The 144,179-nt window shown below is 41.1% G+C and overlaps 1 long non-coding RNA gene across 2 annotated transcripts; it reads left to right on the top strand.

Annotated features, from left to right (window-relative positions):
* Window positions 1-50,316: 50,316 nt before the first annotated feature.
* On the top strand, window positions 50,317-143,920 carry LOC132333902 (uncharacterized). Of its 2 annotated transcripts, XR_009488293.1 has the most exons (8): window positions 50,317-50,560; window positions 65,038-65,086; window positions 118,572-118,762; window positions 124,346-124,401; window positions 124,521-124,602; window positions 125,793-125,943; window positions 135,943-136,035; window positions 137,615-143,920. It is a non-coding gene; the product is annotated as an uncharacterized LOC132333902 (long non-coding RNA). The 2 variants fall into 2 exon arrangements; XR_009488294.1 differs by lacking the exons at window positions 50,317-50,560; window positions 65,038-65,086 and adding an exon at window positions 114,327-114,441 and having other exon boundaries at window positions 135,943-143,920.
* The last annotated feature ends 259 nt before the right edge of the window (window positions 143,921-144,179 follow it).

The following is a 144,179-nucleotide window of genomic DNA, read 5'->3' as shown; positions in this document are numbered from 1 at the left end:
AATGGAAAATGAAAATATGTTTGAAGTTCTTCTTGATGACCAGGCTCCATTCCCAAAGGACTTTTTCTCCTTGTCAAGGCAGAAAAAATCTGAGCCAGCATCTGAGCTTTTTCCTAACCTGCTGAGCTCTACAGGTGGCCCCAAGTGTCTCCACAGCATTTACATCTTAGGGAGGCAAAAATACCAACCTGCCTTTCCCTCTGGCATCAGTACCACGAGTTCCTCCTTTTTCTATTTATTGGTGTGTTACTGATTTTGACAGCATATTTATTTTCTTGGCTGTGGACAGAATTCCAGCTTATTTGAAGGTTTGGGGTAACTTTCTTGTCCCCCCTGTGGAATTGCTGAGCCCCCCCAGCAGGTTCAGACATTTGGAGCATCAGGAAAGTGTGACAGAGCAAGGGCAGCTGGAAGACACCACTGGAAGTGTGGTCTGTGAGGGGCAGGGATGTGTGAACTCAGATTTACAGGCTCTGTTGAGACATTTCCAGAATATTGCTCATAACACCACCATACTCCATCAATCATCTCTCTATGGCCTTGTTCTAACTCACCTCTTTTAAAAGACAAGAAAAAGAGATATTTACAGCTTTCCATTTGTATTCTTAGCATGAATTGAAGCTTCATAGGCACTACTTATGGGGTTTATCTTTTTTATTTTTTACTTGATTTATCATTTTGCTGCTTTTCTTACTATTCTAAGCATTGATTACTGTTGAGACATACAGGTGGAATTACAAACAAAACACAACATAAACAACTCTAATTCAACAAAGAGTGGAAGATTTTTTTAATTACTGCTGTCTGTTAATTCTTAAGCCTGTCATTAATATGAATTTGATTATCTTTAAAGCAATCATCATGGACTCTGCATCCTTTAAAACAGGATGCCCACATGATGCACATTTTGTTCCTCTTCTTGTCCTAAGTTATGATACAAAAGTAAAATCACACTATTAGATGGAATTCGTTTCTATCTGGCTTTTGTATGGAATTTGAAAAGTCTACTGTCAAAGCAATAAGAGGAAAAAATCTCCCTGTAACTAGGGAATTATAACCAGGGAATCAGGGCACAAAAGGAAGATACAAATGTTCTCTCAATGCAGGGTGCCCAAACCAAGGAAGGAAATGCTGGTGGTGACAGCAGCCCATAATTATGTGGAACTTTGTATTCTTATACCATAGCTTCATTGGCTTGTGAGCTGTGATACATATCTATCAGCAGGATCAATTTTCAAAGCTGTGTGCTTGGGAATTAAAGAAGACACCACCCTCCCCAGGAGGAAATGACCAGCCCTAGGAAATCCTAAACTAAAGGGATTGTGCAGCATTACATCTGGTTTGTACAACAAAGGCAATTCTAATTTGTGTTTTAGAACAGCATTCAGCTGTCCTGACTATCAGACAATCCTTTTTTCTTTTTTAACAATGATGCATTTGCATTCCAGCTTCTACAGGAGCTGAAACAACAAACAAGTGCACAATGGGTTTGTGTATCATCCACTAATCAGGCACTCGATATGAGACAGACAAATCTTTTCAGGCAAGGTTATTCCCCTGTTTCAGAATTTGGGGGGCTTTTTGGAGTCCTGGCACTTTCAGATATCTGGCTTTTTGATTTCTGAATTTTTTCCATGGGTTCTTTATCATATTCTTCCATTTCCAGCAGTTTTGGGATTTCCAGTGCAGCGTTCAGACTTTGCTGCCCAGCCCAGCAGAGCACCTTACTAAAGAACTCACTGCTGGCACGTCAGCCAGGGTAGGAGGGAACATTTTACTGGTAGATTTCACTTATCTCCAGTAAAAAATGTCCAACTGGGTGTCCCATTCTAATTGAATGCTTCCTAGAAGCCATTTCTCCCTTTGTCTATTTTCTTGACCATTTTTTTCAATAAGCCAGAAGGTTTTTTTGCTAGACTCATTTTTAGTTCAGTCCCTCTATATCCATAAGCAGTTCTCCCATCCTGGTGTCCTGCCTCAGTCCTGGCTGTCTGTGTGATAAGCATAAAAGTGATATTTCATGTCTTCCCAGCCTGCCAGAGTATTTTTTTTCCCCATTGACTGGCAGCAGCATCCTGAATTCTAGAAGAAAAGGAGTTTTGCTGCTGAATTTGGTGATTTGGTTGTGTTGAGCCCTCTTCAAGTGCAGCTCTGTTATAGTGTGAGTACAATCAACACTGAATATATAAAATTTCCTTATGGCAGCCTAAATGTCCTTTAAAATGGTCTAGAAATGGCTGCAGCTACAGTGAATAAAGGCAAATAAATAGGTGATGTCAAAAGCTGAAAAGCACTCCTTGGTACAGAGTTTATCAAGGTAATTAAGAACATTTTCAGCATGAGGAGCAGCTGGTGGGGCAGTAGGTTCTGGTGACTCTGGGATGATGAATTCAATACTCCTTTCCCAATTTCATTCCCACATTGCAGTGACTCCTGGAAATTTCCCTGCCATCCATTTCTGGACTCAGACCTGGGGTTTCTTTTGCAGAGACTGTTTTTAGGACTGCAGAGGGTGGGGGTTTGGCAGCCTGGGCTCACCCCCTCTTCTCTGAGGGTCCAGGGAGCCCAAAGGCATCAGATTCCTCAGGGAGGGATGTGTGTGGGACTGAGTGACCTGTGAGGACCGAGAGCACACCTTCAGAAGGTTCTCATCTCTGCCCACTGCTTGTGAAATATAATACAATAAATTTAAAGGGTGTTGAGCCATGGGCTCTATTAAATGCAAAGGAAACAAGGGAAAACACAATTTCAGTGAAAAATACGTCCATAAGTAATTCCCTGGAGACTTGCTATGGTCTGGGGATTAGGTTTGGGATTACTTTCAGAATTTGGCTGTGACTTATTGTGCAATTTTTGGTAAACCATCTAAGCTTGGAATTTTAAGTTTTCTATTGAGAGCTGAGGTTGATAGCTTTCCATCACCTCCATTAGCATTTGTAAAGCATGCTGTGCCTTCTCCTCTCTACATTAAACCAGCTTCTCCAGGTGCCTGGATTTCTTTTTCTTTATCTGTTTTTAGAACGATATAATTTCTTTTCTGCTCAAAATGTTCATGAGAAATACCCTCCTATCTTCTAACCATGGAACAGAATTAACATTTATTTATATATATATGTATGTATGTATGTGTGGGTGTGTATAGAATTCAAACCAAAATCATAGCTATGCATATTTTGATTGAGTATATGGGAAGTGAACCTGAAAAAACCCAATACAAATAAATGAATCCTCCACAAAAAAGAGGAGAGAAAGAGGGAATAAAGAGAGGAATTCAGCCAATTGGTCCTGATTTAATGGTTGCTGGTACCTTTTCTGTTTAGTAACACGTGGTGTATGATCCATCGTAGGGGTTTAGTGCATTTGTTTCTGTGGCTGCTCCCTGTTTCTGTTCCTTGGTCAGGCATTAGGTCAGTGCATGGCTGCCAGTAACCCTGACCTGTTCCAACTCAGGAGCAGGACATCTGTACAAATCCTGAGCTGTCCTGCCTGCACAGCTGTTCTGGGGACATCTCTGCTGTCACCACTCCCTGCCTAGGACTGTGTGTCACTGGACACCCAGCCAGAACCTGGGCCTGTTGAGGGGATACCAGCTGGAGTAGCTGTACAACCTTGTGTAAATCCTCACAGGGTGTGCAGCCTCCTACACACTGAAGAATGGGATCAGAGGCTGCTGTCCTTACAGATTTGCCAGCACCAGCTCACCCCTTGCAGGGTGCAGGGAAGGAAACTGTTCCTTGTGTACCCAAGGTGAGTGAAGAATTCTTTGCTCTTTTACACATCTCATCGTTGCAATCCCACAAACAGCATGGTGGGGGAATTCCAACGTGTCTGTGCTGTTTCTTTGTGCTTATCCTGCCAAGTTAGCTTCTGTGCAACAGGTTGGTGGTGTTTGCCTGGTGCTTGGGTCCCACCTGCCCTGCAGGAACAGCTCTCAGGTATTTCTGGAGGTGGGTGAATAATTTATCAGTGTTTTTGCATATCCTACTGCTATCAGTCCACAAACTGGAAGGACTTTGTCTTATGCTATTTACTCCTACATCCCCCTCCATGTATCAGATGTCACTGCTCCCCTCTCTGTTGAGTATCAGCTGTCTGCCAGGAAAAACTTTCCATTTACCCTCGCAGCATTGCTGAGCAGCTGGAAAATAATTTTTCTAGCATGTGGCAGAACAAATTATTGCACAGGAGGGGGTTAATGGGATTGTCTGCCAGAGGAATAAATAATTGAAAGGACATGGATCTACTTATTAGCTTGAGTAGAGGCTTGATATCCTAAATTATACCTTGTTAGAGGTGGGGAGCCTGTGCTTTGTTTCAGCACAAGCTGACTTCAGGAAACAGTGTCAGTGTACCTGATATTTTTGTGTGTCACACATATCCTAAGAAACTGATAAACTAGCATTTGTAGTAATCCTCACTTAAAATAAAGATACCAATTATTTTCTCTGTAATTTTTTTCTCTGTTACAGTGACACAACAGGGTCAGAAGGGTGGAAGGTAAAGTGCCATCCTTAGAAACAAAGCTTACAGATATTTTATTTTGTTCTGCCTAATGCTGCTATTTATGACAGGACTCTGTGAAATGTAAACTCCATGCTGGGTTCTTTTCAGAATTTTCTTCCTGCAATATTTTTCAAATAATGTGGTTTAAGTGATGTAACAAACCTCTCTGCTGTTTTCATATTAAAAGCTTAAAATAAACTACACAATGCAGTAGTATGAAGTTGCAACAGTTTTTCTGGAGCTGTTTGTCAAAATGACATGGTTACTTAAAATTTTATTCCTACTTCTTTTTTTACATAGAAACAACTCAAAGCTGACTGCTTAGACTAATACTTCTTACTCTCTGAAATATTTTTTTATTGCACGCATTTCACAGCAGTACTTGCAAAAATACTGTTATATGTTTTTTTGACTAGGAAGAACAAAGTTCTTAAAATTCAGGAGATTTTTTTGTTCTGTGGTTTTTTTTAAGAAAAAGAAAATGGAATATATTATTTTGATGTGTAACAGAGCATATAGAAGGCAGGGTATAGAAATTGCTAAACACATTCAGAGATTGATTTGGTTTTAAGGTTATTATATGCTAACATTTGGGCAAAAGGGCTGGATATTTAAAAGTAAAACCAATAGCCCCTAGAAAATATGATTATATACTTCTATGCATCTTCAAGCAGTAAAGAATTCTGACAATCTTCCTGTAAATAAATTAAAATACAGGTTACAGGCTTCCAAAATCAGCTCATATAAAAACTGATTGCAGCCAGCGAGGATTTCACGGAGGCCTTGTGCTCTTCATTCAATCACCTTGGAGTGCCAGCCTGAAGTTAATCCTGGGATTCTGATGCAGGACTGCTCTACAGCAGAATTACCCATAATTGCCTCGATTCCTGCTGACTGGTTATCTTTGCACCAGTGACTCAAATTAGGCACAGCTGGCCCTCGCAAGTCGGAGTTTAATAACAGCCAATTGTCAGAAAGTAGCTGACGGTCAATGTTTTTGTCTCAAAAGGGTGAAAGGAGCAGTGACAGCTCTCCCCCTCTCCCTGCCCTGAGCAAGGAGGGATCTTCTTTCTGAAGCTGCAGAAACAATGAGTTGAGTAAGCTCCTTCCTGTGGGGAAATGTTCTGAACGCTTGCCATGATGTTGAGGTGTCTGGAAAAGCCCCATGAATATTTGATGGTTTTAAGAACAAAGTGCAGCAAACATCCTGCTGGTTTTTGTTCACAGGTGTTGTAGAGTGGCCCAGGAAAACTGGAAAATGGAAATTAGGATTAAATTGAGAGGGGTGGGCCACCCGGACAGCAGTGAAATCTTTACATCTGAAATGAGACTAAGGGTGGCTGTCCAGGCACCAACACTAGCCCTTTCCTACAGCTAATGGCTGATTTTACAATAAAAAAAGGCATTGAAATCCAGAATAATGAAATGTAGAAGTCCACAAGTCAGCCAGAGCAGTGTCACTGCTGAACAGGCAGCTCTCTGGATCTTGCTGTCATTTGTTTGCTGCTTCTGGCATTTTACATCGAGTGCTATCTGATGCTCTTTTTCTCAGTAGAGATGGGAATGTCTTTTGTGGCAAACTTGGCAGGACCTTTTAAAGGACTTACTGTGAAGATACAGTTCTGTCAAACACAGACTGAACATACTTCTAGAAATCATCTGCTGAGTAAATCCACGGATTTGTGATGTCAAGTTTCAAGGCAGTGCTTCAGCTGCATTTGGTTCTGGCAAAGTGCACAAGCTTTTGCAAAATTCCCTGTTTAAATTCCTGCTGGCTTTACTGCAGCAGGGTGTGCACACCTGATCCTGCATCTGAGAAATTCAGATCCATTACTGCGTTTGCCTCAGTGCTCACCTGTCCAATTAATACGAAAGAACCCCTTGAAGTTAATTAATGCTGCATCAGAAGAGATTGCTGGTGACAAAAGCCACAAATCAAATGCTGGTTTTCACTCACTACCTTGAAGCTCTCCTGGAACACCAGCAGCATGCATTCAAAAGCAATGTGCAATGCAAACAGGCGTACTGAAAATAATGTGAAATATTTCACACCAGAATCCACGGTGAATCCAAAGATTTTTGCTGCTTGTGTCTTTCTACATTATTTTTTGAGACCTTTAAGAGCCACAAATGCCAATGTAGAGACAGAATGTCAAGACATCCCAAGGGTAAGTTGAATAGAAATTCCCTAGAGCCTGTAAATCTATTTGAAGGTGATAACCTAATCACAAGAATGTCTGTCAAATCTCAAGGAAAGTGATAAGTAAAACAGTAATTCTATGGAATATGGACTTTTACTTCTCTGGCTTGACCTTTCCTCCTGCTCTTTAACCCTTCTGCCCTTCAAGTCTCAAGAAGCGGTTGAGAAGAATTCTTTGGTATCACAAAGAACAATAAAATACAGATTGGTACTGGGTGAGCTGGAGATGTTGAGCACTTCAATGCCCACTGAATCCTCCACCCCCTGAGGATCCCTTTGGGAGCCAGCACAATGAAACCAGCACACTGTGATCTTGTTCTGTCCCATTGTGGTTGGCCATCTGTCCTCTTGTGGAGAGGAGAGTTCCATGGGACAGCAGGCCCTGGGTGATGCTTTGGAGCTCAGTTTTTGGAAGTGATGTGGCCCAAAAGATGCTAGCTAAGGGTGTGCTGAGCTCTGTGCTGCCATGGTTAGTGACTGGAATCTTCCAAACGAGGTCATCCTGTGTAGTACTGAGGTATTTCTGCACTGCCATCCACAGGGAAATGCAGAGAAACCCGAAAAGGTGAGCAATAAACAATTGGATCAAGGTCAGGCTGGTTTGTGGCACCTTCCCTTGACAGGGCCAGAGCCTCTGGTGACCTGGGGGGTGCCAGCTGTCAGTGGGAAGGCTTGACCAGCTCCCCTTAATGAGAACCCTTGTTTCTCACAGACATGCTTAATAAACATTCTGATTAAATTCATGGACCAATCAAGGGTCCTAAATGATGGGAAGGATGATTAAATCTCAAAATTAACAAAGTGGTGGAGAAATTAAAAAATACCTGCAGTCCTTAATGATATGACTCTTTATATAAAACTGGCAGTGCAAATCAAGGAATTGCACACCAAATTCAACACAAATGTATTAATTTGAAGGAAAAAACCCAAACTAGATATTTTTTTTCTTGCATTAATTAACTTCTATTTAGTCAATAAAATAGCTAACATGAATGTTTGCATGAGCAGTATTTCACATACAGGAAAAGATGATATTCACTTGATTTAAGCTCCCTAATCAAAGTTTGAGTAATGAAGTTCTACAGATTCTGTTCACTATATTCATGCTACCCCCATTAATTCAGCAGATTCAGTCATATAGAATACATGCATGTAGGGGATTCTATATGAAAACTGAAAAATGGATTAAAGATTTTGCTTTTAGCTGCCAGTCAGTCTTGATTATAATAAATCCAATATACCATAAATTGCACTCATGTACATATAAAGTCTTTCTTGAGTCATAAGTAATTAAAAGTCGGGGGAAAAAATTCAGTTACAGACCCATAATAAATACCTTGGTTTATCTGTGGTTTTCTTTGTTTGGCAAGGGGAGAGTGCAGAGGGTGTAAATATGTAAATGTCTTAAGGGATGATTAATGGCTGCACTTATTAGAACAGCAGCTGAATTATTTAAAATGTATTTGTGGTGAGCTTCCTGGTTTCTGCCAGGCACTTTAGTGAGGTGTATCTGACAATGATTTGTGCTTGTTGGGGTCCAGCTGCATTAGGAGGATGTTGGAGAAGAGATGAAGAAGTTGCAGTGAATTTCTCTCTCTGGTGCTTACCTGAACTTGAACTTCCAGTCAGGTGTTTTATGTGTCACTATTTACTTGCTGGGAATGACATTTTTGGGCTAAGAAAGATGCACTCATTAAAATGGGTGATTGGGATCACTGGGTGAAGTCTTTTGAATTGCCAGCCTGGATTGCAATCAGTTGAATTTAAGGGAAGGAGGATCTTCAGGTCATCAGCTGCTGTTTCCCTGAGCTGGTTTCCTGAGGGTCAGCCTTGCTGAGCTTGTCCTGACCAGCTGAGGCCTTACCTTGGAGTCTGCTCAAATCAGGTAAGAAAAGTCTCATTTATCTCCCCAGAGTGCTGTGGTTATGGCAGCTCCACCTCCCTCCTTGTTCTGTCCCCCTAGTTCTGTGTGCTGCCATCTGCCCCAGCTGTGGCCCTGAATTACAGTCAGGGGGAAATTCCATGTATTGTCCATCACAGGTCTCTGTTGTAGGATCAGCTTCTGTCTGACTATGGTACTGACTCTATTTTATATTTTATTTTTATTACTTCAGAGATGTTTAATCAAAAGACCAGGGTTAAGCTTTTGTTAGAATGTGTTCCTGGCCATGGGAATTCTTGTGTGTCCCATTTCTTCTGTCCCTCATTGCCAGCTGGCTACTCTACCCCTCACACCCCATGGACTTACAATTACAGGAACTAGGGGCTTATATGCTACATTTATTTTAACTGTTAGCAAAAACATCCTGGGAGGTTAAACTTGGTTGAGAGGTGACCAACCCCAAAGTACCTTTCGTAAGGATCCAGTCTTGACTCCAAATATGAGATGGGTTTCCCTTTCACAGAAAAAGAATTTATTTTATTTTTTTTCCAACAAAGGAGAAATTATATAGTTGATATTTTCCCTGAAAAGTACAGCAGTGAACAGTTCAGCAGTTATGCTGAAAGACCTCACAAGGAAGGTAATTAAATGTGCCTGGAGCAGGGAGCTCTTTATGCCACAAGTTGGATTTTAGTTGACTCCTTGTGTCTGTGAGCCTTTTGACATGCCTGGAACTTTTGGTTGCCACCAAAAGAATTGCAGTGCCATTATGAAAGCATACCTATTCCAGATGTGTGCTGGTTTGGTTTTAAAATGTTACTTTATTTTGGTTTTTTGGTTTTCTGCTGCAATCTAATTCAGTGCCATCTGCTCTTCAGCTTGCTTTTCTCTATTTTGTTTCTGTTTTTAGGCTGTACTAGAGAGAACATAATTTTTAAATATTTCTGAGATACCAGGTCCACTTCTGATGATGCACACTAAAAATTGACATTTGCTTGCTCTCCTATTACTACTGCAAAAAGAAACATCCAGAGAGACTCATAAAGAAATGAAATACTTTTCCAGACACCCTCTTTGGACAGTTCAGACATTTTAGCTTTTCAACTGGAGACCTTTTTAAACTAAATTTATATAAAAGTACTATAGCTGAACCACCATATTTCTAAGGAAGTCTCCTGGATTTTATTAAGTAACAGAAAATCCAAATGACACATGATTATTGTGCTCTTTGCAGTTATAGATTGAAAAATGCATTTATCAAGTCCTTAAGGCCATCTCAGCCATCCACCTACCCAGATGGAGGATAGTCCTTGTTGTCAGAGGTATAATAAAATAACAGGATTATTGCCACAGCACATTTTCCTTTCTTAAGTGCAAACCTTTCCTCTTAGCTTGATTCCTGACTGCCAAAGCTTATTCCATCAGGAGAGACATCTCCTGAACTCTGCACTTTCTCTATTTAATTGTGTTTCAGTTGGTGAGGGTAAACGGGACTGTAATTAACTTCCAGGAATAAAAGACATTTTATGATTTCCAGTAGCTGGAGAAGGACAGGCTCACTCCCAGCACGTGTTGGGAACAGGCAGCTCAAAGTCCTTGAGAGCAGAGCTGGAGTCAGCACTGTCCTAAGGGCTCTCTTTGCCTCCCCCAGTTCTAACTGGAAAATATGAAAAATTCTATTATTTGTAAAAGTGCTGCCTTAAAAGGAATATTCTGTGCTCCAGAGTTGTTTGTCCAAACCTGAAGTCTGTCTTATATGACATTTTCAACGAAGTGAAATTAAAATAAGGACACAGTGGAGAAAAATGCATCCATTTATTTGACATTGTGGATTATTTCCACTTACCGAGTATTTGTATCCTACAACTGTGGTAACAATTTTTAAAAGACTTTAAGACCATAAAATCCCAACCTTTGATCATTTTGGTTTATTTAGTTAGGATATAACTTCTAGGATAATTTTGTAGCTATTTTTACCAGTAAGGGATTCAAGGTTTTGCTCAGTATTTTACATTTAACATTGACTCATTAACATTAATATTCTGGATTTTGAAAGCATATTGAGGTAACCTATTGCCCTGACATGTTTTAGGATTTATCTGTCAGCCAGGATGGTGTGGGAGTTGTGTTGAAAGACTTTTTGAATGAGTTTGGGTTTTATCACATCTGAAAGCAAAAATTTGAGTTGTTTCTGAAATTGATTGCAAACTATTTTACTGCTGTAATTTTTAGGACAAGGGAAGACTTTTAAACTGTAATGTCTTTAATAGCAGGCAATTAATAAGTAGATAAATTGGGAAGAAAAAATTTAATTCAGTTTTTAACTGATTTACTTTTAGTCATTCTCTCTCAGTATTCCAGAAAAAGCATTAAAAAACTAAAACCATTTCCTGTAATGCAGGAAAAGACAGGAATATTCTGAATAAAAAATACAAGCAGTTACCAGTGTTTACTTTTTCAGCAAATTTACGAGTATACTGTAAATTTTCAAGTCCTGTTCCTGGTATGTTTATGGTAATATACTTTATTGCCTTCTTTGGGGCTAGGATGAGTTGCAGCATCAAGTTTATTTTTGAGTTTTGAGCCCATCACGACCAGAGGGACATTGAGGGGCTGGAGCAGGTCCAGGGAGTGGGGCTGGGAAGGGTCTGGAGCCCCAGGAGGGGCTGAGGGAGCTGGGGAAGGGCTCATCCTGGAGAAGAGGAGTCTCAGGGGGGGCCCTTTGGCTCTGCACAGCTCCCTGCATGAAGTCTGGTGTGTTCAGGTGATGGTCAGTCTCCTTTCCCAGGTAATAACTGAGTGGACAAGAGGAAAGGGCCTCATGTTGTGTCAGGGGAGGTTTAGATTGGATATCAGGAAAAAAAAAATCACAGAAAGGGTTGTAAAGCTTTGGAAGAAGCTGCCCAGGGAAGGGGTGGAGCCACCATCCCTGAAAGCCTTCTGGAGGGAGGTGGCACCTGAGGATGTGGTTTAGCTCTGGCCCTGGGGTGATGGTCCTGATGACCCTTGGTTCCATGAATGGTCCATGGGAACACTGGGATGCTGCTGGGCACGTGTCTGAGCAGTTCATTGAAAGCCTCCTCCTTCAGGTGTGTTTATCTTTAGCCCCTGTGCCTTCAGATGTTGCACAGCCTGGCTTGCTGCTTGAGGGAAAGTGTTCTTGTCACTTCCTGAAGGCCTGGCACCATGAACAGGTTCCTCACCCAGTGCAGGAGAAATGCACACTCCCACCCCAGCAAACTTCTATTCCATGTGTTAACTGCTCCCTGACCCCACATTTTCCCTCCACCTTTGTGAGGGACAATCACCCTCCACAAAAGGAGCCTTGCTGGGAGCTGAGACCTCCCTGCTCCTGGTGTGGCTCAGAGTGTGACCTGCTGTGCTCACTCAGCCTTTACCAGGCTGTGAAGCGTGGCAGGTGATCCTTTACAGGTGAAGTGCACTTGTGCCTGAAATACAAAGGTTTTTTGATGCTCCCTAACCTGCTCTCTCCCTGCCTGCTTTTACAAAAGAGGAAGCTGCCGTGGTTTCATGTGCCCATTTGTGGGATCAGATGGTGGCACCTTCCTTGGGCAGCCTTGGAGCAGTCTGGGTCAGCTGTGAGTTCTGCTACGTTCTCTGGGCAAAGGGCAAGTTGCATATTTTGCTTCTTGCAGCTTCCTCTTTCATCTCGGTTTATAAATTTCATGAGGTCAAAAAAGAAATTACATAGAGAGAACAAAATATGCTTGTTTATCAGCCAGAAAGACAGTTTATAAAACCAAGAAGTCAATATTTTAGTTCAGGTAGAAGCAGAAACACTCTGTGTAACCTCTCTGCATTTAGAGATTCATTATACTTTGGAAGATCAGTGAAATTTCCAGAAAAAAAAAAAATTAAATTTTAAAAATATAGAATATTGAAAATATCCAGTGCTAATGCTTTGATTGAGACATTTCAGGTTAAATGTGGGTTCAGTGATTACATTTAGACTTTTATTTAAATGTATTTTTAGTACCACTCCTCCTTTCAAAAAGGCATCTTGAGTTTGTCAGCAGAACTGGAAGTGCATTTGTTGAATTAATCTCTTATCTGGTACCTCAGTAGATGGAGAGGCTGTTAAATCTGAGATGTTCATACATGTCTGTGAATCATCGTAGCCATTGCTGGGTATGATCATCCTGTAAATTCTGAATCCAGCTTTTGCTTCAGCTTTCATCTCCTGTTTGCCTTGCCAAGCAATTGAGTGCCAACTGAATGCATTCATCAAAATAACTTAGTTCCCCATTGAAAGCTTTTATAAAATGTCCAATATTGTGTGAGCCCAGCTTTGGTGAAGTTGCACCAATACAGAAATTTTCACTTGAAAAAGCTCTGAAGGCTGTTTTTGCATCTTTGGTAATTCAAATTATATTGTTCCTGCATCATCATCCTTATACAGCCATGGAACACTTAAGACAAAACATGCTTTTTACTTGATTATTGCAAGCAAACGTTTTTGTTGAAACTTTATATCTTTGTAAATATCAGCAAGGTGTGAAAATATGTACTCACTCCTCCTAAGCTCTCCTTTGTGAAGCTTTTCTCTCCACCAGCTGCATCACCTCTCAGTGTTTTTCACACATTAATATGCATCACATTTTCTCTTTACACACTCTTTTATCAAGGGCTCCTCTTGTCCAGAATCTAAAGGAAGTCTGAAATGAGAGAACCTTTTTCTCTTACTCAAGATTAGATCCTCCATGAAGACCTGATTTTTTTCAGTAGGAGCTGAGCACTCTATCTGTATTTTTCTCACCATTTGATTATTTTTTGCTAGAATTTTTGTGTTTTCTGATGGACACAAAGGGGACCTACAGTGCATCAGAGGGAAATCTCTCAGGAATGTCTCATTTTGCCATCAAAGAAAATATTTGTGGTAAAAAATCTCTGAATTGCTCGTGGTTCATCAAAGATGTAAACTTGCTACTTGTACCTTCCCCCCTCAACTTTTTTAACTGCTTAAGGGATTCATCATCCAAACTTCTGGGAGCACAGCCTTGCCACTGCTGGCCTTATGATCTCAAATTCCCAAACAGTTCATCTTATTCAATAATTTTTCTACATGCCAAGAAACCTTGTTTGTGTTTGCCAAGCCTTGAAGAAGAAAACCATTCCTCATGTAAAATTTTGTGACAATAGAGACTTGTTAGGGAAATCTGCTTGGTTCCCTCTTCTAGGGGTGCCAGCAGCTTTGTCAGAGGGAGGAGAAATGCACATAAATAATGTAGGTGGTTAATGTTAATTTTATACATCTGTCATTGCTTTTCCAAGCATATTCTAAACATCTACTTTAAACATAGATGGAGTTATCCATACATGATCTATTTCTGTAACCATTTTTAAAAAGGAAGAGGTTGTGTTCTCACATCCAACAATGGAAAATGTGTCTAAAACCTTACGGGTTTGCCCCAGCTTCAGTTCTTTATTCAGAAATTTCATCTTTCTGTGGAGAAAGCAAACTCCAATATCAGGCCCCAGAAGTTTTTCTTGAGTCACACAAATACTTTTTTCCAAGTGAAGCTAAAGGTTGTACATCCTTGGATAAGCATCTGGTTTTTACAGTGCAAACAACGATAAAGAAAGCAAAAGCTTGAATAAATCCAACTGCACAACGTGCAAAATGTCATGGCAGCAAAAAAAGGTTCCAAACCTGCAGAAACTCTGGTGCTAATTTGATGCCTTTGTGAAGAATATTTTAATAAGAAGCTTCAGACTGTGGCAAATCAAGTGCCTGTGCAGTAAACTGGTTTCAGGGGGTTTTGTTTTGGTGGTTTTTTCTTTCTTTCTTTTTTTTTTTTTTTTTTTTTTTAAGTGTAACTCTGCACAGGTGTGGATCTTTTGAACTGTCATTTCCAAGAAGAAATGAAAACCCTTTGTTATTGTGGAGTTCTGCTCAGAGTGCTGGTGCACGAGATCACAGGCTGTTTGCTTGGAGCAGGGAAGTCAGGTCTGATTTTTTTTTTGGACATAATGAACTTGTGTCAGACCACAGCTGGCTTCAGCAGCAAACTGAGGTACTGCCCCTCCTGCCATTTGGTGTGGTGTAGAACAAACAGAGGCCCAATAATGCACAACCAGCTCATTTTAGGCTGTTGGGGGTTTTTTCCAATATGTTCAGAGTATTTTTTTTTTCAGTCTACATTGAAAGTAAAAAAAAGACAGAACCAGAGAAAACTAAAGTGGATGGTTTCTATTTATAATCATAATTTACTGTTTGAAGAGAAAGCTGCTCAAATGAAAATAACTCTTGACCAATTTTTGATAAATGAATTTGGAACAAAATTTTTTTGGTAGAACAGTAATGAAAAGAAGACAACCCAAGCTGGGCGTGATTGTTTCCAGATTCACTGACAGAAATTAGCAGCTCCTTGTCTCCTGTCTTTAGCTCCATGCCCTGGCACTGGTGACATGCTGACCCAAGGTGAGGATTTTAGTTTATCATGGTTTAGGGGGCTGTGTGAAAATGCTTCGTGGAAAACTTCTTTCTTGATGGAAATTTCAGTCAATATCAGCCAGAACAGTCACTGGGAACTAATGAGAAGTAGATACCAAAGTATTTCTTAATGCCTGGTCTTTAGAAGTTACACTTTTGAAGTTGTCCTTTTAACTCGAAACCAAAAAAAGTTAGGAACAGGTAATTGAGGATGGGATTGCTGATTTCAGATCAGCAAGACTCAATAAGCAGATCAGCTGGGCTGGAGATCCAAGTGCAGAAGCAGTCTCCTGTAGCAGTTGAAAGGTAACAGCAGATCCCTGCCAAGGTAATTGCTCAGAGATGGAGAATCAGGTGGGTACTCAGAAATTTCACAGCCCCAGATACAGATGGTCTTGGTTCCTGGGAATTCCTCATGTGCTCTAGTTTGGAACACTGCATTGAGCCACACCTCCTCTGATTTAATGTCTTTGGCTTAAGGCTTGTGACTTTGACAGTCCAGAGTACAACAGAGAATGACCAGGGCAAATCTGAATTGTGGTGAAACAAAAAAACAGTGAGAGACTCAAGAGCTGAGAAATGAAAATAGAACACATTCCCTGAGATTTCCTGTGGGGAGAAGTGGAGAAAAGGGGAGATATTAAAATTATTACCAAAAAAGCCCTCCAGAAAGACAAGATTAGTATTTCCCATGAGCAGCACTGGATGAGTTTCACGTGAATTTCAGGAGTGCTGGAAGTGGCTGCTCACTTCCCACTCACACACATGGTCATGGCTGTTATACCCTGTTAGCTCCCTTTCCAGAAGCTCCAGAAAAGCCCCAGCATTTGTCTCTGTGGTGGTGGCAATGTCTATTAATGTTATCTTTTGTGATTTCATCTTCTCATCGTGTCTGAGAGCCCTGCTTTAAACCAGCAGTCTGTGATTGTGACGGGTGAGATAAAATTTTCAGTGAGATAGAGCAAACTCACGCTCCTGTGTGTGACAAATTGCAATGACAGGGCTGTGTTGATAGCAGCTCATGATGTGAAATGAAATCACAACCACAATGCCATAAAGATGTGTGCCCAGGGCATCTTTACAGAGCTCCAAGTGAAGGAAGACGTGGTCACAATGTCTGCTAGGCACTCTGGTCCTTCCCTGCACTTCATTTTACTGCTGGAGCTGCCCAGGGCTGCTCAATAAAAATACTTCATGCATTTCAGGCTTTTTTTCTTTCTTTTTTTGGGGCTTTGCTGGGTGTCTCTATTCCAGCTCCTCTGTAATGGGTACAACAAGCCTCGGAGAAGTGGCTCAATTCATGATGCAAATGCAATAATTGCTGCAGTGTTGAAGATATTTGATTGGATTCATTTGATTGGCTGAGAAATCCAGCTGGAAAATGGACAACAGGGAAGGAGAAATAACAGCAGTTCCAGAATGCATTCCATGAAACTTCAGGGGGCTGCATCCCTTTATTTATTCATATTAGCAATTCACAGGACTGACAGTAGAAGTAACTGAGTAAATCTCTTCTTCCTATCAAGGGTAACATTCAGGTGCCTAAATATCGAAATGTAAATCTATTTTTTAATATTAAAGGCAGCTTTTTGGGGCTGGCAGGTGTAAGGATGGATGGGACACCAGCACTCCTCTGAAGCAGCAGCCAGAGGCCACAGGTGAAATTGCAAAATGGCACCAGAAACCTGTACTTTCATTACTGAGTAGTGACCTTTATGGCAGCCAAAATTTGGGATCCCGGGAGGTAAAAAGTGGTCTCTGGGAATGGCAGGAAACAGCTATTGCAAAACTGCAGAGTAATAGATTCAAATGGATTCAAAATTTCTATAATTTTTAATAATCTCAAATGTTGCTAAGCCCCTAAAGGGAAAAAAGTCTCCAAATCAGGGCTTAGACTTGGAGGTGAGATCCTTCCAGTTCAGAGAAATGTGCACTCAGAGGACAGCTGTAGATAACCTTGAAATTATTTTAGCTTCCCAATATGATCTACTCAATAAATTGCTATTGAAGAGCTGAGTTTTCAGCTTTCTGAACAATTAGATAATAATCAAACAGGGGGTGAAAAAGAAAACTAGAAAATAATTCCTACACAGGACCCATGTAGGAACAGTGTTCATAAATATTATTTTATTTATTAATTATTAATTTGGTTTCAGTTTTTTTTTCCTTAGCATTATTATTCTAGTTAAGTACATCCAAAGGATAATTATCATTTACCTCCTTTACAGTTGCTGTAAATGGTGGCTTGCTTGCTAAGACTCAGGCATGCTCTGGTTCTATCCAAAGTCTGGTTTTGTCATTGATTTCTGTCCATCACAGAATTAAAACAATAAAAAAATCATACTCTTAATGAAGAGGGAAGAGTGCAAACTAATAATTGCCATTAACAGGTTTTCTGCAGCTGATCACAAACTAATAATTGCCTTTAACAGGTTTTCTGCAGTTGATCACGAACTAATAATTGCCTTTAACAGGTTTTCTGCAGTTGATCACAAACTAATAATTGCCATAAACAGGTTTTCTGCAGTTGATCACAAACTAATAATTGCCATAAACAGGTTTTCTGCAGTTGATCACAAACTAATAATTGCCATTTACAGGTTTTCTGCAGCTGATTAAAGAATGAGCAATAACTGATAATGGTGATGCAAACTGTATTTCCTACCAATAGGTGCCAGTATAAGCTAATTAAGCTAAAGTATATAATGACAGGTTCAAAGGAGACATTAATAATATATATTTTAAAAATTCCAACAAATTCTCTTCCTAATTTCTCCTTTTGGGTGGGGCATAACCTTTCTTGGGAGTGCTGAGGCAAAGGTTGTTCTGTCCCTTCCCTGCCTCTTTCCTCTCCAGTACAGCTGAATATGAGCAGCCCTTGCTTCTGTTCCCAGCTCACAGATTTTGTTATCAATCTCCTTTTTAAAACCAGAAATTCATGGGAGATCTTAATCAGGTCAAATTCAGAGGGAAGAAAACCAGCAGAGAGTGATACCTCAGCTGAATCGTGCCCGTGCAGGTTCCAGCAGCTGGACCTAATTGATAGGAAATAACTATTTACTGTGGCAGAGCAGGGCTAACCCTCACTGCAGTGTTTCTTCAGTCAGATTTTCCATTTTAAGCAGTACAGATGTACCTCAAACTTGGCCTCACAGACCTTGGTGAGCCAGGCCCATGTGAGTGTTTTGTGAGCAAAGCCATGGAGCATCCCTCTGCATCCTCCGTGTGCAGCTTCCCTGCTTGGTGCCCTGTTGCAGATATCTGTAGCCAACCATGTAATTTAATCTCATTCCTATTCAGTCTTAATGGAGAGATGACCTTTCAGCAGATTAGAATTGATTTGTTTATAAATCTGCTACTCTTGTCAAAGCTTTGTTGTTACAGACAGTAATTTTGCTATCATCTGCCTGACACTTATCACTATATCATAGCAGCTGTAATGACTTTTTTTTTTTTAATTTTCGTGGGTTTTTATCTCTTTTTCAGCTTTTATTGGAGCCACCTCCTCCAAGGCTTGGACAGTGTCACTGAGAAGCCTCTCTCTCTACCACGTGAAATGTCACTGTTCCTTCTCTTCAATTTCTCAACTTCACTCTTACTTTAAGTGTGCTGAGCAAGGCCAGATCAAAGAGGAGAATATGAAAAGAATGAACTTGTCAGCACCAGCAGAGTTTCTCAGCCCAAGTTTTGCTTTCTTTTTCAGTTGGCGTGGTTGTATCACAGCTATGTTTTCTGTAGAGACTCTGTTGCTCCTGCAGAAATTCAGATTGTGCCATTGCTGCTCTCGTGGCACTCTCCAGATTGATCCCTTCATCCCCTTTGCAGCCTGTCTTCACTTCCTCAGGGCTGTTTGGGTGGGGATTTTGTCTGGGTTTGTTTTCACAGTAATTGAATAGAGCCTGTGACAATACTCCTGTTCTCTGCAGGCTGCTTTTGCACGGAGGGAGTGGAATGCACCTCCCAGATTTCATAGCAAACATGAAATTGATTGCTTTGCAGCTTTTTCAGTGAGCTTCAAATCACACCAGCCTTACAAGCATACAGGTGTTGGTACAGAAAGGCAAATTTGGGGAACTGCTGAGCTAAAATGTGCTGGGTAACCTCCTGTTGGTGGCAGCAATAACTTAGATTTAACTGGTTGGGAGCTGTGAAGGTGACAGAGCTCCTCGGCAGCCCGTGGTGCCTGTGTGCAATAATGGGCTTGCTGTGCATTTGAACACTCCACATTGATCCTTATCTCTTAATAGCTATTTAATCCAGACTTCAAATCACACCTCGGGTGTAATGTACAGTAACACTTTGCATAAGCTTGTGACTCTAATAAAGAGCAGTGATATGCCAGGGATGTTTGTAATTCCAGAAAAATTACCCTGGTTCTGGTGTTCAAAGGTTTGGGGGGGTTTTGGTGTTTTTTTTTTGTAGGTGGTGGTTTGGTTCTTCTTTGTGTTATTTTTGTTTGTTTGATTTATTTCGCTTGTAGGCTTTATTTTGTTTTAGGATTTTGTGGTTGTTGTTGGGATTTTTTTTAGGAAAAAGCATGATCCAGTGCCTGTGTGTTCTTCAGGGTGTCATAACAAAACATTCATAGTTTCCCCACTTACAACACACTTTGGGTACTGATGATACAGCTCTTCTCCCAGGGAAAATGACTGGTGGATGGTTGATCATGGTGTGTGTTGCACAAAACCATCCAGCAAAATGCAAAGGGACACACATTTTAACTCTAACTTGGCTTGGCAGCAGTAATTGGTGACAGAGGCCAGTTTGGGCTGAATGTGCACTGAAAAATTACTTGAAGTAGAAGCAAGATGGTTCTTTTAAGGTTAAAACTTCCTTAGACCCCATTTCAGTACCTAAAGGGGCTACAGGGAGCTGGAGAGGGGCTGTGGACAAGGATGTGGAGTGTCAGGACAAGGGGGAACGGCTCTGAGCTGAAGGAGAGTAGGTTTGGATTGGATATTAAGGAAAAAATTATTCCCTGTGAGGGTGGGGAGGCCCTGGAATGGATTTCCTGGAGAAGCTGTGGCTGCCCCTGGATCCCTGACATTGTCCAAGGCCAGGCTGGATGGAGCTTGGAGCCACCTGGGGCAGTCCCTGCCCATGTCCCAGGGTTTGAAAGGTGAGGATCTCTAAGGTCCCTTCCAACCCAGACTGCCCCATGGCTCTGTGATCTCCTTCTGTATCACACCACAAGGCATTACTGCCCTGCAGGGCAGCACCAGCTGCTGAAGCTGTGTTGCACAAGGACTTTGACCCAAAACTTTGGAAGGTCACAGATATTTGTGTGGTTTTCAGGGGCTGTTTCTGTGCTGCAGCTCCCAGTCTGAGGCAGGGGGATGTAACTGAGCCACAGCACATCCTGGCAGTGACCACCTGGGAGGTGTTTGTTGGGCTTGGTGAGGAGCAGATCCCTGCCTGGCAAAGGACAGAGTCCAGGCAGAAAGGACAGACTTCAGGCAGAAAGGACAGACTGAAATCAGCCACCCCCAAAGTGTTAATGAGCTGCCACAACTATTTTAATTTCAACCATCTGTACTCAAAAGCAAGACACTCTCCAGAAGAACTGTCTGCTGGGCAAAATCCAGAGAAGCCTGGAGCACCTGGGCCCTCGGGGAGTTCTGGTGCCAGTGGCTTTGTCACGATTGTCCCCCCTGGGTTCCAATCCCAAATGTCAGCTCGGCTCTCCGAGCCAGGCACGGCGCTCCTGCTGAGCACAATTGCATGTGTAGGTGGAACTTCAGCTCAGCACTCACTGTCCTTGCACTTCTGGGAGAAATGATTCCATTCCTGCTCCCTCCCTTCTGGGAGCAGAGCAGACACTCCTGCATCTTTATCTTTTCCAGCTCTGCCCCAGATTGTGCCAGGTCACTGCAGGCAGGAGATGAAGTTAGGGTTTTGTTGTTCTGTTTGTCACCTGCCTGGGAGTTTCGTCCACTTATTTATTCCCCCTCTACTCCCCTCCAGATTAAGTTGGGCCAAACCCTTCTGTTTGCAATGGTGGGGGTTGTTTTCCTCTCTAGATGCAAAGAGAAAAACCCATTTACTGACATTACCACTTGGAACATCCCAAGGCTTTTAAAAATGAACCTATTTTCAACAGAGTCATTTTGAAGTCAGTAAATTAAACCTGAACTTGTCCCCCAGATGTCGTTTCTGAAGCTGCAGGACACATGCAGTGTGTATCTCATGGCAGGTGAGTTTGGTGCAGAATCCTCTGTATTGCCACATTTCTACACAACAGCAGAGGTTGCAAGGCTGTGTTGGACAGTTGCAGAAGAGATGTCCATGGCCATTAACTTACATCCAGAACCTTCAACACACTGTATAATATTATTTCATAAATTTAATTGGCATCCAGGGGTCCAATACCATCTGATAAATAACATAAATCTGTTGTTTTTTATCTGAAGTCTTCCAAACTTGTAAATATTTTCTTATCTCAAGGTGTCAATGCCTGTTATTTCCTTGTCCTTATTTTGCTTTGTCAACGATGAGTTTGTGTCTCAGAAATTATTTTCTTGTGTTTATGTTCCATATGTCATACTTCACTGAAAATAGGACACTCACAGAATTGCTGCTCATTTGTGTTTGTGTCATTGCACTTTGCAAAGGTTTCTTTGCACAGGAAGTCTTACAGAGCTTTTTCATTGTGGAATTCTTTTTGGTGCTGAATGAATGGTTAAAACATCTCCCCACCCAATATTTAGTTACTTTTTTCCCCCTCAGTGCCTATTTTTGTGCATGAACATTTGAGCATATTTGGCTGCAAAGAGAAAGGCAAATACAAAGCACATGAGGGCTGATTTTCTGCATTGTCTGTATTCCCAGCCAGCTCTGTCAGCCAAGATCCATGCCTAAAATAAATACAGTTATTTTTATTGTTCTGGATCTCTTTTCCAGTGTGTACACTGAATTGTGACAAAATTGTTTGCTTTGTTGTGAACATCAATCCATGGATTCCCAAACCCTCCCAGCAGCAGTGGCAGAGGAGGGGAGGCAGGGATGTTCTCATCTGCTGGGTTAAAAGCTTTGGCATTTGGGGAACCAACTGAAGCACAGCACTGGGGGTGGGCCCCACAGGCTCTGCCATTTCATCTTCCTGAACAGCTAAGAAAATATTCCAGAAGGAAAAAGGCTCCTTGATATGTGGCCAGTAGGTTTTTCTGGGGAGAGCTCGTGTTGCTCGCTGTGCCAGGCTGAAGGGCTGCAGTCAATTCACCCCCAGACCATGCTGACATCTGCATTGTTGAGCTTGATGATTTTTCTGTCAGGCTTTTAAAACTGTGAGCAGGTTAAGGGACAAGTATTGTTATCTAGCTGGAGCAGTGAGTTTTATGAGCTTCAAAGAAGCTGCAGGTGCTTCATTCTCCAGGTGTTTGAGGGTTTTTATTTAATTTGTACTATGTCTTGTGCTGTGTCTCCATCACCTTTTTTATTTTATTTTTTTCCAGGCTGTGCTGAGCACTGTGTTCCATTCCCCAGCTCTGTTCCCAAACTGACTGATCAGAGCTTGCAGATATGAGTGACAGTCCAAGCTGTCTTTGGGATTTGATGGAAATAAACTCTCAGAAATACCAGAAGCACATCTGACTCACAGACAGTAGAAACTTTGTGGTAAGCTGGATGGTGCAAGGTGGGAAGAGAGGTGTGAGCAGCAATTTCTCTGCTTTTAAGCCAGAGTTTGGCCTAATTAAATTCGTAGAGTATTAAATGTGCTGCAGAATGCTGTGAAATAACTCTAAGAATGCACTGACAATGTCAGAGAATCCAAGTTGGTAACTTGTCAGTGTCAGACCTTTGAACTGATTTGGTTTTGTTCTTCAGCTTACAAAGCACTTCCTTAATTAGATTAGCCTGCCACAGGCTCTTGGCAAATTCTAACTTTAGTGGCAATGAGAACAAACACAATTAATTAATCCATACATAAAAAAGGAAGGAATAAATGGTCCAGTTCCCCTGGCAGGAGCAGCTCTGCTGGAACCTCAGAGTTTCACTGGCACATGTTACAGTTCTCTAGTGAAGCCATGGGTTAGGCAAATGTGTCTCGTGGAAAGCATGAAAAACTTTGACATATACTTCAAAATTCACTCTTATTTCTAAAATTGCAAGCTGCTTATTTTTCACATACAGGAGTTACAAATTTTCCATTTCAGAAAGACAAAACTGGCCTTGGGAGCACCTTGTGTCCTTATTACAAACATTTCAAGTTGGCATTAATATTTATTTCAGTAATGTTGCTTCAGAGTATGGTGTGATGTTTTAATTTTGCATGACATTTGAGAAGCAGCATAGTCTAAGTGATTTTCTGTAAATACGTTGACTTTATAATATTAAAGACTTTATTCTTTGGTGCAAGTTAATAGCACTGTTACCATGGAACACTTATTCCTTTAATTTCATGTAAATTTAAATTTTATGATGTTTGCTTCTCCAAGATGATATAATCCCTTTTTATTGAAAAGAATCACAATTATGCAAATGATGATATCCAAGGAGACAAGCAGCAATTAACTGCAAAAGACAGGCTGTTACCAAAAGAGTTTACTCTCAATGAACAGAACAGGACCTCCTTTAAAATAAACCTTTATTTAAAGAAATCAATTTGGCATAGTTTCTAAAAGAAAGCAACTCATTCAGACAGAAGTTTCTAGTCTTAGCAGCATGTTCAGTAATTTATTTGAGGTTTTTTCTTTGACTCCAAATGCATTATTTCTGTACACAGAGCATGGAGAGCAGAAAGCTTCAGCATCACTGTGGACTCTGCTGGCTCTGTTTCCAAGAAAGACAAATCTTCTTTTGGCTTTCTCCAGGAGGCTGTTAATGAAGCAAACTAATTATCTGTGGACATGGAGTTGCTCCATCTGATGGTCCTTGAGCAGCCTGGCCCAGTGGAAGGTGTCCCTGTCCATGGCAGGGGGTGGGACTGGATGACCCTCAAGGTCCCTTCCAACACCAGCTATTCCCTGACAGTCACTGCTGACAGCTCTGGAGATGTGAAATGATGCCCAAAGGAGTTGTGGGGGTCAACAGCAGCCTCCTGGAGAAGGCCAGGCTTTGGATCCAGCCACGTGCTTCTCTCTTACAGCTTTGGGATGCTCTCTACAATGTTCACAGATGGCTTGAGAATGTGCTTGAGAGCCACCTCTCCCTGGTATCCTCCCTGGGCTTGGTGGGAGAGCAGTGCTGCTCCAGACACAGGCAGAGATTGCAGCTGTGGGCAGTGCATGGCCTGCCCTGAATTAGAATTAATTTTGTTTTCCCACTTCCCTGTGTGGAGAGCTGAGCAATGGTGGAGGAGGAGGAAACAGCAGCTGGTTTCTGGAGAAAAGGTTGTTTGTTCCTCAGTAATTTTGGTACTCTGAGCTGTTGAGGAGCCTCAAGGGAGATTGTGAAAGGGAAAATTGGAGGTGAGGGTGGGATTTGGGTGGGTCAGAGGGCAAACAAAGGGTGTCAGGGATTAAAGTGCAGCACAGCCACAGGACAGGGTCACCCAGGAGCTCCTAAATCCTCTCTGTCCCTGCAAACCTGGTAACACTCGTAACACCAGATGTATTTTTCCTTGCTCTTTTGCAGGTAATAGCTGTGAACAAACTCTGGGAGCAGGGCTGTATTGTCCAAGAAAAAACACAGATGTGCTTTTCCTCCTCCACTTTCTCTGCCAGAGGAGCAGCCAAGGGAGCAGCCTGGGCAGGGCTCCACCAGACTTTAGGGAGGGCTGTTGCTCCAAACAGAGTTGTTGGAGTTGTGCATGAGCTCAGGAAAGCCTGGTGGTGCCAAGAGCCTGAGGAGTGTCAAAGGATCCTGTGTGCTTTCAACCACAGAGCTGCCAGAAAGTTTCAGAGCTGCAGATAACTGCAATTAGTGCACCTGGGAAAATATTGTTATTTTCCATTAGTGGCTTTCCCTCAATGGAAGTCAAAGATGAAATAAAGAAAAGGAAAATAAGCTTCAGAATTTGTCTGGTGGCTGCAAAGCAGAGAGAGCTCATCTTCTGCATTCTATTTGCACTTCTCAAGACATTTTATAATGTGTTAAATAATAGGTGTGGTGAACACGGTGTCACGTTTTATAGGTGGGTCAACACTGAAACCAGAGATATCCTGTAAACTCTGCACTGAATGCCTTCTTACAGAGGGGTTTATCTCTAATTGTAGTCACAGAGATGGGAGGTTGTGTGCTGGACAATTACCTGGCCTGAACATAGAACAGAGACAGCATCAACTTGGAATTGCACTGCTCTTTGTTCCTTTGGTTTAGCTTTTTTTTCCTTTTTTTTTTTAATCACTTTATCATTTAAGAGGGTTTTCTTTCCCCATTCCTTAGATAAACTCTAAATTGTGAAAGGATTGCTGTTCCTTTAGAGCTGAGTGTCAGACAAGTGCCAATGATGTGGGTGATGTGCTTTCCTGGGCTGGGGTCAAGGTGCAACTGTGAAGACCATAGAGAGGAATTTCAGAAAGTTTTTGACACTGCAAAAAGGTTGTAATAGACTGTGCAGGAGCAAGGAAAAATTGGCATTTTCAGTGCAGAGTGAATGTCAAGTCATAGAGAGGTGTTGACCTCCAGCCATCAATTTTAGCTCCGTTCCTTCTCTGTGCTCCCAGGGGCTGTGCCCAAAGCTGCCAAGAGCTCAGAGCTGGCACTCAAACCAACCCAGCCAGGAAACCTCTGTGAGGTGCCCTGGTGAGAGTTTCTCCAGTGAATATTGTGTATAGGAGGTGGGCTTGAGCAGATCTTTTAAAAGTATTTAGGATATCATGTGGGATAACATCTAGGAAGGTCAGGGTGGAACAGCTCACCAGAAAAATCCACCTGAGTGTAATTCAGGTTTGGCTTTCTCAAAAATAGTTTTGGTTTTTTTTTTTGGTATGAACCAAGTAAACCTCTAGCAAACTGACTGGAAAGCTGAGTTTCACAGGTTGGAACTCACTCTGTTTATGGTTTATTAATGAAAAATCAACCCCCAGGCAGAAAGGGAGTGTTGATGATGATCACTTTGTGATGCCTGTACAGCAAAATGAGAAAATCAGCAATCAGCACAGGCTGAAGGAACAAAAGCCTCTCCTTCTGCTCTTGCATTGCCTCAAAGAATATTGTTTCTTATTTATTTATTTAAGACTGAGTGTGGAGAGCTGAAACCACTCACAATTAAATAATGAAAATTGGAGAAATTAATCTAAATCACAAAAAGACACCAAGCAATTTAAACATAATTTGAGTTTTTAACGTAATATATTCAGTGGTGAGGAGTCTCTATGTAAGCTTTGTATTGAGATGCATTTAAGGTGCTACAACTTTAATAAAAATATAAAACATAAGTATAATAACCTCCCAAAACAAACCAAACTTAAAAAAACCCTCCAACTGTTAGATAAGTAGAAAGGCATCTTCACCAATCAAGGGAAGCAGGCTTGATGGTGAGAAGGTTTTTCAGAATGGACACAATTTATGAGAAAAGCTGAGAAAGAAGCCAGATATGAAGATGTAATATTGAATACAGGTAACTTTTTTCACATTCAGTGCCTTGATTTCCCCAAATGGGTGTGTTTCTGAAATCCAAGGGATTTTTATAAGGGCTTCTTGGAAACTTGAGGCTGAAAACTTTGTATTTTCTTTTGGATGTAAAACATCTGCTCACGAGACCAGCTCTTGCTTTAAGAACAGTTTTTACATTTGTTTACAAAGCCTTCAGGAGGTTTTGATACCAGATTCTCTCTGGAGATCCCAGTTTAGAGACAGTGAAGTGGCCCTGGTTAATGAGGGGACATGGGCAATGTTCCCATGGCTCAGGCTGGAGTGGGAGGAGATGTCAGACATGCAGGGGTCCCTCAGGAGCATTAAAGCAGAGTCACCCTGCTGAACCAACTCTGGGGCATTTTTGGTTCTGTTGGTGCAAATCTGGGGAGCTTAGAGGGGCAGCAGAGAAGATTTGATGGAGAGTTGCTGGTGAACTCTCTCCAAAACACCTCCGGGTGATGGGAAGTCCAGGCTTTGCACAGATGAGCTGGGATGAAATCTTTTCTCTGATCTCTCAGCTATCCTTTCTTGAAGTGTAAAGATTTTTTTCCCTTTAGAACACTGACACCAAGTGTTATCCCCTAAACCCAGGAAACAGGCACCAAAACCTGCCAGAGTTCAGGAGATCCCTGTATGGGGACATCCTTGATATTTGTTATAACGAATGTTTGAAGGAATGAGTCTGTATAAATAAATAATGAAAAAATAAAATCCCCCCTTCTCCCTCCTGCTAAGTGCTGTTAGAGTTGGGAGCAGTGAACTACTTTTATTGTGTGCAGCATTTCAGAAATTTATTTACTATTGAGGAAACCTTTCCCTTGATAAAGCAGTGCAAAGCATATATTTGTGTTTCATTAGCTTATCTAGACTGAACGGTTTATTTTTATTTTTTACGTTGAAGCAATTTTTTTTTTTTCAACTACTACAACTATTTGCTTTTAAAAATTATTCTAAAATAGGAATATGAGCTACCACATATTCACCATTTTCCCTTTTTCTCTTATCTGACTCTTTGTGCAGCTGGGAAGGGAGGCCAGGCTATTTAGGTGTGGTCAAACCCAAAAAATGTCAGTATTTGAGAAATACCCCCTTGAATTTTTCCTCAAATCCAGAATTCCTAGGTGCTTATGCTTCCTTGTTTATAAAACACACCTAATAAATGCAGCCAGGCAAAACCAAGCCCATGCTGAAGGCAATGGTGCAGAAAAGAATTCTGTAAAGCTGGAGAAAAAAGACTGAACTTCAGAATATGGGATGGCTACAAAGTTGTGTGAAGCTGGGAGGTAGGAAAGGAGAGGTAAAGTCAAGGAAAGGTGATGAGACACAGAATAAATAAAGCCAGAGTATAACCTGAAAATGATTCCAAAAAAAAGAAGATGTAAAAGTAAAAAATTATAGATGTAATTTAAAATATTAACAAAAAAAAATTAGATATAAAGTAAGAGACTGTTAGCTTAAATTGGTACACTTTACATTGGTTTTTTACAAGCAAATTTCTGATTTTGTATCAGTGTCTAAGAGAAGAAGTAGGAACTGCTAAACTCAGAGCATTCCCAGTCATTTCTTTTGGGCTTTTGATCATGGTGTGGAAATGCAGCTTGTACTGTCTTTGTAGGATCACTTGTAGATGGCTGGCTGAGCTTCAAGTCCTTTTTCTCTTGGGAAGTCAAGTCTTTTCCAGCTTCCTAGTAATTAAAAAGAAAAAAAGCAGGCTCCCACTGTGAAGGTATGACATTTCAGCACAGTTTTTATAATGCTGGAGTGGAATGATTTCATAAGCTTTGGAAGGACAAAGAAAATATTCGAGTTACTGCTTCTGGTTCTGCATTAAATCACATTCTGTAGCTGCTCGTTGCACTCTGGTGTGGCTGTCACTTTATAACTCCGAGTTTGAGCCTTGCCATGGAATGTGTATATTTGTTTGTTACAATCCACCTCTTGGAGAACAGCTTGCTTTCCGTGTCTCAGCTGTGTTTTCCTTGGAAAGGTAAATATGTTTTGATATTTTTAAGCATCTCCCTTTTGTTGTCTGCTTCGGTTTTCCATGCTGTTCCCTGTTGCTTAAAAATATCAAAATTAATAATCCTGAATTCAAAACCAGAGTGTGTGGCTTGAGGCGTGGCTATTTTATCCTTAGTTTGCATATTGGGATAAAAAAGGGGGCAAAAGGGGCTTGCTGGACAGTAGGAAAATGCTGGTAATTGTGGTAATGCAGAAAACACATGCTGTGGGTTCATCCTGGTGTCACAAACAACTGCAAAGAGTTGTGAGTCTGGAGAGGAAATCCAGACAATCTCACGTGTGACAGAATGTTGGGATGGAGACAGGACAAAGGAACAGCACTCCATTTCCAGAAGGCTTCAAAGTGGTTTTATCCTAGCATGCATGCTCTTTATACATTCTTACAAACTCATAAATTTACACTTTACTCATTGGTAAGAGAAAAACAATTTTCTCACTGGAACAGGCAGCTCCAGGTTTCTCTGAATTCTCCTTCTTTCTCTCTTGGTTTCTGTGTCAGTGACCTTGGTAGGAAATTCATTCGGGGTAGACATGGATCCTCTTATCAAACATGGATTGTCTTATCAAACATGGATTGTCTTATCAAACATGGACCATCTTATCAAACATGGACCATCTTATCAAACATGGATCATCTTATCAAACATGGATCATCTTATCAAACATGGATCCTGTTCTCAAACATGGACCCTCTTATCAGACATGGACCAGGTATCCTTCTACTGTCTCACACCTTGTCAGGTAAATTCAGTGATTTAATGCTGGTTTTGTTCAGTACCCTGGTGATCATGCAAGGATCCTGGCAGAGATGAAGGGGCTTTGCTGCACTGTCTGATTTTACCAAAGCATTTTAGCTTGTCTGTCACCATCTGAGCACTTCAGGGCAATGTCAAGGTAAATAAACATAAAACTGTTTCCTTTGCTCTTCTCTGCAGGTTTCAGGTGCAAGAGGAGAAACAGGAGGGGTATATGGTGATGTTGATTGACATATACAGGATAAAATTAATTAATTTAATGTAGAGGAGGAAAAAACTTAGAATAATGACTGAGGGAAAGTGTATTCTTCATAAGAAGAATATCGTAAAAAGTGAGGTATCTAAAACCAGGGTGGGTGGTTTTTTTTGTTTTGTTTTGTTCTTTTTTGTTTCATTTTGGAGGTTTTTTTGAGAAATGATCTTAGCCTCCTGAACGACAGATATAAAATGTCAAAATCTGATACTTCGCAGGAGGAGGATGGTGAAGGATAGCAAAGCCAAAGCAATAACAGAAAAGAGGAGAAAGATGTGGATTTTCTTTCCTATCTATTATCTGACAACTTCTGTTTCACTGTCATTCTACATATATCTTCTAATAAAACCAAGTAGTTTTCTTTACAAAAGCTGCCATCTCACAGTGTTAGGAAAAGAGGAATTTACAGTTTTACATCACTCAATGAGAGAGAGAGAGCACAGAGGGGGATTTGTGCAGTCACCTACTTTCTCTAAAGAGACAATTTATTTGTCACCTTATAAAGACAAACTCACATTCATCTCCTTCTGACCCTTTTTTCTCTCTCCCTTTCTGCCCTTCCCTCTCTCTCTCCCACTCCCTTCCTGTATCTTCTCCCTTTTGCAAACCTTTCCACATCTAATCCAACTACTCTGCAGTCGTTTCCATGCCTCAGTTTTCCTCAGGGAATGTTGGAAAGTGTTGGGTTGCACATTCCCCTTTGGTGGATTGCCCAGAATAAATCTGTGCTCTGCCTGCTGGGGACAGCTCTGTGCCAGACACCCCCTGTGAGCAGCACGAGTCTGCCTTTGACAGCAATACACATCCTGACCTTCAATTAAGCTGCAGGTTAAGACAATACTGGAAAATCAATAGCTCATTTTCTGTCTTTTGTGCTCAGATTTTGATGTTTACTAAGATAAAGGATGACAAGGCTGAAGGCAGGAATCTGTGCAGAACATCTATTGATGCTGCCAGAGGCTCAGGGGCCAGGTATGGCCTAATCTTTGCAAAGCTCCCAAACACCAATAAGTCAATAAATATCAACTGTAGCTTTGCACAGCATCCCCTGCCCCAGGACCCTCACCAGGAGCTTTTTCTCTTCTCCTCCAATCTCCTGACCCAGGGCTTCCCTGGGAGGGTCAGGAGAAATCCAACTTCATTGGTGGCTGCAGTTACTGGGAGGGAAATCTGTACCTTGAAGCCTTAAAGCCTTTGTGTATCATTTCTAGCTTAAAGCTATTTTTGTTATTAATTTTGGGGGGATAGCTGTGTGTGAGGAGGATGAGTTTTGTTACCTATGCAATTTCAATCTGCCCTGACTGCTGCTTCCTTTTCTCAGCCCTTCCAGCTTCTAAATGGAGTCCCAGAATGGAGAGAGGACATTGAACTCCACTTTTTGGAGCAGACTTGGCTGAAAGGTAACTTTAACCTCCAATTTATATTTGTGCAGTAGCACACAGAACAGCAATTCCTTAATAAACCTGTCAGGTCAAAGGGAATGGGTCAAGGCAGCTCTTCGTTATGGCAAAGATAAAGAATCAGCCAAAAGCCAGATAATTGTGCATTTGATAAGAGAAAATGTATCTTAATCAACTTCTACTCTTCTACATTTTGATGAATTTTGAAATATCAAAGCCTTATTTTCAATTCAAACAATTTTTTTCCCCAAAGGAAAAATATGGTCAATTTATATTTACAGGAAATACTGTTTAAACATTGTAACTATTAAAAATGATTATAATGGTGACAAGGGATGGACATGACCCCAGTGTGAACATTGTTAGCCCTGGAACTTCTCCCGGTGTGTCAGGGTGAGATTGTTTGCCAGGAAGAGATGAAGGGGGGAGAGTCAAGAAGGAAAAAGAGGCAAATTGGAAGGACAAAATAATAGGGAAGAAAAGCTAATTATCTGTGCTCCTCCACCTCCCATTCCCCACCCACTGCTGCGATGGCAAAGGGTTGGACCCGAGCTGTAGCTGGGAGCTGCCATGAGCAGCACCCTGGGTTTGTCACAGCTGCATTCCTGTGGGCAAACACAGCCTGAGCAAGGCAGATTTCCATCACGGGAAAAGCAATAGATGCAAAACATCAAAATGAAAATTGCTCCTTCTCCAAAATGCATTTGGGTTTTGATCTGAAATAGAGCGTGGCTGGTTCTTAAAATGTCACAACTGGATAACTCTTAAGTTGTGTTCAAGTGCAAAAATCAGATTTAAAAATTGAATTTGGGGGAAGAATGTGATGAGCCTCTTTGGCCTTGCAGTGCTGTCAGGGCCAGGCCTGCCATGAGCTCTTTGCTGGGATCCCAGCTGGGCTGGCTGGGTGCTGGGGTGCTCACTCCTCTGAACAGAGCCTCAGTGCTTGACTGAAGATCTGAAAACTGAGATGTGAGACCCCGAAGCAGGAAGGTGTGAAGGTCACAAACCCTTTGGTGTCCCTCACCAGCTCCTCAGGGACCTTTCCCAGGAGGGGAGGGTCTGCTGAGGTCTGCCTGCCTGCTGGGTGGAGCACAGGCAGAGCTGGAACAGTTTTGTGCTAAGCAGGAGAAGGGAAAGGAGTGGGACAGTGTTGTGTGAGAGAAGTGAAATGAAGCCATGTCTGTGGATCTGAATAAGAAATCTTCCTCCAGTTCTCTGCTTTGTGCTGGCTCCCAGAGCACCTTTTATTTTCTTTCACACTTTCTGCAGGTTAGCATCTCTCCTTTCTTCAGGTCTGGCTTTTTGGTTTTTTTCTTTCGGTGAGCCCTGCACATAACAGTCTAAAAAGGAATAAAAAAGGGTACAATTCTCCCCAGGCAAGGCTCCTGCCTACCCAATAATCCCTCTGACACGCTGCTTTCTGAGGCACTTGCTGCTCCTGAGTGCAGGTTTTGCCGAGCAGAGCAGCACAGGAGTGCTGGAGGCATTCTCCTAACGAGCTGTCCAGGTTGCTTTCACATTTCTGTTTTACATGCCTCCCTGGCTCGGGAAAAGCCAGGTGCCAGCACCTCCCTGCCATTTCTCTCCATGCAGATTTTAAAGGGAGAAGAGCCTGGCTCTTCCCTGAACTTCCCCAGCCTTTGATTTGTGTGCTAAACCAGACACGTGCCCTCGTGCATGAGCAATGAGTGTTCATCTCTTTAATATTTGGTGTGATGATTCCACTCCAAACAGCAAATCCAGGCTCATTCCTTCCATGCCTATTTTATTACCTTGTTATAAAGTAAAAAATAAACTCATCTTTTCCACTGATCATGGAAAAGCAAGGAAGCAGAACTTAATGTGTTGTTTTCTCCCTCTCCTACAAATCATGCAGTGATAGGTAAAATAAAAGCATCTTCATGTGGGAACATGGAGCCTGAATAAACCTTGTTCTGAGCTCTTCAGCTCAATTTTTTTTATTTTTACTTTGCACACTTTCTGACAATTTCCACAGCTGCTAAAATCCAAATATGTTTCTGAAGTGAAGATATAAGCAAGAACCTGCTCCCAATGTCATTTAGTAACTTAGAAAATAATAGTAAACTCCTAGAAGGACAAGGCTTCATTTCTTCCTCAGCTCAGTGTGATTTTTATGAGAGGGTCATCAAAAGGTGATTGCAGCATTGTGAGGTGGATTTTGTATAAAACTATCAGTGCTTCCCTTAGAAAATGATTGCACAGATTAATACTTTAATTCATCCTTGATGTTGAAAGCAGATGAGCAGCACAACTGGAATGTCTACTTGAAAATGGAGAAAAATGTGTATGAATGTGAATTTTCTTACTGAGAAACTTAATGACCCCGAGAAGAAGTGATTCACTCAATAAATCAAATAAGGCTGTGTTTTCCATAGTTATCACCTGTTATTTCACTCTTCTGGAGGGGAAAGATTAATCTGGTCCTAGGGGGGCAGACATGGAAGGAAAGGAAGGATGGAGAGTGTGCAGAACAGCACTGGAGCTATCACTGGATTTATATTGTTCCCATGAAAAAGTAAACAGGAAAAAACCCTGGTCAATAGGCTTCTAAAAAAAATTATTCTCTGTATCTACTAAAATTATAGCTGAATTTTGATGGAGCTAAGTAGTTAATACATTCACTATAAAACCTTAAGTCTCTTTTTTTGGTTGTTTTTATGAGCAGATTTTAAATTTTTGTAACAGATATTACTGGTTTAAATAATCCAGGTTTTTGAAATCATTTTGATTTGCAGAGTTCACGAGGAGCTGGGTAGGTATTGACTGCTGGAGGTTGGGATTTTGTGGTAAATCAGATAAGTCCCCCAGCAGTAAAGCCCTTCCAGCACAAACACTTTTGTGTGTGGATTTTACTTTCCTTCTGCAAATACTGGTGCCTAGTGCTTTGAAATTAACTTTGCACAAATGTGCATGGCAATAAGTTAGTCACTCAAATGCTCATGGAAATCAAACACCCCAAAGGATCTGAGCATGGCCTCAAAGAAGAGCTGTAATAAAATCAGCTGAATATTCAGACAGTGTTTTCCCCAAGAAAATGGCACTGCCTTGGACAGAACCTTAACACTGACAATTTCAATGAGTACCTCTGGAACTCTGCAGGGATCTCTCTGCCTGGGGGCAGTCATGAATTCAATCACAGCCAGCTTTTGGAGAGATTTTATTTATAAAGAAAAAGGTGATGGAGAATGGCACGGTTTACACAAAGTACAAACCTCTCAGATTGTCAGAGCCTGAGAGAACACAACTGCAAAGCCCTTGGAGCCCCTCAGAGCAGGAGCAGAGGCACAGCTGCACATCTCCAGCTCGTGGGTGAGGCCAGTTCTCCTTTGGTGCTGATCATATCCACTTGGACAAGCTTCCTTTGGCACAGAACCCCTGTGAAGCACTGCTGCTTTGCATTTACAGGGGAGGTGTGGATTAGTTACATTGGTGCTGCTGCTCCCGCCCCAGCTCCAGCTGTGCTCTGCAGCCCCTGCAGCTCACCACCACACACACCTCCCAGACAGTCCTCTGGAACCTTTTCCCTGAGATGGAAAGAGCTCATCTCTGCAGAATCCATCTTTTATTCCTGATTCCTCTGCTATTTCTTTGTAGTGAAGGCTATTAAAAAAAAAACAGTTTTTGAAAGTTTTCCTGTAGAATTATGAGTTTTGTGATGGTGAAATCTCAGAGTGAGTTCTGCAAAAGACATTGGTCCTGACCAGTCCAGGATCCCAAACCTAATTTAGTTTCCAGCAATCAGAGTTCCCACTAAACAACATTCTGTAATGTGACCAAATTGCAGCTAGAAGTGACAAAAACACGAGGTTTGTCAGGATTCCTCTGGGTGTAAAAAATAATCCTTAAGCTGTGAAATGACAGACCATGGAGAGCTATTATTGATCTCACAACTATGCAGTAGATTTTGTTTTTCTTCATAGATGTCCAGCATTTACAAAATTGTTTATTTGAAACCCAAAAGTAAAGAAAGACTCCAGGTGACTTCTAGATTAATATTTGGTCTTTAAATACAAGTTAGCTTTGCACTGTGGTTTAATGGGACTTCCACTTACAGCTGAAGGTGCCTTTCAAATCCCTGTATAATTAGTAAGTTTCAATTTAGATAAACATGCATTAAAACTTGGAAGTACCATCAGCAACTTTCTATTTAAAGTCCAGATATTAAATTAGGATCTTTCCAGTGAAAGTTACCATAAGAGATTTAAATTCTGCTGGTATAATATTTTATTAGAATCTACTTTGTCATGCAGCATCCAGAAACCTGTTCCAAACAATTGCCATGTTTTCTGGATAGAGCTGAAAGGAGTGATAAAAATCTGGAAGTGTTTATTTCTATATTTCCTCTGTCACCTTCCATTTGTCCCAGGCAGTTGTGTGGGAATGTGGGGACAGAGCTGTGACCCCTCTCTGCTGAACTTGGCAATTATTTTCACTGCTTCTGTGAGTTTTTAAATAGAAAGCTTGTGGAGAGCTCCTGTTGTTCAGCCCATGTGCTCCTGCTTTTTAGCATTGCTCTGAAACAGCACTTGCACAGATCAGTGAGAACAGGGTTAAAATTTAATCAAAGACATTGTGGGTACAATTTGTCCAAAAAAGCTTTCCAGGTGACACTCAGGGTCCTGTCCTTCCACAGGAAACTCCTCTCCAATGTTGTGCAAGCTCATGCTTTACATTTCCAGGAGTGACCAACCAATTGGTTCTGGTACAGAAGGTTTTCTCCATTATTTTAATTCATCTGTTGCCATCTCAACTAAGACCAAATTCATCCCCTTTTTAAACAGCAGTTGTGGAGTTGTTGGTGTTTGTGGATTGCAATTCAGAATCGTGTGTTCATCTGGACTGGGTGATCATTTTAGGTCCCTTTCAAATGAAAGAGCCTCCTCTGTTCTACATGAGTAGAGCACTGCAGATTTCTGTCCTGAGTCATGAAAACACATTCTTGATGTAATTAAACTGCTTTAAAATATGATAAAAAGTCAGTGACTGCAAATGTTGTACTTGCAATTCAGAGCATTACGTGGGAAATGGGCTTTGAAATACTGCATCTCAGAAAGAATGGCAAATGTGTAAATAATCTTTGAACCAGCTCTGGTGACTCTTTAATTTCATTCCTTAGCACCTCACCCATTTAGATTTGATGGTTTTATTTTTTTTTTTTTTTCTTCTGAGGTGTGTTAGTCAATATGGTAACTCCTGCTCTATTCTTTTTAAACTGTGCTTCTGAGGATCCTGCCAAGACACATTATGAATTCAATTTAGATTGGCTGGGCTTTGTGATTGTTTTTTCTTTTGATGTCAGCCACTGAAGTGCCAATAAGGGCTGACAAATGATGGGGCTCATGCACATTTATGGCTAGAAATGGTTTTACTGCTGAGTTATTAGTACAGATACCAGAGATGAAACAAGAGTAGGTACAATCTGTTTATCAGGCAGACTGGCATGGAGGCAGAAACAGCTCTGGCTTTGGAAAGACCTTTGCTTGGAGGAGAGGCTACAAAGAACAGGAAACAGAAAATATAAGAGTAAGCTTTGCAAAGAAACAGCAGAGATGAGCTGATCTTACCTGGATTTTACACTAATAATGTATGTTTATGAATTAGTAGACTTTTATTCTTTAATTCCTACTTATGTGGCTGAAACTGTCCTAAATTCTCTTAAAAGAGCTAAGCTTTAGAGATCAGCCATGTGCTCCAATCTGCAAAGAAATAGAACTGCCACTGGAAATAAAGTGTTCATCTACTGTCCTGTAAATTGGTTTGTGCATTTTCTGTCATGTTTGGATTGTAAATTTAGGCTGTTTCTCTGAGGTGAAACAGTAATTTTCCTCACCTGTGCTGCAGAAACAACGAGTGCCATAATTCTGTAGAGCAGATAAAAAAGTATTGAATAAATTGTGGTCACTAATCTGTTTCAGCACTTGAACCCTGGTGGAATGGGGATTAAATGCAGTGCAGAGAGCCCTTCATGCCTGCAGGAAAATGAAAGTATCGTGGTGCCATTCTCCTTGCATGCTGCATTTACCAGCTGCTCTCCCCTGGTGGAGCTGCAGGGAGGTGACCTTGACCCGTGAGGTTCTGCTGGCTCTTGTGGCTGAATTCTGATCTCACAGCAAAGGGTGTTTGCCCACAGAGCCCTGCAAGTGCAGCTGAGCCAGAACCCAGAAAGGTCCAAATTCACAAAGATGCAATCTGAATAACCTTCTCCTGAAAGACTTCAGGGTGCTCTGTGCTGAGTTAGTGGCAAATGAGAATTTTAGAACGAGGTTCTCTGTAAATAGCCTTAAAGAGACTGCCTGTCCCTACCAAATGTAACACTTCAATGCACTTATATTTCACAGCTACTTACTACATTCCCTCATGAAAAATACAAATTAATAAATGGGCCTAAATACCACACTGCACACGTCAGCAGAATTGTTCATCTGCCCTTTAAACTAATTTGTTTGGAGGTAAAAAACTGACTGTGAAAAACTCAGTCATCACAATTTATAGGTTTAGAATAACACTGGGAGAGCTTTCTTGTCTTTTTGGTCATTATTACTGAACAAAACTGCTACATGTTGGAAATTATTTTCTAAAATTTAAAGGACAGAAAGGAGGGGAAATGTTAATACTGATAATAAGAAACTTCTTGTCACTATCAAAAACATCATTATGATTTTAGTTATATTGAGACAAGATGATGATTAAATTTAGCACCTTGTTATATATCAAATATATATGTAAAAATATATACAGTATATATTGTGTATGTATATATATCTATAGATAGGTAGATAGATAGATATGTTATAATTTTGTTATATATCCAGAGAAAAATGCAGAAAAATATCTTGTTGCTGCTTTTTGCCACTTTACAGTATTTTCCTTAACTATCCAATAATGATTTTCTTATGGGTGTTTTTGGAAATCAGTGCCTCCAGATAACAAGGGTGTCTTTTGAGACAACTAATCTGCTAATCATACAAAGGATCTATCACACATTTATGCCAGAATTGCATGCAGTTGAAAATATAGTATAGTTGAGATATTTGAAAGATTAGAGAGCTTTCCACGATTAAAAAAAAATATATTTTTTTTCTTCTGTATTCTCAGCAGAGATAAATGACTGTTATTTATAAACTCTATTTGTTTCATCTGACATAAGCCACTTTCAATGTGAGAACCATTACCATTTTCAGAGAAGGAACTTTACAAATGTTCATATTTTAAGCCATTATTTCCTTAGAACTGCTCAGGCCCAGTGCATTATTCTTGTTGCCAGCACAACCTTTATTCCCCTAATTCCCAAATTCACTGGATTATAGCCCATTATCTATCATCAGCAGTTCTCAGACTATCATGGATCCTTATCATAAAACTTTTAATTGGAAATATTCCAGCAGGGATAAGATTTGGAGGCCACCTGTGGGATGCCCAGTGAGGTGTTGAAAACACAATTTGGTGACTCCAGTGCTAAACTAAGAATGTCACAAATAAGGAGCTGTTTGGCTAACAATGGGTTTGCTTGTAGCTTTGGGGTATTTCTGAAGTGATATGCTAAACTGACTCTCTAAAGCAATTAAATTCACTCCTGAAAAATATTAAGACTCACTCTCCAGCTGTCACAGAATAACCAGAAGGAAACGAGTACCCTGGGAAAACTGAACTGCTGCCTCTCCTGGGCTTCTCCTCAATTATACATGGGTAAGTCACAAGCAAGACACTTATTGACATTTATGAAGTTTTATGCAAATTTATCTGGCTGGAAGTTGATTTTTATTTTTTTTTTAATAACACTTTGAAAAAGTTCTAATTTATTGGTGCCCTTGGATTCGCAGCTCCACCAGGTAAATCGTGTACCTCAAATATTTCCTGGTTTGTGGGGGAGCCTGTCAGGCTGCCCTGTGACAGACAACGTTTGGGTGAGTTCTTGGCTCTCAATTCCCATCTTATTTCTTGTTTGAAGGAGTGATGGGGCAAGGTGGCAGTGCCTGGAGGGAGGGGATGTGGGGAAACAGGAGGGGGATCTGGGGAGCTGTGCCAGGCAGGAGAGGGGACAGGGTCACTGCCAGGGCATCTGTGCCTCAACTGTGCAGCAAACAGATTTCCAGGCCTTGACAGCCTCTGAATAACCCTCTTGATCAGCAGGGATTGTTAAGATTTTGATTAATCAGGGATTATTAAGGTTTTTCCCACTCTTCAGGCAGGTGCATAATAGGCTGAAGCTCACCTGGAGGCAGGGATTTATCTTGGCACTTGTTTTTGAGGTGGTTTTGTATCTGTGCCTGGTGTTACTTGGCTGCTTTGAATGTTCTCTACAAAAAAAGACCCCAAATATTTTAAATTATTTTGTGATGAAGCCTAATTTTTGAGTATAATGTCTTTTAATCTTTTTTAAGAATAATAGCAAGGCAAAGCTACTTTGAAGAATGAGTAATTTAGAGTTAAGTTTCTGTGAGTTTTTTCTTTTGAACAAATATCTGTTGACATGATAAGAAAGAAAAACTAATTCAAAACTGATTTAAGAATTTGTGTGATAATATTTTATGAAGTCATTAACATATAAAAACATGTAAGGCTGGAAATTTTCAGTAATGTCTATTTTTTACACACATTTGGGAGCTTGGTTGGTTTGTCAGGTTTCTTTGTTTAACAACTGCAGTTTCACAGTAGTTCACTGGAAGTGTAGTGGGGCTCCTGTTTTGATTCTCCTTGCCTGGATCAATAGAAATAATCAGGTTTCAAAATTTCCAATCAGTGACACCCACAGAGAGGTTAAGTTGATCTAGAATATCAGTTTTACTTCTTGTAAAATTGGGCTCAAAAGCTTAAATTCAGTAATTATTCACTTTATCTGCCTGTAATTTATTTGATGCTTCTTATTCTCATTATGTAAATATTTCCCTTGTTGCAGTTTCCCCTAGCCAGCAGGTACTGTCATACAAGAGGAGCATATTTACAGCAGAATAATAGTTTTTGGTAAAGATTTTAGATACAGGTTATATGTAGACCCATCTCCCAATGAGCTGCTTTTATATGAGATGATATAAACAAATTTTAATGTCATTTTTTTGTCCTCTCAGAGGTTGCTAGCTTGGCCATGCTCTGCTCTTTACACAACTCCTTTTTGCCACTGGCCAAGAGAGAGATGCTCCATCCGAGTTCTTTGTTGCACCTGCTTTGCTCCTTCTAATTTGTTTTGCTGGGTTGTGTTTGCAGCTAAACCTGGTGTGAAGAATGAGGTGCTCCTGAAGCTCATTATGCTTCATTTGATTTGAAAATTAAATTTTGCAATTTGAGACTTGTAAACACTTTTGAGAAGCATTGCTTCCTGTAATGGAAAACAACACATTCCTACAGTGTTGTAAGGAAATAAATTTGTATCATGAATCTTTAATAAGTCATTCAATTCGTTGTGCCCTTGGGCTATTGATATACCAGGAATTGTACCTGTATTCTGGAAAAAAAAAGTGCCATTTGGAAATCTTTTTTTCTTCCCAAGACATGTAACAATCTGAATCTTATTAAGTTGGTAATAAGCCCCAGCTATTTCAGCCTTTTCTTCTTGCACTAAAGCTCCTCCAAGACAGAATGCTTTTTGTCATGTCTGCTTCCCAGCACTAAATCTTGGCACGTTCTTTCCAGCAGAGCTGAGGGGAGAGCACAATTCTATTCAGTGTCACACTTGCCAGTGCACAGTGCATATATTTCCAGTGTCCTTTAGGGTTTTTGGTCGAGTCAGTTATTGAATCAGGCTTCCAGGAGAGCAGACAGTGGACAGGCTCCTGCCCACACACCTTCCAGCCACACATAAAGTATTTATTAAAGAAGGTTGAGGAGAGAAGAGCAGGTTCTTTTTCCAGAGGTCTAATGTAGAACTCAATGTTATCTGTGGGTAACAAGACAATTTGTGCATAACAATCCTTGTGCAGAGCCTCTTGAAAAGTTGCCTCTTTCTTGGGAAAAAACCCTTTATTTTATGTGGGTGGACATGCAATCCCATTCAAGAATTTTTTTTAACAATTGGAATCAATGGATATAAGAAATTCCAAATGAAGTATAACAGTTTCAATACTATATATAATATATACATAAAAATATATAACATGAGAGCTGTTATTTATCCAGAAGGTTTTAGAACTTTTAGACTTGGAGATTAGATGATTAAATTTCAGCAACTGCTTACCTGGAGTTAGAAAAATAAACATCTCATGTTTAAATAGCCTCTGGCTAATTTTTCAGAAACCCAGATTCTTTTCCTTACATTTCATTTCACCAAACTATTTCTGACTTTAGGGTTTTTTTGGTTTTTTTTTTTTTTTTCAATTGAAAATAGAGATAGCTGCAATCTCTTCTCCTTTGGTCTTTTCTGAGATTAAAATTCCTGAGGTAGAAATTACTCTTAGAATAACCTCAGTACTTTTCTTTATACCATGGACATTTCTCTTCTCAGAGAGAACCATGAAAACAGATGATATCCTTCCTCTTTACAAGGGCCTCTTAAACCCACAAAAACTCAGAATTTCCTCCCAGCCAAGCAGCATTTAACTCTGTCTTTGCTAGCACAGACTCCTCTTGACCCCTCATCCCTCCCATCGCTTTCCTGCACGTATGTCTGGGAGCACAAGGTCTAAAACTCTGATTTTAGCAGAAATTCTCTGCATGCTGTGCAAACAGGGATCACTTCATATACCTTGCAACTCTGACCCCCTGTTTGTAGATCCCAGTGTGATATTTGCTCCACCAATGTCATGACATTGACTCGTGCTTTGCCCACACTCAAACACCACCTGCACTTTTTTCTGAAGAGCTTCCATCTGATCTTTGATCCTTTCTTGTGTATTTGCAAAACTGATTATCCCTGCTCCAGTGGCTCCTTCCTACACTGAAATTTGCTTTCAGAAATGTGTGTGTAGGTGCATGTAAGATTACAAAAGGATGGATGTGGAATTAATGCATATTAGCAGTAGCTCTTGATTAAGGCGAGTCCCAATGCTAATAAATATTGTTGGGGAGTTTGTGAGTTTTTGTGTCTTGCCCTTAGCTCAGTTAAAAGTCTGAAATGCTCCCAGAAGTCAGACTCTGAAGCTGCAATGTCAGGCTGAATTAAGTAATTAAGGACAGGAGCAGACCCAAGGCTCCTCCACAAGAAACTTAATTTTGGTTTTCAGCTCCGTGCAAGAAATTGTTGGGTTTTTGCTCGTCATGGGAGGAGGACTGAGTTGGTTCAGCCTGGAGAAGAGAGGCTCCAGAGAGACTTTAGACCCAATTCCAGGTCCACGAGAGAGCTGGAGAGGGTCTTTGGGCAAGGATGAACTGAGAGAAGGCAGCTTTAATTAGAGATTGGGAAGGAATTCCTGGCTGGGAGGGTGGCCAGGCCCTGGATCCCAAGGCCAGGCTGGACATTGGGGCTGGGACAGTGAAGATGTCCCTGCCCATGGCAGGGGATGGGAACAAGGTGATCTTCAAAGTCCTTCAACCCAACAGTTCAGCAATTCAAAGTTTGGCTTTACCTTTGCAGCAGATTAAGCTCACATTACAAAAAGGAAACACTATTCCATGGGTGCAGTGTGGGTTTGGAGTGACCAAGTGAGCAGGGAGCCCACCCAAGGCACAGACTGCAGAGAGAGGACCCTGGGGTGGGGGAGTTGGGCTGGGCAACCCCAGAGGCTCCACACAGGAGTTCTGTCTTTGCTAATGAGCTGAAACCTTCCCTGGCAGTGAACGCTGGTGTGGAGTCACATCAGCTCTGTATTCACTAAGTAAATGGGGGGTTACCATGGCAACCTGCTGCCTAAACCAGCCATCCCTGCCAGCCCAACAGGCCTGGCTGGAGCTTGGCCCCGTGGTGTCAGGACCTGCCCTGCTCCCACGGAGCTAGTGACACACACACGGAGGGGACAGCACTGCCCAGACTGCTCTGGGTGCAGCCAGTGAGCATCTCTCCCTTGGGAGGTGGAGCCCCAACCTGCTCCTCCTCTGCATGCAAAACTCCACCCACACGTTTACTTTTTGGAGGATTATTTTCTTTTACATTGCAATTAAGGCAAATGATAATTTGGGACAATTAACTGTGACCTTTGGTGGTTTGTAATGAGATAACTCTTAATAGTTGTTATTATTTTTGTAGTGGGGAATAAATTACTGTGTGATTACATTAATTTCTCCATTCTATTCCTTGCATATGCTTTGTATTAGTTAGCCTATCAGTCTTTTCTTTTTTTTTTTTTTTTTTTTACTTTTCCTTGGTCTTTGACAGCAAGAACAGAAATCAGTTTTCCGTAGTTTCACTAGAAATTTAATTTTTGGCATATTTGAGGCAGGCTGAGCAGACTGCATTTGTAGTCAAATATTCCACAAAAGGCTCTGGGATGGTTAAAAGCAGAGCAAGGTTGTTAAAGCACAAATGCTACATCATTCACACCTTGCTGCTTAAGAGGAGCAGTGTTTGTAGAAAGGCTGAGTGCTTCGAGCTAGAGCAGCACCAAACAGAAAACACAGCACCTGATGAATTGGTACAGGGCTTACCTTCATGATTCTCATTTTTCCTTCCAGCCTGGGCACTTCCAGCCTTTCTGTGGAGACAGAATGTTCCTGTGTTTTCATTGAATTTGCTGTACAACCTGGGGCTTGTTTCATTTCCCACCCAGCTGAGAAGTTTTGCTGTTAACTCCACACAGGTAAGCCTGGCCTGATCTGCAGAGTCAGTCCTGTGCCTTTGTGCCCAGCTCTTCAAACTCACTGTGCCCACCTCAGCAGGTCTGAGGCTTCAACAATCCCTTCAAGCATTTTGGTGAAACAGGCCTGGAAAGGCCTTCCTCTGCTGGTTCTTTGGATTTGTCAAATTCTTTGAATTTGAAGTTTATTTTAGAGTGGATGCATTCTTGCTTCCTTCTCTGCTCCTCTCCCACCAGAAGGCTGTTTCAGCATCTCACCCCTCTGGGAGTTATAAACCAGTTTCTTATTTCTAGCCTAAATTTCTTCTTTGCTTTAATGCTGATGTGACAACACTCTCAGAAGCTTTAACAGGTTGTTTTTCTCTCTCCCCAGTGGTTGCTATCACTAAAGCATTTGTAAATTACAGTTCTTCAGTCAATAAATTAACTTTATTGTGTATTTAAGCTTATGCTTAAAGTAATTCTAGAACCCAGAATGCCAACAAATTTTGCCTTGATTTCTCAGCAAAAAAGGAGGTTGAGTCCTGGAGCTCTGGTGAAAGAGGAGTGAGTTTGGAGCCTCATGTTTAGGCACATTCCCCTGGGACAGGAGAGATGAGCTGCTGGTTAGAGATCCTGAACAAAGCACCACCATCCTTCCCATCCCTCCTGCCCCACCCCAGGACTAATTCCAGCCTTTAGAAGAAATCCAAGACTCCAAACAGAGTCAAGGCAGAGGAGTAAAGAATCTGAGAGAAACCTCAAGAAGCTGCCTGTGGAAAACTGTGACTCTTATGGTTAGACACAATAAATGTGACCTTCAGGGTTCTCAGTATTGATACATAATTATTTCTTACATTCTATACATTTCTTACATTCTCTACATTGTTATTTCTTATTAGCAGCATTTAATTATCCTTCAAAAAAAAAAAAGCTCTCTCACTGAACAAAAGTTGAGAACATAATTTGAGAGAAAACTAACCACAACAAACAAAATTTACTATTTTTCTGTTGAATGATGCAAAAGAGTTTAATAAAAAAAATTAAATATTTTAATTTTAATATTTAATATAGTTAAATATTGTTAAATAAATAAAAATATTAATATTTTAATTTTAATATTTAAAATATTAAAATATCTTTTAAAAATAATTTTATTCTTAATAACGTGCTAAACCCTAAAATTCATAGATCTAAGAAAAATAAAGTTTAGTTTGTAAATGACTTCAGCTGCTTGAAGGCAATGACCTATTATACATAATTCTAGTCTTAAAAGACTCTCTGAAAAAGGAATTTAGACCCTAAAGTTCAGTGCAACCTTCAGTAGCCTTGGCTGCCCTTGCATGCAGTGCTTTTTGAATTTGGGGAGAGGATTGCAATATTCTGATGTGCAGAGTGAGGCTGAACATGGCTAAAGGCTGAGTGAGTGACAAAGGCCTCTGGAAATGTTTAGAGAGAGCCATCTCTTCCTCGAGGACACTGGAAAGAAAACAGCTTTGAAAAGAAAAAAGGTAAACTTTAGAACATTCACTTCTCGTTGAAAGAAAATGGAATATGTTTTACACAGAAGAATTCTCGTTTAGTAAAAGGATAAAATGTCCAAAGAGATGTATTTCTTTATTAGCAAGGCAAGTTCTTATAGATTCATCTAAAACAAGGGAAATTTTGTCAAAAAAAGCCAATTTTTTCAATCCCTTAAATTCAAACCTAGCCAGATTTCCCTTTATTTTCAATGAGACTTAGGAGATGTTTGGCACTGTTAACATTAAAAGCAGGAGGATAACTTTTTCACTTTTCCAGTTCAGGAATCCAGTCTTCCTCTGCAGATAAGAAAGTGTTTAGAAGGATATTTCACTAGAGCCTTGAAAACATTAAATTCTGAATTTTTCAGCTCTATGTACAACAGTTTTCTGAACTGGTGCACTCTGTAAACAATATTTTTAAATTAACCTCAGGGGTGTTAGACACAGATCTGCCAGCTTCAGGTAGGGATCATTCCAGTGATGGTGGTCACCAGTGAATTGCTCTTTTGGCACAGCAGGGAAGGAGAGGGGGCTGCCCCTTTGTGGGGTTCCCTTCAGGAAGGGCAGCAGAGAGATGAAAGCACACTGATGCATTTGCATTAAAAACACATTTAGCAAACCATGGGAAAGGAGCAGGTAAGTGATATCTGAGTGCTTTCCCAGCCTGATATTCATATTTCCAACTGAAATCTCCAGCATCTGATTAAACAGCACCACTGATTCCATTAAATATGTGTGTGGAATGGACACACATTTTTAACATCAGGTTCAAGAAGTAATTTTAATTAGAAAGAAGGCTCATTTTTGTATAGCACAGAAAATTTTATTTTTCTTTCTTTTGTTCTCTCTTTTAATTGGACATGGTTTCTGTGAAAGCTATTAGCTGTTATGATGTGTGCAGTTTTGGCAAAGGAAAATTCATCTTCCCATGAGTAAAGATAACCTGTCTAAAAGCACGAGGCTCATTGCAACTTTTGAATGCTCTTCATGAGAAAGAACCCCTTTATAAAGAGTATTATTTATTACATTATTGATAAATCATACTTATTATTGCTTCTCCACAATAGTAAAAACAGCACTGTAATATCACTTATTTACATCAAATGTCACATCACTCAAAGCTGGCATTTTCATGTGCTCCTTGTAAATCTCAATTTCCTTTCTAATAACAAAAGAGGCATCTGAGAGGGTTTTTTTGGTCTTACTGAAAAATGTATATAAAATATATTTAAAGCTGTGTGCAACAAACTTTTCCCCAGAACTTTACCAGTGCAGTTTAAGTGACTGGACTGTATAAAAAGGGGAGCAGGTTTTTGTCAGTTGGTCCCTGGGATTTGTCAGTTTTGCCACTGGAATTTGCAGTTAAGCATTGAAGAGAGCATAAAGAGTGAAGCAGGGAGGCATAAAGGTGTTCAGTGAGAAAAACTAAAAGGGAAAAAACAAAACAGACACAGGAGGCAAATGTTAAAATATGTATTCTTCCTTTCTGCCCACCTTTAATTGTATTAACAGCAAGGTTTTGACAGTAATCTTTTCATTTTCCCCCATTAAAAAATAATGAAGTTTATTCTGTACTCTGCTTTATTAGTTTGACATGGGGGTGACTTTAACATGGCCCTGAAACCAGAAGCCTCAGTTCAATATGGATCTCACAGAGCACAGTCTGCATCCACCTTGAGTGAAACCCTGACCCAGTGAAATCAATGGCAAAATTCCCATTGACTTCAAAGGGGCTTGGATTTCACACCCAATCTCCTCCTCCTTTTCTCTGCAGCCTCTCTGCTTTTGCTAAATGGGATTGCTTTTCCCAGATGGACCTCTTAATGCTATGCACAATGATCATTTCCACTTGCTTTAATGAAATGCTGCAAGTCTTCTAAGGGAAATTCTGTCTTTTCTTCTTTCTTTCCTTTTAGTGCAGTCCTGATGTCCTCCACAGGAAGGCCTGAGTGCCATCCCCTGATCTCTCAGCAGCGTTTTGTCTCTTTGTATTTTACTCACAGTTTAAGAAGGCATGGTTTTCAGAAGTTCACATCTTAAAAATCATTTGGCTCTATATCACAGGAGCACAAGTTTTTTTATGAGGACTCTGTTCCATACAATATTTATAACTGAATATTTATATTTACCCACAATTAAATATATATTTAATATATTTACCCACAATTAAACTGCAATGTGTTTATAGTTTCCACCTTACCCATAACCTCAGTTCTGCTAGGTTTTAATCACATCATCTCCTTAACCCTTCTTTAAGAAATAAACTAGAATATTTTACGTTTATATATTTGAAGCAGCTGACCACTTGTGTTATTTTTGGCATTCTACTTGTGTTTGGCATTCCATTTAAAAGCTGAACTCCCCATTCCTGGTAGTTTTTCCTGTGAAGATCACCCCCATATCTACAAGTGTTGATTGTTAATTAACAATCAGGCTCTATTTCTGCATGTCTAATGTTTTATCTGACTGTTACTCCTTGTCCCTAAACATTGTAAATGTCTTTAAGATATTTATCTTATCTTTAAGAATTAGGCCTTTCCTTAAAACTAACTACTAAATAAAGCTAAGCCATTCATTAGAAATGTGGACCAAAGCACAGACATTCTCTTTGCAGTGGTTGCTGAATGTTTACAGCTTTTATCTTTTGTAAACATAATAAAACCTTTTTATAACTCGTTTACATGATGAGCTATACTTGTGATTATATTTTAATTATAGAGAAAAGAAGCACAGACTAAGCCCTCAAATGTCTGGAAGTTTTTTATGTCATCCAACACAAGAGACTTCCCTGGGTTTGAATTGCTCACTCCTCTTCTTCATCCAAGGCTGGTAAGTCTCAAACTTTCTCTTTTTAGCTAGGCTTTTTTGGCATCTGAAATGCTTTTTTTGCTTTTGAAATGCACATATTAACCAGCTCCAGGGGAGATGTGGGTAACTCAGCAATTTGAATGCACTCGTGGAAGACTGACTCTGCCTGTAATAGGAGGAGGTGTTGAACCCTGTCATGGAAAACTTGCTGACTGCTCCATGGCCACGAAGCTCTGAATCAGCTGCTGACAAGAGTCCCAAATTCATCTCCCTGAAATGCTGCTCTTTGTTAAACTTCCTTGAGAAAAAAAAAAAAAAAAAAAAAAAAAACACCAGTTTTTTAGGCCTCTGATAGCAGCAACTTGTTTTCTTTTGGATCTGCTTGGCCCCAAGTCATAGACACACCCAGAACAATACCTGGGCCTTGGGTGAGGCCTTCTGACAGCATCAGCCTTGTTTTTTCATTTAAACAATCCTCTTAATTAAACAAGAAATGCAGATCCCCTGCTAAGCAAAGTCCTGTGTACTCCTTCATCACAGCTTTCACCTTTTTTCTTGTTTTTAGTTTTAAAATCCACCCAGTTTAAGGGATAGTAGCTATGTACCTGCCATAACTGGTCAGTAATTATAATACCACTTTATAATAATAATTTGCCAAGCAATTAAAGGAATACCTTAAAAGTTGAAGGTAGTTGAAAGAATTGATCCATTTCTGCACTTCTGGAAATACCTGCTCCTGTGCAATGGGAATTGTTTTGGTGGTAGGAAGAAGTTTTGTGGCACTGCTCAGAATTGCTGCAGAACTGCAGCCAGTAATTACAGCAGAAAAGGAGTCTGAAATATTCTATTTTAAATATATTATGATTGTCATTTAGGGCAAACTAAAGTGAAATTATGCTGTTGAGTATTTACCAGATTTATCTTTGTATGTTCAGTTTGTTGAGGGTTATTTTTAAGATAGTTTTATTACCCCAAGACGACAAGTAATTGTGTTAGAAAGATAAAATTTTAAATAACTTCCTAATAAATTCCATCAAAGGTTGCTTTCTAATATAATTATGTGTACAGTTTTATGGTTCTGTATTCACTGGTGTCTCTCCTTAAAGTTAAATTACAGGTTCTTAGCTGTAAGAAGTCACACCAGGAAAAAATCTTAGGAAAGAACAAAAATGTCCAGATTTATAATCTCACAAGGAACTCCCCTAAAGTGTGCCTGGCACAATGATTAAAGGTAATGCTTTTGTAGTTCATAAAATTTCACTATTACACAATAAAAGATCCTAAAATTAGATACAAGAGTTTCTAGGAACTCAGACTAGCTGGATTTAACTAGAATGCAATTTATTTCCATTATGTGTGGAGGGAAATGTTAAAGAACTTGACCTTCCACTCTGTAGCATGAAAGCATTTACAACTCCATTAAACTGAGGATATGTGTTTCAAATAGTCTGTGTCTTCCTCTGAGACATTTAATTTTGCCAGCATTTACTTTAGTTGGAAAGAAAAGGAATTCTATCAGTAAACTGGGAGCAGAAGTTAATGTGTCAGGATTATGGAACATCATGTTTTCTGATTTTTGAGAAGGATTGCAGTTAGAAAGTGCCATGATAAAAATTGTCCTTATTCACAGATATGTGCTTCCATTTTGAAAATCCGTGCTTTTCTTTTTGAAGATTTATTACTAATAAATAGAGGTTGGTCACTATTTCATCAGCTTAAATGTTCTGAGGTTTGAGTTGTTTGGTTTTTTTTGCTTTTGAAATAGATGAAATCTCCCATTATGAACCATTTACCCTTTGAGTTTGTTATTAGTTTTAAGTAGTAAATAAATTAAAAAAAAAAGAAATAGCAGTTTACATTTGTGGTGCTGTAAGAATATTGGAGTAAATGAATGAAAAATACAGGTTCCATGGTAATTTTTTTTACTTCTTTTCCTAAAGTATAGGGACAAATAAAGAATTGAACTGTAAAATCAAATTCAGATTAGTTTCAAATACTGGTACACTGCTGTTAGGTGAGAAAATAATTTTCTAAAGGACAGGATGGCACAATTTGAAATCAAAGTGCTGTCAGTCACATTTGCTTATGATCTGGTAGGAAAATGGCAGCTGCCACAAGATCAGCCAGAAACTCTTTGATGTTTTGTAGGAAACTATTTTGCCATTAAAAGTTGTGTTGATTCCTCAAACTCACATGAAGGTTGCAATTTAGAGTCTGTCATGGTGAGGGAATTATGCACAAACCAGCAGTGGCTGGGAGGATTAGCAGGGCCACGAGGAGAGGAGGAGCCCTTTAATGTGCTCCAGAGCATTTCCCTCCTGGCCACTTCTAATCCTCCGCCAGGGCAGACTCCGGTGGAGCCCAGGGAGCTCCCAGGGAAGGCACTTTCCATTCCACTGCCTCCACCAGAAAAGAAAGAGGAAGTGAGGAACCAGGAGAACAAGGAGGCCAAATGATTTCAAAGGTCAGACAAAAGGAGAATGTCAAGGACCCTCCTGTGAAGCGTTTTGAAGTTCATCAGAGGTTGGTTTGACACCTGCCAGCAGCTCCACGGACATTTAGAGGGGCCTTTGGCTTATGCCAGGTGAGTAAGCTCTGGTTTGTTTTATAGCTCTCCATATGTTTGTGTTCTTTACACATTTTGAAGTGTCATTAATGACTCTCTTTGTCTTTCAGCAGTCAATCATGTGATTTTTTTAAGGGTTAAAAAGTGACTTTTCACATAGTTAATTGCAGCATCTACATAACAGGGCAGGTTAGATAGCTTAAAAATCTTTGGGGAGATAGCAATGTTTATCCATACCTGGAGTTCAGATTTCTAATGAGCAGTCACACAAGTTACAAAGTAAATTTTAATTTAAAAATATCTGCTGATTACTCTCTTCAGTTTGAAAATAAGGTTACTGTGTGGACAGACTGAGATGCAGTGTGTCAGAATGGTGCCACTGAATGACTGAGATCCATGAGGTGAGGGCAGCATTTCCTGTGTTTAATGAGTTCTTTAGGTTTGAATCTGGAACCTTCTAGGAAAGCTTTGAATTTAGGTGATGGATAAATCCATGTTCAAATCCATGTTCCAGGAGGCAAAAAGGAAGTCAGAGCTCTCGAGCAGAAAACACTGGGGTAAAGTGTGTCCTCCAAGGGAGTAAAGCAGCCTGTTTTCCTGATTACCCTGCATTTTCTTATTTTAAAATCTCACATCCTCTCTCAGTTCCAGAAATCTTGGGTTTCTGAAAAGAGCACTTTTTCTTCTGTTCAATGAGTCTGGTGGTTTTTCATCTCCACCTTCAAGAGGTGATTTTTAATATCCCAGAAGAACTGTTTCACAAAAAAAAAAAAAAAAGAAGAAAAGTTATTCAGAGTTGACCTGGTGGAGATAACACCTTATTCTTGCTTCAGCTGACCTTTAGGTATTTCTTAGTGTGCTTAGATTTTTGCAATGCTATTTTAGTAAAACCCTTGATGTTTATTCTTTTTAATTGAGTTTAATTGCCACATAAATTTCTCAGTTCACTGGGGAAACTGCTCCCATTTATCCAGTTCTATGACTCTCTGTGCCCAATTAACACCCAGGCTCTGGGGCTGCAGTCAAGCAAGGACATTCTCCAGGGTCAGCCCACACATGCCAGGGTCTTCTGCCCAAATCCAACTCCTGCAAAACCACACATCAATGCTGTTAAACAAAAGCTAATTATCAATTGGGAGCACTGAGCTGCCTGCAGCACACGGCGGGCTGGAGCAGTCATTTCACAAAAGGAAATTATGCAGATTTCCAGGGCTTCTGAAAATATGATTTTACCAACATTATATGCTCTCAGATCCCCAAGATCTGAGGCTGATGCAAATATGTGAGTGAGAAATGAAGACATTTTCTGAGAAGTTCCTGTGAACTCCTAGGGTACACATTTCAGTTAATAAAATACATGATTCAACAATGCAGGTACAAATTAGGGGAAAGCTAAACAACTTTCATTCTGTTTTTTCCTTTTCCTGTCTATTTTTTGGCAAGAGAGGGCCAATGTTCTTTATTCTATTCTTTGCTTCACTCTGGCTTCTTCTCAACAACGTTTCCTAAGTGTAAGACAGAACAACTTTTAAATCAAGCTTCCTGAGTGGATGATTCTGCAGATTCTTTTGAACTAAGCTTCATATAGCTTTATGCCTCTAATTTGGGAGATCATTTCTCCTGTCAATAAGTGTTTGTTTGAGATATGTGCTGTTTCCCATTTACAACATGCAAACTGCCACAAAAACATCAGTGGCTAAATCACAATTTTCTCATGGGTCCTCTGTGACTAAATCATTAAAACTCCTTCCAGCTGTAAAGTCTTTATGCTGATGATATCTGGATGCAGGCACAGAGACACTATTCTTTTGTCCCCTTCAAAGATCTAACCAGAAAGGCTTGCTCGAAACAAAAATTAAATTTACAGCATAAAGCAATTCATTTTCAGCACTGTCCTGAAGGATAGATTTGTCACAGAGCAGACAGTTGTACTTTTATTAGGTAAAGTGATGTGGATTTGTGTGGAAGCTGCTGAAAGTCTCCAAGGTTGAAACTTTTCTTTGTGGATCCAGTTAAGTGAAGGAAGGATTTGGCTTCCTCTATTGCAAGTTTCCAGCCTTGAAGAAAGAGCAGAGCTATTGCAAATGAGGCTCCAACTCACCTTCCTGTTAAAAGCCCAATCCCATGTAAATCTCATAAGCTAATTTTGAAAAAGTTATATTACTTGATAGTGCAATTACAAATAGCTTTCTAAAAATGGCTTGAAGGAAATTGTAGTTTTTTAATCATTTGAGCACAGAAGGAAGTCTGCTGTAGTCACCTGGGGCGCCACAAGAAAAATCTCTGCTGCAAAGTTTTCTCTTTCTTTTTGGTGTCAGATATCTAATTGTCTATCTAAATTGCAATAAGGACCTCAAAGGGTAGGTTACACTTATTTCCAGTTAATAACATTTGAAGATAAGAGAACATTTTCCCCTCAGTGCTCCACAAAAACAAAACTCGGATTTAAATTGTTCTTTTAAAATGAATGCAGTTAAATGAGATTCTGCAAAGGGTAAAGAGGAGTATTTATGATAATAAATGCAAAAAGAAATCACTTCTCTGTGATTAAATTGGTACATTCATGAGCCAGTTTCCTCCAACCATTTGTTGCACAGTTATTTTAGCCCTGTGTCCTGAGGAAAGGCTGTAGGTGTGAAGGCATCCTCTGCCTGCTCTCCCTGGCTCCCTTTGGTAAATGTTGAATTTCTTGGCCAATTTCAACCCCATTTGACAAAGGCACAGGAGTCTCAGGGATAATTAAGTTCCTGGAAGTGTCATGCCAAGTGCTGTCCAGGGGATGGGGAAGAGCTCAGATGAGTGCTCTGCAGGGGAACCCCACCTGGCAGGTCCTGGTTTGTCCCCACCTGGCAGGTCCTGGTTTGTCCCCTCGTGCCCCGTGCAACCACTGCAAATAAATCCAGAGTCCCTGGGGTGGAGACCCACACAGAAGGGTCATAGAAATTGTGAATAATTAAAGATGGGCAATACCTGGTTTGCTGTGGGCATGGAGAGCCTCAGTTGTGTGAGGTCAGGGGGAAAATAGAATCTGTAAAAGGAGCTACCTTAGTTCTACCAGGGACCTGAGATTTGTTAACAATTGGCAGAAAATTGGAGTTGGTGGGAGTAAGAAAATAAAAAACTTGCTATTTTCAGAAGGCAGGACTTAGTAGCAGATTGGGTGTAATTTCACAGTGATGATGATAAAGCTTCACATCTGAGATGAAAAATACCAGGAGGCTCAAAGTCTTCAGATATTTGTTTGAATTTAACAGGATATTTCATCAATTTGTATCCTTGCTATTTTCACTCAAGAAAAAGAATCTTGTTTTAACATTCTGTAAACTAAATATTGCATTAAAGCAGAAACCCCTTCCTTGTATAAACTGCCAACAATTTCACTGAAATCTTTATAGCTGGAAGAAACCTCAACATTTTAATGGGAGGGCTAATTGTAACAAAATTAACTTGCAATATGATTAATAAATTAGAAATGCAGAAATTTAAATTAATTGCATCAAAGTGAATAAGTTAATAATCCAGGTATATATTTCCCTTTTACCAGAAGCAGTGGGATAAATGTTTCTCAGATCTGTGAGTATGGAATGGGTGATTACAAGTAAGGGAATGGTAAGTGAAGAATTATTTTAATTCTAGAAAGTCTAATTTAAAAGCAATGGATTTTTTAAATTCCTCTCAGGTGAAAAAAAAAAAAAAAGTGTAAGATATTATAGAATGTTATAATTTTGGTCTTTTCCATGGCTCCTTTGGTATTCAGTTATAGACACCATATGTTTCTTGGCTGTTTTTTCTCCCAGAAAGAGAAGCATGGTAGTGATGTATATTCATATATATTCATGAGGCAGGCACGTAAAAATACACAAAGTTACAGAGTCCATTGAAACAAACAAAACTTTTATTAAAATGTAAGTACCTTCTGCAGAGTATTCACCAAAATGTGTTCGTGGAAGATAATTTTTTTTAAAAAATGCATTTTGAAGGCATATGATCAAAATATCTAAGAAGCCCTACAAGCAGTTCTCTATTTTTTTTTCTTTTTTTTTTTGTATTTTAGATATTTATTAGAATTCATAGTTTGGCCTCACCCTGGCAGAATATGAATTAAGCAGCAGCTTACTTATCTGCAGTAGGTTTTGCAGATTAATGCAGTCTTGCCTTGTGTTTCCTGTATTCCTTCCTTTCAACTTGTCAGCATTCAGTGCAGGAAGTATAGCAGAAAGTTGTGTTTGAAGTTAAAAACAAAGAAAAACAAAACAACAAAAAAAAAAATAAAGCAAGCCTCTGGCAACTATAAAGAACTAACTGGGATCAAGATTAAAGATAGAAGTGGCAAAAAATGCATAAAACTATTGGAAACCTCTAGGCATTGTGAAAGAAAGAACATGAAATGTTTATATAGATAAGGGAGCCCTAATGAAAGAACAGAAATTTGAGCACTGCTGAATTTTATCATGGCATTGTCTGGAATAAGAAATGTGGATCAAAAACCCTGACAGCCCCTCAGAAGCTGGGGAGCCTCAGGGAGCTGTCTCCTGTATTAATCAGCAAACAATGCCTGCAAGGAGGCAAAAAGGAGCAGTGTCAGAGCAGCTGGCCACATCTGGCAGACTGGGTGGACGTTTGGGAGTGTCTTTGTAGGGAATCAGCGTGGGAAAAGCAGAAAAACTCAGGAAATATCCTTCAGTGCATAAAAACATAAAAGTATTTGGCACTGCAGGCTTGTGGGGCAGAAATACAATGTGTGTTCTTTAAACAGGCAAGGGAGGCAGCAGCAAAGCAGTGATTGTTTGATGCAAATCAATATCATCAATCCCAATAAAAGCCACATTAAGAGCATGCAAACTTATGACAGGCCACGTGGTTTTGTCTCCAACACTTGCATTTTCTCTTTGGAATAAGAATTCCTTCAGATTGTGGGGAAGTCTGTCTGCCACTGGTTCCCTGGCAGCTAAAAATGATGGATTTCTGGGAGCTGTGTAAAATTCTAGCACGTGGAGTTGGGATTCAAGAATCTATAGGAAATTGCCCCAAGATCTCACTAGAATGCATGTGGAGGGCCAGGACCTACAGTTTAACAATTTCTGTGAAAACAGAGGGGGCTGAAAGGCAACTCAGCAGTTGAAGCTGTAGTCACTGGGTCATTTGACATCAGTTATATTTGTAGCTGAAGAAATATTTCTATTCTAGGGTAATAATGAGACACAGAAACACGTGGGAGTCTGTGAACCCAACAGTAAGGACAAAAATCTGTCTGGGTCACCAAATGGAAAAATACATGGCTTCTTGTGTTCAGAATATTAAGAAAAAAACATTATTCCCCAGCTAATTTTTTTTTTTTGATCCTGCATTACATAAAAGTCTCACAAGTACAGATTTTCTGCTCTGGTGTGTTACAGTCCATTTGTTACAGAAAAGTAGCTCTACCACATAGCATATTATTCTGGATTTTGGCAAGATATCCATAAAAATATTTGAAATATTTGAGGGAAAACATTTAGATGCATATTATGCTTTCAAAACAATTATTAGAATGGCACACATCCTCCCAATGTTTAAATTATATGTTTCTTTTACAGTTGTTGCTGTAAGTATATAACCTTTTTTAATGATCTCTAACTAAAGGGGCAGCAGTTCTTGTAAGACTTCTTGCTTTAGAATGCCACATTTGCTTTCCTTTGTCTGCATTCTGGACAGACTACTAAAGACATTTTTTTTTTCCTTAATAAGGCAAATTGAGCTCCTCTAGACTTTGAATTGAAAGAGAAAATATGCTGAAGTGTAATCTTAGCAGTATCCACGGAAACCAGTTGCTTCACTGGAGAATATTCTGCATTCCACTCAATAGATTTGTGCACCAGGAAAGAAAACTGGTTTGGACTGACTCATTATCCTCAGGAAAGCAAAGTCTAAGGTTATTACAAAGGTGTTTGTCATTAAAAACTGTTTAGCCTAAAAGTCCCCTGAGTTCACTCTGGATTTCTGATCAGGGTCCTCTGGCCCATCTAGGCTGAGCATTTTCACTCTGGGTCTAAACCAACTCCAACCCCAAGTAACTCACCTTGCTGCTGTTTTATGGGTGGGTGTTCAAGGCTCTGATTCTCCCAAGGAATTCACATTTCTGCAGAGCCTCAGTGTTTATTCCCCTTCTGTACGTGGGGCAGCAAAGGAAGTGAAAACTGTTTTCCATGAAATGCTTCCCACTCTGAAGCACTGAAATGGCTTTTGCAGAACTGGTATTGCTGTCCTCCTTTGGCTGTCTGTGTGAGGAAGGACTTGCAGACTATAATGAAGACTTTCTAAAAGTGTGAAATGTGTTGGTGTCAAGAGAGTGGGAAAGAAGCTGTGCCTGGGGATCCTGAAAGCTCCAGCAGGATTTGCCTGCTGGAGAGGAGAGCAGCCTGTGCCCCAGCAGAGTGAGAGAAGTGCCTGAGCTGCTGGAGGGGCTGCAAACAATTGCACAGATAAAATTGGCAACCTTAGAATAGGCACAGAAAAAAATCACTGTCAAATTCCCTCAGAATTTTGGGAATTCTCCAGCTTTCCTCACTCTTCCTGACGTCTGTGAAATTAAAAGCAAGAAGAAAGCATGCATGCAACTGGGATGATTTTCTTTAATGGTTTCTCTTTGTGTCTTTGTGAAAGAGGTAGCATTGAAGAAAAGCATTTAAAATAGTGGGTAGTTTATAATATTATAAAAATGCCAGCACAGAACAAGTAGGAGGACATGGACCTCCTATTATGCTGGGTACTCTGTCAGGAGCACCATCCCCTTCTGGAATCAGAGGGAGGTTCTGGCATAAATGGCAAGTTGGGTTTCAGGGCTTTGTGTGGGACAAGGTAAAATCAAAAATGAGGAGCTGAGAGATCAAGGTTAAGTTTTGGGTGCTTGTTTTTTAAGTAACAGGAGAAATAACCCACCATCATTCCTGCTGCTGAAACCACCTGGTTTGTAGGACCTGATTCAGATTAATGGTGAGTAAAAAGGGATGGAATTCAATCTTCTGCTGTTTCATGCCTGCTGTCAATACCTCCTTTGTGCACAGTCACAGCAGCAAAGTGCATTTCTGTGAGGTCCCTGCTCACAGTGCCACTGGAATGGAGCCACCCATGGTGCAAAGCCCTGCAGTGCCCTGGTGCTCTGCCCTCCTGCAGCTCTCAGGGGCCCAGACCATCTCCAAGGTGCCTTCTCTGAGTTCAGCCAGACCTGACTGGACTGTGAAATGGGATTTCACCACTCCTCGACCCAGTCTGGAAGGAAATGTGAGCAAAACTCTTTGGATGCATTTTCAGAGGCTGAATGGGGAATAGGCTTGACTGGAGAAATCTTGTAGTTTCCAGAACTTTGACAAAGTGAGGTTATACAACTCATCTCACACTGAGCATCTTACAGAAAACAGTCTCTTTAAAACCAGAAATATTGACTATCTCTCAATTTCTGTAAATATGAGTTTTTGCTGCCATCTAGAATAAAGACCTATTTAATATTTTCTAACAGTACTCAGTATATTCTCACAGCACAATTTTAGTATTTAGAGAATTGAAAAATTAAAGAACTATAACTCAAAAGGATTTCCATTTTTTTAAATAAAATAGTCTCATTTTATTAATTGGTTGTATTTTTCAAAAAGGAAATAATGTTGGTATGATTTTCTTTTGATACTTGGTCTCCATTCAGTTTCAGCAGATCAATGCCTCTATTTCAGGTTAATGCTCCTACTCTGATGTGGTTTAACTTGCTGAGGGTTCTGATGTGGCCACATGTGATGTCTATAAAGGATTCCTTTTGAACATTTTTCTGTCCATTCATTTCAAAGGGAAACAGCAGTAGCATTTATTTCATCAATTAGAGATTAATATTGACTTGAATCAAGAAAGGTGTTTTTTAAAAAATACATCAAACATTTGACTTCCTTTAAAATCATGTTAGAATTGGCACAACACTCTTCAAGTTATAATTCCAGTGGCTTTTGTCTTCTCTTTTATTATTAACTAAATACTTTTGATTAATGCTTCTGTGATTTTTTTATACTGAAACAAAATAGTTGTTTGATCAGTGTAGGAATTAACCAAGAAGGGATATTTCTTGTAAGAAATGTACAAAGCACTTAAACTCTCAGTCTACTTTTGTATAGCAATCCAACAATTTAGCCAGAATTCAAAACTTTGTGTGTCCTGATTGGTGTCTGCAATCAAATAACTCAATCTATTAACCATGTTAGTCAGTATATTCAGTATTTGGGGGCTGTGGGACATCTTCCATTGTCTGGGTGTTCTCACCACTTAGGAAAGTTTTGCCCAGCTAAATAAAGTCTTATAAAAACCCCAAACCACAAATTAATTGGGGTGTCTGTGGCAGGATTTGGAGGAAGGAAAGGTTTCACCCCAGAGAAGGGTGAGATTGCACAAAGCAGCCCCATGGGTTTTCCATAAAATCTGAAATGCAGTTTTGAACGTTAAAAAAATGTTATTTCAGCACTTTTTCTAGGCAGTGCTTTAATACAGCCAAACAGGCTTTCTCTGAGGGTGTGGTAGAGATGTGGTTGTTCCATTCTCATCCCACAGCATGGGACACCTGGAATCACCCAGCTCTTGCTCTGGGGTCTGTGACAGCACGTGCTCCCCGTGCCTTTCTGTGTGGCATTGAGCCAAATTAATATTGGCAAGAGACAGAAACACAAAAGGAATCCATGTCAAGCTGCAAAGGGGTGAGTTGTGCTTTATTTCCTTGCTCCTGACTGCAGGAGCCATGTGTTCTCTCCCTGCAGAGGGCATGTGGAGTTGCAGAAACAAACAGAATTGTGTGCAGATTGAGGGAAAACAGCAATAAGAGCTCTGCTGGTTCAGATCCCTGCCAGAGCCACAGCAGAGCTCAGCTGCAGGTGGTGTTGCTTGCTGGATCAGTCAGCACTGGGTCTCCAGAAAAAGAGATCCAAATTGACATCAAAGTGAAGAACAGCTGCAAAGCACTGGAGCTGTGCACTCCCAGTGCTCAGTTCCCTCATTTCTGACAATGCACCTTGGCCCTCTGATGGCTGTGGTCAGACCAGCACAGTCTGGAGACACTTCTGGGTTTTAAGAACTAAAACGAGGACTGGTTCCAAGTCTGAGTTTAGTTTCTGCAGTGTGTTGTCATGGAAATGCCTTGCTGTGGGCTTGTTTTATAAAATCTGTGCAGCTGATGTGGGGAAACAGTTCCAAGAGCGAGGCTGGGAGCAGCATTCAGACCCTGCTCCTGGGGCTGTGGTCCAACCCAAGAGGAAACCTGCAGTGGCTCCTCTGCTCTGGTGGCCTGTGCTCTCAATGAAGAGATCCCCAAAAACCTGCTCTGGGATGGGGTGTGACCTCCTGAGAAATTCTCTTCAGCCCAGTGCATGGGACAGTGGCTGTGGGAGGTGGAGTGGTGGAGTGACCTCTGCAGCTTTTTGCACAGATTGATTTTCATTCCCACTGTTCCAGCACTTTACCTGACTGTACCAGCTGATCTGTGACTGTGCAGTGCTGAAGAGCATTTGGTTCTCCAAATTAATAAACTTGGTCTTCAAGAAAAAGGAAAAAATAAAGCTTAAAATATTTCTGGAACAGACATTAGTGATGGTAGAAAGAAAATAGTTCCTGCTCTTTGGCTGACATTAATTTAATGTGTATTGATTTCAGTGTATTTTTTTTTTCCTGTTGAGGTGTCCCAGATAGTTTTACCTCAGTCTTTTCCTTTGAGATCATGACAGAGGCTTAGAAAAAGCACTGAACTCCCTAAATCCTGGCAATACATATTCTGAGGGCTGCAAGTACAGAGTAATAGCCTTGATACGATAGTTTGGGAAAGCAGAAACTTTTATTACTTCATTTAGCTGAGGTTCATAAAAGAGTATGTCTTGCCATAAAACAGGACATGTCATCCTCAAACTCTCAGGGAGACCAACTTAACCTTGCAGCCTTCAGCCAAAAAGGGCTTGGGATTTTATTTTATCTTGGTTTTGGGAGAGTTTGGGTATTTTCTTGAGAAAAATGGGTTTCTCCTCATTGCCACTTGGTTTGTTCAAGGCAAGCTTCGGTCTGATGGTCAGTTCTCCCTGTTCCATTCTTTGCAAGTCTAATGTTTATTTATTTTTTTTTTCTTTGGTAATTTATCTGAAAGAGCTTGCACAGGTTCAAGCCAATAAAAATGCTTTCGATATCAAGGTGAATGGGCACTTAAATGGAGTTTTTAAAAGCTAAACTATCTCTCATGTCACTTAAATTGCCTCACTCAGAGGCAATTTGGGAAAGAGAAACATGCCTTTCCTTGTGCTGCCTTACTTCTGTATTCAGAAATGTTCAGTTTAACTTCAGCTTTCATTGATAACTTTATGCATGAATGTCTAAGTTACCATTAAAGTTCTGAATTCCCCCTCCCAAGGAAGAATTTTTGAACACAATGAAGGACGTGTTCTTAAATTATACCCTGAAATATTGAATGAGCCTGAGAGAGAAGCTAAATTTATTTTTTAATGCCATTTCTGCAAACGCACTGTGTTTATCATGAGTCATTTTCTGGTAAGCCCTAAAGTAGGGGTATTATACTTTAATATCATTTTCCATAACATTAAATTTGCAATGGAGAAAGGCACTGGGTCTGATTCATCATTTCATTTCACTGCTCAGATTTCTCTGACTTCAACAGCCTAAATTGGTGTAAGATAAAGGACAATCTGGTTTCCCTTCTCTTACCATTTTTTCTGATTAGCTTTCTATTTTTCATTGCAGAATTTCCTGTGTTTTAATCTGAGTGAAATCATCAGTGAAGCAGTTTAAAATATTGAGGTTTTCTCCATTAAAAAGATGCCCCAAGTAATCTGGATTCAATGGGAACTAACTAAAACTGAAGAGCTGCTCCTACAGCTTTAGAGTATCTTAAAGAAATATGATTTAGTTATAACTTAATTGTGATTCAAGAACCAATGAAGGCTCAGATGAGTGAGAGAAAGCTCAAAGAGACACAAGCACAGAAAATACAACACATTTATTTATTGTTGTCCAATTATTTCCTCAGACTGGTTTTGTTTCCCTTACTGGTCTTTCCTCTGATTTCTTTGGGGCCTGTGCTTTAATGTCAATGGGGCTTTCCAGATTCTCATTTTTAAGCATATTTTGGGTAGTTGTTCTAGTGGCCACCCTCTCTAAAGAGAAGTTGCCACTGTTGAGTGAGAAATGTCAGCATTTCAGCCTCTCTCTTTTCCTCTCCTATTTTTAATTTGCTCCTTCAGCAATATCTGATGGCTAAAAAAACATATAAAGTTATCATTTACTATGCTAAATATTCATACTAAATAATATACTAATACTATAATTATTTACTAAAATACCATTTTAGATTGCATAAAAAATGAAGAGGTCTGACCCAATCAAACAAAATTGGGATAATTCTTTGCTCTCTGCTCTCTTCCTAGTTATCCCTTGACTCTGGATGGAAATATGTCCAAATTTTTATTCTTCAAGCTTATTTTGATTAACAGGAGTCCTGCCAGACTTGTAGCTCCTCATTTTTATTGCTTGGTTTCCAGAGTGGAATCCAAACCCAGCTGAGCTTCTGTCAATGCAGGGAAAGATTTCTAAAGTCAGAGCAGGAGTTTCTAGGTAGAGAACAGGGAGCTGCCTTCTCCCAAGGCTGTTCTCTCAAATCCTGCCCTTGGGAACTTGGGCACGGGGGATTCAATGTCTCCTCCACTCTGAAGCTCTTCCTGACAACAAATGTGGTGTGTGGGATCATTCCCATTCTTTCCCCTTCAGGGAGGGGTGGAAGATTGGGAGAGTATCAAAGAGGGTGAAAAGAACCCCAAAAAGCCAGATCTCAAAAGAGAAGTCTCAGTAAGGATTTTATACTTGGAAATGGTTTCAGTTCCCTGGTGGGAGCAGTTGTGCTCTGGCTGAGTGACTTTAATGAGTGGAGGGGCTGCTGCCTCCCAGCCCATCCCACAGCCCCTGCAGTGAGCAGCAGTGATGGGGCAGGAGGCACACCAGGCTGGACTTGGTTATTAAATCTGGACCTCATATTGGAGCTGGAGCTCATAAATTATGCACAAGCTCCCCAGCTCATCACGGCTCAATCCTCAAAAAAATAATATGAACCAGAGGGTCACGGTAATTCCTGCCTCACTCTAGCTCAGAATCCAAATTACTCTCTGAGTGAAGCAGGAACAAAGACTGGTGGAAGTTCAGCTTGAATTCTTATAAGAGCAATTTCTGACTAGCAATGAAGGCTTTTAAAAACACCGTATTTTTCTCAATACCTAAAAAATTATTGATAACAGATATTAAATACAGTCGTAAGAATGCAGCCAAAACTCAAGAGTTCACAGAAAAAAACCCCAAAAAAACAAACAAAAACCAACTTCTTGGTGTCATTCTTGGTCCAGTGAAGTGAGCAGCAATTCCCACTGCTCTCAGCCATCCTTTCCACCCAAGCAGTGGGAGCTGAGAGCAGCATGAAGAGAGAGGTTCCTGGTGATATCTCTCATATTTATTCTACCTGGTGCATTTCCATGGAATACCATGGAATAACCTGTGTGCTGTCCCAGCTGCAGTGCTGGGAAAGACCTGAAAACTGCCATTAAAACTGAAATATTCACTGAACATAAAGACTGAAAACAGTCATTAATACTGACACACTAAATGTTGTTTAGGGAGGGCAACCAGGCTGAAGGAGGGTGGCATTTGGAATGGAGGAAGATCTGTGAAAGTGGAAATATTTTCTGTATTGGTAACCAAGAGCATCAGAGGAGGTGGTGCAGACCCAGCCCAAGGGCTCTGCAGTCTGTCCTGCTCATTGTGCTTTGCTGGCTAGCACTTTCACTGATAGTATCAGATGTTTTTCTAAATTTATGGGTTTTTCACAGTTTCTTGTTATTTTTGGCTAAGTACTCTTTTTGAGCTGCTGGGACCTTTTTTAATTTTTTTTTTAAATGAACATTTTTCATTATGGACAGTGCATTCCTTCATAAATTTCTGCACTTGGGTGTGTTCAGATCAGTGACTTGAAGCTGCTCTGTGTACAGATTTTTATTATGAAGTAATAATGGAGACATTTGGTTACCTGCAATAAATAGCAGGTCTTCAAGATATAAAACTGAAAGATGCATATTTTTAGTGGTCAGACAAAAATTCTGAACCAGTTTTGTTACTAGGACAGAAAGAGTCTTAGTGCTTGAGATTACTCATGGATAACTCTCTTCTTCCTTGGAGAAAATGTTCATATTTTATATTTTAGACTCTAAAACTGGAATGTTCTGAATTCCATACGCAAAAAATGCTTTTCAATAGTAGCTACCATCATTTTATTGAAAAGATCAAAGGTTTTCTGCATCACACACTACCAAAGTCCTTTTCAAGCCTTTAAAGGCAGATTTTTTTTTTTTTTTTTTTTTTTTTTTAATTTAGACAGACAACCTGATGGAGCCAGGCTGCTGTTCAAGTGTGGAATGGAATTTTTTGCAATTCCAAATTCCCAAAATTTGGGTTTATTTGCTCTTTGGAAGCAGAAGTGGTTGTTGTAGGACAAGATCTGCCAAGTCCTGCATCTCACAGCCTGATCTTTTATCAGCTTATGCATCCCACATTACATTTTTTCCCTTTCCTCTCATAATAGAAGTTTAAGCATTGAATTTTTTTTTTCTAATTGAGAGCAGCTGAAGCCATAAATTGTGCCTGATGAATAGAACAGTAACAGAGTAAGAGTTGAGAAAATTAATGCACCGAGGTCAGATGATGTGGGTGAAGGCACAAAGAAAAACCAGTGGATGGAGCACCAGGGTTTCTTGATCCTGCTCCTCCTCTTTCACGGGTGAAGGCTCTCTCTGTCTCAGGCCTTTGATGCACGAGCAGGCTGCCTTTGGTGCTGTGGCTGCTCTGGGAGCTGGGCTCCAAAGCTGCTGGCAGGGATGCAGCTCTCCAGGAGCCATTTGGGCAGCACAGGGCTGTGTGCCAAGCCCTCCCTGGGTGCCTGGGCACAATTCCTCAGGCACTGGAGCAGCACAGAGCCCTGGGGGTCGGGTGGGAGCCCAGGTATCCATCCTGAGCCTGCAGGAATGGAATGGATGGCGTGGCTGAAATCACCCAGCAGGGAAAATAGTCCAAACCTTCCCCCAGCACAGCCTGGGTGCAATCTCCTGAGGTTTGCTCATTGCCCAGCAATGACTCTGTGAGAGGAGCAAAGTGCTGAATTCGATGAGTCTTAAGCACCTTAATTTCCATGCAACCTTTGTGTATTTTTAATTACTGAATTCAGCCCAGTAATCAATCCCACGAAACAGCATGTGTGCCTACCACTTAAAAAGTGAACCAAAGAAAGGAAAAAATCAGTGTCTTGTGCTTTGCCATCAGAATTGTCCACATTTCCACATATAATCTGAACTCCATGGGTAAAGCAGGCATCTGATTTGTCACAATTAATTGTGTAAGATTTGTAATTCATGGCTGGGTATTGGAGGAACTTTAAACTGAATTTTTTCTTCTCATTTCAGTGAGTGTTCCATCAGACTCCACCTGAAAACGTCCCCATGTCACCTGGAGGTGAGCAAACACAAACTCTTACCCAGTTTCATTGATTCCACATGTGCTCACTCATTGCTATTTAAGCTAATCCTGCTGTGCTGATGAATTAACAAACCATAGGATTTATAGTTATCCTAATTTCTTCCTCTTAAAATGTAATCTCCTGCCAATGAATCCATGCTGATTCACCCACTGTTTTTTTTTTTTTCCAAAGAAGAGGAGCACAGCTTTTAACTTTTTAATTAATGACCATGTTTTTTCCACAGTCAGGATTTGCATTTAGTTCTTTATTACTTTTATCTATGCAATTTTCGTTGAAAATACCTGTCCAATTAGACAAGTTAATACTTCTGATATTCTTGCAGTCCTGGAATCTCACTTATTTGAGTGACAGTGTACAGCACATTCAGCACTGAGTAACAGAAAATAAGAACCAATGGTTTTTTCCCCTCAGTCACCTTGATTGAGCTTTAAAAATAAAGTAAATGTATCAAGCAAAAACTTTACTAAAGCAGTTAAAATGTCCCTAAGTGATTTTGGACATATTTTTAATTTCATTTTCTGCCTACAGAGCAATTATGTGGGGGTTTTCTTGTTGCAGTAAAAGATTAGATCTTAAACATGGTTCTTTTAAAAAGCATTTCTTAGTGGGTGGGGAATAGTCTCATGTGGTTGGCTTTGAATTGTGATTTACAAGTTTAGGTGATTATGGATAGTTTCCTTTCAAACATGTGCTTCCACTGACTTTAAATGACATTTTCCTTTCCAAACCACCCCCTTTAATCCATTGATGCAATTTCCTTGTGTCTGTGCTCGGCAGAGCAAAACAAACTGGCAAAATTTGGCTAAACAGCAGTGAGACTGATACTAAAATTCGATTTTTTGCCATATTTATCGTGCAGAACACGATGTTTTGTCCAAAACTGGAGGAAGTAAAGCATGAGGGACTGAAACACCTCCATAAGTCCTGCAAATGCTCGTGGCTGCTTGGCATGCTGCAAGCAGGATCCTCCTGGCAGAGATCCTCAGCAGGTGCTGAACATCTGCACCTTTCAGAAAGTTCCTTGGAGCTGTGGGTGCTCAGGGACAGCTGGAAAATGGAGCTGTGAATTGCTCAGTTTGCACCTATGTTTCCCCAGATTTGGAGGTGTTGTGCTTAAAGGGGTGTTAGAGAAGAAAAGAGACATGAGAGTCATGAAAAATTGTTCAATTTGGGGTCTTAAGTGTGAGTGTCCTTAAATGAAGGACTGACAGCTTAATCACCTCCTTATAACATCTTTATGTTTGGATATTTGGGGCTTTTTAATAAAGATTTTCAGGGAATTAGCCAGGGAAGTTGATAGCTAGAATATGTCAAAAACTGGTTTAAAAAAAAAAAAATAGTAACTGGGCTCTGATGCAGGATCAGCTAGCAGTAATCTTGTACCCCAAAATGCTGGAAGTCTGGCTGTATTTCCAGCAGCTTTGTATTTCAGTCTGTTTTCTAAACTCTGTTTTTGAATGTCCATTGTCATGAGAAAATGTCTTTTCACTCAGAGCTCTTTCCTGACAAGAACATTGAAGAGTGAAAATTATTGTTAGGAGTAACTGTGGTGCTCTTAAAAAACAAACTTGTATTTTTTTATTAAGTCTGCAGATGAGCAGCATTTCCCCCTCCATTTTATCAGAACACATTCACCTGTTCAATAGGAAGTGGGATGTAACAAACTGCTGTGTTCAGCTCACAAGGCCCACTCATCAATACCTCCACCAGATACATAATCTGAAAAGTAATTCACTTATTGGCACATTTAGCACTCCCAATTTGGTGCCTCACTCTGCCAAGGCTGATTGGAATCACAGCAGCCCAGGAGTCAGATCTCCTGATTCTGGCAGTGCCCTGTGCTCAGAGAGGCCCTGGCTGAGCCCCCCAGGGGATCAGTGCAGTTATCAGCCCCTGACACATGGCAGCAGCTCGGGCTGTTCTCAATCAGCTCAATGGAATGGGACACAAATCACTGACTTGTGGCAAGGCAAGCAGGGGCAGCACCTGAAATCCAGCGGATTTCAGGAGGGGCTGAGTGAGGAGAGCAGAGCTGTGTGCTGTGACACTGCTCTCCACAAAATCCACTCTGCTCAGGGTGTGCCCTGGCACCCCGGGCACTGGGCTGGGTGCTGTGCTCCCTCTGGGTTTGCTTTATTTATGCCTGCACAGGTGTTCATATCCCTTCCAGAGGGTAAATGCCCTTCATTCTGTTTAGTCAGTTTGGTAAAATGGAGTCAGGAGTGCTAGAACTGCTGCTGGCAATCCACAGGGAAAAATAGCAAGGGTTTCAGTGGTCCAGATGCTTCCCACGCTCTTGCCAGCCTCAGCAATGAAGATACCAGCTTAAAAAGATGGGAAATGCCATTTTCACTTTTCTTTTTAATCCAAACATGGACTGTAATTTTATGGAAAAAAAAAGGAAAAGTAATAGTGGCTTAATTTAATTTGAATACTGGAAATTCATTACAGCTCATTAAGTCCACATTTGTAGGGGGAAAGGAAGTGTGGTTCAATGTGTTCAGGTACACACAGAGGGAGTTGCACCATCTAACTCCAGGAGTTTTGGTGCCTATACCAGAAACTAATCTTCTTAAGCCTCCAATGAAATTCATGATGAGAGAGAGAGAGATTTCTCCAGAGGGCAATTCAGAGTAAGAATTTAGCTTAGGTGCTTTGCATTGGGCCCTCCAGAGGAAACCCAGATTCTCCTTTTAGGTATAAAGTGTGTGAGCAGCTTCCTAACCTGGGCACTTCAGTCAGGGGAATGAAATCCTCTATCTCAATCAAGGCAAACATTTTCTTGCTAAATAATTTTTTTTCTCTGTAAAATACATTTTTTCTGTCTTGAAATAGTTCGTGGGTATCAGTAATATTTAAAAAAAAATGCAATTCTGCAGCTAAAATGGATGTAGGGAATTACAATTTGCTGGTGAGTGGTGGTTGTGCTTTTCATTAATGTTATTTCATTTTCACTAGACTTGTAGAAAATATGGATTGAATAGTCTGTGAATGTGCAAAGGTTAAATATTTGCAAGAAAGAAATGCAATGATGACAAACAGAGATATAATTTTTCATGAAATGCCTTTGTCACCTTGTTTTAGCAAATATTTGGAACAGTTTTGCCAGTTGCCCTGTGTGCTATGGGTTTGCTCAGTCCAGAGCTGCTGAATTTCATGTGGTGTATTATTTAATTTTTGTTAGTTTTCGTGTCAACAGGTATTTAATACAATCCTGCAAGCCATTTGGTGTGACTGACGTGCTTTTGATGTGAAGCACCATTTGTTTTGAGATACCCTGAAACAGGGGAGCTGGCAGAGGCAGGGCACTGAGGGAAAGACCTTGGCAGAAGGTTCAAATAAGTTTGCTCCAGGTTTTGAGTAGCTGGAGTCAGTGTACAAGAAGGAGAGAAACTCTGAGGTTCATTTTTAACTTCCAGCCTACCAAAGCCCTCTGACTGCTGTCTGCCAGTCCAGCCTTTCAGGAAAAATGGAAAACAACAACAAAAAGCAACTGCCTAAGGACTCACTTCACCTCTTTTTGATTTTTCTCCCCTTTGCTTCCCTTGTAGTTGTCAAAACCACATTGCTCTTTCCATTATCCCGGCCTGGGCAGTCTCTTTCCATAGGACATTTCCCCCTAAATGCCTTTTGGCTTTTACTCAAATCCATCCATCTCTGCAGAGCTTTACAGAGAACAGCTCTGTCAAAGAGCCTGCAGAAACAAGGCAGCTTTCAGGCCTTTCATGGACTGACAGCGCAAGCAAAAAGTGGAGAAATACAGAAAAAAAAAAAAAGAAAAAGAAAAAATGAATTAGATGGTTTTTAAGGTCCCTTCCAACCCAAACCATCCTCTGAGTCCATGAAACAAACTTAGGTGAGTACACAAGGTTCTCATGGTCTCGTGGGACTTGATATTCAGGAGAAAATGCAAATACTCAACAGCCATTCTTATCCAGCCTGTCCTCCAGCTGGCAGCAGAAAGATGCCCTAAAAGCCCTTTTTTGCTTCCATTTTTGCTGTGTTTCAAAGGCCTGGGGAAGAAAGCTCCCTCAAACCCTGCAGCCTCCAAGCTGAGCTCCAGCTGGACTGAGGGATGCACTCCCCCAGTGCTCCTGTTAAAGGTGAACAATTATGGCTTTATTTTAGAAATACCAGGATTGTAGCATTTCTCATTTTCCAGAGCAGAAGAGCCTTTTCTGAGTGCAAGCTGCTCTCCACAGCTTTTCCAGTGAGAAGAAGGGTTAAAATGAGTTTGGATATTGCTGTGTTGCTCAGCAGCCACTGGAGCACAATTAACTCTCAGCCCTCTAATCTTTGTAGAGCAGATTTTTTCTTGCCTTCTTATATTTAAGATGTTGTTACCTAAGCATGACTGTATGATTAATTAATTTCAAAGCTTACAATCATATTTAAATGGCTTCCAAAGTAACGAGGCAACTGAAGTATCGAGTAGCATCAAATTCATACTCAGTATTCATGTGTTGTATCAGATAATTATTATTAAGAGACTTTGTGTTCCAATTCAAATGCTTCCAAAAGTGACTTTAATAAAGCTTATACCACATGAAGTATTGGAAGGACAGGAAATGTGTTTGGATAATATCCAAACAAGAGTGAGAAAATACTGATATTCTGATTTATAAAGAGCTGAATTTCAGAGTACTTTTACATGTGGGAATCCCACACCAGTTATTTCATATAATTACTTCCCAAGAAAAAGAAATTGCAAGGCTTGTGCAAAGAATCTCTTTTAAACTGAGTAGAGGAGCAGAGAGACATGTGCAAGCTTAATATTGTCAAACACAATTTATCTTCCTTTATTTTGGGGTTGATCATTATGGATGAAGATGTCTTCACGTGTGGCACCAAGTTTTGCAGTGGACCATCAGCTAAATGATGATGCCTGCATTAGAGACACTCAGCCCCATTTATATGTGTGTTCTGCTTGGGGAGTTTTTCAGCTGGGTGGAGGAGTTTGTCTGAGCCATGCAGAACATGCTAAACCTGGCCAGGAGGTGGCTGGTATGGAATTAAACCTTGGATTTATAGACAGGTCACTGCACCATCCAGCTCATGGTAACCTCACAGCACAGCAAGGAAGGGTGAATTCTGCCCTTCATTTTGTTTTGTAGCCTCCCCAAAGCCACTCGTGTGCCTTAAGCAGCAGAAAGTTGCTAAGGGTGTAAGCACCTGACTTCAGAGCTGGGCAGAGGTGCTGTGAGGACAGTGGGAGGAAAAACAATTGGTCCAGGGAGCATTCAGATAAAGCCAGGTCTTATCAGGGCTGCAGTGGGGAGAAAAACAATTGAACAGCTGTGGAGCTGCTGTCCCCTGCAGGATCTGCCTGCTCTGCCTCCAGCTCCTCTCTGCAGCCCCAGTCACACCCAGTGAGCCTGGAGCAGCGGGGGAGAACACCAGCCTTTGCTAGAAACGGAAAAAGAAGGATTCAAAGAGAGGAGAGGGAGGGGAGCTCAGGAAGTGAGTGCTGGAATGCTCTCCCTTGCCCTCAGACCTCACACTGATGGCAACAGAAAGCAGATAAATGGACAGCTCCCCTCCCAGTGATTTTTCTTTTTAAGAGACTGGTTCACCACTGGCAAAACATTCTTTTTTTCCTCCCTTGGTATTTTTATCTTTAGTCTTATTTATTTTTGCAGCATACTGGCTTGTCACTTATATGAGAGGCATTTCTTTTTCCCATAAAAATCACTCTTTCCAATATGTTTAATCTCTGCTACTTTATTAAGTAAGCTATTTTTAAAGAATTAAATGAAAAACTAAAGTCAAGAATTATTTGCAGACCCAGACTTAAGCAAGTAACTGCAGCAGGATGAGACAAATCCATGGATGCCACAAAGCAAGTCCTGCAGCTCTGAAGCCATGTGTGGTATCCCATCATTTCACCCAGCTGGAAGAGCCTCAGTCTGCCCCCAAACTGGGCAAAGTTGTGTTGATTTTGTGCCTGCCAAGCCACTGAGGGTTGCTGGGTCTTAATCAACAAAAGGAGCAGGAATCCTAATTTTTTTTTTAAAGCAGTTGGAATATTTGCTTTGATATGCATAAAGATATATAATGCTTACAATAGTGTAATTATATCGATTGGCAATAGTTAAATGTAACCCTTTTTATCTCCTAGATTGTTCTCTAAATAAAACTCCAGTGTTCAAGGCAGTCACCTGGGTGAAAAAGGACACAGGAAAGCAGCAATAAAAGGGATATAAAACCAGGAAACAGGTAGTAAACAAAAGTTACTATTTAAAAGGTTCTAAGCAGTTACTAAGGGGGAGAAAAAATATAATAGCAATATCAATAGTGAATAGAGTAAGTAAAAAGGAAGGTTTTTCAAAATAGAGAGTGTTTGGGTTAAAAATAGCTTTGTCAGAGCAGTGTAAGAAATAAAAGTCATACCAGGATTTGAAATCAAGAAGCTCTCTCCAGCCCTGGAGAAATGAAACTGTTGTCAGCTCTGAGTGGGGAGGAATGGGAAGTTACATTCACCAAAAGCACAATCTGTAATCCTCTGGGCTAGGATGAGTTCTGGAGAGAAGAGCTGGCTGTGTGTCCTGAGCACAATTAACACCAACGTTGGAAACAAAAGGAGGGTTCCACAAACAACTGAGGTTATAAAATTGCCTCAGGGTTGGGCAAGGTAAAAATCACAGCTTGGGAGTCATAGATCAGCTGGATTGGTGTTTGATTCTAAGCAAAATAAAAAAACAATTGAGTTTGGACAGCTAATTATCACAATGCTAAATCTTCTATTACACATCTGGCTCTGTGCAATTTGTCTTTTCAAACTTTCTGTGTGGTCCCATTCTGACAAACTTGCAGGCCTGGTCAGGACAGGCAGCATTGTGATGTCTGGATTTCTCCCTGACTCTGGTTTAAGGGAATAATGGGGTGTTTTGCAGATTCAGCTTAGAAGTGACCCCCTCCTAAAACATTTTTAAGTTGCTAATGGGTGGAAAAGAAAGCCCTGGGATGTTACTGAGGAGTTGGTGTTTGCTGGAGACAGAGAGGGAATATGGAAATTTTGCAAAAGGTGCAATATTTGTATTTGTTAGGGACTGATGAGGAATTCCCAGGGAGCCAGGGGTGGCTCAGCTGATGGCCTGAGTGAGGAGCTCACCAGAAACACCCCAGGGAGCCTTTCCTGTGCCAGCCCATCCTTCCCCTGGGGACAACTCACAACTCCATTAATCTTCCTCCTTCCTTCCACTGCATCTGCTCTGGAAGTGACCTGGGGCACTTAATTAAATGGTCACCACTGAATACTGATGTGCACAGTGATGTTCACTTCAGAGCGAGGGCCACACACTGTGCTCAGGAAGTTGGAGCTCTTGTGCAGAAATGCAGTGAGTTAAGAAGGGTTTAGTGCTTATTATGAATATATATCAACGTTTTAAATTCACTTCAGGGCTACCTGGAGAATGAACAATCTAAAAAGGAAAAACTTCCTGTAATCAGTGCTGTGCTGGATGGCAGTGCTCTGCTGGGCTTTTTATTTTTTCTGTCCTATTGGAGGTTTTCAGAGGCTTCAAATTCTTGGAGTGATTGAAGTTGCTGTTTGTTGGAGGGAAGTCAAATGACACAGAGAATCACAGGAATATTTCTGTTCCTGGCTGGTGCCAGGTCTGCAGAACTTGTCTGGAAGTGATCTGCAGTCAGTGAAGGGGTCCCCTGAGAACAGTCCAGCCTCTACATTTCAAGAAGGAATTCATTATCTCCTGGTAATTGGTGGTACAATAAATTGATATTTTAGAATTAGTCTCCACTTTCTGGTGGCTGAAATTAGGTGAATTTTATATCACCTGCTGTGATCTAAAAGCTTAATAGTGGTTTTTTTTTTTTTCTATTTGAAATATTAGTAATGTAACATTTGGATACAAATAGGTGACACACAGGGTTTGGTTTTTTTGTTTGTTTGTTTGGGGTTTTTTTATTTTATTTAGGCTCTCTGCTGTGCTTTTCAGGGATAGCAGAGTTACCACAGCTGTACCATCATATTTGGAATTGCCACATAATTTGGGCCACACACAGAACATAACCATTAACTGCAGTTATTAAATGGGAGAATGACAATGGCTTTGTTGAGCAGCATCATTACTCACAAATGCTCCCTTTGTTATCTGGTATCATCCTCTGTATTTTTCTTTCAGAATGAATAACAGTTAAGATCAAAACAATTATGCCAAATGTTGAAAGTGATTGTACAATATCCATACTCAGACACAAGATTTATGATAGATAATAAGAACATGGTCAAAATACAATTACACATCCAATTTGTGTTGTTGTATGTGGTTTTGTGTGACAAAAAAAGCTTTAATTCAAGCTTTCTTTTTTGTTTTGTTTTCTTGATTTTTTTTAATGTCCACTTCTTTGAGGAAAAGCTAAATTAAATTGCATTTATGGATTGCAGCCCACCTTTTAGAGGGAATTATTCCATTCCCATAATAAGTGAAGCATGAAGGCTGATGTTTCTGCTGCTCTAGTTTGGAAGATCTCACTCAGGTTTGGCGAATTCTTTCCCTTTTTTGTTGTCTTATTTTAAGATATTCATACTGTGGAATCAATCCTTCATTAATAGGAGATTTTCCTGCCACAGCTGGGCTCTTGTGGGACTGGTGAGACATTGTAGCAGAGGGAGAACCCTAATTTATCAAGGGTTAGGATGAAGGGCCTGGATAATTATTTCCTGTCTTGTCACTAAGTGTGGAACAATCTGCAAATGAACACTTTGAAATACCATGATTGCCCATTAACTGCTGCTAACACAATTCCTATTTCTAGCTGTACTCCTGGATTTCTCATCAAAACCTGGAGAATTTTCTGGGCTTTTTGGTTTGTTTGTAGTTTTGTGTGACCTGATCTAAGGATGCATGTAGAAATCTCTGTTTCAGAAAGGATTAATGGAATTTTTATGGTCATGGCTTGCAGTTATTTCTGTGAGATATTATATTATATTATATTATATTATATTATATTATATTATATTATATTATATTATATTATATTATATTATATTATATTATATTATATTATATTATATTATATTATATTATATTATATTATATTATATTATATTATATTATTACATTACATTACATTACATTACATTACATTACATTACATTACATTACATTACATTACATTTATTATATTACATTACATTATCTTATATCATATTATATCTATAATATATCATATCACATTACATCATATCATATAATATCATATACTATATCATATTGTTATGTTATATATTATATTATATTATATTATATTATATTATATTATATTATATTATATTATATTATATTATATTATATTATATTATATTATATTATATATTGTATTATATTATTCATATCATATCACATCATATAATATTATATTACATCATATCATGTTATAGCACATTCTAAGAAAATAATATACTAAAACTCTACCAAAAAAAGAGAAAGAAGACATCAGAAGTCTAGACAAGAAAAATAATAAAACCTCATGACTAACCAGAGTCTCGACACAGCTGGACTGAGATCAGTCATTAATTAAAAACAATTCACACACAGCTAATCAAAGATGCACTTGTTAGTAAGCAACTTCCAAACCACATTCCAAGCAATCAGATAATTATTGTTTACATTTCTTTTCTGAGGCTTCTCAGCTTCTCAGGAGAAAAATCCTAGCAAAGGGATTTTCATAAAATGCAACAGTGACATGAGAACTTTGCTGCACCTGCCAAATACTGTTCATGAACCTCTCTTGTGAATTTTTGTGCTGACCCCTCCCTGCCTCACCTCACAAACTGGGACAAACTGGGAGTGTGCAATTCCCTGCTGGTGCTCCTGCCCAGCAGGAGAGCAGGCTGAGGATGCCCTGGAGCTCTGCCCTTCCTTGCCAGCCCTCTGCTGCTAGCAGAGTTAAAATAGCTGCACTCCAGCTGCAGGCATGAAGTTCCTGTTGGAAAAGGGAGAGGAGCTGCTGGGAAGGGAGAAGGAGCTCTGGATGTCAGAGGTGCCTTGGCAGGGCTCAGCTTTACTGCAGGGAGAGCTGCCTCTGTTTTTCCACACTGGATGCTCCCTGCTCTGTCTGCTCAGGCTGACAGGTCTGAAAATGAATGATTTCTCCTCAGTCATGATGGATACCTTTCTCAGACATATTGTAGCATAATGGACAAATAACTTCTCTTAAAGACTTGTCAAATAATTTGAAGGGGAAAAAAAATTGTGCCCGAGACAGACTTTTCTATCTATATCCTCTGGGAATAATGAGACCTTAGAGCAGAGTCTAAGGCTAAGAGTTGGTTCAAAATACTGTGATGTGATGTGCCCTTATCTTCTTTCACAGATAAGACAGGCAGACTGCTTCCTCCACAGAAAATCAAAGAGCAGGCTGTAAAATCATAGGAAATAAAACCCGACAACTGAAATCTTTCCTTCCCTTTGAAAAATATTTCTTCTAGATATTCTCTTTTATTTTCCTCTCCTTATCCCTTGGTGACCCCCGCTTACCTAAACTGCAGTGGCCACAGCTGAATCCTAAATAACTCATCTGAGGGTGGGAAATGTGCAGGCCCAAATGTAATTCCAGGTGTCTGGGTTGTGGTTAAGCTGTGACCTCGTGCCTGAGTGAAGCTCAGGGGATGTGCTGGCACCCTGACAGAGGCTGGGGCTGCAAAACAGGGCAGGGACCTCTGACAGTGCTCCAGTCCAAACTTGCCACTTAGCCAGGCTAAAACAAATGTTTGGGTGACTTTAGCTGATGCTTCAGGTTTAGCTACCAAATGCTTGTCCAACACAAGCCCCAAGAAACCATTTTCCACTTGTTTGGTCGGTGTGCCAGTGGATATTTCAGGCCAATCCTGCAAGGTATTCAAAAAGCTTTATCAGGCACATCTAAAAGTTCACCCCCAAGTAATTTTTTTACTTCAGTAACAGTGAGTTCCTCACCTTCCCAGGGCATCTTCCTAACCTGAAGACTTGGAGATCCTTGGCTCTGTGTACATGACCTATTGTGTCACATTTAATTATACTGGGAAAATCAATCTTTGGTTAAAGATGTTGCTCCCTATCCCAGTATATTCAAAACTCAGACCTCATGGTTCAGCCATCCTTCAGTTCAGCCTGCAGGTGATATTCCCTTTCAGTTCCCTCAATTTCATCCTGATGGCTTTTGAGGGGTGTCCAGCTCAGCCCAGAGGGAATCACCATGGGATGAAGGAGCAGCACCTTCAGCCAGCAGCTGATTTGATCAACACAAGAGCCCAGGTGGCTGCTGGAGGACTCTGTGCTGGTGTCAAAACCCTTTTTCCTCCCTAAGGCCGTGAGGTCTGTCACTAGAGGACACGAAACAACACGACGTGCACACACTGCTGTTCTCAAGGTAAAAAAGGGCACTTTATTGTCTGACTCCAACATTCATAGATTTCTAAAAGTGACCATGGATTGGAGGGTGACAGTGCCACCTCTCCAATGGCACTGGACAAACCAACAGCCCATCAAATGTCTCCTCTTCCATAAAAGAATGCAAAACAATGTGTTATCTACAGACAGTGTGGGAGAAAGTTCGTTACAAGAACGTAAACATCAGAAGGCTTAGAAAATCCTAAAAAATCAGGGTGACAAAAGTCACTCAGTGCCCAAGGAGAGGAGCTGCTGATGCCTCTCAGGGTTCCAGACTCAAAAGGAGCTCGTGGTGGGCTCCAGGAGCTGTTCTGTGTCCCAGCCCCCTGGACCTAGAGGAAAGGATCACTCCCATGTGCTGACAGCCCTGCTGTGGGAGGAGGTCAGGGGCTCTTCCTGGGAGATGACTGGGATGTGCCCAAAATGCCACAGCCCTTCATTTCTGTGAAATATTTTCCATATTTGCTTTTCCATATTTCCATATTTGCTGTACAAACAGCTGAGAGAAGGCTGAAGGACAGCCTTGGAGAAGGTGTGATACATGAAACAACATCTGAGGAAACTGGCATCTGCCAAACCCCAATAAATTCATCAAATGTGAGGCCCAACAAAGGCTGTTGTTTGTTTTAAATCTGCATGGCAACGCACGCAGAGCACGGGGTCACTCTGGGTCCATGGTGCCTGTGCATGACAATCTGCCTCTCTGCCTATTTGCCTTATAAATTGCTGCCTGGACCTGATTAATTGCTTTTTGTTCATTAACAAGAGAGTCCTGGCTATTTCCAAGTCTCTCAAGGTTTCACATTTATTACTTATTACTGCAGCCTCCTGTGTTTGAAGGTATGGGAAGACTGATCTGTGGAGGGTGAAACAGAGGTGTCTGCAGTGGAGGGAATGTCCAGGCTGACTTCATTTTTGTTTGGTTTTTACTTGGCAAGGGCATTGGATAATCCATACAAAAAGTCAACTAAAATTCCAGAAATATGTTTCAAAATTTGTAAAGAAACAGGCATAAAGGCCTTTAAAAAACCCAAAACCAAAACCCCTGCTAGTTGGAAATATCATCTCATCTACAGCTGGTTAAAACTAAACAGCAGCAGGTTTTAAGGTTAAAGTATATAGCTAAAAATAAAGGTTCATTTGACTCAAAACAACATCTGTTGTTTGTTCTAAGCAAACTAGAAATTGATTGACCCAGAATTGATTAAAAATTGTAGACTCTCACCATGCCAAAAACTAATAACATTTTTTTCATAGATCTAGTGAAGTACATCTGAACATTATAAACTGAAATATCTGAGCTCTATGTGAAATCACATTACAAAATCCCTATTGCCATTTATGAGGAAAATTACTGTTTGCAGCCCCTAACCACTTCATATATGTCATTTCTCTGGAGATAATATGATTTTTATTTACTGGAATAGTGTCTCTGATGAACAGACTGTAATTAATTAAACACATTATTCTGTTTTGTTTAAAGTATAGGCCAGACTTACAGGGTGGATCTGTTTCTAATAGAGAAGATGTGAGTGGTCCTTGCCCAGACTACTGTGAAACACAACAAAACAAACCAGACCAGAAAAAACAAAGCAAAACAAAAGCAGAACAAACCAAGAAACAAAGAGATTGGAAAAAAACAATAAATTCCTGGCTTTTTCTTCCTTCCATCACTGTTCAGTCAAAATATTCTTTATTTCAAAGAGTTTCTTGCCTGCTAGGAAAAAGAAGAATTGTGAATGGATTCTGCCCAGCATCTTCCAGCCCAGGACCATGGCTCCCTGTGGTGTGTGAATCCCAGACACCTGAATTTTCCTGGAGTGTTTCCTGCAGTGTTAACAGGCATGCAAACAGGGTAAGGCCAGAAGCTTCAGGTTTTGCTGCCTAATTCAAGCCCTTCACTTAAGGGTATTTGAAGAGACCTTCAAATACAATAAAATAAGAAAAAAATAAATAAAACCTAGCACTGAGTGTCTCTAGCAAAGGATTCCTTGGGAATTAAAGAACTTGAATTTCTGCTCTTGCTGTTGCTACTTGAATGACAGTGGAATTGGAGTCCCCAGATGAAATCATTGACCACGACCCTCATTAAAATCAATATTTATGGAAATGAATGCATTCTGGGATCTGAGAAACTGAAGCATTACTCTGGGCACAGAAAAGCAATGCCCAGTTCTGTGGCATGGGCATCAGTATTGTCATAGCCCCACTGAGGCTAAGTACTCAATTATACCTCCACTCTCTTACAATGAGCTGTTTGTAAATCTCTGAAAAAAATACTCAAATTTTCTTCTTTTTAAATTTTTTTTTTTATAGAAATGGAAAACCCATTCCTACAAGTGTAAGGTGAGCACGAGTCCTAAATAAATCCGTTTATGCCACCAATTTTTCTGAGCTTCAATGGCTAAAATGAGTGAAGAGAAATGCAAACCAGCTCTGGTGGAGGACAGAGAAGCCAGCTGACCGTGGTTGCTCTGGTAACAAATTGCCTTTCTCCATGAGAGTGTGCAGGAATGCATGAACATGAGAGGGATATCTGTGGACAGCTCACAGCACATTTTTGCACGTCCATTTACGTGGGAGTCCTTCCCTCTCCCAGACCCCTCCACATCTGCCATTACCCATGGATCCATGTGGGTTTTCTCCCCTTTAAATTTCATTAATCATCCTTGTAAATGGAATGCTTCCCTTGAGTGGCATTTTTTTTTTTTTATGTTAAAATTATGTTATATTTGATTTGAAAAGCAACCTAATTAAGGTAGGCTTCCTGTAAGCTATTTAAGGCTCATCTCCCCGTGGAGTCGTGGAACATTTAGAAAAATAATGAATTACATCTTATATAATCTTTATTGCTGCTTTTTAGGAGGAATAATATATTCAGTTTGGGTTGAAATAACATATCCCTAAGGTACAATCTGTTTCCACAAATTAGATTGGTCCCTCACATACAAGATTATTAAGCATGAAGAAAAAAGTTATTGGGTTCCCTGTGCCCCCTAGGAATTGTATTTTTCTCTTCACAGCTGAGCTTTAAATGCAGCCCAATTCCAGACAAATCTGGTAAATAGTTAAAGAACGGTGCAGTTGGACTTACCTGTTAACCTCTTTATTTAAAATTCTCCTCCTTTTTGTTGTGAAGGCATGATTGATGTGCACAGCTCAAAGGGGAACACAGAGAGCAGGAATACTGCTGAGATTCCCTGTTTCTGTGGGCTCTGGATGCAGTTTCAGTTCTCTTTCTAACTTTACCCATCTCTTAGTTGATTAAAAATCTCAGTGTGATTTACCCTGATTGTCAAGGAAAGTTTGAGTTATTATTTCCAGACCAAAATGGGATTATACTGTAGTATGAAGTGCAGAGAAACATGTTCAACACAGAGTTACCATTAAATAATTTATAAGTTGGATAGTTCCTCTGGAAAAGGCTTGAACACTGAGTTATGTGATGAATCATGGAAAATGATTTGCAAAGGATGGAACAAAAGGATTTTTAAAAAATCCTTGCCTGAGATAGTCTCATGGTTCTCAGTTGTTCTCTCTATAATTACATTAAACACTCATTTGGGATTTTTTTCCTGGAGGTGGAGGTATATATTTGTTCCAAGTCACTTTAATAGGTTGAGAAATACAAATACTCTTGCTCAGAGCTAAAAAATCCCCTCTAATTTATTTTAAAACCACAGCTCTATTCTTGTTTATACTAAGTAAGTAACCTGGTAAAATGAAAAGTAGATCGTGCAGTATTTCCTGTCATACCTGTCCATTCTGTTAAAGCTTTTTAGCTGAAGAAGTGAAAAGATTATACAGTAATTTTTCCAGTGTGTTGACAACTATATTTAAAAGTCCTACTGAGCTGGAACCTTAAAATTGGCTAAATTCGAAACTAAAATCAATATGAAAGTAATCCTTCTTCAAATATTTTTAATTTTTATTAGAATTTTCTGCCTTTTTTACTATCAAATGTCTCTTCAGATTAGTTTCCCAAAGTTATATTAGCCTGTATTCTGCTAGTACCTGAACTGAATTCCATCCATCCAATCTGTTCCGTGCCAAAAGCAGTTTGTTCCCCTCTGGTTTCAACTGGCATCAAAAAATGCATGTACTTAGATTTCTAGATCATACAGAACCTGAGGCAGAGGCTGGCTAGGACTTTAAACCTATTTTTATCCAGCCTTGTATCTAGATTAAAAGATGTGCCTGGTAAGAGCTGGGAAGATCCAGCATGAGTGAGATCTTATGTTGGTGTTGCCATCCCAGCCAGGAAAAAGAGATTTTAGATGAGGTAAAGCTACAATTACCAGCTCATTAGAATTTTTAGCTTCTCTCCAGATCAATAGTAATAGACACTTACATCAACCTTGGAATTTTTTTCTCTTTTTTTTCACCCAGAACAAGCTCTGAGTATGAATTTGCTCAGCTTTGTTCCAGTAAAAGATATTCTGATGGTCAGAGAGGTGAGAATGAATTGGGAGGCTGTGGCTCTGCTGCTCCTCCTTTGTCTGCAGAGCTTCTCCCAGAGCTGAAGGCAGAGGGAGGTCAAGCTCCCAAAGCTGCCTGGAGAAAGACATGGACCTCACTGGCCTCTGCTCTGGAGGAGAAAACTCACAGCAGTGCCACAGCTCTTCAACTGAAATATGGAAAGGACAGGTAAAAAAAAAAAAAAAAAAGCCTAAAAAGAACAGAAATATGGTTTTGTGGAGAAGACCTTTCCATTATCTGGTATGTGGGTACTGGGAACTGGATATCAAGGAGCTGTGTGTCCATTCTTGCTGGATAAAACCATTTTAACCCTGTGGCCAGACCCTGCATATTTACCTATTTACTGCAGCAATCTATTCAACTCAGTTTGTAGCATGATTGCACACATCTGTATAGAGCAGGATGATTTATACCTCTCATCTGTGCTTGAACGTGGATTTGCTTTGCCTTTGGATTTGGCATTTTTTAAACATTATTTTAGGAGCAAAGTTGTCAGCTTTGTTCCATAACCAAGGGGCTGTTTGAAGAAACACTCCGTGTGTGAAGCAGTGAATCACTCCCAGGAAATTGTTGCCATTCAACCCAGCCCCAGGTGCAGCTGATTCCAGGTACTCCAGGTATTTAAGGAAGGAGGGGTGGGGGTTGTTGGTGTGCCATGAGCTTCTTTCTAGTGATTTTGTTGTTCCTTCTGGCCTCAGGATCCAAGGAAACCTCTCCAGGTACAGTAGTCATGAAACCAAGTGTTTCTGCTTGAAGGATGTTCTGAAATGTTATAGCAAGGCTGCTGTGAGCTCTAATATATTTATTTATTGTTATCTTTCCAGCTCCTTGTTTGTTTGGGTTTTTTTTTTCATCTTCTGGGGCAGGGCAGGCTTTGTGCATTGCTGACAGAAATGTCTCCTTTGAGAGGTGTGTCCCAGTGCCTCTCCTCTCAGTTCCTCTGTGTCTGGGGAGTTTGGTACAGCCCTGCAACCCCTCTGCTCCTGGAGCTGCTCCCCTCCAGAGGAGGGGCTGTGCCCACAAGGGACATAGCTGTAACTAACTATCTATAACTATCTGTAACTATCTATAACTGGGAATAGCTCCAGAACTCAAGGTCCAAAGCAGAGATCCTGACTGGGATCCTGAGTTCTTGGGATTTGCAGGTTAATATGTATGAGTTCACCTCTCTCTCTGGCTGGATTGCTTCTGATAAGAAGGCTGCTGGCATAATTTTTCTGGTTTGTTTGAATTTTCATGAGCTGGATTTTGCTTCAAGGCAGACTCTTCACAAAGTCATTTTGCTTGGAGTTTTCCTGGTTTAGATTATGGGCTGGGAGTTAGGCAAGGTGTCTTCATACTCAACATGGTTCTAAAACTTTATTTCTTTTTTAATTTCTTGAATTTGTATTTATTTCCTTTTCCAAATGATTTGTCTGTGGCAGGTCCCAATTTTTCTTTATCACAGCTGTGAACTCAACTTCTCTACTGCTGTGTCTTTGTACTTTGAAACTGGCAGTGGTGTCACCATGGGTCTGGGAAGGTGACATGTGCAAAGACACCTCGGGTACTGTTTAAGAAACAAAACTCTTGTGTGTTGTACCTAAACACCATTTATTTGTCAAAGAATACCTAGAGAAGGGAGGGGCTGAGGAAATGGAGAACACAGAGATGTTAAAAATGAAGTGAATGTTGTTTTGGTGCTTGAATGCCAAATCTTTGAAAATACAGAAAGCAGGATGGGATCCAGAATGGTGATTCTGCACAGCAAGTCAGTCTGAGTCCTCTGCCAGGGGTCTGGCTGACATTTAAATCAAATCATTTACAGAATCAGATTTGATCACCACTCAGGAAATGCCAACAGGAGCATATGACACTCAGGAGAATTGAGCAGGCCAAAGGGCTGCCTGCAATAATGTTTATTCAAGTAGATATTCTATGTACTGAAGCTTTCTGAAGTTTCTCTTTTTGTTTGTGTAATTGAACTAATCCAATGCTGCTGGTACTTCACTCGTGGTGAAGCTCTCCTTTGGAGAGCTGTTAATGGTTGTGCTTTTTCATATAAGCCTAAAATGCCAGAATTTCATCTTGTGTCTGAAATAGTGGATGAATTTTTCCCAGTAAATCCTATTTCAGCTGAGGCCAGTGGAACTTTTCCATGGACCTAATGGCATTACATTTTTCACCTTTAATCTGTGCAGGTGACAAATAGACCGTGGCGTAAACATCATGTGACATTCTTCCAAAGTCATCAGAAAGCCTCTGAAACATCCTAACCACAATTTCATACTCCCCATTGTATGTTGGCCTTCTAGGACTTGGATTAATGCTCACAAAGACTCAGCAGCAGAAGAACTTATCCCTGCCTGTAATGAACATTTGGAATCTGACCCCTTTCTGCACTGAATCTGTAGAATTTCCCAGGTCCAGTTGCACTGCTCATGTCACAGAGCCAAGGGTTTGGTTATTTTTCCTTTTGTTAGTAAAGTCCTCAAATCAGTATTCTGGGGGGGGGGGGAATATAACTCAGAAATATTTTTAGTTCATAATATTTTCTTTATCTTAAAGAACATCTCCCTCAGGCTGCTGGCAATGCTTCTGGAGGTGCAGGCCAGGCTGGGGTTTGCTCTCTGGGTTATTCAGAGCAGCTAAGGGAGCCCAGTAACTCCTCAGACAGCATCCCCAGTCCTTCCCAGTCCCAGCATCCAGGTAATAGTTCCTGGCTTTCCCACCAGCCACGCTGTGCTGTTGCTGCACAGAGTATTTTGCATCAAATAGAACGTGTGAACCTCCTCAGTAACAATATCTCACCAGGATGAATAAATGCCAAAGGCTGCTTTTTATTGCAGTCAGTGGGATGCCTGGGCTGATAGGTTGCTTTTCTTCCCTTCTGATGATGTCCATGACTCCATAACTTTATATTTTAATGCCACTGCCTGGTGCTTTTCTTTTAGTCAGTAAATACACTGAACAAATTGCACAGAGCAACAAGGGATATATTGGTTAAAACGTGGAAGCACCTCCAGAAATGGCTCAGAATGAAATGGCAAAATATTTATCACAGTGTCTGAACCACTTCAGTGCATTGTTTGTGTGAAAGGATGCTCTGCTATTGATAATCTTTTCTGCTTATTTGAGCGTTCTAAATTGAAAAGTGGGTGATGGTGTTGAGATCAGTTTGTAAAACCAAAGCTCTGTGCTGGATGTGCACACCAGGAAAACCTGGCTGCCTTGCAAGGCCCTTTTGTTGTTTTTGTTATCAAGCAGTGAAACACTGCAAAAGCAATCCCAACCCATAAATAATTGTCTTTGTTATTACAAGGATGGCCACTGGATCAACAGTTGTGCAATAATCTCCTCATTTGGCAATAAACAGCCTCATTTATCATTAGCTTAACAGTTTCAAAATTATGCTGACTAAATGGAAATATGCAAATTGATGTTGTAGCTAAATAAAGAAAGTTTGTCAAAAATCGGTTTGATGCTGGGTGTTCATGTGATTTCTACAACTGTCACATGAATTATCACCCTGATATGCAGTAATATAACCACATAAATGGTTTCTCTGAGATTTATAGCAAACCTAATCCGTGTTCCTCTTGTAATTCATGGAGAGGAACAATCACATTTGCTCTGCCTGAGAAGAGGGAAAATTTGCATTTGCATTGACTCTGCCTTTTAGAGTTTATTACTCCCTTCCCTGTATTCTTTGTGCCTGTAATACTAAGCTGCAGGAGGATAAAATTTAGCAAAAAAAAAAAAAAAATTCAAATAGCTGTACTATGTTTTCTTTGGAGGGTGTTTCTAGATGAAAGAACATTAGGGAAGGACACACAGGCTTGAAATTTAATGACTATACTTAACTATATTGGAAATAAGTATAGATTCCAGCCCCAAATCTGTGCAATGCCTATAGTTCCTACATGGCACATTATATAAAGACATAAAAGGCAGTCTGTGCTCTTATTTTATTTTAGAAGCAGACTGTGCCATAGGAATTGCATAACAAGCTGCCTAGATGAATGTTCCAGGCTCTCTTTAAGCCTGTAAATAAATGGTGTGCTCCTGGAGGAGATGCAAAGCACTGCTGTCACTTTTCCCAGCGTCATCTCCTGAGTGGTGCAAGGAATCTGGTTCCTACCAGAATGCCTGAGCACCTGAGACAGAGCCAGCTGCAAATCTGCTTTGCTCTCTCAGGTTATTTCAAATGCCATCACCTGTAGTCCTCTCAGGCTTGAGGTAGAGCTGATGTCTGCATTTAAATCAAGCTCTGCTTCATGTATATTCAGATTCTATTTATTTGGTTTCTTCTCCACTTGGTGAAGTTCTTGCAAGACCTTGAAGATTTTCTGTCACCTTGCAGAGAGACAATAATGTACCTTTCTGTCACTTCTAGAGACAGATAAATTGTTAATCAAGTGTTGGATAATTTTAAATTAGTGGAGAAGCAATTTGAGTTTTGTTTGCTGAGAACTCCAAGTTTGCTATGCTATTAGAAAAGTTTGGTCTGAAATGTGTAACTTCACAGGGTCCTGTAATGAAGCTGTTATTCTTAACTTTTTTTTTTTAATTCTTGTTGAAAAGAAAATTACCATATTCTATGTGGGCTTTTCTTTATTGTAACTATACTTACTATACACTGAGATGTAAGAGAAGGATGTTTTTAATTCTTTATTGTATTTGAAGTGGTAGAAAAGAACAAAGTGGTGCTTCTTACACTTCCAATGGAGATATGGCCCCATCACCTCTGTGGGAGACGAGACCAGGGGCCGTCTGTCAGGGCAGATTTTTTCTTTAAGATGTCACACATGAGTTATGGAGAAACAATACCCAAACAGATATTTTATTGATCCCTTTGATGCCCAGCCTGTCTCTGGGTGACTGCTGGAACTCTGTGCTTTCAGTGTCGACAGTGCTAACTTGAAGATTTAGCTGGTGGCTTTTAGTTTAGAGCAGGTATGGCACTGGTTTATCCTTAGCTGGCCACTTGTGTGCTGATGATATTTTCAGTTTTATGGCATGGCTGAGTGCTCTGTAGCTGCTGGGATGTGCCCACAAAGCCCAGGCAACACAAAGAACAGTGGTTATTCAATAACATCTTTCAGAATCCTCCTGAAAATTGTTCCCACAGCAGAAATTCCAACAGCTGGAGTTCTCACTAAGGCCTCCAAGACCCAGGTCTAGCCTGGCAGTGGGTATTGCTGCTGTGAATTCACCTCTTCATCATTACTGTGATGCTTTCATTGTTCATTAATGTCATTATTCTTGTGCCATTTCCAGAAATCCAGATCCACATCCACAGCTCTCAGATGGGAGCTGCACCCTCAGCCTGCCCCAGTGGAGCTGCAGGAATCCAGAAGGGGACAAACCCACCAGGTCCCAGTGCTGAGGGGTCAGAGTGGGGCTCTCAGGCGCACACACAGATTTCCACCACAGCAGGACATCTTAGGGAACTTCTAGGCACAATTTTGAACTTTTTTCTTTTTCAGTTTGCCTTTTGGCTAGCTTTTTTTTTTTTTTTTTTTTTTTTTTTTTTTTTTTGTATTTATGCAAGGGCAACTGAAAATGAATTGTTCTTTTTGCCAGAGCATGCAATTGGAATGTGTCATTCTGCAGGGTGTAAATGCCTAGAGCTGGAGAGGGACCAACTTCTCAGCAAGGCTTTTGCAATGTATGTGAGCACTGAAATCATGTGAGGTGGTTATAGTTGGTCTTTACTGAAAATTTTTGGTGATATTTAAAGGGCAAATCCCATTAAAGTGTTCAGAGAGAAGATTTGAGACAGAAGGTACAGGGAACAAATTCCAGCTAGGAAAGAAGGAGACAGCTGCAAGGAGCCATTTTCTCTAAAATCCCTCTAGACTTATTTATGGAGTCTCACACCCAGCACCATCAAACTCCCAGCAGCCACGGAAGGAGAGGAAATAAGTGATGATGTCCTGGTCACCTGTGTGACCTCATGCCACATTGCCATTCCTCCTCACCCACGTGAATCACTCCAGACTTGTCCTCAGAGCTGAGTTTTGCACAGAGCTGCAGCTTCCACAGCCCCTGCTGTCCCAAGGCCAGTGATCTTTTGGAGATGATCCCTCCTGGAGCACACTAAAATGTCCCGAGTGTGACAGGAACCTGAACTGTCTTTGTGTGGCCTGTTCCTGGCAGGTTCTCTCTGCAGGTGCCCCAGTTTCCAGGATGATCTATCCAGGGCAGGATGTGAGCTCAGGCACACAAATCCTTTCTGCCTGCACAAGAGGTGATGTCTTGGTGTCCTTTTTGGAAGGATGCTGAAACCACTGCAAGAAAGGAGCCAGTTTTATCTCACTTCAGTGCTACAAGGACACCTGCCTTGTTCCAGCCTTTTAGGAAGATGAGAAAGTACCTGGAAATGCTAGTATTTCTATTTTATTTTACTGAAGTTCCTTCTTCAGCTCGCCATGTTCATATGGTGGAATGGCTGTACTTGGTGAACAGGGGCAGATATAAAAAGGGGAAGGTGGCATGTCAAAAAAGAGCAGTTTCTCTTGGCTTTCTTATGAAGAAAAACCCCAAACAAAGAAACACCCCCCTCCCCAAACTACCACAGCATAATTGGGATGGTAAATTATTAAGATAATGAAATTATCTTCATTCATTACATCCCAAAAGTAAGGCATTGGGAACAGCAAAATCCAAACAGCTTAAAATGAAAATCAGAATGTTATTGCAAATCATGAGACTGTGAAGAGAAAAAATTACTACAGAGGCAATAAACTCTGTTATTGTTTGTGCTGTATGAGCTGCCTCTAATTTCTTGGGCTAACAAACAATCCCATCTAATTACAGAAACATTCTTCTTGATTAGGGCTGGCTGGTCCTTGCTTGCCTCTCGCTGTATTTCATGAAGAGAGGAGCTGGAGGCTCTTGATTGTCTGACAGCCTGGGACAACTGTTGCTGCCAATTTGCATTTCAAACCCCTCAAATCTCAATGCAGTTCAGCAGCCTCTGTTGTGCCCTTGCAGGGCTTCAGATATCTTCCTGCACACCTGTGGGCAAAGCCTTGCAAGGCAGAGCATGAAGGAAAATTGTGGTGTTTCCCATGAAAATACAACCAAAAGCATCTCCTCTTTAACTGAAAAATCACTCAGAGAGGAACTCTCTAAACAAGTGTTAGATTAGCAGGGAAGGAAGGAAGAGCTGTCTCTTTGTTGCATTAAAAAACATCTTTATTTTCCTCACACAAAATAACTGGATTACCAATTGCTGAGATCTCAACTGCACAGTTGTTTTAACTTAAATATTATACACCCCATGCTAATGCGGTAGTTAATTGAGGAAAAATAGGAACTATATAATGATAAAAGAGTTCTTTGTGACTTGATTTATTTTTTCCTCATCTAGATGAGTTTTGCCATTAATTAAACCCCAAAGTCTAAGGATTCAGTCACACAGAATGCTCCAGAAATGGTCTTGTTCATCCAATAAACATTTTCCTTTTTGCAAGGAATTTCAAACCTGATCTAAGTCTGGTCATGTTTGAGGAGAAAGGAATTTTCAGATGAGCAGTGTTGTTGTTTTGCATAGAAAGGCAGGGGTTTGCTAAAGCTTGCCCTCTTTAGGGAGGACCTGTTAGAAACTTTCCAGCCTGAAGGATTTTTTCTGTGGCAGAGAATGTGCCATCACCCTTGGATGAAATAAACTCTGGTCTTGCTCGAGTCACTCGTGCTCCAGCCACGGTAAGAGCAGTCACCCCATGGAAAAGCACAGCATTAAAATCTGGATTATTCACCTCCACCTTCAGCTCACAAACTCTAGTGCAGGTTCAGGTAGGTGACTGTGTCAATTCCAGGTAAAATTGGGTACGTCTCCTCTCGGTGGAAACATTGTGAGAACTGGTTTGGGTTCTGAGTCAAGATGATGGATAACACTTTTTGTTCAAGTTAGAAACACAGCTGATAAAAAAGAACGGGTACAGGTCCCTCATGCTGCTGAAACACTGCCTTTTGCAGCACTCTGGCCTTCTGCTGGAGTCAGATTTTATATTTGTCAAGAAGTTTTATTCAATGTAAGCACGTGTACCTGCTGCTAGATTTGTATGGAGAGCTGCAGACACGCAGTGTTTATTTTTATAGGTTGTGTTTTTACTTATGCAGGTTGTGTATTTATACCAGTTTGGAGTCTAATATTTTGTGTGTGCCTTGATGAAACTGCATCTTGTTACATGATTATGTTAAAAGTCAGTTTTGTAGTCAGTCTAAGCACTTTCTTCCTACTTGTATAGCAAAGAAATACTGAGGGGAAGTTCTGTCATAGGTAACCATCAGTACTTGGCTTTGCCAGAGTGTTCCCTCAAGAAACAGAAGAAATCCCTCAGCTGGGGTGTCCCTGTACAGAATCCTGGAATCATTAAGGTTGGGAAAAACCTCCAAGATAATCCAGCCCAACCAGAGCTGCACCATATTTAAACTTCCCAGATTTACACCGACTTCCAAAACTTCATCACAGTCACTGGGAAGATGTTTACATTAAAAAAACCAAACCCAAACCCTAAAGCACAGACACCAAACCCCCTCAGAAGCACAGAAATTCCCACAATAAGCACGATCCAGCTTGTGTTCTTAGGGGAAGCCAGACCCCTTGTAATGTAGCTGGTACAGGCTTCCCTCTGGAAGCATTTCCCCTCCCTGAGAATCTCAGGAGCCTGCAGGTCTGAGTTTGATGTTTTCCAGGTGCCATTAAGGTTAAAAATGCCTTTTTCCATGTAATTTTATTTCTTCTTGATGATGTGATCACTTCTGTAGTTTCCTGTTTGTGACAAGCAACAGATATTTCCTGCAGAGGGGGGTTTTGAAGCTGTGTATAGAAATTATTTACTGCAGAGGGGGGTTTTGAGGCTGTGTATAGAAATTATTTACTGCAGAGGGGGGTTTTGAGGCTATGTATAGAAATTATTTACTGCAGAGGGGGGTTTTGAGGCTATGTATAGAAATTATTTACTGCAGAGGGGGGTTTTGAGGCTATGTATAGAAATTATTTACTGCAGAGGGGGGTTTTAGGCTGTGTATGGGTAATTTTGAAATTATGGAGCCAGTAAGACTGCCCAGCTTGGAGGGAAGTTTTCCTCTCTTCCTATCAATAAGAGGCAGCTCTAAGTAATGGTGAACAGGGAAAAAAAAAATAAAATGCAACAAGATAATGATGAGGAGAAGGAGTGTGATGAGCAAAATAGACCAAACTAGTAAAAAATTGTGGGTTTGGATATTTTAAGGTATTGATTTTTCAATAAGGAGTAAAGGATGAGAGACATTTTCCATTCCTGGGAGTGGGGCAGGACAGAATTGGATCTGAGGCAGGATGGGAGTAGTTCAGGTCATGTTCCAGAAATGAAGAGCTCCCTGTGGCAGGGAAAACAGGGGCTGGCATGCAGAGAGATTTCATAAAACACAGCCTGGATAAGTGGGGTTCCTGTCAAATTTGCTGCCAGTGCTGTGAGTGCATGGTCCAGGCAGGGAGCTGCTGGTGAGGAGGGAAGTTCTGCTGGGCAGGAAGAGCTCTGTGCAAAACACCCTGGGCTGGGGCTGGGGCTGGATTGTCAAACAGGCAAAGCACAGGGAAATCAGTCTGGAGCAGGGAAAGCAGCTCACAGTCACGTTTAAAAATGAAAATGGTTGCAGACAAAGCAGAGAGGAGAATGGGATCCAAGGAGAGAGTCAGCTGGAAGCCCATGGGGAAATGTGGCAGAATAATGAACAATGGAAAAGAGAATAAGGAAAAGGGGAAGAAAAATCACAGCAAGACAAAAAGCTGAAGAAAAGAGAGACAATGGGGGTGCTGAAGACATCTCAGAGTCTGTGACAAGATACCAGGAGAGCCTGTGTCCTGAAAAGCAGCTGTCATCTGCAGCTTGAATCTTCATACCAGGGTTTTCTCTCTTTACATAATTATACATCAGAATACTAGTTGTGAGAGAGTCGAGAACTTTACCCCATTTGTTGGGTCAAAAATAATGCAGTCTCAGTCAAATTCTTCCTCCCAGTTGGATTATATTTCCTGAAAATGAAATAGAAAATTAATTATTCCTAATATGAATAGACTCAGTGCTGTACTAGATGAATTTACAGGAATCCTCTTGATTCCACAGTATGGCTATTGAGAAGAGCCTTTTTTTTTTCTTGCACTTAGCTCAGAATGCAAAAATCTTAAATTTTAAACACCTTGGTGAAAACCTTTGGAAAGTTCCTCTGGGAGCTGCCTTTTTTCTTTCTGTTTTTTTTTTTTTTTTTTTTTTTTTCTATTTTTCCCTCTCAAATTAACTCAATTAAAAAAAAAAAAAAGAAACAAGCACCTTTCAGTCAGTTTCTTTCTCTACCTCATAGTTGCCTGGTGGTTTTTTGGGTTTTTTTAATGTTCTCAGAGTTTCCTCCTTGGAAAGGCTATGGGGAGTTTATTTTACATAATTTTTTGTGAGTGACTCAGTCTGCAAAATATATGTAAAGAGCCATCAGCAATCTGTCATTTTGCATCTGGAGCAAATCCCCTCATACTCCCTGAAGGATAAGAGTCCAAATTCATCCTGCTGCAGTTTCATTGGACTGAGGGCTGATGCATTAAACAACTGCACAGAATCTGCCTGAGTCATTTCTTGTGATATTCCTGCAAAATATTCAGGATCTTCACTGGAGGCAAGGATACAGATACAGCATAAAGAACTGGGTGCCTGGGAGAGAAAAAGAGAATCAGCTGCTTGAACTTGGATCTCACAAAAAACCTTGGGTTTGGCTCCCTTCTCTTTCCAAATGCCCACTGAAGCACTCCTCAGGTGTTCATCACACAGAATCAGGCTCAGGATGTCCCTGATTCCTTCTGGAATTTGCTCCACTTTCCCCTGAGTGGGAGCAGGGTCAGCTGACAGCAGTGGCATCCCAAAAAATGGTGCAGTGAGGTCACAAAAACCAGAGCAATGATATCCCAAAAACTGGGCAGTGATGTCCCAAGAACACAGCAATGATGTCCCAAGAACTGAGCAGTGATGTCCCAAGAACTGAGCAGTGATGTCCCAAGAACTGAGCAGTGATGTCCCAAGAACTGAGCAGTGATGTCCCAAAACCTGAGCAATGATGTCCCAAGAACAGAGCAGTGATGTCCCAAGAACAGAGCAGTGATGTCCCTAAACCTGAGCAGTGATGTCCCAAGAACAGAGCAATGATGTCCCAAGAACTGAGCAGTGATGTCCCAAAACCTGAGCAGTGATGTCCCAAAATCTGAGCAGTGCTGTCCCAAAATCTGAGCAGTGCTGTCCCAAAATCTGAGCAGTGCTGTCCCAAGAACAGAGCAGTGCTGTCCCAAGAACAGAGCAGTGATGTCCCAAGAACTGAGCAGTGCTGTCCCAAGAACAGAGCCGTGAGCCCTGCACAGGTCAGTGAACTGCAGGGGGTTTTGGAGCAGCCAGGTTCCAGGGGAGTTGTGTTCCTGCCCCAGACCATGGCACGTTACCCTCTGCATTTTGAGCAGGTCAGTGCCTGCCATTAGTGCATCAGGGATTTCCAGCCTTCAGGTTGTCTCAGTTTTCACCCTGCCCTTCTGCAGATCACAGGGCACACTGAGAGGTGCTTTGTACCCACCGTGAGCAGACCACGTATTAACTCAGTGCTTTTATACCCAGTCTTGAACAGAGGAAATAAATGGTGCTTGAAGTCAGGGGGATTTGAGTGAGGTGGAATGTCAGTGTCTAGAGAAAGGGAAATATTTTGTTCCCTCAGCCATTTGAAAAAAAAAAAAATCTAAAGAAAGTGCCTGTGGGCTAAAGCATAATCTTTTCTGTTCAGTTTCAAACAAGAGAAAAATGGGAAGTAGCAGGTAACAAAGTGAAAGTTAGACTCTAAAGAGTCCACCAAGTTCTTATTTTAATTATAGGTCTGTGTTCTCATGAAAGCCACGAGACAGCACAGAGATCTCAGAGCTGTACAGATGGGCTTTGTCATTATCTGTGCCACGTCTGGGTTCTGAGGTCCCGACTACAAAGGGACTTTCACAATGTTTTATTTAAAATGACACATCATAGAATCTTAGACTGCTTTGGAAGGGACCTTAATGATCATTTACTTTCAATCCCCTTTCCTGCTCAAGTTCTTGTCTTACTAATTTGAGTGTTTCAACAATTGGTGATGGTCACCAGATTTTATGCAGGAGAGGAACTCTGGGAACAGCAGAAGAGAAGATTGGCTAAAACTGGGTAAAACAAGCTAAAAATTCCTTGACTTCTTCTTGGGCACCACTTGCTAAATGTCATTATTATATTTATAAAAGGATTAGGTGGTATAACAGCCTTCTTTCTAAAAGTAAATTGTGTTTATTTTCTTTATTTTTCTTTTTCTTTACTTCAGTCTTACATAAACTTCCAAATTCACAAGTGGAAGAAAATGGTAAGATGTACTAATCTGAGAGATCACTACACAGCAGCAACTGTTTGGCATGGCCTGTTTTCAGGTCTGTGAAAAGAGAAACAGGAAGATTTTAGCATCTTTGCAAAGATTCCAAACACTGGGGATTTCTTTTTAAACATATAAGCATAGCAGTGCCAAACTGCCAATAAAACATGCAGTATTTTCTAATAGTCAGTCTTCAATTTTTTTTTTTTTTTTAAATTTTCAGTGATTGTTCCTGGTCCCATTTCATTCTTGTCTTTCATTCTCCTCTAAGCTGTTCCTTCCCTTGTTTTCAGTTTGCCCTTCTTGCTTTTGCAGAATCTCTTCCTGAATATTTTCAGTATAAATCCGGCTTGAACAAACACTAGAAATGAAAATGTTCATTTTATCCCAGGACAGACATTATTCCCTGTTGGATGCTTTCATTTGACTTACCACCCCCTGAAGTTTTAAAGCGTTTTGACAATTATTTAAATTCCACTCTTAAAAAAAAAAAAAGGAAGGAAAAAAAAAGAGAAACATTATTTCGCTGTGATTGACAGTGGAAACTTTGCAGCTCATTTCCTAACTGCAGCTAATTAGTCAGTCATGGCAGCGTGCCTCAGTGAGATGGCAGAGCTCAGTGCTGCGTTCTGAGCCTCCCAGTCAGGAGGGCAGGACAAGGCTGCCTCGTTTGCCAAGGAATGCGAAATGAAAGCTTTCACTTTGGCATGGTATGTAAAAAAACCCTGGACCTTTACAATCAGCTCCATGTTTTAGTGCTGGATCACCCCTGAAACTGCTCTCAAGCTGTGCTTTGACCACAGCAGGGAAGCGTTTGATTAACTACCAGCAAGAAAGAATGCGCTGAACAATGAGACATCAAAGGCAGCAGCTTCCTGACAGCTCTCATTGAGCACTGATTAATGAGTGACACAAATGCAGAATGCATCACCTCCAGTATATTTAAGAAGGCTAATAAGTATCACGAGGTGAAGTTCAAAAGAGTCATTAATTGGTAAAAATAAAGAGCAGCGACTTTAAAATGTGTTGAAAATTTCACATTTGGTCTGGTTTAAAGATCAGCCCTCTAGGGTGACATAGGTAATGCTCACATTGCAACTTTCTTTTTTTAATGGAGAGATCTTCTTAGGTTAGTTTAACTGGGGGGGAAGATTTATGTGGATTTCAATGAGCATTGCAATTTGAAACTCTTTCATGCTATAATAATAAACAGTCCTTATTTCATGCTCTTATTTCACATAGTAGCTAATTACTGCTGAATTTTCAATGGCAATACTGAGGAACATGAGGAAGAGCAGAAATATTACAAACATCAGTGATCTGAAATAAGGTGAGAGGTAACTGGGCACTATTAGCAATCCAGAGATGTTTTTACACCACTTAAAGCCAATGGCCCAAATAAATAACACATTCCATTGCAATCAGGTGCAATGTTCAGACCAGGTCTATTAATTTGGTTGTGTTCCTCTCAAGCACTGCAGAGTCCCACTCAGGCTGCTTGAAGTGTGGTGATGGCAACGTGAGGAGGGCAGGAGCTCAAAACTGAGAGAGAAGTTTGTTGGTCCCTGTGCTGCTGCTGCAGCCTGTGAACCCCCCTGCCCACAGCATGCTGTCAGCTGGAGAGGGCTCCAAAGAAACCTTGGAGCAACATCTGGAGCCTCAAGGGGCTCCAAGAGAGCTGGAGAGGGACTTGGGACAAAGGTGTGGAGAGCAGGTGGGCTGGATGGGATATTGGGAAGAAATCCTTGCCTGGGAGGGTGCCCAGAGCAGCTGTGGCAGCCCCAGGATCCCTGGAGGTGTCCAAGGCCAGGCTGGACAGGGCTTGGAACAATTTGGGATGGTGGAGGATGTCCCTGCCCATGGCAGGGGTCTGGAATGAAATAATCTTTAAGGTCCCTTCCAAGCCAGGCCATTCTCTGACTCTGTGCTCTGCCAGAAATGAAAACGTGCTCTCCACGTGGCTTCCCCCTTTGGCTGCCATTGTGCCTTCTCCATCCTGCAGGGAGCCAAGGGCAGAGCCAGAGATCCTCCAGGGTGCTCCTGGTGCAGTTCACTGCTCTGAGCTGGGCACACAAGTTTCCTTTTCCAGGGAGGAAGAGCTGCTCCCACGCTGGGATCAGAGCTGTGGAACCCACCCAGGCCATAACAAGAGGCACAGAGGTTCCACTCAGCCCTGAGCAGCTCCTTGGAGCTGAACAAGTCACCCAGGCACAGCTGGAGTGAAGCTCTGCTCCCACAACAGGAGGACCTGGAAACCCTCTGGAGCAGAACAAAAATGAGGGCAGTCCCTGGGATTAGAAGAGATCAGATCCAGCTCCCTCCTCTGCCTACAGGGATTGTTAAACCTCTCCAAAGAGTCCTAATTAGTCTGCTATGAGGTATTCTATGGAAGAATGCTCTTGGTTGCTCCTGATGTTATTGCACTTGGCATTAAATAATTAAATCTTTACTGGAGAAAAGATGTAAGGGAAAGGCAAGGGGGTGGAGGGGGAGAGAGAGTGCACCAACATGACTTTTAAACAAAACGTGTGAGAAATTCAGCCTTGTATTCTCATTCCTATAAATACGACCCCACTTCACACCTCACAGTCGTTTAAGGAGGGAACGTGTATCTCCCCATCTCAACAGCCTTCAATCTACTAGACAAGTAAATGTGCTTTTCATGAAATGTTAGGAGGTTTTGGGGAGACTCAGGGGCTCTGTTGGTGCACATGCTGGTAGCTCTTTTTCCCTGCAGGGAGGGTCAGAGCCCTGCACTGAGCAGAGATGCTTCTGTGGCCCTGAGCAGCTGGGTGTGGAGATAAATCCTTCCAGCAAGGCTGCTGAGGAGAGCAGGACGTGTGGGAGGCACAGATTTATGGGCGTGATCCTGGTGCCTCTGCAGTGAAAGTTTAGGCTGTGCCGGGGCAGATGTATGGCTGCAGTGTTGAATTTGGTCAGGAAGCTGTGCCACAGGTTTGTGTGAGAGCCCCTCAGCCTCTGCTGGGAGGTCACTGGGCTGCTTTGTCATTTTGGGACTTCAGATGGAGAAGGGCTGCTCTGTTCAGTGTCAGTTGTGTTGGTCACTGAATAACCCCTACAGTTCTACTGGCTACAACCATTAAATTGTACAGGGCAGGGGAGGGGGTCTGCTGTGAGGGAGGGGTTTTTTATATACTGGATAGGTTTTAATACTGGATAAAAATATATTTGTGTGTGTCTACATATGCACATGCTAGAAATTATTTCTGTGGTGACAATTTCTTAATTGTATCTGTGGTCTTTGCAGGTGACAACCTAAGAGTATAAGGTTTTCAGAAACTGCATGTTGAGGCAGTGCTGACCATGTTCATTAATAGTTCTTTCTGGGCTTTTTTGTAATGCTTTAATAAGACAAAGTTATACCTGAAGTTAATAATTTTCTGTGTGAGACCTGAATATGTAATCGAGTAATGGGAAGGTCTCTCGTATCACTGCAAGACAGCAAAGTTCTACATTTGTCAGAAGTTCTGGGGCTAGAAAGGAGAGATTTCTTCTTGAGTCTTCCAGCACTGCCTGAGTCAGGCTGAAAGCCATGTTTCACTGCTTTTAAACCTAGAAAAAGGCAGTTATAATTAGTAATGTTTGCTAAAGGCTTTCAAAGGCTGTTACAGTCTGAGGATGCTTCGGGGGTCAGGGAGGGCAAGGTCAGAGTTTCCAGCATCATGATCCCATTAGTGCAGAGCACTTAAGTTAATCTGGGCTGTGTTCAGGCTGAGTTAACCCCAGAGCTCAGAAATGGAGCTAAGAGTGCAACAGGCAGGACTTAAGAGCTGCTGCATCCTCGGGGAATGCCTCCCTGCAATCAGGGCTTGGAAGAGAACTTGCTGGAAGCTCTTCTGTTTGTGCTGTTCATGGCTAGATATCCCAAATTCCAAACATGCTCCTCTACTGGTTGGGGCTCTCTGGAAATCAAACTCCCTGCACCTTGCTAGACTTGCAAAGATTTATGTTTGGACATCATAATGTTCTTGATTTGCTACACTCTTCAATCCCTCATTACCAAAGAAGGATTTATTTCAGGAGTGCAGGAAATTATCTCTTTATATACTTGTTGGGGTTTTTTTTATTCCTCTGACTCCAAGGCACATTGTAAACTCAAAATAGAAATTTTGTATTTTGATACAAAGTGACTACTGCAAAGAAAAGTTATTAAACTTCCATTTATCTGAATTCTGGCAAAACCTTTGGTGCCTTGTGGTGATATTCTCTGTCTGCAGCTGTGTTGTAGAGACCAGATGGCAAAGCTTTACACTTTTGCACACTCTTTAACTGAGATGCTGCATGAAATTAGGCTACAATTACATTATGAAGAGTAGGAAGCTTCCAAACTTGAAGGAAAAAAAAAAGATTTGAAATGCTGTGTCTCCAGAGGGTTCTGATGAGCCCTTCCAGTCTCAGTACTGCAAACTGTCTTTACTTTGAGACATTTCAGTGTGGCAAAAAGGTTTGTTTGGATGCAGTTGGCATTTGTCACTCAGTGTGGTTGCTGCAGAATTGACTGCCTTTGGGATTTGCAGGCTTTGACCCTTGAGAAGGTTTGCATCCCATGCTCACCAGAATGTTCCTCCCCCTCTGCTTCTTTCTAATTATTCATTGCATTTTTTAATTGAACAACAGGATCTTTACATCATCAATCATTCTTATCTCTTACATCATAAGAGAGAGAGATCACATCTTGATCAGTGATAATAAAAAAAAAAACAGGGGAAAAACCTTATAAGGGAATTTGGTAAACAAAGTCAAGGTCAAAAATATTTCCTCCTTACTGTTTACTCCACAGATTAAAGCACTGAGCTCAGCTGATAGGCCAGCCACAGGTGAACTCCTGTTGCACTGAGTTTGCTGCAATCAGGAGATGATGGGACTGCAGCAGATTTTCAGTGCCTGGCAGGGACCGGGTGAGCAGTGGTGCTGAGCCCTGGCCCTGCTCTCTGCTCCCCTCCTGTGTCTGGGGCTCTGAGGGCAGCAGGCTGGGGGAATGATGCCTCAGGGTTTATCTTTTATATTTTTCACATTCTGTGCTGCTGTAGTGTGCAGTTCTGAGCTTCACATTATGGGATGGTGAGCTCTGTGCACAGAGCAGGGAGACAAAACAATTCCTGCTCCAGCTGGGCACCAAGGACAAATGAGCCAAATCCCAGCCCAGGAGCACAAACCCCATGGGCTGGAGAGAGAAAAACAAGCAGGGTGGGACTGCCTGGGCTGAAGCTGGGCTGGGACAATGAACTGCAAGGTGCAAATGGAGCAGAGCTGATCCCAGGGAGAGACCCCGTGCTCGGCCCTGCATTTTGGGGCCATTTTGGGTCATCTTGGGGGCAGCCCTGGCTGGGCTCTGGTGCTGCCCAAGGTGGAGCCATGGAGGAGATCCTTGGAATCAATCCCTGCTTTATTCTTTAATTCTCTAACTCTGCCCAGCCTCTGTTTGAGGGCAGCCTTCCCAAGGCGTCAGGCTGGAGGTGTAAATCTGCCAAACTCTGTCTCAGCCCTCTTGGCTCTGTGGTTTTGGACTCTGCAGTCATCTGAGCACCTTCTCCTCTCCAGACTTATTTCTGCTTATTTCAAGAGTTTATTACTCTTTGACTTATTTTCTTTCTATTTCTTTTTTCCATTGCTACTCATTTCTGGAGGCTCTTTCAAAGTGCTGGGATTTCACCTCAGCTACAAGAGGCTGGGGCTTGCACAAAGGTGTCTGTCTCTTCTCCCCTAAATATGATTTATAGTCTAGGCATGTAAACACAAGGGCACCACATGAAGGCAAAATTAAGCTTAATACTGTATGAAAATTATCACTTTGTCTTCGTTTTATCCATTTATCCTGCATAAGTAGTTCCATGAAAACTTTTGAGAAGGCCAGTTCTCAGTGAAGGTTGTGGATGTTTGCTGGAGAAGTAATGGCATTTAAATCACTTATTTTCCTTCTGCAACCATTTCTTTGCAGCTGAAAGTTTGAGGCTCTGCTTTTTCTACTTGTGTGACAAGTTGCACCAGCTGAGGCTGGGATTTGTTGACAAAATCTGTAAGGAAACTGATTTTGCTCAGGACAAAAGACATCAGCAGTTGAATCCTGTTTCCCATCCCATTGTGTTTCTGAGGTCTGTGCTTCTGTCACAGAGCAGGATTTCTGGTTTTGGCAAAAGAAGCACATTCTTCATTTTATTGCTGGCTGTAATTTCCTCTGTTATCAGTACAGAACATTATTTTCTTGTCTGTTCTGCTGCTCTCTGGTGCTTCCACATCCACATTCCTATTCACCCTTCATCCACATCCATCTCCGTGCTTCTGTCACAAGTCTTTCAGAGGGCATTTCAGCAATGAGCAAATTAAATTGCATTAACATTTAGCATTGTTAAATGCATTACATACCAGCCCTGAGATACCACCAGAGTTACAGAAATTGCCCTCCAGGACACAGCAACAACAAACTGAGCTGGATATTACCTCTCCCTAACCAGACTGGGGCAGTTTTGCTTCTCCTTTCCTTCTGCTGCTGACATTTTCCCTCTGAACATTAAAATCCCAACTGTATTTTTTTTAATGTTTTTAATATATTTTTGATGAGCACTTCTGGGGTATCTGGACACTTTTGGAAAAATGCATTTATCCAAGTGGTATTTAAAAGGCAGTGCTTGAGTTCAGCCTCCTTCACTGCTACTTCATTTACCCACGACATTCCCAAGCTTGCTGCAGTTTCTGTGAGGGAGGAAGCAAACTTAATTGCAAAGTCAATGTTAAATGAATTTATAAGTCATGCACACTTTGCACAAGTACCTTCTTCCATGAACTTGAATTGTCACGTTAACTCAGTTTTCTCCTAAAGGGCTCTGAGAGTGATAATCTTATTTTCTCATCTAGTTTCACACGTAACAGAAATGAGGAACTACTGGCCTTGAGCATAAAATCCTTCAAATGCATAATGGTATTTTAGGAGTCTCAACATATAGTGAGCTCGATGTTTTCTTTTAAAAAATACACTTGAAATGAATACCTGAAAAATATGCTGCATAATGAAATGAGATATGAAGTGATTGCCTTGAGAATAACTTACAAAGATGATTTTTGCCCTTCAACTCCTGCTCTGTACTGAGCATTTCTCTCACATATTACTTTCCAAGTGGATTTCATTGCCAGTAAATAATGAGTCTTTGAAATAGCTAGAAGTCAAGGAACTTCTTCTCCCAGGAATAAAGAGCACTTTTTTTACACAATCCCCTCCACCCTGCAGCCCTATTCTGGGAGCAAGCTGCAGCTCCGTGGATAACCCACTCGAATTTGAATGGGCAATCAGTTGTGAGCCTGCCTGCATGCCCAAGGGGGAGGATATGCTCCTTCCTTAGACGAAGGAGAGAGAAGCAAATAGAGAAATCCCAGTTTTTCATTCTGCATGGCTGTGGTAATAAGAGAAGTGGAGAGTCTGCTTCTGCTGGCTGGCTCAGGGGCACAGCACAGACAGGAATCTGTGCAGCACACTCAGGGTGCTTGCTGCTGCTCTCCTCACCTCTGGGGAGGCTCTGGGGTGATGCCAGGGCTGGGCAGGAGCAGGTCTGAATGTTTCCTGAGGAGATCTGGGAATGAGAGAGCACTGAGGGCTGTGCAAACCCTGAGTGCAGGGGTGTGCAGTTATCCTGCCACACAGGGCTCTGCTCCAGCGCTGTTTGTCTGTCTCAGTGTGACTTTGTGCTGTTGTGGCATCCTGGAAACTCAGAGAAGTCATTGTGTAAGGGCAGCAAATCCAGCCTGAGCATCAGCTCTGCTGGAAACAAAGCTGGCTCTCATCAGGAGGTGTGTAAGCTGAGATTTCCATTCTGAGAGAGTTTGAAACGCTGCGTAGTGTCCTCAAGGATGTTTGATAGCACAGTGCAGAAATAAATGTGTGCTCAAAATCCAGATCAGAGCTTATGGCCTTGGGTGTGTCTAAATTGGTGTTTGTGGCTGGAAGGAGATGGTGATCACAAGATCAGTGAGACTGTCCATGCACTGTGCACAGCAAATTCTTCTTGTGTTATATGCTGCATAAGCCACTACAGGAAAAAAGCCTCTAAAAATATTTGTAGATTCTCTACCAACTATAGCTGAATAAAACCCCAAAACCACCCAACCCAAAAACCCCAACAAAGCTGATTTTAGGAGTTTTCTAAATGTGCTGGGAGAAAAGTAAGCTTGGGTTTTGTCCCGTGGAGGGACTCTCCTGCTTCTGGCCTGGCCAGCAAACTGAAATGGTGCTTGAAAGATTCCTTTCCTGGTGCTTTCCTCTGGCTGTAACCAGCAGGATGGCTGTGCAGTTGTCTTTGGGATGAGGAGCACATCTCTGTGTTAATGGTGGAGGAAAATGATTCTCTGAGTTTCTATGGGTCAGCCTTAGCTTTCTTTTTTATTTATTTGATATTTATATAATAATGTTGTTTGTGTGCAGAATAGTTACCAAGTTACCAATAGTTACCTGCCTACAAAGAGCCAGGATCTCTTTTCAGACATGCATATTTTAGATGCCATGCTATTAAATCTGACTGGGATTCTGTGGCTTGAAAATAAATAAATAATTGAGTCTACTGCCCTTGTATCTGTCTCTTCCAGCCTTCTCCTGGTAATAAGGAGTATTATAAATGATAGCTGAATCTGGAAATTAGACAAGACTTCTTTTTCTTTTTTTTTGTTTTTTTTTTTTTTTTTTTTTTTTTGCTGTAATACATTTTGTCTGTTTACTGGCTTGAGGTCACTCCCCCCTGTGAGACTTATCTTTTTAATGGCAGTCATTTTTAACATGCACAATTTTTCTGTAAGCATGACATTCACTATCTCTATAATAACAATCATTTGGCTTATGATTTAAACCATTACAGCACTGTTCCATGCTGTGAGACTCAAATGCTGGCTTCACTTTTACATTGTTTATTTTCCTATCAGCATGTTGACAGTCCATAACTCTTGGCTACTTCCACACTGACTGCAATTTCTGTGCAGCTTTAGTGGGAATAAAGAACTGCATCAGACAATGGTTTGTTCTGATTACTTCCCTAAGCATGCTGTAAACTTGGTATCGAGGTGCTGACCTGGACAGTCACTCTAGAACATGGCCCAGATTTGCTGGGAAATAGGAATAGCATCACTCTTTAAAACATGGGTGAAGTGTAATAGACAAGGATCAATGAAAACCTTTTTACAAGCTAAAGCCAAGCTGGGATGTATTAAGTGCTAAATTAATAGACAGATTTATTGCCTGGCTAATTTTGTTTCCCCTCTCCTCTCCCTCATTTGAGGGCAACTCCTTTTCTTGAAAGTTTAGTGGTGATGGTCTGTGAGAGCAAAGAACATTTGTTTTACAGGTGATGGTTTTGTTTGAATTAGAGGAATTTGTTTGGATTACCTAAAGGTTCTATGGAGACCTTTGCTCCCTGAAGTCATTTCACACATTTTGCTGCTCTTCAGTTTTCTGAAGGAATCTCTGTAGCCAGCAGGAGCAGGAGAGGGCATTGCTGGTAAATCTCAGCTCAGGACAAGCAGGAAACTTAGCACGAGGTTCTAAATTCAGTATGAAATAATGGCTGGGGTTTCCTTTTTAAAGGGGTTTTCCTCTCACATAAATACTGTGGGGTTTGTACAGCTGGCTCCCAAGTTGTGTCTCTGCCACAAGATTCTCAGGCACATTTGGAGTCCTGTCCTCTTTCAAAGAAAATATCTAAAGAAGTTTTCACCTGCAAAGGAATTCTTTTTGCAAGGCATCCAGTCTGAGGTGGCCATGTGTTTAACTTGGTCAATGTTTTATGATGCAGACAGTGTCTGATCTGCCTTTTTTAACCTTAATGAGCCTTCCCTTTGAAATAAACAATAATATTCTGGTCTTCTGTACAAGTGTAGGTCTTGGTATTGACCAAAAATATAGTGTAAAGCAAAAAAAATTCATTTTATTACACTCCTATTTCTTGATTAGAGTTTGTTTCTTTCGTAGCAACAGTTTTGTGATTCAAATGAAAAATAGAATGAGGGAGAACTTTGTGTCTTAAAGATGATTGAAGCTGCCTGTCACAGGCAGTGCAGAGGCAGAATTTGCTTTATGCAAAGATAAATTTGTTTAATAAAATCTCATTTTCCAGGCTTTAATACTAATGAGTTGGAGAACTTCTACTTCCAGATACTCCTAATGACTTATGAGGATGTTACAGGTGTGCAGGGTAACCTGGGTGTGCAATTAAACTTCAGGTTTGCCTTGCTGATGTTAAAGCCTCAGGAATTGTGTGATTATTCCCTTTTCAAGAAAACATTCCCAGTGTGCCCAGTTGTAGATAAAAAACTTGGCCTCGTGTTTTGAGCATTTAGTTTAAAGGTTTGACATCTGGAGAAGTTAGAGGTATTTCAAATGGTTTTTTAATAAATCTGAAGTTAGAAAACACAAAATTTCAGAGTGAGTGACAGCAGTTTTAGTCCAGTTTTACATGTGGCAAGTGTTTCATAAGGAACACACCTACACTTCTGGATTTTTTGGAGAGGATTGCAGGGGCAATTGTGGGGATTTCATGAGTCAACTTTTTTTAGATGACTTTTTTAGTGAGATGACCTCTCGAGGACACACTCAGGGCCTGCAGATGAAAATGTTTCTTTTTTCCCCAATTTCTTATCTCCCTTGTAAGTGTTTAGTGAATTTGTCCAACATAAATTGATGATGTGTTTGGAAGAATATTTTATGCCACTTTGCACTCTCCATCATGTTGGTGTGGAAATACTTCTCATTTTCCTTTAATTCCAGCACCTGAATTGACATTCTTGGAAAAGTAAACAGGTAGGAGGAGGGCAGGGCAGAACTTAAATTTGAAACTTTCTTCTTCAGCTTGAGATTTGCCTTTGTTTTCCATCTTGAAACTATAAAATTGTTGGGCAGAAAATAATTGGTGTTAATGCAGCTGTTGCTCAGTTTGAGAGATCTCCAACAGGAAGAAAGTGCTCTGAGCTGGGGAACAAAGGGTGACAAATGTCATTCTGCACATCAACTCTCCCAACACTACCCCTGAAGCAGGCAGTACATTAACTTTAAAAAAAAGGAAAAAAGAAAAAAAAGCATTTGAAGCAGTTCAGCGTCAATATGTTCTAAAAGTCTCCTAAACCTCCTGTCATTTGGGATGAGGACATCAATAATAGTCATTGTCAACCTTCATTAAACTCAGATCATCCATTTTTTTGTCCCTCGGGATGTTTTTCATTGATATTTTCCCTGGAAAGAGAAAAGACCCTACATCAAGCTAGTGCATAAAGCTTGATTCCTTTCCTCAGGGCTCTTAGTACAAGAGAAACAAATTATTTTAATTACTCTTTTTCTGTTTTGATTTCTTTTATTATTTGTTTGTTCAGTTGGTTTTTCTTCTGAGCTCCTCTCGGGTGCTTAACCTGTTCCTACATGCAGAAAGTCCCTTGCTTATTAATCCACATTAAAAAGTCCAAGAAAAAAGGAATCTTCCACTTGCAAACACAAAAAAAGGGAGATATTGAGCAAATTACATCCATGCTTCCCTTTCTCCAGGGATTTGTCTCAATGTTGGTGCCAATATTCTTTATTTTACACATGCCTGCAGTTTGGCTTAAATATCCTTGTTAGCTCGTGCAGGTGGAGCTACCAGCACCACCTGAGTTTTTGGGGTTCTTTTGGAAAAGACAAGAAGAAAGATAAAATCCCTGGCTGTGGTTTTCATTTGAGGTCTTTGCCAAGGTGGAGGTGGTTTTTGAGCATGGATGTTGGTGTTCAGAAATCAGTATCTTAAACCTATTTGTCTTTTTCTGAAGAAGAGAAGGAAATTGTTTCCTATACAATGACCTATTTTATCAGACCTTGCTAGAGATTTTGCCAGAAGCAGATAAATAGTCTCACAGAGAAAAAAAATAAAGAAAAAACCCAAGAAAAACAAAACTAAACCAACCAAACAAAAGCCTTATCACAAAACCCCTTTGATCCTATTTTTGTGTGCCAGGCAAAGAATTTGGTGAGTAGAAAGATGCCTCTGCTGGGATACACAAAATAGTCCTGTGAAAATACCCATCAGTGGAGTTCCCCATCATAATTAATTTCTCTGCTTGTTTCTGAGTTTTTATGGTGTTGGCTTTCAGGATTTTGGGGTTTTTTTGATGAATTTTGACCAACCAATCCCCCTCGAAGTTCCATTAGCGCAGGGTTTGCAGAGCTGGGGAAATTTCATTCTCTGGTGTCGCTTTGAAGAGACTCTTCAGGTGGTGAATGTTCTCATCATGGCTCTTTTGTCAGTGCAGGGGACTTCATTAGAGAGTGCCAGCGCTTGAAAGGGCAGAGCCTGCTGCCGAGGAAGCTGTCCTGCAGTGTCATTATCAGCTGTCAATGCAACCCTGCCTCAGGCCATTCCCACAACATCTCTGATTCTGTTCCCCTCTGCCCCCTTTCATGCCAGCAAATGGTAGAATTGTGTCTTTGAAAGTGGTGGAGAGCCTGGCACGATGGATTCCTCATAATATTGTGGGGGATATTGAGCCAGGCCCACGGGGATTTTCAAAGGGGTGGAATTATGCTGATCATCCTGCAGGGAAGTTCAGCCTTATCTCCAATCCTGCAAATAAAACACGGGTGTGCTTTCCTTGTCATTAAAGCCAGTCCATAAAAGATGCATGAGATGACAGTGAAGGTGCTGGCCTGGAAATACACTGCATTTTTCCAAACAGCTCAAAGGCAGCGGTTCTCTGTGAGCCTCTCTAACACCAGGGCACCCTCTGACCCAAATCCTCCAAAGGGACTGAGCTTTGTGGAACAACTTCGGGCTCTCAGGCATCAGAGAGTGTAACTCTGAGAGTTTCTTGTGTGTGTGTGAGGAAACTGGAGAGACATCACCCTCCAGTGCAGATAACAGAAAAGTGATGTTTTTCTCCTGGGGTGGACTGGAACTGGTGGATGTGACACAGCCCTTCCCCTCCCCAGGACGGGCACAATGTCCCTGAGTTACCTGAGCCATGTCTTGGTGGCACCTGGGCACATCCTGCAGCTGCTGCAGGGAAGGGCTGGAGCCAGAGGTGCCTGGGAGGAGGGAGGGCACTGCAGGATCCTGCTGAGTGTGAGTTTAGGAATGACAGACCAGCACCTTGAATTTATGTGCAGGTAAGCACTTCTCTTCCTCACCTCACTTTTATACTTTGCTAAATCCAGATTTAGGGCTTGATTTCCTTCTTATGGCGTGGTTGTCAGGACATGGCATTCAGAAAATCTTGAATCTATTCACTTCTTTTTGCCCTGCCTACCCCAATTTAAAGCTGTAGTTACTGGGAGACAGCACAGGGATCTGGAAGGAAAATTATGTTCACCTCTTGGCTTTCTGTTGTAAGCATAATATTCAGAGTGTTTTTTGCCATATTAATGTGCAGCTCATAATTGTTAATATTGCCAGTGATTTACTGATGAGCCTCTTAACTTTGAGCAAGGCTGTGACTCAATCCCTTTCCCTGGAGCATTAAGAGCTAATTTGACATTTGCTACAGGCAAAGCTGCGAGATGACTCAGATTGTCAAATGTCCTTTGTCCTCACAAATGCAAAATCCTCCAGCCAAGTTTCAAACGCAATTCCATTTTATTCTAATTTATTGTTCATTCCTCTTCTTGACACAGCAGCTCCCTAACGAGTCCCCACATGGTTACTGGAATGCTGGCTCACAAAGGGCCCCTGGCAGTCGGTGGCACAGGACAGCAGGCAGGCAGGATTGCTGATCAAACACCCTTGGAGAGCTCTGCCACAACAATGGGGAAAAGCTGAATCAAGCTGGGGGAAGAGAAGGGCTGAACAAGACTTGTTTGTGTCAAGCAGATGAGATTATTTTAAATGGGCCTGAGACTGAAAATGGAGTGGAATGAGTTCATTTCTGTGCACTCCTTAGAATGCATATTTTTTAAGGCATTGATTATGAGGCAAGTGGTGGATAAAACACTAATACCAATGAGCAGAGCAGGAATGAACCATCAGACCAATCAGGGATGATTCCTCTGAGGGTGAATCACTCCTGGGTCATCTGTATTAAAAGTAATGAGAGCCTTTTAAATAATCATTTTTTTCTCTTGCATCCTTTTGAGTCATGATCTTGATTTTATTTGTTTTAAAATACTCACAAGAAGAGAACATCCGTGGCTCAGTTTTACAAGCAGTATGTTTGCTTTTAATTTATTCTAAAATATAATTGTTCTTTACACAATGTATCAAAGCCTCCATCAGTTCAAGAGGTAAATGGCACAAAGGAATTGATCAATTTAGAATTCAAAATACTAAAATAGATTTTTGATTTTGTGTACCTCAATGAAAGTAATTAGATTTTTTTTTCCCTAATCTGAGAGGAATTTAAATGACAGTGTATAGCCTTGAACTTCCCCTGATCTCTGCACTGTAGCTGCATACAAATCAATAACACACTTCACCTACAAGAGTTTATGTCCTTGTCAGCTCAAAATTCTGGTCACTCAGGGCTGTCACACTGAAGGTGAGCTTGCACATCTCCCTGGAGTTCTCCATCCCCCTGGTGGGGCAGGGAATGGCAGTGGCAGGAAAGCAGCCGTGGTTGTGGTTCTCTGCCAGCCCTTCTTAAAAACAACCCCAAACCTTAAAAGCAAGGGGATCTTAGTCACAAATGGGAAATGTTGCTGTCCCTGAGGAGCCCCTGGGATGCCAGTGCTCTGGGGGGTCTCAGGAGGGTGGGCAGCAGGAGCTGGCTGGGTTTCTGCTGAACAGGATTCTCACTCTGGGCACTGAGTCAGGAGCCCAAAAGGAGGAACAATGGGAGATGATTTAGCACAGCAATACCTCCCTTGCACAGAGACAATGAAATATGGCCTGTGTTATTTTGTCACTAACTTTTACCTGCCTCACTCTGAAATCACCTTTTAAGTTATTTCAATATAATTCCCTGAGCTGTGCTTTAATAAGAAAACCAAAAAACCCAGCCCAGCCACTGTCTGAAACTGCAGTATTGCCATGGCCCACCATTTGGCTTTATGCACAGAGTCTTAGTCATATTGATGATGATGATTATATCATCATCATCATCATCATCCTCTTCTGAGATGAAGAGACTTCAGAAAGTGAACTCTTACTGATCTTGAAAGGAGCTGTAGCCTCAAGTCCTGGGCTCAGTGACAGGATCTGGATTACACTTCCTTCCATAGTATGAACACTGAAGTTATTTAGCCAGGGGCCTGAGGGCTGCTCCTTGTTGACCCAGAAACAGACTCACAACAAGATCTGAACCCTTCCAGCAATTCCAGAATAAAAGACATTTATTCTGAAAAGGCAAAAGGGTTAACTCTGTTAGGAAACAAGACTCTGAGAAAATGGCCAGACTGAAATGCAGCTGTTACCATCAAACATTGCATGTGCTGCTCCTAGAATAAATGGGTTTACTTGGTACATATTCCTCACCTCATTGGAGCTAAGAAAAAGCAGCAATTCTGTTAAAACCTCACTCTTCTCCTGTCTTGTTTCCAGGTGCTATTAAAAAAAATTAAAAAAAAAACCAACAAAACACATTCCCTAAACTGATTGACTTTGGTCAAGAGCTCTTTCAATGTCACAGAAATAGATTTCATTGGTGTTGACAGCCTGGCTTGATGCTAAGCTTGTATTGAAACCCTACCAACAGGAAAGGACTGCTGAGTTGAACATAATGGTCATATTAGGGGTTTTTGCAGCGCCTGTCTCTGTGGTGGATGTGATTTCCTCTATTTTGACCCCAAGAAGCTTTTACAGCAGCTCATTTAAAGTTCATGTCTCCGAAAGGAAAACAGTGGAAATACAAAAAGTGAAATGATCAACAGCACTTTGATGTGGAGGAGCCCTCCCACCAGCCAGGAGCTCTGCGGGGAGCAGAGATGGGAAATCAGAGCTGCCCTTAAAACACAGGAAATGTCTTTTCTAACATAATATACATGAAACTCCCCAGTACTCTCCCTCCCTGTAAACTACTCGAGGACAGGAGGTGCAGACTCTAAGGATGTGGAGAGTGCTCCTAAATGCCTGCCCTCCTCCAGCTTCCCCTGCTGCTGCTTGTTGCTGTGCACTGAGCATTTTGTGGCCTCCTAAGGGGCTGTGAATGATGCATCCAGCAGCAACTTTCACATCCTCTGAGACCATTGCCATTTTCTAAAGCAGCTTGGTTCAGGGCTGGAATTGAAACCATGCACTGAACTGGCATTTTTATATCGGCCACTCTGGAAGTCTAGTCCCTTATTTCCATGTGCTGTCATCTTCTTTTCTACCCAGTCTTTGAAAGAAAAAAACCTGGAAACAGTCCAGCATCTCAGCTGAAGCCATGAGCATTCCCCACCCTGGTGCTCTCCTCCTTGTGGTCAGTCTGCAATGTCCAGCCATGCAAACCAGGGGAAGGAAATGAGCTCCCTCCCTCATCCACCAAGAGTATTTCCTGGATGAAATTGAAGCAGGGCTACAATCCTTTTTTCTCTTCTTTTTTCCCCAAAGTCTGGTCAAGAGCAAGTTCCCAGTCAATAAATCTCTCTTTGCACAGCCTCTCTGTGCTTCTGTTTCCCTTGGTGGTGGCATCCCCCCAGTGTGGGGTAAGGAGAGGTGTCCTGGAGCATCCTGAGTTGGAAGGGATCTACAGGGGTCATCCGAGTGCATCTCCTGGACAGAAAGTCCAACAGCTGTGCATTAAATGCAATTCCACGGCCAGAAGGGAGCCCTGGAAACACAACTATTCCACAGTTCCACCCTTGACTCCCACTCTCCTTACCCAATCCTGGTCTGGAAAGGGAAGGACAACCCCAAATTCTGTGAAACTGTGGCAATATGGGAAAAGTTCACAATTTACTGGAGTCAGCTGGGTAATGTTCATTCCTGGAGTTTGCTCATTTTTGCCAGAGGAGCAGAACTAAGTTACACTTTTGTCCTTAGCTATGACTTTTTGAGAGTGTGACTCAGGATGGTAGGAAAATTGTTTAATATTCCTCTATGGTGATGATGTGTGCAAATCTGTTCCCCCAGCACCTTTTTAGATATTTTTGTTTTACACTCTTTTTTCCCCCCCAGTTTGTACAGATGTAAATTTGTCAAATGGAATGTGCTTCAAACAGTGTGGAGAAATACAGTTAATTGTTGAAAAATACTTTTAAAATGCTGTAATTTGTTACCAATAAGTTGAATTATAAACAGCAAAATTAAGCTTGGTGCTAATTTCTCTTGTGTTCCTCCCAGTTGGCAAAAATAGAAAACGGCTAGTCAGCTTTCCCATTGTTTACATAGTTTTGAGTTTTTAATTAACATAATCTGCTTATTGCAATGTAGCTGTTAATTGCAGCCAGTTGAAGGAGAGGGGTACAAATTGCTGTTTATGTAGTAGAAGAAGGAGCCAAATAATTAGGGAAACTGTTTCCCATATAGGAAATGACAATATTTTCTTTCTTTACACTGAAACATAAATAAATCTGTGACCAACTGTTTAGACACCATTTAAAAAGCACGGCGAGGAACTTCAGCACTTTCAGATTGGTTCATTCTCCATCAACTTGCCTGAACACATTTTTCTTTTTAATGAAAATGAAGCTTCTGTTAGGAAGAACTCTGTGCTCAGTTTTGGGGATTTTGGGGGAGTCTGTAAATTCTCTCTGGTCAGTCCCAAGACTGTTCTGCAGCACCAGCTCTGGGCTTTGAATATCTGAGACCAGCTTGAGTTTTTATAGGAATGAGTGTCAGTGTCTGTGAGTGTTCCAAGACTACTTTAGTGTCTTCATTATTGGCAATTAAAATGATCACTGTTGAGGCACTGAGGATTTCTATTTGTTTTCCTCAAAAATGATGGGGTCTTAGCAAGGAAAAAAATAAATCAATGGTTTTGGCAAATATTCATATGATATGCCTGTCTCTAAGCATGCTTAATTACTGGATGTGACTCTGCAGGGGAATCTTAGGCAGAGAACCATTAATTTTGACTTTTTCTGCAAACCTAAGCAACAGAACCAAACCTAATTACAGAGCTGAGTTTTGTCCCAGCCCCATAATCCACTGTGCAAGTTTTACTCTTCTTCACACTTGCACTGCAGCCAGATATGGCAAAGGCTGTTAAGTATTCTGATCTCATCAGCTAAAAAGGAACAAAAAGGGATGCTGCTAAGATGACTTGGTTCTCTTTAAACACAGCAAGCTTTGCTTTATGCTAGAATGAGCAATGATTAAGAAGGTTCCACTGCATTATTAGAAATCTTTAATTGCAAAACGAGGAGCAGCTATGTATTTTGTGAAATGTAATCGAAATCACTCGCAGGAGCAAATTAAATATATTCATGAGTGAAAGTTCCAAATATTTTATCTGTCGACCTTTACCATGCTCTGTAAAATTGGTGCTGTTGCATAACTTTAAAAACAACAGTGCTGCAATGTTTAATCTGATGTGTTTTGGAATTTTGGATGCCACCCTTGATTGGCAATGCTGACAGCTGAGTGTGGGGGCATCCTTGTGGCTCAGATATTGCCCTTAAGCCCATTAATAATATTAATTTCTGATATTAATAACAGGGACAATGGTTATTGATCTATTCCAAATGACACCCTGCTTTTCTAGGCTGGGCACCTGAGTCAGGGAAATGGCTGATGAATTGCTGGCAGGATAAAAGGGATCCTTGGAAGTAAAATTTATACTTTGAACCTTCCAAATCATTGTTGCCATGATAATTCATTTTACTTTGTGACAAAACACTGGGGTCTGCAGTGAGACTTAACTCAGGCTGATGCTGCTGAAGAATGTCCTGATGAATTGTGTGCAGTAGTTCAGCAGAGGATAATAGATCCTGGAAGAAAAAAAAGTTCCTAAAATGACCACTAATGCTGTTTTCCAGGAGAAACAGCTCTCTTATTTACAGGATGTGAAGAGGGGTGATGGAGAGCTTTTAGACAGAAAGTGAAACAACTCTTCAAGCATCCTAATGCCCTCAGAATACCTCCTTGCCCCCCTCTTCCTGGTCCTTTATGATTCCAGTCTCTTTTGAGTGAAAATGCTACAATAAAATATATTATCCCTTTTATTGTAAAGAGGGAGACAGAACACTTTCCGAGCAATTCAAGAGATGCAAGTGAACCTAATCACTCCTGAAATCAAAAGAAGTAGAGAAAATTCTTCTTCCCCTTCTTTTGCCTGGTAATGAAAGTGAGTACTTAGTCTTGGACTCCTGTCACCATTCTGCCCCAGCAAATGAGCAGGGAATGGATCTTCCCACGGCTGCCCTGCTCCCAGCTCAGAGCTGCCACTCCTGCATCCTCTGCCCCCCTTCTCTGGTGTGGCACCAACTTCTGACGTGGAACTGAAGAGTGGTTATCAATGGGTGCAGGCCTCAGGATGGCTCTGCTGTGACTGCTCTGATGGGAAGGGAAGTGTGAGGAGGAGAATTGTGGTTTTGGGGTCAGTGTTCCTGACGTGCAGCAGAATTCCTTCAGTTTGGTCTCCATTTGTTTCTGTCTGCATCAGTGGGTCATTCAGCCTTTTGCACAACAAATTCTCCAGATCACGACTGCTCTTCTGCCCCCAGGGTAAATTGCAGCTTAAGAATCAGCTGGTTGGAGAGAGGGTAATTTAGGCAGGTCAAAACTGCTCCTAAATCAGCAGGGTTGAATGCCTCATTTAAGTGAAGATGAGGAACACCCGGGATTCTTGCTGAAATCTGAACCCAGCACAGACTTTGCCAGTGCTGGAACCCTCCTGGCTGGTACTCACAGGCAGAAAACTTCAACAGAGATTGTGACAAAGTACAAATATCTTCTGCAGCTGGAGCTTGTTCCTGTGCAAGGCTTTTTGTTTCCAGGGGCTGTGTGGAGAGTGAGTGACAGCCACCAGCAGCCCCCTCCCAGGTGACAGGGGGGTGACAAGGGGGGCTCATCACTCAGTTCACTTTGTTGGTATAAAACACAGCACTGAGAGTTTGGAGCAGATGAGGCAGCACTTTCACAGAAAACTCTGAGACCTTTTGGCAGCTTGCAAGTGAGAAGGAAGCTGTCTCTATGTGCACAATGCACTGTATTTCATTAATTCAAATTGCCAAGGAATCAGCACAGGTGTTTTTAATATCCCAAATCAAGGGAGTGATTGAGATCCTGTAAATAAGATTTTCTCAAAAACTCAAGAGATAAAGGAAAGAGTTGCTTGATGCAGTGGCATCATTTCAATTCAGACAGATTCTGATGATGAACAGGAGCATGCAGAAACACTTATTTTGTTTTATTTTCACTTTTAACATGTCTTGGTAATAAACAAGCCCTAAGAATAAATATACCTGCTAAAAGAGGGCAAAGGGCTCTGCGGCATTGAGAGTTCCTCCCCTTGCAGTGCAGCAGCTGGACAATGATGATCCAGCCACAGTGACACAGTTCCCCCCCATGGAGCACTCTTGCAGCAGGAAATGTTAAAAGCAGGAATAAGATAAAATGTTTTTATAGGACCATTGATCTTGTGTGACCTAAAAGGAGTGAAGAGAGGTGGCAGAGTGCTGAGCTGTCCCATGCAAAGCTCAGCACTGAACATGGAAAACAGCCTCACCAGAACTGTGCCCAAATTAGGGGTGAGGGACAGGAGGCAGGCTGACCTTTAGAACTTTTTAGGACTTCAAAAGCTAGTAAAGAAAATAAAAGCTGTCAGGTTCCCTAAAAAAGCAAAGCTTGGATGACAACTGGGACTGCATTCTCAATGAAAATGGGAATTTCTCTTAAATTTTAAAAAATTGCTTTCAAGCATCCGGTGTCCCTGCCAGGTGACATCATGGAATTTTATTACCTGCTTTCAAGTCCCAATACAGAGGTAGTGGAACAGAAGAACATAATAATAATAATAATAATAATAATAATAATAATAATAATAATAATAATAATAATAATAATAGATATTTTATTTTATTTTATTTTATTTTATTTTATTTTATTTTATCTTATTTTATTTTATTTTTTTATTTATTTATTTCCCCCTGCAGTCTGTTTTTCCCCTTCACCCTTTGTTTTTAAAGTCCTTTCCACTTTCCAGCCCGGGTGTTTTCCTGCAGAGGCACAGCAAGTCAGCCCAACTCCTCCCTCCCCACCCAATCAGGGGTAAGTCTGTCAGAATCAGCAATCTTTTTGTTTTGAATAAAGCTTTTAAATATTTAGTCTGAAGCTTGAGCCCAGCCCTTGTGCCACATCCAGTGCTGACAGTCAGAGTCAGAGCAAACACTGACGGAAATAATTTGGAAGTAAACTGACAAATTCTGTCTGGTTTGATTTCTTTTGTTTTCCTGCCCATGAATCATTCAGGAACAGACTGGGTGTTCTCAGAACACACTTTCTCTCAGACAGGCAGGATTCTCTTTCTGCCTCCAGCTCAGATTCCTTGGTGCCACTTGGTGGGATTTTGATGAAAAAGTGAAACTCTTGGCTCACACAGCTCTCCTCCCCTCTCCTGCTCAGCTGAGCTTGCAAAGGGGATTCTCTGTGGCTGCCAGTGATTTTGAGTTGCTTATCAAGAGCCTGGTCTAATCTAATCTAAAAGCTCTCCAGTGACAGGGAGTTTATATCACTGCTGTCTGGGAAGAACTGCTGCTCCAAATCCAAATTTGGTTGTTTTATTTACATCTGCCTGGCAGCTCACTGAAGGAAGTGTGCTTGGATGTAATTTCCCAGCCATTTTCAGATCCAAAATGAGACCTTAGACAAAGGAAAATGCAATTTTTGGGGTGATGAACATGTCATGAGGGAATGAGCTTTACTTGCTTGTCCCTAGCATTGAATATCAGATAGAAAATGAAGCAGGTTCCAATCAGAGACTGATCTGAGGTGAAACCCAGTGTGAGACCCCCTCCATCACTCAAAATATTCAGAATAAATCAAGCTTCTCCATGGCCATGGGGTAGGAATATCTGTATGACTTTCAGCTTGAGTAAAAGATGACTTTTATATTCACTCCAGCAATCCGAGTTTTCCATTTGTGTCTCCCATGTGTTTTCAGATGCTGTGGTTGTGGTTGGTTTAAGGGTTGGGTTTTTTCTCTTTCCAGAATAATCCATGCTTTCTGGTCAATGAGATTAAGCAAGTTGACACTAAATAAAAACGAATTAAATAACGTGATTACCAATTGTTTATCCTCAGGGAATAGATTATTTAAAAAAGTGGAAACAAATGGTGTCAAGATGCAGTCTGAATAATAATAATAATAATAATAATAATAATAATAATAATAATAATAATTGTAGCTTTTGGCTGCCAGTAGCCAGCTGCCAGCTGAGTCAAGATGCAGCCTCATCTCCTGCCCACTGCCTTTGAGCAGCAGTTATGGATTAAGTCTGACAGAGTGAAAATAAATGGGAGAGTGTAGCTGAAGCCAAGCATTTATCAATCCTGGTTGCAGTCTTTGCAAGGCGAGCCTGATACAATTTAATAAGATAACAAAAAGCTTAAAGGTGTCTCCAGGATGTCAAAATCTGGATTGATGCCCTGTACCCATGCCACTGCTCTTTACTTGATGAATTTTAAGCTGTTTCAGGTATTGGGTTTAGCATCCATAAGTCAGTAGGTGCAACAGGAATTATTTTTGGGCACTAAAGTGAATACCTGTGCATTCCTATGGCAGGGGTACTTCAGGATCATAAAATGGGGGGAAGAACCAGAGAAATCATTGGGATAACAGGTCAGCTCCCTCGTTATGGGTCATGCTGGGCTTTACATTCTCCAAAGCTTTGTTTCAAGCAATTTAGGGATTAAACCTGGGAGTGCAGGAAGAGAGAGACCTGCAATAAACTGAAAGAACATTTCCTTCTCTGTTTTTGTTTCCCTTTTGGAACTGGAGATGTTATCATGGCCCCTCTTTTCTCTGCTCTTCATTACATTTGAAATGAGCAAGCAGGATGCCATCACCTGCAAGGTTATTTTTCTGTCCCTCGTTTAATATCTTCACTGGTTCCCAAACCTTTGAGTCCAGTGACATTCCACTGTGTGGGTTTGGTGACTTTTTGTTCAAGAGCCCTGTGAATTTTCCCAGCACAGAACAGATGGGCCTGTCTCTGCCTGCAGCATTTCTCTCCAATGAGAGAAAATTAAACAATTGCAGGTGGGTTTTGTGCCCGTGTGTAATAAATACCATCAAGATATCAATCATTGGTTAAGGTAACCTTTTGGACTGCACAGAAGGAATCCCTGTAGTCTCTCAATGACTATTTATCATTCTTTTCCAGAGTGATTTTGATCCCAATCGATTCTTTTCTTGTGCTGCTCTATTTTTATGCCCTGGTCCATCTTTAATACACACCCTGGCACTCTCTGTTCTTGAGGGTGCAAGGACTTTGATGGATGTACTCCAGCCACCACTGGCTTTTCATACCAGCTCTCCATTGATTCTCATCAGAGCAGTTTCACCACTGGCACCATTTGTTAGGATTCCTCTGCTTGGTTTTAAAGGCTGTCTGTGTTGGTGCACAAACACTTCAGCTCTTTTTGGGATTCTCTGTGGCTTCTTTGGTCAGGAGGGACCTGCCCCAGTTATTGCAGCTCTTCAGTGAGGTGGGGCAGGAGTGGCCCCACAGCCCTGCCAGGCCAGCCCTGGCTGCTGAGCACAGAGAAGGGCAGGAGGCAGGTGACATTCCTGAGCCCAATTCCCAGAGCAGGAGGGGATGGTCAGCACAGAGAAGCCAGTCAGCTCTCTTTGTCAGGGAGGAAAGGGATGGCTTTGCCTTGATCTGTTACAGAGATGATCAAAAAACAGATTAAAGGGTCCAAGATCTCTGTCCAGCCATGCTGCATCTGTGTGCTGGATAACAATGCTGCCAGGCCTCCTCCTGCCCTCCTCCTGCCTCCACCTCCACCCAAACCAGCTCCTTCCTTTCCTTGGCACGCTTCCCCACATCCACAGGTGTCCAGAACCCCACACCTCAGAGCTGATGGAATTTATCTGGGGGCAGGTGGGTTCAGGCTGGGGGTGACATGGAATAGGTGCAGAATTTCCATCACAGGCCAGGGCTGCTTAGGCTGGGGAATAAATGGAATAGGTGCAGAATTTCCATCACAGGCCAGGGCTGCTTAGGCTGGGGAATAAATGGAATAGGTGCAGAATTTCCATCACAGGCCAGGGCTGCTTAGGCTGGGGGTGACATGGAATAGGTGCAGAATTTCCATCACGTGCTTTCCTGCTCTGCATCCACTCCCAGGGAAGAAAGCAGCCCAAGGAATTCTCAGGGCAGCAAAACCAGCTGCAATTCTGCACTAAACAGCTGCATCTTATGCAGCAATGAGCATTTTCCTGTTTGGGGAGCACCTGGAAAATACCTTGGAAGCTGCATTAGAAGGAATAACCTTTAGTGGGGTGGTCCACAACAGCCATAAATTAAAATTGTTTAAGAATGGGGAGGCTGAGCAGCTGGAACATGCAGGAACTGCATTTTCCACCCAGTTCCTCTGTTCTTTGATTGACTTACAGCCTTCTTGGCCTGCTAGCCCCTGATTAAAATTGTGAGAGTATGATTTTCCAGTACTGTTTGTACAATAAATTGTTTTAAACCAGCCATTGTGATGAGTGCTCCTCTGGAGTTTGATGTATGAGGCACCAGGCTGTATTTCTCAAATCTATTTTAATCCACTGAAAGGAAAATTTTACTATTGTTAAATGCAATTTTTACTAACTTACAGAAAAATGAGTAATTATTAAGGAGTTAGGTCAAGTCTTTCCACTTTTGTTAAAGTGCCAATAGATCTTAGTGATGTGAGAGCTGATAATCATCTTTTCTTTATTATATTGATGCAGATTCTAGATGCATTTATCATTTCATCAGAACATTTGTTTTTGAAAACAAGAAAAGGAATGTCATATATACTAATTCAGTTGCATTGCAATGAGGAAAAAAAAAATTAAAACCAATGAGACCTACATGTTTTTCAGAAGTTCAGCACTCTTTCCCTCTGTTTTCATTATTCAGAGGGTTAAAAACATTTTCTCCAAAGCAGGGGCTGATCTTGTTTCACTCTTGGTGGAGAAAAGTCTCCAAAAGAAACCTGTAAAAGTTGTAGGGAGAACAAAGCTGACCAAAGGTCAGGGTTTGTGGAAGTGGTGGTAGGTAAGTGGTGAAAAATGGCATTTCTGCAGGAGAAAAGAGAAGCCTGGGCAAACCAAGATGCTGGAGCTGCTCAGGACAGTTTGGTACTGAATAACAAGCATTAATTGCACTAATTATTTTTTTTTTTCTTTTTTCTGAATGTAGTTCTTCATGGATGGCACACTTAGAAGGAAGCAAACAAAAATATCTTCTATCAACAGGCTTTTCCTTCCTCTTATCAAGCTTATTAAAGGAGCCAAATCCTTCCAATTCAGTCTGGACTGACCTTTATGTACTTCATTGTAGTTTAAAAAACCCTGACTCTGCTTCACTGGGATTCTGGGCTAAACATTAAGGTGAGCATGGAGTTTTAAGGAATAATGAGCTAATTGCCTCCAGTTCTGTCTCACATTCTTGCTTTAAACCCATATTTCTCTATGGTGTGCAGTGCTTTCTATCCTGCCTGAAATTCTTTTTTTTTCCTTTCTGCACAAGAGCAGGAAAGGAAAAGTGACTGAGGTCACCTGATCCCTTAATGAAAAATGGATGTGGTCAGAGTTCCACCCTGCTGCCAGGGATGTGACAAAGGCTTTGGCAGGGAGCAGGGAGCAGGCAGGCCCAGGGGACAGGCACGAGCTGCTGGGGACACGTGTGCACTTGTAGGAAACGTGGAGACCACGTCCTCCTGTCACCTGCAGGAAATGGAGCTGGCCCTGAGCTCCCAGGGCACAGCTCAGACACCTGCAAGCACCTGAGAGAGCCAAGGGAGAGCCTGGGAGGAGAGCAGGGCTTGAGGGAGGGAGCTGGAACGCCAGTGCAGGGCTGTGGCTCTGTCCAGGCAGAGAGAGAGGGAATGCAGAGCCCTGAGGAACTCAGAGAAACTCACAGCACTGCAGCAGGGCAATGAGGAACTGGAAGGGATGAGGAACTGGGGTGAGGAACTGGAGTGAGGAGGTGGATTGAGGAGTTGGAATGAGGAGCTGGAGTGAGGAATTGGAATGAGGAACTGGAGTGAGGAATTAATTGGAATGAGGAGTTGGAATGAGGAACTGGAGTGAGGAGTTGGAATGAGGAGCTGGAATGAGGAACTGGAGTGAGGAATTGGAATGAGGAGTTGGAATGAGGAGCTGGAGTGAGGAATTAATTGGAATGAGGAATTAATTGGAATGAGGAACTGGAATGAGGAGTTGGAATGAGGAGTTGGAATGAGGAGTTGGAATGAGGAGCTGGAGTGAGGAATTGGAATGAGGAGTTGGAATGAGGAGCTGGAGTGAGGAGTTGGAATGAGGAGTTGGAATGAGGAACTAATTGGAATGAGGAGCTGGAGTTAGTTACGAATTAATTGGAATGAGGAATGCATTGGAATGAGGAGCTGGAGTGAGGAATTAATTGGAATGAGGAGCTGGAGTTAGTTACGAATTAATTGGAATGAGGAATGCATTGGAATGAGGCATTGGAATGAGGAGCTGGAGTGAGGAATTAATTGGAATGAGGAGCTGGAGCTGCAGAGGATGGAGCAAGGAGCAGGAGCCAACGCTGAGCTTTGTGAGGGGATCAAATGTGCCCTGAGATAATTACCTGAGCAGTTCTCAGGTGCACAGCAAGCTCTGTTCTGCTGCTGGGGAAGTCAGGTAATTTAAAGGACACCTGTGAGAGAAGCCCTGGTAACAAGAGGCTGGCACTTGGAGTTTTTTTGTTGTTTGAACAATATTAAGGCTGAGCTGGCACCTCATCATTTCCCCGAGCAGTGGCCTGTTGTAAGTCACAGATTACAGCTCAGAGAAGAAAAGAAATACAAATAGCAGGATTTATAGAAAGCAAATAGTCATTTTGTCTATTAAGGGAGAGTCAAGCTCGGTGCAAGGGAAGGGTGAAATCAATATGCTCTAACTCATAAATGTAAAGGCAGTATAGAAGAAATATGAGCTGATTTGAAGGTGAACTCACTACAATGATCACTTTATTTTTAACACAGTAAGTAGTCTAGTGGTTTCAGTAGCAAAGATGAGAAGTTTATAAAATGTCATAAAACTCTCAGAAGTCAGAGCTTTTTCTTGGGTCATGTCACAAATTTTTTTGGAAAGGAGCACTGTCAGCTGTGTATCAGATCCTTCACTGCTCCTGTGTGTCTTTCAGGGAGAACCAGAATATTAATAGAGCCTTCTTCATTTGATTAATCATTAAAAGAATGGCTGTGATTTGTTTTGTTCCCTTCACAGGAATCCATGCAAATGCAGGTTTGCACCTTCCTTCTCATGATTAACAATTTTAAAGGCATGGTCTGACTGATTATTTAATTTTTTTTTACCCTGAAATGCAAACTCAACAACAACATAAGGCACACAGAGGAAGTTTTATTTCAGATTTACTTCAGTCTGGTCCCTGGCACTAAATTCCCATTTACATCATGTGAAGTAAAGCAGAATAAGTGGGAAAAATAAATTCCTATATGCAGGTTTCTTAAGATTGAAATACTAAAAATCATAAAGATCTTGAGACAAGGTACTGAAATAAAGATCTTGAGATCTGAAGCTACTCAGATTCATTGAATTTCAGGTTATTTGCTGTTTATTCCTTTGTGAAGCTGACAGGTCTGAATAATCTGCTTTTAAAGGTAACATTCTAAATGATAATATCATATTTATATTTATTTTAAACTGCTGCAAAACATAATTACAAAACTGTAGCTTCTTGGTCTTGCCTTTGAATGCCTTTCATTTCTTTGCCACAAAGAGGGCGTGAGGAGGGAGTGAGAAGCAAGCAAGAAAAATGTTTTTATTTCTCCCTGCAGAGGCCTTGTGTGCAGAAAGGACCTTCAGACTGTGAAGAGCAGCACAGGACAAGGAATGAATCTGTTTGTCCCTAGGTGCAGGGAAAAGCTGAGAGCAGAAGTTAATCCTTGGTGGCACTTGATGTGTCAGTAGCTCATGGGAAATGATGGGTTGGAGGAAAGGCCACCAAGGCATGTGAGAGGTCACCTGGGAAGTGACAGAAATGGGGGAAAAAATAAAAATAAGGAGATAAAAAAAGGGGAAAGGTACAAAGAGAGGAATAGAGAAGTGTTCCTTGCAGGAATGTGTCAGATGGCTGTCACTGAACCAAGTCTGGAGCTGTGAAATCTGCAGAAAGGTGCTGCAGATGTGAGATGAAGGGCAGAGCTGGGTGGGTGAGCACAGAGCTGGGAGGTCCCAGGCTCTGCTTTCCAGCTGAGAAACCCCAGCAAGGACAATCCTCCTGGGCCAGCAGCTCATGGTCCTGTCTTTGGGAATAGCAAGCTGCAGATTCCTCTGGGAGAGGAGCAATCCCAGAGACAGAATGTTCTGACCATGAAGGGACCCCCAAGGGTCACCACGCCCAGCTCTTCTGTGACCACACACGGGGAGGAGGGGATGGCAAAAGTGAGCACAGAAATGTCCTGGGGAGGTGCTGGGACATCTGGGCACAGGAGGGGCTGGCTAAGAACTCCCAGCTGGGCCAGGCTGCTGGGGGATAGCTTTTGCCACCTTCAGTTTCTCACAAGACTGCAGCTTGAGTAGAAAGTCAATAGCTCTTTGTCCCTTATCCCTTTACCAGATCATCTCAGAGGAAAATGCTGCTCTGTAATTCCGTGAGGAATTGCCCAGGAAAATCAAGGAATGCTAAACTTAGCAAAGATAATGTTTCTGAAAGCTAATGGAGGGAGGGAAAAAAAAAAAACAAAACAATCCCAAGAGCAAGGCAGAGCTTTTCACACCCAGTGCAGAGCAAAGGGATGGAGATGCACATTTCCCATCCTTGCAGGTCACTCCCCACAGCTCCATCCTGAAGTGAAGAGATCCCTCAAGGGTTAACTCAGCCAAGGGAGATTTAAGATCAATCCTCCTCACTCCAGCCATGCCTCCCTCCAAATCAATAATGGCTGATGAATTCTCTGTCAAGCCCACAGCACAGCCACAATGGAAATCCTGCTCTGTTCCAAAGTGCCTTTGCAAGCCCCTTGGACAAGGGCTGTGCTCTGCTGCATCCAGCATGAGGCTGAATTCCTGCTGATGCTGCACTGCTCTCCTGCACCTTTCTGCCCAGGGAGGGGTTAGGGAGGGCTTTTCTAGCTCATCTCTGAATGAATTCAAACACACTCATCATGTAGATTCTGCTTTCTCCACAGCTGCAAAGTTGTTTTTCAAAATAATGCTCTGATAATTGGATATTTTCTCTAAGTGTAAAGTTCTGTAAGCAGTGCAAGCTATCTGAATTACAACTGAGTTTTTCTGCAAAAACTAGGAAAAATTTAAGTTGGAAAGATCAGATGGTTCACATTCATAAATCAAATCCCTTAATTGCACTGAAGTACTAAAAGAAGAAACACTTTTGTTAACTTGAAAGTTAGGATGCACTTTTTTGGGAATTCAACCCTTTTTGATGTACATATTCCCAGTAAATCTATGCCTGATTCTAATCTACAGTAGCATTGTCCATAATTAAAAATATTTTACAAGATGCTCCCTTAAAAATCCCCAGTAATTAATAATAAATATCTCTTTTCAACTGCACATGCATCTACAATAATGAAACAAAACTGAAGTTACAAGCACAGCACTCCAGCCTGTGCAAACAGACTTGGCAGTTCCAAGTACAGATTTCTGTCAGGAAGGATGCATTCTCCTTGAAGATGTTTGTGCAACCTACTTATCAGAAAAAAGAGATTTCCTGGAGATTTCCTTTAATTAGCTGGAACAAGTCATTAGCAAAGCAAGCAACTAAAACCATAAGCATATAAGCTAGCATGGTTTATTAAAAAGCAATAATTAAAAATATATCCTGAAATTCAAGAGAGGTGTGACCAGGTTCAGTAACAGCTCTTTCTGTGGACAACAATGAGAGGGTAGGAAGAGAAAATTTAGCAGTCTGCCTGGAAAGATAATGAGAAGAGAGGAAATACATGATCCATGCTAATGTGGTTTATGTCCCTCCCCTTCCCAGTTTCTGAAAGCCTCCATTTATTCCTCTGGCAATTAGGACTCATCATCACTGTCAATTATATTTTTGCACTGAGTGAATGCAAGGTCATTTCCAAAAAGTTCTGAATCAGATAAGCCCAAAGTTTGGAATGCAGTGATTTTGCTGTGAGTGCTCTCTGGAGCAGCCACAGCCTGGTGGGGGTCAGGGGGCCACGAGGGGATTACAGAAGGTGGGGCTGTGTCCCTGCCCCTGCCCACAATGAGAATTGGGTGTCCCTTACCCATAGGGAGAATTGTGTGCCCTTGCCCTTGCCCAAAATGAGAATTGGGAGTCCCTTCTCCTACTTACAGTGAGAATTGGGAGTCCCCTCCCTTCCCCACAATGAGAATTGGGTGTCCCTTACCCATAGGGAGCATTGTGTGCCCTTTCCCTTACCCAAAATGAGAACTGGGTGTCCCTTCCTTTACCCACAATGAGAATTTTGTATCCCTTCCCTACAATGAAAATTTGGTGTCCCCTTCCTTACCCAAAATGAGAATTGGGTGTCCCCTCCCTTTCACAAAATGAGAATTGGGTGTCCCCTCCTTTTCCCAAAATGAGAATTGGGTGTTCCTTACCCACAATGAAAATAGGGTGTTCATTCCTTTACCCATAATGAGAATTGGGTGTCCCTTCCTTCACCCAAAATGAGAATTGTGTGTCTTCTCCTGTATCCACAATGAGAATTGGGTATCCCCTCCTTTGCCCACAATGAGGACTGGGTGTCCCTTCCTTTATTCACAATGAGAATTTGGTGTCCCTTCCTTTATTCACAATGAGAATTTTGTGTCCCTTCCCTTGCCTGTGATGGGATTTCGTGCCTTATTCCTCTCTCCCCAGGCTGAAAGGCACCCCTGCAGTTCTGCACTGTGCATATTGACTCTGATGAAGCTTTGTGTAATAAGATTTAAATTGTAATGACTCATTATGTCAACCCTTTTTTCTGCTGTTATTTTACACAGTCAGTGTGCACTGAATGCAGGGTCCTACTGCAGAAAATCCCAGCAAGCTGGCTGTGGTAAGTATTAAAGAAAAACTACTGTGGAAACTTCTCCCAAAACCTTGGCATGAGCAGAGGCCCAAAAGGATGATTTGTGTGAGTGAGTGGCCTTTTACAGCCATTTTCATCCGTTCCAGATTTTCTCCTGAGTCCATCACATTCAGATCCAGATCCCCACTGGCTTTTAGTGGGACCAGACTGTCTTTGTATGAGCCTGAGGTGAGTGGCTTCAAAGTATTATTTTCCAAGATTGTTAAAACATTCAGCCATGCACACTCACACAGAGAGCTGTTTTCTAATAATCCTTTTATCAGCCTGAAGCTGAAACAACTTTCTTTCTTGCAAGGATCTGTTATTGAGAGTTTCTTATTAGTAACTAGATGCTGACATTGATTTCATTAAAAAAATAAGCCCAGTCCCCAAGAGCTTTTGATTTATTTTTTTTAATTGCATAACATGTAGAGTATAAACACAAACTGCTTTGCTCAGAACTGTACCTCTTTAATTGCCTGAATTAAAAGGATTTCTGGATCAGCAGTTTCTCTCATTTTTGGTACATATTGGTGGCATGCTACCAAGGTACCTCTGGAACTGCTAAACCTGGCTGGGGCTGAAAGTGATGTGGAAAAATTATTTTTGTGTGCTCTGTAAAGAGTGCTCCAAACCACTGCTTTACAGTACCAGAGTAATGGCTGCTCTGTGCAAGGGCTGCTCTAGATAAATATCTTTTCTCCTCACAGTGAAGTAAAGGAATAGCTGTGTCTTGAGATACCATTTTGTGTCCAGTGACTCTAATAGACAAATTTTATTGATTTGCACCAAAAGGTGAACTGATTCTAAGCCCAGAGTGTGGCTCTTTTGTGTCAGCTTTATAAAGACAGATGTAAACAAAACTCTCCAAACACTCTTCTCTCTATGATTCCACACCAGTCTCCAGAGGACAATTCTCTGGCTGATTTCTAATTTCTGGTGCTCCCTATTTAAATATCCATAGGACGTACAAGCAGGCTTCTCTCCCACCCATTTCTCACCTGAGAATTTAATAGCAGCAGTTAAATGACTTAATACTGTAAGAAAGTAGGTTGGGGAAGTGGGAGGAGGATGAAAAATTGACAAAGGAATGGGAAAGAGAGCTGAAGCTTAAAGCTTCTTGTAGGACATCACTGTAGCTCTTCTGACTCTGTATTTGCACTCTTGCTTCTCTCAAGAATCCAAATATTTACAAGGCTGTAATTGAAAGGGGTAAATATCAATATCTGATAGCTGGTGTCCTTCTCCCTGTTCTCCCCAATGCCAATTTCCCAGGAAATGCTGCCAATGAACAAACCCACATCAGTGGCTTCTTATTTCCCCAGCTCCTCCTTGGATGTACCTTTCTCATCCTCACAGAAAACTCTTTTGTATTTCAGGATTGATTGGCTCATCTTTTTTTTTGGCTGGCAGCTGTTCCTGCTCTCGTTAGTACATGAAAGTCTAATTGTGCTGGGCAGCTCTGTCCTGGCAAGCAACTTTGAAATTCTGAGTGAAATGGAACCAGACCTCATTAATTCTACTTTTTAGGTAAGTTTTTCTCAGGTGAATGATGTGTTTTGCTCCTTACCTAAAAAGCCTCTGTATTTTTTTAATGTCCTGTGATATCAATTCAGGTGTATAAAATATATCCTTACAACTAATTAGAAATCAGTGAGAAAATCCATGTGAAATTTATGGGCATTAATACAGAAGAACCAAACAATTAATTTATGTTCAATCCAATGAGTCAGTATCCAACATTTTCCTTTATTTATTTTTATATCAGTGTCTTAATTCAGGAGCAGGCAGGGAATATATCCATGTGTTTTATTTCTTTTGTAAAATTAGCTTAATGGAAAAGAAGAAAATCACCAAAACATAGGATTGCAGACTTGCCTTTTTTTTTGTATTTTTTTTTTTTTCCCTGAGAGGATCATAAATTATTTAAAGTTTCTTCACCTTCAGAATGCCCAAATGAATGCTCTGAGATATTCAAAGGCTAGAAGCTGAATGATTATACAGGTGACTCAATAATTCTTGGCAACAACTAAAACAAAAATTGTGCTTTATTTTTTATATTTTAAGTATGAGGGATTCATTTTTTTCTCTTAATTTTTCTCTGTGTCAACAAAAAATTTAAGACATCTCAGTATTGAATATACCAGAGCTGAAATGAAAATGTATGGGATCGTTGCATTTTTAGTTTCCTTGGAAATACTTTTTTTTTTCTTTTTCCACTTGGTCCTTTTTACTTGAAAGAGCAATATTCCTCATGTGAACACTGCTAATTAAGTCAGGCATTCATATTTTTTTTTCTATTACCACTTTTCTTGGTGCTTATTTAAGAACTTTGTTAGCAAAGTTGAATACTCAAGGTTCCTTTTCAACACTTGTATTGATTTTCTTTTGTCTTTCAACAAACAGGCAGCAATCTGTACTTAACATGGAAAAAAATAACAAGCAGGCAGTGCTCAAATAGCAAAATCAACATTTTTATTCATCCTGTAATGAATAGTGTGAGCAAGCCAAGATCTGGCTGAACCCCAATAGAAAAGCAGAGGCCTTTATTTCTCAAGTAGCAATGATATCATCAATAGCTGGGGGAGAGGCTTCCTAAACAATGAGAAATAAATTCAAATGGAAGCTCTGAAGGACTTTCATGCATTAACTGCTTGAGTTCAGGTACCTGTCCCAAAATTGGCTGTGCATAAATTAATCCAGCAGGGAGTGGGAAATGAATCTTGGCTTTAAATGGCCATTGTCCCTTCAGTGCAGAGTGTGGAGCTGTGAGTGTCACACAGGGCACCCCAGGGTGGGTGCCTGGCAGGGGCACAGGTGGCATTTCACCCATCACAAGAATTTTGTGTGTGCCCTCAGGGGCACAGGTGGCATTTCACCCATCACAAGAATTTTGTGTGTGCCCTCAGGGGCACAGGTGGCATTTCACCCATCACAAGAATTTTGTGTGTGCCCTCAGGGGCACAGGTGGCATTTCACCCATCACACAGAGTTTTGTAGGTGCCCTGGCAGGGGCACAGGTAGAATTTCAGACGTCACACAAAATTTTTTGTGAGTCCCCCAGGGGTACAAATGTCATTTCCCCCATCACACAGAGTTTTGTGTGAGCCCCCCAGGGGTACAAATGTCATTTCCCCATCACACAGAATTTTGTGTGAGCCCCCCAGGGGTACAAATGTCATTTCCCCATCACACAGAGTTGTGTGTGTGCCCCCCAGGGGTACAAATGGCATTTCCCCATCACACAGAGTTGTGTGTGTGCCCTCCAGGGGTACAAATGTCATTTCCCCATCACACAGAGTTGTGTGTGTGCCCCCCAGGGGTACAAATGGCATTTCCCCATCACACAGAGTTTTGTATGTGCCCCCCAGGGGTATAAATGTCTTTCCCCCATCACACAGAGTTGTGTGTGTGCCCCTCAGGGGTACAAATGGCATTTCCCCATCACACAGAGTTGTGTGTGTGCCCCCCAGGGGTACAAATGGCATTTTTCCCATCACACAGAGTTTTGTATGTGCCCTCAGGGAGTTCAGGGGGTCTCAGACCCTCTGTGCAAAGTCCTGTGAGCTGAGTCCAGAGCTGCTGATGTGCAGGGATGGACAGGAAGGTGCCAGAAGAGAGGGTGAGGAGATGTGCAGAGAGAGAGTTTTTTAGCCTGGAGAGGAGGGGACAGGCTCTGATTCCAGGCAACAAGTGACAGGAGGAGAGGACGTGGCCTCAGTGTGAGCCAGGGGAGGTTCAGGCTGGACATTTGGGGAATTTCTTCACAGAAGGGCTGTCAAACACTGGGAAAGGCTGCGGGGCAGGTGGTGAAGTCATCACCCCTGGAGGTGTCTGAGGAAAGCCTGGACCAGGCACTGAGTGCCAAGGTCTGTGTGACAACGTGCTGCTGGGTCAAAGGCTGGGCCTGCTGACCTCAGAGGTCTTTTCCAACCTAATTGATTCTGTCAAAGCCTTCCAAGGGCTGATGAGCTCTGGGGACTGCCTGGCTGAACCTGCAGAAATGGGTAAAGCACCACAGCTGCTGCAATTGTCCAAAGGCAGCAATGAAAACAGAAGCCAGCCAGGGAGGTGGTGGCTGCTCCCTCCAAACACAGAGACCAGCACCCCACACACCCTGAGCTGTGCCACACTGCTGGGCTCACTGGGGCTCTCCACGTGGCTGGAGTGAGCTTTTGGGGGAGTGCATGGATGTGCAGTTATCTGTAATTAATAGGAAAGACTGGATTCTATTGGCAACGCCATTTATTAGGAAGACTGTATTCTATTATTAGCAATAATATTTATTAGCAATAAATAAATACATATTTATAATCTCATATACTAATTTATAATCTCATTATACTAATATCTCAGAAATATTCGTTGTGATCTGTTTCTCCCCCATTTTCATCCTCTACCAGGGAAAGGAGTATTTACAGCACTTCAGCAGGTTTTTCTACCTGGAAAAGGTGAAGGATGGTTCTGCTGTGGTGGTGGCTGCAGGAAATCCCCCTCTCACTGGGGGAACTCCATTTCCTGCCCATGCCCATCCTTGATCCCCTACCAGCAATAATCACCCAGGATTTGCTTTTAGTGAGAGCTTTATGAGCCTGCAGTTCATGTTAAGATTCAAAGGGTCATCTTGTCATATTCTCTTGTGTTTGTACAGAGAAAAGGATTCTGATTTTGTTTTGAGGTTTTTTTTTTTTCCCCTTTTAAATCTTAGCCTGACTCAGAAGGAAGGCTGGATCATCACTGGTAATGTAATGCATTACCATTAACTTCTTGAAGCAATTTCTCTCGTACAATTTTGCTAGTCCAGGCATTCTGGCTTTTAGTTTAATTGAGTTTGTTGATAAATCTCTCATGACATGCTTTCTGTATATGATCTTCCTATAAAAAAAATTATTTCTGTGGAATAAAATTCATTCCAGGAACAGGATTAGAACAAGGCTTGTACATTGTTTAATCACAGATTCAGCTGGTTTCTAACAAGCAGTAGCAATGACTTAGATTGGCCCTCTGTTCATTTATGACTCTCACATTAACATTTGCAAAGCAGGCAATGAGAAAGAAACATGCTAAAATCACACAGTTCAGTAAATGTTTTCATTAGGTATTACTGACTACATTCCCTGTTGAAATGGAATATTTTTATTCAATCAGGAGTCCAGTAAATAAACCCACAATTGCCTGAGGTGTCTTTTGCAGCAGAATTGCAGTTCCCACCCTCGTCCCCAGACCAGGAAGGAGCAGGGCTGCGTGTTGGGGATGTGTTGAGCTGCACCAGGTCGTGTCCCAGCACATCCATGTCCCTCGGGGTCTGAGCAGGTGGGACAGAAGGGAGCAGAGTGCCCTGTGCTGCTGCACTGGCAGCCCCTGCACCAGGAAGACTGGGAAATGCACTGACTGGGAAGCAGAAAAAGCTTCAGAAAAGAGGAACAGCTGATTTTCTGACAGGACTCAAATAAATTTTTTTTAAATTGGTTTTTCCTGCAATGATGGAGCGTGGAGTTCACGCCCTCCTTCATTGCAGAAAAAAAACAATTTAAAAAAAAATCAACCTTCTCACTATCTTGAGAATAATAATTATTTGCCATTCTTTTTGTTTTGGAAGCAAACAATTATCACCTTCTACTGGACTGAGGCAGAGACTGCAGCATACAGAAAGGAAATGGTGACTACAGGTGTTAACTGCATTTAAGATGTTTTATTCCTACATACCCTTTTATGGATTTCAAAAGTGGGATCAATTTTTCCTTCCTGAATTCTGATTACGATAATTTTATTTATTTATTTCTTTTCAAATGAGAATGCTGCTGGCTTCCTTTGGCATATTTCTTGATAATATGACTGCTTTGGTTATTGCAGTGGTACCTTTCATGGCTCTGACCACAGTACAAGATGTTTCATTTACTTAAATGTTATCGAACTGAGAACATTTACTTCAGTAGCCCTAGAAGCAATTCCAGGAATAAGACTTGATCCTCCACTCAATTATCTGTCCACATCCCATCAAACATCAGTAGCCAGGCTAAACAAAATGTAAGGACACCCAGGCCTTAGATCAGCCAGGAAATGTCATCTTGGAATTGACTTTTTTCCTCCTAATAGAACAAGAGTTAATGCCAGCAAACCTCTTGGCTGTGTGGAAGCCAGGCTTACCTTCATGATTGCCAAGCTGTTTTACAAACTCAATTATCAGTCATTTTAATTTCACTATATTTCACCAAAAATGCAGAGGAGGACTCACATCTCAGCAGGGATGCAATCCCAGTGTGGTCATGCAGAACAGCTTTGTCCTTAAAAGTTATTAGAGCCAGTCAGTGGGAGAAGGGAAATAAAATTAGCTTGTCTTAATTCAAAGCTCTATTTTATTTTCATTGTCATTTGGCTTTTTCTAATCATCAGCCTTATCAAACCATCACACTTGGATTGTCTCTTTCACTTGATTCTGCAAACATGGAAAAGTTTGCCTTTGGAAGATTTTTAACTAGTGAGCTCCTCAAATTTTTCAAGTAGACTTTTCCACGTTCCTTTTGACATTGAATAATTTGGAAAAGAGATATAGAAATGTAGGAAAAAAATACAGAGTTACCATAATTTTTATGCTACCAAATGGGAATGGTATTTTTTTTTTTACCAAATAAAACTGGAATGAAAGAAGAGACATCCAGTTATAAATGTGGTGCTCAGTATTTAGACAATTTCCAAGACATTTTGAGCACAGCCTGGAAGCAGAATGCAGGTGATCTGCTGGCAGGAGCAGCTCAGGCAGGTGTGCCCAGGTGCACCTGTGAGCTCAGCAGTGCCTGAGACAGCACCAGGGGCAGGGCAGAGGCAGCACAGGGCCCTGGAGAAGTGGAAATGCAGTGGGAGTGGAAATGGAAATTCAACCTGAGGATTGAAGTGCATCAGATCCTTTAGCAAATGACACAGGCTCGTTGTCAGTCACAGGAAGAATCCCTCTGTGCCTTCCATGGAGCTCTCCCACTGAGAATTCAAGGACAAGTGAAGAGGGTTGGTTGGGTTGGTTTTTAGGTTATGGTATACAGGCATGAGGAAAATCCAGGCTGTCTGTGAGTTCTGCCTGTGGTTTGGTGCATGATCAAGCCCAACACCCCAATCCCTCTTTGGGGGACATAATAAAAGGTGAGAGACCTAAAACAAAAGCCCAGGTTAAGCAAAAGGGTTCAGAAATTTGTTGGTTTAGTGAAGATATGGAGGGGGCGTGGGGGAAGGAAAAGCAGGCAGGATGATCTAAGCAGTATGAACAAATCTAGGAAAAATATCTGAGAGAACTTGGAAGAGGAAAAATTTAAAAGAGGAAAAAAAATTTAAAAGAGGAAAAAAATTCACTGACATGAAATAACTCAATGTTTCTTCATCAATACAGAAATCTGTGTGGGTATTCAGAAATATTATTGAGGAAAAAGTGAACTGAATAATGCTATTTCTTCCTAGCAAAAGGAATTTGTGAGATGTTTTGTCCCATCCTCCCTAGACTAAAACTTGTAACATTGCAATAGCTCTGAATTTTATTTTTTTTTTAATATTTTTAAGCATAAGAGTCCATCCATGGGAGCTTCTTTTCCCTTTTTTCAGCAGCTTTACAATGGCTTGGTTTTGTTTCTGAAGAAGAAATTATCCAGGCCTCGAGACAAAGATGCTCAAAGCCATGTTTTTGATCATTTAAACATCAATACCACTGGCTACACAGGAACTACTCTGAATCCTTTCACAGGGTTGGCAGGAAGCAAAGATAAATATTTTTCACAGCAGTGCTCTCCATTAAAACTCTTGCCTCCCAAAGGCAAGCTCATGTTTTGGACTTGTCCTGTCCCAAAGAGATTTTGTCCCTGTCAGCCTCAAAAAGAAGGCAGGAATGTCTCCTGTGATCTCAGCTGTGGGGGTGTAGATTGATTTTCTCAATGTGAAAATGGGATGAAGCTTCATGGGGGGGAAATATCTCATTTTTTCTCCCTTCATGCAAGGTCCTGGTCTTGCTTGCTTGTTCCAGCCCTTTACCCATGGTAAACTAGGAGTTAGTCTGGCACAAAGTTATTAACTGACCCTCTTTAATGTCTGGGTGAGTAACAGGCAAGCCTGAGTGAGTGCAAAGCCAATCCCAATCAGAAATGTTCCAGGGATTTCTTCTTTCAGTGAAATATCTCTGTATCTAATGAACAAACCCAGGAACTCTGGTAAATAAGGTGGGTAATAGTCCTGTAAAGAGAGAACTTTCCTTGTCCCTTGGGTTCACCTGGCAAAGACAGACAAACCAGAACAGGAACATTCCATGCAGAGTTTATTTCTCTCATGTAAGTGCTTTGAATTCCTCCATTTCTAAACTCGAAAATCAGGAGAAAAATGGAGAATTTGTTATCCAATGGGATAATAAATTTATCTGGGAATTTATCCAGTGTTTCCTGCTTGTCCAGGGAATGTCTCTGTGCACCCACCCTGGTTTCCTCCTTAGTTTAATACTGTCCATGGCACCTCCAGGGCACCAGGTAGCAGAAGCTCAATGAAAGTTCCTCTGAACCATTTCACTCCCATATTGTCTCCTGACACATCCAAACAGCATTAAAGCCCAACTGGAGCTCATCCTGGTCTTTCAAGTTAAAAGCAAGCAGCCATTGGTATTTATAAATAAATATATTTTTCCATTCTCTCATCTGCATACATATGCATATATATTATACAAATACTACCATTAATAAAGAAATGCATTAACACATTAAGTGCCCAATGTGTCACTGTAGCACCAGGAGCATTAGATTTAATTAGGTAGCAAAAATAGAAACTGGAGTCTGGTTAATAACTTCTAAAGCTGATCATAATTGGCTTATTAGTTGGAGATCAAGCAAAAAATACATTTCAGACATCAGTTTAAGCGAAGACTGAATAAATTATTCAAAATAACTTTGAGAATCAAATAATTAGACAAATAATATGTAAAGTCAATAAAGTGTGACCATCAACAAATGACAAATGGATGAACAATTGAACAGTATTTCTCTTCTACTTAGCTGCAGAGAGTTCCTGTGTATCCATCAGATTAATTGTTTATTCCAGTTATTACTTTCACTCAAATGTCTGAGAAAGCAGAGCATTGATTTACTGCTGTCACGGGGTACTTAGTGCAGCAGTTTAAACAAAGCATGGCTCTCTCCATATATAATTCATGTTTATTAGAAATGTAAAGGAGAAGGAAAATGCTACAGGAGCCTGTGTAGGCTCTGCCATCTACACTTCTGCTGCTTTCTGAATGTAATAAATACAATGTTTACCTGCAGAAATAACCAAACAGAAATTTCCTGCACTGAATAGGTAATTGCCAGAGGGAGAGACAATGTTAGCAAAGGCATTCTCCAAACACTGATTGCTTCATTTTAAACTAAATCACATCATTTGGTCTTTAAAAACTGTCTGGATTTGCTGCTTTGCTCTTAATATGCTTGACACATTTGCCTCCCAGATCTCCAAATGGATCCAAAATGTGTCCTGGATTATTTTTTTGCTGGGACAGCACAGATTTGGAGAATGCACGTGGTGCAAGCTCCCCCTCTCAGGGCCCTGCTGCTCCCTTCCTGAGCTTGAAACTCCAGGAGTGCTCTGATATGAAAAGGGAGTTCAGGCCCTGTCACTCCCACAGCCCTGGCTGCAAGGCTGAGTTATATTTTGGTTTTAGGCTAGTAATAGATCAGTGCTTATGTCAAATCTTCTTTAGAATTTCGAACTTGTGGTTTGCTCCATTTCATTAGCTGGTGGTTTGGTTTTTTTTTCCTTTTCCTTTCCCCCCACGTTACAGCAGTGAACTCTCTCCTTCCAGCAGTCTGTGATGCCTTCACTGGATGCTCCACACCACTCCCTTAGCCCAATAAAAAGTAGAAAATCACTTGGGTTTGTTCTTCAATTACTTATTCACCATGCAACTCTGAAAAGTGAAGTTCTAGGTATGTGATTCTAATTAGGATACTATTCCAATTACTAGCTTGGAATCAGAATCCTGCTGTGCAGTATTCTAATATGAAATGTATCCAAAGAAAGCAACAGAGGACAACGCAGAGTCCCTTTTTTTTTTAGTGGCTTCAGCAAAATAATAGAGCCAGAACTCCAAGGCAGTCAGACACTGAATATCAGAGTGAAGGAGAGTGAGTCCCTTGAAGGCACAATAATGATGGTGCTTGTTAAGGTCACCGTTTTCATTTCAAACTACAGCAACAGCCATTTAAAAAATAACTTTACAACCAAGAAGAACTTGGGAACAGCACAGTTCTGCAGTGCAGTTACAGATGTCACACCATGTCTGCAGAAGGAAAATCAGCTCCCACAGTAAATAACTTCAGCTACCTACAACACAAAACCTCATTTAGGCCACAGAGAATAATTGGCCAGAAATGCCAAATATTTTGGATAACAGAAGGGATCAATCACCATCCATCACCATTGTATGGAGGATGTGTGCTTTCAAAGAAATTGTTGCTGTGGTAATTCTTGCCTGTTTCTCTGCCTGGAAGGTCTTGAAAAAATAATAACTCTGATCTTGAAATAAATAAGGTTTGAACTTCTCTTATGCTTTATTATAATTTTTAGCAGCTTAGGCTTGGTAAGACTCTTAGCATTTTAAATCTGAAAATACTGTCTTTAAGTAAGCATGTCTTTGCTGACCTGTCACCTTTAAGTTATTTGCAGGGAACTTTGATTAAGTAGCATTAACTAAGTCTTCTCCTTAAATGATTTGAAAAATATAACTTTAAATAGGTCATTAAAAAAAAAAAAAAAAAAAAAGAAACAACTTTCTGAGCTACTTTCCCTGAGTCTCTCCCCTATGGATTGTCTTAATAGGTAAAGCACTGTCTGCATTTGCTGGAGGTTGCAGCCTTTGCTGACAACAGTCAGGGTGTTCAGCAGACAGATTCCTACAGAGACCTCGGGCCTTTCATGTGGGACCTCTGTCTCCTGGAAATGATATTGTATTTTACACAGAAAAGCACCTTCCTCCCTCCAGCTGTTACAGCCCCTGAAAAATGTTGAGTTCTGCAGAACACACAACTCTGCAATCCTGTTTAATCAGTGGCTCAGGCAGTCCTCCCCAGCCCTGGATGCTGCTGGAAGGTTTTGCATTACTTTTATCATTCCTGCTAGCCTCTAAGAACATCCTGTCACATGTAAAGATTATTTGTGAATCATGGAAAATATTTATTTTTCTGTATGACCAAGCTGAAGCTCCGTTTCTGTGTTTCCCCCTTGTGGCTGGGGTGAATAGCTAATTCTAATAATTACAGTGATAACATTTTTCAGGCTCTGTGGCAATTTGCAAACATGGAGCATCATCCTTACACCCACCATGTGAAATAAATCTGCAAACTTGGCCTGGTCAGCCTGCGAAGGACATGAGTACATCTGCTTTGAAGGCTCTTTTCCAGCATGGTGGGACAAGCTTGGGAGCAGAGTAGCATCTTTGTGCTCTCACATTCTCATTTTTGACAGTGGAATGCATTAAAAATCTCTGACACCATTTTTTTTTTTTTTAATTTACAGAGAAATCCTGGGCTGAAGACTTGAGCTGCTGTTATTTCTGTCAAGTTACTTTCCATAGTCACTCACCTCTGGCAGACTGCAGTCACTGCTAAGGTGAGCAGATATTCATGGAGGCTTTAAAGCACTGCCTGAAATCAGGTCAATCTGTCAATAGCTGTCAATCTGGTGACCTGGACCTGAAAGGCTTCTGTGACATTTTTCAGTCCCTCAGTCCCAGGATCTCCTGAGAAATCCCTGGCAGCAAGGGAAGTCTGGGTGAAACCCAGTTTCATTGGCAAGTACATTTCTGTTTCTTTGAGAAGTGCATATCCAGCTGAAATTCGGTTTGCAGGGCTGGTCTGTCTCAGGCACTGCTGGGTCCTGCACTGGGCAGTCACCCACAGCACAAACAAAGCCCCTGGGCACAGTTACCTTCCCATAAAACACAATTCCCCCTGGAATGCTCGCAGCTGACCTTTCTGGTCTCATTAGCTGGAAAAGGGGCTGTTACTGGGCTTGTCTCAGATGCAATCATTGCTTGAACATGCCATTTAGGACTCCTGTGAAGGTGAGACACAGCAAGGCACCTTTTCCTTCCCGTGCTCCTCATCCTCAGCTGTTCCCAAACCTGTCTGACACCCAAGAACCTCTCCAGAGGCTGCAGCACATTTTCAGGCTGTGGGAAGTTTGAGCTGTTAAAAACACTAGCACAGCACTAATAAAATCTAAACACTTATAGTCAAATCTTATTCCTGATGCTGCTAAATGGGAACTTACAGCTTAACATAATAGGCAATTTAGCATACAAATGTGCCCCATAAAAGCAAGGATGTTGGCAGTGCAAAACCATAAATGTTAACCTTTGGGCAAGCTGTTACAAATGTGCTACAGGCTCTTGCAATTTTAATGAACTTGTTTGCACACACGAGGTTTATTTTGTCCTAAACACTGGGATGCACACGCCGAGGAACACCTTCAAAAATTCAGATGTGTGGGAGCCCAGCGTGTCCCACTCCTCAGAGGAAAATGATCATGAGGAAAATGACCTTTTTGCCCTCAGAAATGTGATGGAGAAACAATGCATAACTCTCCTGACAGTGTTAGAGAATATAGGAAATATTTTATGAGTACAAGTGTTGGCAGTCAAGACTCATATCCTGGACGAGCACAGATGATAATGAATGTGATTTTCCTGAGTCGTGGTTTCATTATTTTTTGGTAAGTTCCTGGAAAGGCACAGGTTGTTGAAGATGTGAGAAATCCACAGCAATTTCCCCCCCAAACCAGGGCTAATAGCTGTCTTATGAACTCGTAGGCACCTGTGACCTTTCCTTGTGAGCAATCTGGGTTTGATGAATCAAAGTCTAAGCATCCCCACAATCAAATAATCCTGCAGAGCAACCAAATTAAGTTGCTCCATTTCAGGGAATCTCTTGGGGAAAAAAAAAGACACAATTTTCAAGCAGCTTTGCTAATCCTGAACATTCACAATCCAGCCTTGGTGCTGGGCATGTTTTCAGTCCAAGTCTCTCACGTTTTTTGGCATTGGAAGGCCACTTCATTCCAAAGCAGAATTATTCAGAGCTGCTCTTTCAAGCAAAATGTGTGAAAGATGAATCATTAAAAATAAAAAGAGATGATGTCTCAGTCTTATCTGACTCCTCTGCCAAATTTTCTTCACCTTACACCCCAGGATTGCTGCAGCCAAAATATGGAGATTTCAGTTTGCATTCAGAGTTTAACAACGTCTACTGGAACGTTCATAGCCAAGAACCTTCTCACTTGCTTATTCCTTCAAGTCAAGGAAAAAAGAGCTCAAAGAAATCTCTTCTTAATTGGCTGTGAAGTTCTTTTAGCTTGGTTAACAGCCTAAACAGCCAAGGAAGCATGGCACTGGATTGTAAAGAGAATTCATGCAGAGACCAGAAAGTGCTTACCAGGTATTTCTCACCTCACTAACAACTCAATTTGCTCCCTTATTGTTAATAGATGTATCTGTATACACAGGGAACAATCTGAGACTCCTCGGGATACAAAGCAAGAAGAAATTGCAGATTTTCATAACAACTTGCATTATTATAAAGTCTAAAAAATTATACCTATGCATTAAATGGAAAGTTACAGCATAAAAGAGAGAAAATATATGGAATTGAAAATAAAGGGAGTTTTCATTTTTAGACAACAGGCAGTGAAAAAAGTTTCTCTAATGTTATCCTTCAATATTCAGTGCAGTGTACTAAACTGGGATCCAAAATATCAAAATACTCCACTTCATTGTTACTTACACACAAGCTCAGGACCAGAGTTTAATGAACAGTGTAAACTGAAAATCAGAGCTTCATTAATTTAAAAAAAAAAAATCTTCACTCATAAGAAATTATTTCATACAAGAATGATTCAGTTGAATTAATGGAATTAATATTATTGTGCCCTACTATGTATGAAAAGCACTTAAGTCTAAAGGACCATGGTAGGTTGGATTTGAGGAACAGAACTTTACCTGCATGCTTGGTTGCTTTGCTGCTCTGTATTATGCCATCTTACATGCTGTAAAAGATGTCCTTGACATTCATTTTCTGTAGAAAACAACCAGGGAAACTATTTGCATAACTGTAAAAACAAAACCCCTTCGAGTCATTAGTATTGAAAAATATTCTGGTGTGTTTGAGCCTGGCCTGAGGAGTGTGCAGTTCAGAGCTTCCCAGGTCCAATTTCTGAGCTCAGCTCCATCAAGTCTAACAGTGCAAAGGTGATTATCTGTCTTCTGCTAAGTTCAGGAATATAATAAAACTGGTTACGTTAGGAAGACAATTTATTATCTGCACAATGGCAGAAAAAGGTAAAGAAAAGGTAATTTATGGTGGAGCTTTCTGAGCTTAATGTATTGGTTGCAGCAGAGGTTAAAACTTCCATCTTTTACCTAAACTAGGAGAAATGAGAAATACGAGACAGAACACGTGCAATAACACAGAGATTACACTTCTCTATGTAATCAGAACATGGAGATTCATTCTTTTGGTGTTCTTCCAGTAATATTTATTTTATGGCACAAAGAGTTACCCTGAAGTACAGGAGGAAAATCCTTGGGGCTGCATTTCTCTTTCAGGTTGTTGCCTTTTATGATCCCTTGGGAAAAACGGCTCAGCTGGATTGTGGCTCCACTTATGGCAAACGACAGAACCAGGCCAGGGATGAATTTCTCACTGCTCTCATTGGTCTGGGGAAGAGAGTCAGGGCCAGCAGGGTCTGGGGATAACAGGGAGCTCACAGACCTGGGATGAATGGAGCAGGAAGAACGACTCCTTCAAGCCTTAGTGCCTCTACCTTTGCTGAGAATGACAGCGAGTCAAACAAAACAAACTGGGATATTTTTCAGACAGACATTTTCTGAAAACACCCCGGTGCTAACAGGAAAAACACACTTTTCCCTTTGCTGCTTTAGGGAGCCCAGCACTTCCCTGCCCTATTGCAGCTGCTGCAGTTGCACCAGCCTCACACGCCAGGGGAGAGCAAAGCTGAAATGCAGCAGCACATCTTTGGCTCAGTAAAGTAAAATTTATGGGTTTGTCTCTTTTCTCCCCATGTGCCAGAGTGTATTCCTGTCTATGACCCTGTAGTGGTTTGGTTTGCTAATTTGAGATTTTATCAATTTTGAGATTTCTTGGTTCATGCACTAATGAGCGTGGAGGGTTTAGTGCTGGTTAATTACTGGTTAATTACTGGTGTACTTCCTGTTTGTGGTGAGGTAGGATTAGGAGAAAGGTAAAGTAGGCTCAAACCTTTAAAAGGGTATAGAGAGAAATTTATCAACAGTAACTAAAAGAAAGAATAATAAGAATTGGAGCAAAGCCTTCAGAATACTTCTCTCTCTACAACCTCCTATATTTCACTGATAATGCAAAGAAAAAACAACCCTAAAATTTCAGTTAGTTTATTACTTCTAGAATAGTCTTTTTTTAGTTTACTTAGGGAGAGAAGTCTTTTTTCTTAATGTTATGGAGACTTTACAAGAAAAAAAAAAGTTCTCTTGTGAATATTCTTCTGCCTGGCCTGACTCCCAGCCTCTCTCACCTCCTGATTCATGAAAACTATGAGGAGTCCCAGGGAGATTGAGGATGATTCCAGACTGAGCTTGATTGATCTGTCACTCAGGTTTTTAAATTCATTACATTTCGTTGATTATCTACAAAGACATTTTCTTAAGTTTGTTTCCTAAGTTAGCAGTAAAAAATTGGCAAATTCTTAAAAATGCAAGGTGGTTGTCAACTGTGAGAATTCTCTGCATTCACCCCAAAGATCTCCATTCCAAATGTAGTCATTTTTGTTTGCTACTAAAGCAGATTGTGTGTTTGCACACCCAAATCCAACAGCTCTTTGACAAAAGGATTTTTCTATTCCATTAGAATATTATCTCTTTGGTGTCAAAACACATCAATGACAAAATTGAGAGAAAAAATAAATCAGTAAATATGTGTGATTTCATACTGGTGTGATTTCATACTGAAGTGCAGCAAAATAAGAGTCCATGGAGTGGAAAATAAAAGTCCATGGAGTGGACTGTGCTTTAAATGACATTAAACTTGTGATGCCATTTCCTGAATATTACACAACATTCAGCCACTTCTGCAGTGGAAAATGAAGTTTCCCCAGCATCCAGCACCTCACTCCCCTCAAGATGCAGCACCTTTCAAGCCAGAAACCTCACCTGATTGGATTAGGTCCATTAAGAATTGAATCTCATGCATGGTTTATTAAATCACTTGCTGAAATCAACTTGTGATTACAGAATAATGCACTGACATCCTTGCCTGGATTGCCTGCATCTTTCAGGAAGCCTGATCTGACTGTGGGTGCTTTCCTTACTGGAACTTTAGCATTAACAATCTGTGGATCCCAGTGGTACTGACATAACTGTGTGAGTTTCCAGAGCCATGAGACTGGATTCACCCACATATATTCAGGAATACTGGCTTTAAAAAAATAAATTATTTCACCCTGCATATGTGTTTTACTGCCAAGCATCCCTCAGTGACTCCTTTTCTAAAACAACTCCATTTTTTTTTTTGCCCCCAAAGTTCTGATAATCACTTGCTGAGCTTCCCTATCTGCAGTTTGGCACCATTCAATCAAACACATTCACTTTGCTCATGCAAAAACCTGCCTGAGATTGGGCTTATCAGGAACAGGCTTTCTGAATGAGCTTGGCTTCACTCTTATGGCCCCTTTCAAGACCTGTGTCCGTGTCCAGCTATCCCAGAGCAGTGATAAATAGAGCCAGGGGTTGTTTATTACAAACATTTGCTATCTGGAATGTGCTGCCATCTCATTACAACGTGTTTCAGCTCCTGCAGGGACAGGTCTCTTATTTACACTCAGCTTTCTTCATGGAGGGAGCACTGAGATTTGGGGCAGTGGAAAGCAGAGTGAAAGGACTCTGTAATGCTGTTCAAATAATCCCTTTCCACTGCCTTTAACGTCAGAAATTGATATCTCTGTATCAAAAATTTAAAAAAAAACCTGATTTGAAGATCCTCAGGTAAAAATGTTAATGGTGAAAGGCTGAAGCTAAGATAAAATTCATGATAGCCTGTGTCATCTGAGCTCCTGGGAGCTGTCAGCCTGCCAGCACATACAGACAGTGGAAGTATGGATTGCTTTGGATTCAGACTCCCAAAGCAAATTTGGGGGCACTACAGTGCCATAAGGACTGCTGGACTCAGAAATTTCAGATTAAAGGTACAACACATCTGTGATTCTGCCCTGGTCTCTGTAATGTCATTTGTGATAGAAATGAACATGACAAATTTTACCCAATCCAGATCTATGGAGCCTCAGTGGAAAACTCCCAGGTAGATAATCAGGATATTTCTGTAAGCAACTCTTATTTTAGCTGTGCTCTCAGTGAGCTCTGTGAAGAACTAATTTTACTATCACACATAAAAAGCAATGAAACAACACTTAATTTCTGGGATTCCTTAAATAGATAAAGAAATTACTCTAAAAATAAAGTAAGAGCAAAATTCAGACCTGAAATGCACCAGCTTCATTCTCTGCTGCATTTGCAAAAGCACAGCCAGCAGCTGAGGAGAAGGGATTATTCTCTTTTATTCTGGATTATTCTCTTTCACCTGGCATTTATTGGACCACACTTTGCCTGGTTTTGGACACTTAGTACCTTAACAAACTTATTTTTTTGAAGGAAGGCAAAGCCAGATATTTCTGAGAGATTCCCAGCAAGGCTCATGGCGATGGGCATAAGTTGGAGCAGAAGAAAGGTGTTATTAAAGCTAAGCAGAAGTTTCTTCATGCTGAAGGTGGTCAAATATTGGAGCAAGGGCCCGGAGAGGCTGTGAAATATCCAACATTGGAGATATTCATCACTCAAAAGCAGAAAGTGCTGAGCAAGCTCACCAAAGTGAGCCTAATTTTGGAGGGAGTAGAAGAGAAGATGTTCAAAGGTCCTTTCCAGCCCGCAGTAGGTGATTTCATGTGGCCCTAGGATTGTGCACCTGCAGATAATTTGGTTGCTTTCATCCCCAACCCCACTGCTCTCACCAGTTACAGAATTTCCCAGTGTTGTGGGTTGGGTTTTTCCCCAGGGGCTGTGGTGCTGACTTTTCTGAGAAAACCACCCTTAGCATCTGGTTTTCACAATGAGAACCTGGTGACAGAATCATTCCTCACAAGGCACCAAGGGACTGGCATTGCTCTGCATCACAGATTGCCAAGGAGGGGAATTCATGGCAAATACAATGTCCTGCCCATGCTCCTTATGAGCCATTTCTTCAAGATCCAAATCAATGCTGTCAGGACATGGAATAAACTGTTCTTCCAGAATGTGAGAAGTGCAATCTGTTCACATTACACTCTCCTGCTCTCCAAGGAGGAGAAAGGATTTGCTTCAGTAAAGAAGGCCCTCTGTTCTACAGCTTTTTCTTTTCTAGCCTCATATCTCATGTTTCAATGGGTAAACTCTGCAAGTCAGATTTATATTCAAGTCTAAAGTGATGTTTTGTTGCAGTAAAATCAGAGGAAGCAATGACAAATTGATCTATGGAAGAGCAGGTGGGAACTGAGCAGACCTTATTAATCTTTTTCTCTCCTTGGTGGCACTCAAGGGCCTTTAATACACAGAGAGAACTTTATCTGTGCCTTGTGAAGTTAACCTTGAACAGGACTTGGACTTCTAGAAGTGAAAATAATTTTTTCTGTGGTAATAACTTGCACGTTTTCGTTAATTCAGAGATTTTGGGAGCATCCTCTTGTCCTCAGTGTTCTCTGCCCAGCTGGGCTTTTTGAATAATTTAATGTGGATTCCCTTCTGAGCCAGCTCTTCCCAGGCTTTACATCTGAGGCATCTTCCCCTTCCCAGGGTGGAACAGAGGCCTCTGGAACTAAACTTTGGGGCACCCCATTGCACTCCCTAAGGCCTTTTAACAATTTTACAGTGCATGGCAAAGAGCTTCATCCTCCTGTTGAAGCAACTTTGTTTCCATTTAAGGCATAAAAATTAATTGGGCTGAATATAGGCTAGTTTAAGCATGAATCTGAAATCTTATGGCTCAAAAAGTGGAGGGTGCTGTGTTCCAGCATTTTGAACAGCTGCTCTGGGGGTTTCTGTGGAAGGTTTTGTGTAAGGTACAAACAGAGACTGATGTGCCTCTGCTGGAACTCTCTAGCTGCCCATCCAAGAGGTCTGAGTATGAAGCTGAACTGAAAATGGGGTCAGAAACCACAAAATTCCCGTTACAGGTATGGTACAACCACCAACCATCTTTATGTATTGCATTACTCTGCCCAGGAGAGGAAATACTCCTCCACAGGCAGCACTAGTTTGTTTTTTATTCCAGACCTGCTTTTCTGACTCCCTGAAAATGCTCAACAGCAGAGCAGAAATTGAAGACCTGTGAAGTCACTGATTGTTGTTGTTGTTGTCTTTTAGAAAGAATTTTGAAAAAAAAAATGCATCTACTGCCTTTAATGCCATTAAAAGAATTTAACAGGTTAATGCAATAAAATTTAATCATCTTGATTTGAGTGTGTCTGTGGTTGTTGCATTTGCATGATGAAAGTGCTGTAAGGCTCATTATCTTAAATAAACTCCTAATTTTCTACTCACAGTTGCTGAAAGTGTTCCAGAATCAGCAGCACCAAATGAGCATTTCCTTCCCTCCTGCGTGGCCACAGGTTCACAGCTGTGATCTTCGTGCCGTGGCTGCAGAGGAATCACATTTTTGTGTTCATAAATTTTGGATTCA

Source organism: Haemorhous mexicanus, chromosome 14 (genome assembly GCF_027477595.1).
Source record: "Haemorhous mexicanus isolate bHaeMex1 chromosome 14, bHaeMex1.pri, whole genome shotgun sequence".
NCBI lineage: Eukaryota > Metazoa > Chordata > Aves > Passeriformes > Fringillidae > Haemorhous > Haemorhous mexicanus.
Note: the sequence above shows the minus strand (reverse complement) of the source record. Positions and strands in the feature narration are given on the sequence as shown.